This window comes from Gymnodraco acuticeps, unplaced genomic scaffold (assembly GCF_902827175.1).
Source record: "Gymnodraco acuticeps unplaced genomic scaffold, fGymAcu1.1, whole genome shotgun sequence".
Lineage (NCBI taxonomy): Eukaryota > Metazoa > Chordata > Actinopteri > Perciformes > Bathydraconidae > Gymnodraco > Gymnodraco acuticeps.
In genome coordinates this window covers 8,344,857-8,489,035 of record NW_022990590.1, presented here as the reverse complement: position 1 = coordinate 8,489,035, position 144,179 = coordinate 8,344,857, and the positions used below count along the sequence as shown (strand labels likewise).

General features: G+C 40.4%; 5 protein-coding genes, 1 non-coding gene and 1 pseudogene across 10 annotated transcripts; 2 read left to right on the top strand and 5 right to left on the bottom strand.

The window, feature by feature from the left end:
* Positions 1 to 33,331: 33,331 nt before the first annotated feature.
* On the bottom strand, positions 33,332 to 34,313 carry LOC117554240 (annotated as a pseudogene).
* Positions 34,314 to 52,299: 17,986 nt separating this feature from the next.
* adgrf3b (adhesion G protein-coupled receptor F3b) lies at positions 52,300 to 73,777 on the top strand. Of its 3 annotated transcripts, XM_034228736.1 has the most exons (18): positions 52,300 to 52,771; positions 55,699 to 55,759; positions 58,613 to 58,625; positions 59,504 to 59,641; positions 60,729 to 60,881; positions 61,049 to 61,113; positions 61,230 to 61,288; positions 62,728 to 62,858; positions 63,913 to 64,146; positions 66,467 to 66,718; positions 66,905 to 67,039; positions 67,182 to 67,378; positions 68,930 to 69,115; positions 69,451 to 70,758; positions 71,177 to 71,218; positions 71,418 to 71,447; positions 71,530 to 71,606; positions 72,924 to 73,777. In XM_034228736.1, exons 2-17 carry the CDS (start codon positions 55,706 to 55,708, stop codon positions 71,596 to 71,598), a joined length of 3,066 nt encoding a protein of 1,021 aa, XP_034084627.1. In that variant the 5' UTR covers positions 52,300 to 52,771; positions 55,699 to 55,705; the 3' UTR covers positions 71,599 to 71,606; positions 72,924 to 73,777. The 3 variants fall into 3 exon arrangements, with proteins under 3 accessions (XP_034084627.1, XP_034084628.1, XP_034084629.1); XM_034228737.1 differs by lacking the exon at positions 69,451 to 70,758; XM_034228738.1 differs by lacking the exons at positions 68,930 to 69,115; positions 69,451 to 70,758.
* Positions 73,778 to 73,804: 27 nt separating this feature from the next.
* mep1a.2 (meprin A, alpha (PABA peptide hydrolase), tandem duplicate 2) lies at positions 73,805 to 85,669 on the bottom strand. The gene is made up of 14 exons (XM_034228739.1): positions 85,607 to 85,669; positions 85,491 to 85,512; positions 85,357 to 85,410; positions 85,229 to 85,266; positions 85,076 to 85,151; positions 84,873 to 84,990; positions 84,171 to 84,346; positions 83,432 to 83,653; positions 79,326 to 79,472; positions 76,334 to 76,549; positions 75,696 to 76,142; positions 75,411 to 75,548; positions 75,075 to 75,279; positions 73,805 to 74,251 (listed from the first exon to the last, which is right to left on the bottom strand). Exons 1-14 carry the CDS (start codon positions 85,667 to 85,669, stop codon positions 74,101 to 74,103), a joined length of 2,073 nt encoding a protein of 690 aa, XP_034084630.1. The 3' UTR covers positions 73,805 to 74,100.
* A 2,012-nt stretch (positions 85,670 to 87,681) lies between these two features.
* On the bottom strand, positions 87,682 to 112,283 carry mep1a.1 (meprin A, alpha (PABA peptide hydrolase), tandem duplicate 1). The gene is made up of 17 exons (XM_034228670.1): positions 112,138 to 112,283; positions 111,756 to 111,917; positions 108,811 to 108,865; positions 108,595 to 108,689; positions 107,776 to 107,969; positions 102,443 to 102,450; positions 97,099 to 97,143; positions 96,925 to 96,965; positions 96,594 to 96,669; positions 96,381 to 96,498; positions 94,904 to 95,079; positions 92,534 to 92,755; positions 91,859 to 92,005; positions 90,876 to 91,091; positions 89,791 to 90,255; positions 87,996 to 88,169; positions 87,682 to 87,912 (listed from the first exon to the last, which is right to left on the bottom strand). Exons 1-17 carry the CDS (start codon positions 112,153 to 112,155, stop codon positions 87,848 to 87,850), a joined length of 2,277 nt encoding a protein of 758 aa, XP_034084561.1. The 5' UTR covers positions 112,156 to 112,283; the 3' UTR covers positions 87,682 to 87,847.
* On the top strand, positions 99,144 to 99,225 carry trnas-gcu. Its single transcript has one exon. It is a non-coding gene; the product is annotated as a tRNA-Ser (tRNA).
* Positions 112,284 to 113,487: 1,204 nt separating the features above from the next.
* Positions 113,488 to 124,091, bottom strand: brox (BRO1 domain and CAAX motif containing). Of its 3 annotated transcripts, none has more exons than XM_034228748.1 (13): positions 123,957 to 124,091; positions 123,364 to 123,483; positions 122,999 to 123,105; positions 122,383 to 122,479; positions 122,119 to 122,214; positions 121,929 to 122,001; positions 119,703 to 119,808; positions 119,459 to 119,548; positions 119,062 to 119,147; positions 118,826 to 118,907; positions 116,395 to 116,545; positions 115,263 to 115,422; positions 113,488 to 115,161 (listed from the first exon to the last, which is right to left on the bottom strand). In XM_034228748.1, exons 2-13 carry the CDS (start codon positions 123,462 to 123,464, stop codon positions 115,078 to 115,080), a joined length of 1,233 nt encoding a protein of 410 aa, XP_034084639.1. In that variant the 5' UTR covers positions 123,465 to 123,483; positions 123,957 to 124,091; the 3' UTR covers positions 113,488 to 115,077. The 3 variants fall into 3 exon arrangements, with proteins under 3 accessions (XP_034084639.1, XP_034084641.1, XP_034084642.1); XM_034228750.1 differs by having other exon boundaries at positions 123,364 to 123,465; positions 123,957 to 124,077; XM_034228751.1 differs by having other exon boundaries at positions 123,368 to 123,483; positions 123,957 to 124,002.
* Positions 124,092 to 124,588: 497 nt separating this feature from the next.
* LOC117554352 (alpha-1,6-mannosyl-glycoprotein 2-beta-N-acetylglucosaminyltransferase) lies at positions 124,589 to 127,921 on the bottom strand. The gene is made up of 2 exons (XM_034228753.1): positions 127,771 to 127,921; positions 124,589 to 127,670 (listed from the first exon to the last, which is right to left on the bottom strand). The coding sequence occupies exon 2, from the start codon at positions 127,432 to 127,434 to the stop codon at positions 126,175 to 126,177; it is 1,260 nt and encodes a 419-aa protein (XP_034084644.1). The 5' UTR covers positions 127,435 to 127,670; positions 127,771 to 127,921; the 3' UTR covers positions 124,589 to 126,174.
* Between the last annotated feature and the right edge of the window lie 16,258 nt (positions 127,922 to 144,179).

Here is a 144,179-nt window from a genome sequence, read left to right as displayed (position 1 = left end):
GTATATATATTCTTTATGAAAATAGTTGACTGTTGTCAAATGAATCCAAATGAAATGTTGGACTGAACTACAACTACGCCTTAAAATCTCTACGGACTGTTTTTCAGTGGGATGGCAAGTTCCTATCTTTAAACATTTATTAGTTTTTTCTCAGAACAGATTTGATTTTCTGAAGTTAATTTAACTTTGCCGACCATGTAAGGTCATTATTAAAAAGGTACAATCAATTTGTTTAGGGTTGACTAAAATAATGAAAAACATTCATTTGGATAATTTACTGACAGAATAAGAAACTCAATGATGCTCTACTCACCTGTTCCCCTTGTATAAAGTGAAACAGTTGAAACGATAGATTTTAGTAAACTTAAAAACAACCTTCTCCAAAAGCTATCAAGGATTATACCGAATACTTGTTTTAGAACTTTATTACATATTTTTATATAAATAGTTTGAATGATCCATAATTGACAGAAGCTTGTGTTTACACTGAGCTGTTACTCATATATTAATGTCTTTGTAACTTCAGTAAACCACTACCTCACTAATTTATTTAATTCATCACGGTTCAGTAAACTAAGTGATACATGAACCAGTTTAATCATTATAATAACGTAGGATTGCAACTCTTTGAAACTGTAGGTGGCTCTTAAAAGAGCTGTTGTGTTTGGGTGTGCTGGTCTCAGGTCAGTCTAAGCCCTCTCTCCGCGGATGCGGCGGGCCAGCTGGATGTCCTTGGGCATGATGGTGACCCTCTTTGCTTGGTTCATCTTACTGGGGGGCAGCTACATGGATGTCAGTGCAGTCCACAATCATTGTGCAGTTGAAGGCAGAATGAATTTATTATTGACTCCGAATGAAGCACAACTTCATGTCATACAATACATTGACTTTATTTGTAATTGTGTAAAAAAATATGAGCATTGATTAGCAAGCAGGACCTGCAGGAACAGAGAATGGTGATGGATGGAGCTGGGAAGAGAGAAGAATAAAGAAAACAGATCAACTTTATTATCGGATATTAAAAATTCAATTTCAAAACAAGTTGCCGCTCCTACAGTTTTCTAGTATGTAAAGATGATTTCACATGACCTATGCAAAATATCACACTCAATACATGTGTGTCTCTGGGGGGTGCATTGTGCCTTTGATGTATATAAATAATATACCATAACCAAATACTATTACGTACAGTGGAAATCAGGTTGCCAGAGCAGGTCAGTCCAGTGTGCGTGTTCCTCAGGGTCTCAGCAGTTACAGGTGAGGTAAAGAAAATAAAAGAGAAAAAGGTCAGTAACAACACTTAGTTTAAAGTAACAACACTTTTAATAATTATCTCTTCTAACAATGTTCTCTCAGTAAGCACACAACTACTGTCTTTCCAACAAACAGATTGACTCACCCTCACTGTCATCACAATGAAACACGTCCAGAAGAATGTCATGCAAAGCTCCCTGCCTGCCTTCGACTCTCCCTGAACTGCTTCCTTAGCACCCGGTGGAGGGCGCAGTAGGCTACTCTTCAAATGTTTCACGAAATACTTACCATCATGACTACTCTTACTGTTTAACATTTTGGTTTACTTCATGTAATAAAATAATAACTTCATGGTAAGGCTACTAAAAATGACAAGGCTAAGTAATGTAATGCTAACTAACGTGCTCGCTACTCGTCGCTACTAGCTAGGTAGCTAACTTGACTATGTTCCATGAACAACATGTATATTACCTATGATATTACCTGATATGTCTGATCCAGCGACTCCTGGTCCTTTCATCAGACGGGAAGCGATAGAACGAGCAAGTGGTATGATCACTTTTGTGATTACAACCTGGTACAAAGCACACAGGCATCTTGTAAAAGTGAACCAACCACTTGGAGCATTATCGCCGGTGACATCACTTACGCGACCCAGAATGGGATTTGGGATTTGTAGTCTTTATAAGACTATTTTTCATAGTCTTATATTTCAACAGTTTTACGACAAAATGTGACTTTTTTGACATGGAAATTATTTTTTAAGATTGACAAACATCATATGTGTAGTTCGTGGCACAATTCAAACGGGATCAAAAGATATGTTTTCTCTCTCCATTGAATTCAATGAATAATTTTTCGCTTCCGGGGTCCTATGGACCGGAAGTAGATGGGCGTGACTTCGCCTCTCTATTGACAATCTAAAAAAACTGAGCAACTCAACAGTCAACTTTATGTTTCTTATTGTCCAAAGCATTTATTATTTTCATTTTCCCCCTCTCATATCCAGTGTGGACGGATTGAGACAGCCTGGTGTCCAGAGAGCTGCAGAGACTTCAGGGAGAAACCTCCGTGTGATGGACGTCCTGTCTGTTGGTTTGGAGAGGACTGAGGGTCTTTCCTCTGCGAGGAGGACCAGGCCTGATGGAGGAGCCCATGCTGGGCAAAGCTGATACCAACTGCACAGGCCTAGTCTGTCACTTTATTTGACTAAATGTGTTTACTTATACATTTAATAGGTTTACACCTTCTGTCCATATGTGCTTTTTATTTAAAACATGTTTGTTTAACTTTTGGTTCACATTTCAATAAATTGTATTTGCACTCCTTTCGTCCATTATTCTTACTGAAAATGTTAGATTACACATTCACATCTGACTGAAGATTGGCCCCATTTATTTGTGACGTTGCAAACTCTGTGGTACAAGGCACATGTGATGCGAGGCAAATATAAATAATCAGCGGATGGAGTGTAGATGTGGAAATAGGTGCATTCGATCAGCTGACTGTTTTTACAATAAAACTAGTTTCTTAGTGTACTGGTCTTAAAATCTCATAACATCAGCTTTTAATGTTCCTCTTGGATGTTCTTCTTGACCCTCAGAGAAGGAGAACATGTCGTGTCTTTCAGGCATGTCCTTTCCTAACAAAAATGACAGGAAACATAAAACATATTTTTGCAGAACAAGTGTGTTATTTATGAAAGCGGTGTGTTTGTGTGTTTAGGGGCTGTAGATATAATTATTTTGTAATTGTAATGTGTTTTTTTTTATTTCAACAGTGAGCTACAAAGACAATCAGATTATGAGTGAACAGTATGAAGTTCATCAACATTGAAATATGTTATTATCAAAATAATATTTAACTGTTATCAAAACTTAGTGCAACTGTTGAAGCTTGCTCTGTTGTCTGGTCCGGATGCTTCTCGTTTTGCTCCGTCCCGTTCAAATGAAATCGCCGCCAATCAAATTTCCACGCTCGCGCCAGGTCCGGGGGAGGGGTTACAAGGCTCGTGTCTTTTGGTGCATTCACTTGCACTCGGACATTAGAGATTTTCTCTCATAAATGTCCGATGAGCCCAATGACCACTACCCCACTGCCTGATATCTTTAGGAAGCTAGGAATCTCCTCTTTCCAACAGTGTATACAACTCAAAATGTGTCTTCGGGTCAATGCGACTGATTTCGATAGAACAAGTCACAAATGAGGAAGTCCCCGAAAATCCTTGATAATAAAAAGTGGATTTTATTTAGCTTTTGTTCCACGGACCACCTGCAGTCTCAGACCACAGTTTGAGAACCGCTGAATTAACACTTGTTTAATAAATATTATGAATATGTATTTATTATCAGGCTATGTTCCACAATCATTCAAAGTAGCCGTGATAAAACCACTTCTTAAAAAGCACAACCTCGATTCAGAGGTTTTAGCCAACTATAGACCTATTTCTAATCTTCCGTTCCTCTCAAAAATTCTTGAAATCGCAAAACAGTTGTGTTAGGGTGACCAGGTCCCAACAAACCAAATGTGGGACAAGGAGTATGTTTGTGTGGGACAATAGGCGCGTTCACAACGCAGTACTTTTCCCACTTTAGTTCCGATATAGTTCCAAAAAATGTGTTCATGAGAACCTTTTCACCCCCTTTTCCGTCCCTGCTAGAGAGCAGGGACTTTCGTGGGAGAAAAAGGTTCCTATGTCTGATTGGCTGGACGGATTGCAAACCCCGCCCCGTAAAACTCCCAAAAAGTGTTGGGAAGCTGCCATTTTATTATCCTCGCATTAGCATTATTAGCATTAGCCCAGCGCAGAAACGCAGAGAGACTAACTTATGGCAACACAAAATAAAACATGGGAGCGGTGGAGATGAGGAGGTGTCGGCGTTCTGGCGATTTACTCAGAACGCTGGGAGTCCCAGCAGCTTCTACTGAAGCCATTCCCCAACTCCGGGGACTTCCGGCCGGGGACTTTGGGTGGCAGTATACGCCGTGAAGTGGTTTGCGGCCTGCCAGTAAACCCAAAGCAGAAGAAGAAGAAGTGACGTCAGCGGCTTCATTTGCCTAATCCTCCCCCAGGGACTTATTCCGGTTTGAACGCGATCTGTACTTAGTTCATGAGAACTCTTCTGATGAACCTTTGTGGGAAAAGTACTGCGGTGTGAATGCGCCTATTGTGGAACACCCTCTCAACAGCAACCCCCCCGGAAAAAAAATCTCTATTTCTATTCTGTTTCATTTGGTTTATTCAACAGCATCCAATAAACAAATTACAGAAAGTGAGGTCAAAATGCAGTAACAATTTAGTATCTTAATAAAGAAAAGTAAACTAAGGCTAACCAAGGCAGCAGGCATTATTCACTTCAAGTGTTTAGAAATGCATCTTCCTAATTCAACTAGTGTATTACCTGGCCAGGAGGGAACAAAAACATAATAATACATAAAATAAATTAGCTTTCAGTTTTGTCCATCACAGCAACAACAGGTGGGCCCCCCCACAGTGTGTGGGCTATTTTGTCACCTAGAACCACTGGTGTCTTTGACCCTGTCAAACAACTCTCCACAGAGAGCACATACTGTATGTTATTATGGACGCTGCTTTTGTACGACCACATGACATTTTCTTTACTATCTCAGAGTCTGGAAAAATGGTCGGCGCTAGCTTGTTACCACAGTCATTTGACCGGTATGATTGGGAGTGTTGCACTGTATGGTAAACACTGGTTATTTCTGCTGCTGTTACCTTGTCTGAGTGGCTATAATTTTTTGGTTTGAGTAGGAATGTCTCCATAGAGGGGGATGTCTCTTTTTGAGCGACACGTTTCTTGTGAGAATCGCATTTTTGGTGTCTTTTGACGTCGTATTCACCGCCATGTGCAATTGAAAAATTACTCTCGCCCTGCACTGGCTTCACCCACGGGTAAGTGTCTTCCCAGTCTTTGTTGTATGTGCATCTTCTTTTCTTCTTAGCTGCAGTTTCAGTTTCCTCCATTTTCCATAACCTGCTGCGTCGCCTGCATTATTGACTGACTTTCGTTGTTGTTGTTTGGCGGGGCGGGGTGTGTGAGTGAGTTACTCTCATTGGTTAACACTTGACCAGCACCCGCCGTGTGTTACAGTTTGATTGACAGCAAACACAGCCCCGTGATGATAGCCTTCCCTGCTTTCTCAACAGCCATTGTATAAATCTGATTTTAAGAAAAGCGTTTTAGCCAATCAAAATGAAATATGCGGGACATCGTCTCAATTTGCGGGACGCACCAAAAATCGTGAAAATGTTGTGCAGTCCCGCGGAAAGCGGGACATCTGGTCACCCTAGTTGTGTGATTACTTAAAAAACAATAATTTATATGAAGATTTTCAGTCTGGCTTTAGAACACATCATAGCACAGAGACAGCTCTGTTTAAAGTCACAAATGACCTTCTAATAGCCTCAGACAAAGGACTTGTCTCTATTCTTGTCTTGCTCGATTTGCATTTGATACTATCGACCATGACATCCTATTGCAAAGAGCTCTTAGTTGGCATAAAGGGAACTGCTTTAGGCTGGTTTAGGTCCTATCTATCTGAATGCTCTCAGTTTGTAGGTGTCAACAATGAATATTCCATGCAAACCAAAGTTAGCCATGGAGTGCCACAGGGCTCAGTGCTTGGACCTATTTTGTTCACACTATATATGCTTCCATCCATCCATCCATCTTCTCCCGCTTATCCGTGGTCGGGTCGCGGGGGTAGCAGTTCCAGCAGAGAGCCCCAAACTTTCTTTTCCCTGGCGACATCAACCAGCTCTGACTGGGGGATCCCAAGGCGCTCCCAGGCCAGTGAAGAGATATACATATATATATGCTTCCGTTATGCAATATTGTAAGGAATCATTCTGTACAATTTCATTGTTATGTGGATGATACTCAACTATATTTATCAATCAAGCCTGATGAAACTAATCATCAAAATAAAATTCAAGACTGCCTCAAGGACTTAAAAACGTGGATGACTTTAAACTTTTTGATGTTAAACACGGCCAAAACTGAAGTTATTGTACTCGGCCCAAAGAATCTACGAAACAAATTATCTAAAGATATACTAACTATGGATGGCATTAATTTGGCCTCCAGTGAGACTGTAAGGAATCTTGGTGTTATATTTGATCAGGATTTATCCTTTTTTAAACCAATATTTTTAGTGGCCCGAGCGGGCAAGTGGAGATTACGGTATGCTGGCCCGGGGTATCTAAATAGTGTTTCCGGGCCAGCGGGCCATTTATAATGTCGAGCCCTGCTCTTTCCCCGAAGCTGCGTAGTTTGGATTTTGGGGGGGGAAGGAGACGGCTGAGGTGGATACGATTGGTGGGATACAGTTGGGATGAAAACACACCAACATCTAGAGCAGCATAAAGCTCCAAAAGAATGATTAACAAGCTATATCTGCCAACCATCATTTAATATTACAGGAAGTTAGCCAATGGTGTTCCTATCCTTAATAGTACTGCTAATTGTGGCTTTAATCCCTACATGACAGGTACAGTATGTGTCTGCATGCGGCAAACAGAATTAGCACATCTTTGTCTTTGGCAGTCAGTGACACAAATTGTTTCACGGTCATGTAGATGTGGCAGAGGCTGTATGTGGAAGTGGGTCAGGACAGTAATTCCTTATGAGAGGAGGGAGCAGAATATCTGCCAAACATGTCACTCTCTGTTACACAGCAAAGAAAAGACTGAAGACTCTGAGGAGGAGAGCGGGGGGTATAGAGAAGACGGAAAGACAGAAACCAAAGAAAAGGGGAGAAGAAACTGGGAGTAAAGCAGGCCACAGAACGGGTAGGATATGATTAGAGTGAAAGGGGAAACAGACAGAGACCAGAAACAGAGGAAGAATCATAGCAAATGAATGATGGGTGATTGAGCTGTGATAACTTTGGGATTATTTGAGACATGTGCTGGGGAAAGGAGTTGGTAGATTGACAGCTGTGCTGACTGGACTGATTCTTTTGTCAGAGAAAGAGGAAGATAAAAGATTATGTTCAACCTGGGCTAAAACACACATACAAGCAAGGCAGAGTGTCATCATATCCAACTTTAAGAAAGATAGGGGCGAGAGCAGATACGAGGAGAGACAGATAGGTGTGTAGGTGTGTGTGTGTGTGTGTGTGTGTGTGTGTGTGTGTGTGTGTGTGTGTGTGTGTGTGTGTGTGTGTGTGTGTGTGTGTGTGTGTGTGTGTGTGTGTGTGTGTGTGTGTGTGTGTGTGTGTGTGTGTGTGTGTGTGTGTGTGTGTGTGTGTGTGTGTGTGTGTGTGTGTGTGTGTGTGTGTGTGTGTGTGTGTGTGTGTGTGTGTGTGTGTGTGTGTGTGTGTGTGTGTGTGTGTGTGTGTGTGTGTGTGTGTGCGTGTGTGTGTGTGCGTGTGTGTGTTTAACCGGTCAAAAGTTCCACACTTTACAGCAATAGGTGCCTAGGTAACAATAACATTATGTCTACACGTTGCGTAAACATTTTTGGCAAACTGTGTGCAGTTACAATCAGTTTGGTTCCGGATATAATGGTAACCTTTTCCAATATTCCTGTTGCCCATTAGTTAAACTAGCTTTTTATTTTAGGGTAAACAGTGAGATAATGAGAAACAAACTCCCTCTGGAGGGAACTAAGGGGTGTTGGCCTTTGCAGACTATTTACATGCACAAAAACCAAAACAACACACAACAAGGAAAGGGAATACCCTAAAAGCATAATAGGGCCTCTTTAAGATTATTATGCTCTTACATATGACATCATGCCTGCATGATGTGTGACTCCTGGTGTGGCCAGAATCAGTTAAAGAACTATTTAGCAGGACAGGGAGTTAAAACAAATTCCTCACCACTTGCTTTTCTATATCCACCCATTCATTTTGTCCTCTGTGGTGCACATTGGTTTTTGGTCCATTACTTTGAGGTTATACATGCCATAGCATTAAATCCAATTGTACTCCACAGAGGACATCATGGGTTTTTCAAACATATGACATATGTGGGGGTGTGGCTTTGAAAAAGATCATTTCATTGTATTTCAAAATGGCCTCCATCAACACAAGCACTATTTATAGAAAGAAAAAAGTTTGTAATTTTGTAATTTACCAGTGTTGTGAGTTCAATATTTTTAATTAATTATAGTAAGGGAACATCTTAGGAGTTAGTGAAGTGAGTTTTCCGAGCAGTGTAATAATTATTTGACCTAAAACTAAATGTTTTTATAAATGTCATATATATAGAGGACATGGGGATTTGCTAACTTCTTATTTCCCCCATTTTACACAACACAAATGGAGTCCACTATGGGCCAAAACTAACACGTAGCTTTCTGTAGGGTTCATGGCAGACGGATGCAGTGGGAAAACATACATCAAGTGCTTCAAGTGTCAGATGTATCTCTGCATTTCAATTACAAATGAGGGCTCAGTATTTGTTGCATTAAGTTGTTGTGCTCTAATGTTGTCTAAATGTACTTGTATGTTAATGTTGTTTGTATACTATGCTTCGCATTACTAACACCCGATGTCCTCTACAAAGGACACACAATAAAACAAAAATAAAAATATATGTTTTTAGTTAGTCATTATGTTTATACCACCCTAAAGACTTGTGTGATTAAAAAAAATAAAAAAAATAATAACTTTAATTTATATAGTGCCTTTCATCAACCCACGGTCGCTTAACAAAGAAACATATAAGGACAAAACATAAAACGGGGCAGAAATGGAAGTGTTACATTGTAGGGGGGAGAGTGAGTTAATGTTGGAAGGCTTTGTTGAACAGATGAGTTTTCAAGGTTGATTTGAAGATGTTCAGAGAAGGGGCGTTACTGATTTCAGTAGGGTTGAATCCAATACAACGCCAAGGTTGCGGACCTCAGGGGATGGTGAGAAGATGGAACCGTCGATGTTGAGGAGCAGATCTCCAACCTTCCCGAGCAGTGCTTTGGGGGCCACAACCATGAGCTCAGTTTTAATACTGTTAAGTTTGAGTAGATTGGTGGTCATCCAGGTTTTCATTTCGTGGAGGCAGTTGATTAGTGACTGAGGGGGGAGATGGGCAGAGGGTTTTGTGCTGATATACAGTTGGGTGTCGTCAGCGTAGGAGTGGAAACAGAGACCATGGCTGCGGATGATATCTGGGAGGCTGTGGCGCAGTGGATTAGTGCGTCGGTGTTCGGATCAGGGTAGCACAAGTTCAAACCCCACTGCAGTCAGCATGTCGTTGTGTCCCTGGGCAAGACACTTCACCCCAAATTGCTCCTGTGGGGATTGTCCACAGTATTGAGTGTGTAAGTTGCTTTGGATAAAAGCGTCTAACAAGTAACATGTAATGTAATGTAATATCACCAATCGGAAGGATGTATATTGTAAATAGAAGAGCACCGAGCCTTGGGGGACTCCATGATTGACAAGTTTCCTGTTGTTACAGGACATTGTAGATATGCAGGATCAACTGCAGTTATCTGTCCAAAACTCAATTAATCAGTGGTTCTGGGCACAGCCAGCGCAGAATGATGAATGTCCTGTCCAGCCATGGCCAGCAGACCCCCTGTCAGAGGAGGCTGATCAACCTCCAAACCCCTGGATACAGCTCAGTTTAACCAAATGCCCCTACTGTGTGACCATGACGACCGGGTGACTAGGACAGAAAGACTGTTAGGAGGACAGTATCTTCATTCCCTAAAGACCCTGCTTGACGTCACTCTTGAGATCCAAAGTAACAGCTTCAACCCTGCAGGCAGGAGGCAGGAAGGTTGGGTCCTGGGGAGGTCATCCAGCTCAATACAGAATAAAGAGCATATTCTTGATTTTAATGGAGCCAGCACGGTGATACAAAGTAGGTGTACAACCTCTTGGCTGTCCAGATATTCTAAGATCTTGTGGTCAGTCCATGCCAGGAACATCTCTTCGGCCCCTCCAGTCAGTGCCACCATTTCTCCAGCACCAACTTGATAGCCAGCAACTCCTACCTACTTCTACAAAATTCCTTAAAAGCCTGAGACATTTCCTGGTAAATAAAGCACACAAGTGAACCTTGTTGTCTTAAGACATTGACATTGAGAATGGGATATGTCAGTAAACACAGAACCCTGACAATATCCAGACTCAGTGAGCACAGCCTGGCTTTTGAGACAGGCCAATAAAAAAAACGCATGGCTCCCCATAGAGGAGCACTTCTGCCAGCTGTGCAAGGAACACAAAGAGGAAACAGAGCTGCTTTTCATATAAAATACACAAATCTCCAGCCATTGGATTTGAACACATAGACATCATGAAATACGAATCTTGTTGGGAAAGAATATAATAAGTTGCAGTTAACACACAACCACACCTATCATCGTATTTCAACACACAACCGCAACACAAGGACACATATTCAGTTATGTTCTTTTCATGATTTGAAATTACATTAAATTGTTAACACACTTTTGTAATGGTTTGCTGATCTACCCCCTTCTGCAATGTGCTTTGCCGAAACTGTGTTTTAATATGGCCATGCCAATAAAGTTTCTTTGAATATAAAAGAGAAGGGGGGCCCAGAGAGAAGTAGGGAAGAGTAAACATAGCTGATGGTAACTGGCTGATAAATGCCTGCATCTCTGTCCACAGCCATCTGATGCCAGATGGTCATTCATTTTGTATGGCAAGCTTCCAATCCAAGTGTTTGTTTACACTGGCCCAATGCCATCACATCAAAGCTTATAGTGATCAGATGGCGTTTTTATAGAGGATCCCAACGTTTGCAGTGTCTCCCAAAGTTTACTGTCAATAAACAGCTGCTGTAGGAGGTATGGATGCACATGCAAGTACTTAAGCCAAGCAACAACATGTCAGAAGTTGGCTGATTAGGATCCTGCAGTGTCATTCATATGTATTTTGGAGCTGCTCCAAAGTTTTTGATCGCACTGAGATGGCAGGAGTGATTATGAGGACATCCAAGGGGGATACAGAGTGGCTCATTGAAAATGCGATGTGATTTTTCCATTGAATTTTGGAATATTGCACAAGATGACAAAGTTATTATTATTATTATTATTATTGATATTTGTATAATTTGTTCATAAGGTTAATCTCCACATACTAACACACATATGATTTTTTTTGTTTTTGCAATCGCAGCACGTAAAAAGCTAACGGAATATACCAACTACATTACATGGTTGCACTACACCAGTGTTTCCCAACCGGGGGTACGCGTACCCCTAGTGGTACGTGGGTGGTCCCCAGCCGGGTACGTGAAAAGATTTTGAAAAGTAAAAAAAAAAAAAAAAAAAATGTGATTTTAGATTTTTTTTTATTCAAATGTTTACAGGAAAACTGTACCCAAATAATGAATAATGCATAATCTGTAATGTAACCAAAATTGGGGGTATTCAAATTAAGTAATAATTTGCTGGCTATATATTATTATTGGCGCAGCGTTCAGCTTCCCGCCGGACTGTCAGGTGTTACATCATCATCATCATTGTAGTGGCGCGCTGGTTTTCTTGCTAGCTAGCAAAATATCAACATCCTATCAAGTGAATGCGCTGGTGTTTATTGAGATCAACATTTCTGTTAACATAATCATTATGGATCAATGGCTGAGTCAAGCTGGTTCATCCAGAAACAACAGCACAGGTGATACTGCTGAATCAGGAGAACCCGTTCTCAAGAACATGAAAACAGAGAAGGTGAAGAATCGTCAGTTTGGTGAACATTATGTGCTCTCCGGGTTTACGGTCACAACTACAGAGCCACCGCAGCCAATGTGTTTCATCTGTGGCGACGTGCTTTCTAATAATAGCATGAAACCATCCCATTTACATCGGCACCTTAGTACTAGACATCCCGCCTGTGTGGGTAAGCCTGCAGAGTTTTTCCACCAAAAGCTGGCTGAATTTAAGGGAAGCCAAGAAAAACTAAAGAAAGCGACATCGGTCTCAACCAAGGCCTTGGTGTCGCTACTCGTTGCTAAATCGAAAAAGCCATTTACCATAGCCGAAGAGCTAATCTTGCCTGCTGCTATAATTCTCGCAGAAACTATGCTCGATAAGAAAGCAGCTGATGTCCTGAAGAAAGTGCCGTTGTCAAATAATACTGTGTGCCATCGGATCGACGACATGGGAATTGACATTATTGACCAAGTGGTGGAAAAATGTAAGGCGTCTGGTATGTTCGCTTTGCAGTTGGACGAATCAACGGATGTCAGTAGGGAAGCACAACTGATTGCGTTTGTGCGTTACAAAGACACTTTGGAGATAAACGAGCACATTCTGTTTTGCAAGAAACTCACGGGGAGAACTACCGGACAGGACGTTTTTAACGTTATTTACCATTTTTTCTCTCAACACAAGCTGGATTGGAAATCCTGCTCTCATGTGTGCACAGACGGCGCTGCGGCGATGACCGGCAGAGTAAATGGATTAATGGCCCACATAAAAAAGGTAAACCCTGACGTTACATGGACGCACTGCATGATTCACCGAGAAGCATTAGCTAGCAAGAGAATGAATCCAGAGTTGAACGATGTTTTGAATGATGCCGTAAAAGTGATCAACTTCATACAGTCCAGGCCTTTGAATCATAGACTGTTTCAGTCACTTTGTGAAGACGGTGGGTCAGAACATAAACAGCTCCTGCTTCACACTGACGTCCGCATGGTTATCCCGAGGGAAGACGTTACAGCGGCTGTTCGAGCTACGCAATGAAGTGAGGGCATTTCTGTCGGAGCACACACACCCACTTGTGGCTATGTTCGACGACGCTGACTGGGTAGCTCGGCTGGGATACCTCTCTGATATTTTCAGCAAACTCAACCAGCTGAATCTCTCTCTTCAAGGTAAAGACACAAATGTTCTTAGCTTGTATGACAAAGTGTGTGGATTCATGGAGAAGATCAAGCTCTGGCAGAGCAAATGTGAAAAAAGGGATACAAGTTGTTTCCTGCAGCTGAACGCATACATTGCTACTGGTGAATGTGACAGAGCTCCAATTGTGAAAATAGTACACACACATTTGTCCAAGCTCAAGAATGAGTTAAACTCCTACTTCCCTGATATTGACAACAAGTCATCCACACTGGACTGGGTGCGTAATCCATTTGTGACGTGCATTAACAGCAGCATTCCCGCCAGACTGCAAAAAGACCTCATAGATGTGTCCTCAGATAGAAACCTGAAGATGAGGTACTCAAGCAAGCACACCACTGACACAGTTCTGGTGTGGTGTGGAGAAGGAGCATCCTGAATTGGGGAAACATGCCCTGAATGAATTGTTGCCTTTTGGGTCCACATACCTGTGTGAGGTGACATTCTCCGCCATGACCCACATCAAGACTAAACACAGGAACAGACTCAACTTGGAGAATAACCTGGTCACAGCTGTTGCAACAATCTCCCCCAGACTCACAAAACTGATGAGGGAGAAACAGGCTCAAGTGTCACATTAATTGGTGAGTTACCTTACTTTTTTTTTTAAAGTCTTTAAACAATGGCTATCATAATGTATATGATTAGTTATGATTGAATATGATTTAAGTGTCACATTAATTGTCGCATTGGGTCACAGACAAAAATATCCTCCTCTTCTCTATCTCTCCTCGTCACTTCTCTCCTTCTTCCACTCCCAGGTTTCACCTTAGCTACACACAGGGCCGTATCCAGGCCCCGCCCCCCGGCCCGGGTCTGATATGTGCTGCCACTGCACACACACACACACACACACACACACACACACACACACACACACACACACACACACACACACACCACACACACACACACACACACACACACACACACACACACACACACACACACACACTTGATTATTACGGTATATGGTTATTATATCCCTCTCACATTTTTCTCATCTTTTTATATTCAGATCTAATTCTATATTTCTTTCTTTCTTTCTGCTATTACCCTGCCCATACCTATACCCCCGTCCCCCATGCTGCTATGACACCCACATTTACCCAAGGGGATCAATAAAGGAATATCTCATCTCATCATAACTTAATGTTACAATGGGAATGAAGTGATGATGTCAGACCTCAGAACTAAAGCTTTAATTCAATAAACTGCCAACCTGTGTGACCATGTGACTTTATCCAGGTCACACACACACACACACACACACACACACACACACACACACACACACACACACACACACACACACACACAGCCGGTCTGCCACAATATATAGACTATTAATATATCCTGGGGATCACCACGATTGATTGCGTAGTTGGGGGTACTTTAGGTTGGCTTGAAATGCTTTGGGGGTACAGTACACAAAAAAGGTTGGGAACCACTGCACTACACCACTGCTAAGCTGAAGGTGAACCTGTGTTCAGCTTGATGACATTTAGCAGTCTCCTTTAGTCACTTTTGTATGACACATTGAAGCTTCTGAATTCTACCAGTGAGCTATTTCCTGACATATTTCATGTCGTAGAACAAAGTGTGACATTTTCTTCAGCTTGTGTATGCCACATGTCACGTTTTTTTACCTGTCTGGCTGGTCCTGCAACGTACACTCCGAAGCGACATATATATTGAATTTTGTCTGACTGCGTTCCGGCCAATAGATGGCACTGTTTACAATCGTGACAAATTAAAACTACTGTACCACCGAAGAAGAAAAAAGTCATGGCAACTGGGAGGATGCAAACTTTCCAGGATGTTGTGGGATGAATCGACACAGCATGGGCTTCAGTGACGACCGACAACATCCTGTCGGGATTCAGAAAGGTCTAGTCGGAGCTGATTCTGCTGGAGAGTCTGAGCACAGCCCGGAGCAGGACATGCTGCTTCATCGACAGCTCTGTGTCGTTGTGAAACACTTCCTCCTCTGTGTCGCTGTTACGGCCCGTCCACACAGCGGCGTGCGTTGAAGCTTGCCGGCGGGCGTGTCTGAAACTCGACCAACAACCAATCACATGAATCTCCCGCCCCTGACACACAAGCAGCGGTTTGATTGGCTCGAGCTTGTACTGGCATATGATTCGATTGGCTGACGCTTCTGCTGAGGCTTCAAAAGTTGAACATTGCTCAACTTTTGCAGCGAGCCACGCCAGCAACGCTCCGCGTCGCTTCCCACAATGCAGTTTGGCCAAAAGAGACGTCACCCCATTCAAAGTGAATGGTGAAGCGCCAACGAACGCCGCTGTGTGGACGGGCCGTTACACTTGCACCAGAGTTGGCGGAAGTGTTTAACAGCGACACAGAGGATGAAGAATTCAGTGGATAAATGCGACATTTCTCTTAACGACACGTTTTTTGATAAGAGCGACTTGTGCGACTTTAGTCCGGAAAATATGGTATCTTATTTCAGTCGTCCAGAATTTCCCAAATTGGGATCAATAAAGTACTTATCTATCTATTAATCTATAAAGCGAAAAATTGTTTTGAAAAAACTTCGAGTTTGAAATTAGGAAACTAATTTCCAGGTTTTAGCACTTATTCCTTCTCCACTTTATTAGTTTCTATTCAGCTATCGCACCAAACGCTGGTGAGCTTGTGCATGAAGAGGTCAGTTTTGAGGTGATTACTGTTGTGACTTTCATTCTTAGATAGTTGGAGGCTATTTGGGGGCAGTTTCATCTTGTGTTGTGCCACCTTGTAATGGTTTGTTGCAATAATCTTTTCAGAAGAATTTTGCTTCGTAATATGTGTTTTTACAAACCTTTTATTCAAATAACTCCTCCATTGAGCTTAAACACAAGTGTATTACACAAAATACTTACATCAACAGTTGCTAGAATTAGAAACTGGATTGTTTTACACAACAGCCTTAATCAATGAAAACACTGACTAGAATAATTTTGGCATGTTCTTTTTAGATAACAGATTTTTTTTCAGGAAGTCTGAGGTTTTTTTAACAGCAGTTTCTTTTGAGTTTCTTCACTTGGTCGAATAAATACAATCAACAGTAAATCCTAAAGTATGAAAACATCAGCATTATTACATTACTCCTTATACATGGAACAGTATTACCGGTATATCTTACTACAGCTACGACTCAAAGCCTTTAAGGTTAAGGAGCCTGCTGTTTCTAGAGCTTCTGGGATGAGATGCTCTGGTCTCACAACAGGCCTTCTGGGCGGGGTTCAATCAGACAGATGTTTACTGTAATGACACTAATCCAATGCACCTATTATCCATGCACCGGCTGAAGCGGCCGAGTCAAATCAACCATTGTCTATTTAAGGAAAGTCTTCGATCGCTCCCTCCAGGCTGATGGCTCCCCTACGTTACACCCCCTGCTCTGTCTCCTCCAAGATTACAGTGAGCCTGCAGGGGCAGCACTATATTGTATTAACACACATCATGAGCATGGTAATGGAAACACTATGTTGTGGCTGGCTCTCTAGCATCCCCCACTGACAGATGATAGTTAGTACTTCTTATAGTGTTCAAAATGTATATGCATTATTCAGATGTTAAATACAGCAAAAATTACTGTTTTTTTCACCTGACATTTTTAATCTTTGATGGATATGTCACGATGAGGGTTTCATATTCTAATACATTAATCGGATTTATGTTATCATCAACACAGAGGAATGTGAGTGTGTGTGCCCACATGTTTTTGTCTGTGAACATGCATATATATTGATGCACAATGTTACCAGGCTATCTTTTTTTAAATATACAGTATTGTGAATATGAATGTCTGCATGCAGTTATTTTCCCTACACTTCTGCTTTTAGAGCCATCTACTAATACATGTATTATTTAATCCAATACTGTAGTGTAAAGAAAGGATATTTTGATTAAGAAGGCTTTTCTACTATAAGTATTGTCATGCAAATAATATTGTATATCCAATAACATGGGTTAACAAAAACAAAAATGATCTTTTCCTCTGATAAAACAAGGGACCTGACCAACCAGCATTCTGAAAATATGTGGGCCTTTTGATATAGAATCAGACATTAAAATGTTGTGGGAATTAATGTTACAGATTAACAATTTTATTATGATGAATGTGCTCTCAACTACACACCTAAAAAGTGTGATGATGCAAATCCGTGCCAGACAAGCAAAGCTCCATGCCATAAATGTGGCTAAAGAAACATTCATGTTTCCAAACAGAGCATTGATATTGGATACTGAGTTTAATTGTATTAACAGCATTTGCTAATTTTGATTATTAGGTCATTTTGCAACACATGCAAGGGTTGTTCTGCTTAGGGGGGGAGAAAACCCAACAGAGACAGTGATAGCCAGCAGGACAAGAGACATGAGCCTCATCTCAATACCCCTCCTCGACTCCTCCTTTTCCTCACTCGCGTCCCTTCCTTGCGTCTTAGCTCCGCCTCCGTAAGATGCGAGCGAGAGACACGAGGACAGAGGAGTCCTCAGGTATTAATTGGGACGTCCTCGTTCACTCAAACGTCACTTTTAAACGACGTCTGTTAATGATGACATGTGCACAGCTGTTTCCCCGCGTCTGCGCGCCTGTCGGGGAGGGTCGCCGGTCATCCCGGTGTCAAGCAGACGTGCGCGAGATTCCTCCGAAATTAGCCGTTTGTAATTTCTCAAATGGTCACGTCCTGGACTCCTCGGTCCTCCGGCAGCGACGCCGGAAATGGATGTTGGCGCGCCGCCTCGAAGGAAAACAAATGTCTCTAAAGGCTCGTCGAGGATCGATTATCGCGGAGGCTGTCTGGAAGAGCAGTAACCGAGGATACACTGATTGAGAGGAGAGAGGAGTCTCTCTGGAGGAGCTATAACCGAGGGTACACTGATGTATCCTCCGGAGTCGATTTCAGGCTACAGAGACCGGGTGTAAATTAAATTAAATTGTATTCGCAACAGGCTATAGTTGCGAGATAGTAGGATGTAAACAGGTATAAGTCTAAGTGTAATTAAAATACATTAAACTGTAAAGATAAGCATTAACAGTTAATAGACACATATCAACAGTAGAAAATATAATATTTTCACTGAAAAGAGTAAAGACTAATGAGGTGCAGTACACAATTAATAGCATCAAAATTAATCAGTGTACCAAAAACTAATATTGTCATCTCACTCCAAGCTGAACTCCAAAGTTGCCAGCCCTGGACTATATGTAGGCCTATGTGGTCTATAACAGAGAAATACAAAATTACAAGTATAATGAGAATCAGTTACTTACATCAGCAAACAATAAGCATAACTTTCTCTGCAATGGAACATATTCTCCAAGGCTAATTAACTGTTCAACAGGCAGGTTGTAATAAAACCATGACATGTTATGTACTGCACAAATAGCGCATTGACAAACAATACAACAGGTTATTATGTCATCCAAACATTAGATTGCAAACATTGTCAAACATAGCTCGACTTATCCACACGCAGCTTATGCAAATGAAGCACAGCTCTGCAAACTGTTCCCGTTGTGATTATAATGTATTTTAGATGCTCAAATACCCATCACACTTTCTGCCCTTTACCATTTGTTTACTCACTAAACGCATCTACCTTGTATGTTAGGCTATTTCTTTTTTAAATACAACTGCTTTAATTGTAACATGATGTTTACAGTGTAAACAGCTGCATGTTTTCAGTGCAGAAAACAGTACAGTGTGTATAATATATATCACTCACTTACGTGAGGCCTACATTACACACTTCAATTGTATCCTTTATTAGATATCTACAAATAAACAGTTGATATTTCTTGTGAAAGCAAATAGTGCTTCATATCATAACATATACAAGGAATGTAGCCTGATATATATGATATGCTTTAAGAGCTGTATTTATGTGTTGTGGAGTGTATATTTGTCTGTTGGTATTGCATATGCAGCCAGCAGAGGGCACTGCTGGACTAACAGTCAATATCATTGCCAGCAGTGTGTGTGTGTGTGTGTGTGTGTGTGTGTGGTGTGTGTGTGTGTGGTGTGTGTGTGTGTGTGTGTGTGTGTGTGGTGTGTGTGTGTGTGTGTGTGTGTGTGTGTGTGTGGTGTGTGTGTGTGTGTGTGTGTGTGTGTGTGTGTGTGTGGTGTTGTGTGTGTGTGTGTGTGTGTGTGTGTGTGTGTGTGTGGTGTGTGTGTGTGTGTGTGTGTGTGTGTGTGTGTGTGTGTGTGTGTGTGTGTGTGTGTGTGTGTGTGTGTTGATGTCCCAGGCAGGTGAGTAGCTTATCTGACATGTACATGGTCAAAAAGTGGTACTTTCTAGCCTGCAAGCTCCCTGTTTGAACGATTGACTATTACTTCGCAATATAGCTTCACATTGATTATGCGCTTAACCTCTTTTGAGATGGAATTTTTCTGATCATTTTCCTATGAGGAGTTAGCAAAACTGTGCTTAAAATGCACATTCTTCAATATGGCCGACTTCCTGGGGGTGGGGCTAATGAAAGCCATTTTGAAATATGTTTGCAATCATAAGAGCAATGTGTGTACAGCGTTTCGTGAATATCAGAAAAACAGTATGTGAGTAGTTTGGAGTAATTGTTGACATGTAAATCGTCAAATTGTATATTCTCTGTTAGCTTACGACCTCCCCAATTGATCCATCAAGCATTTTGTTCGCAATTTAGCATCACATTGGATAGGGGCTGAACTTATCCTGGATTGGAATTTTTCCGATAATTTCCCTAGGAGGAGTTGGCAAAAACTATGCTTAAAATGCATGAAAAACGCACATTCTTCAAAATGGCCGACTTTCTGGGGGGGGGGGCTAATGGAAGCCAATTTGAAATATGTCAGCTATTCCATACGGAATGTCTGTGCCAAAATTCGTTGTTTTTTACATTCTCGAAAGAGTTGTGGGCTGTGACGTTTGTTCCAAGTTTTGCATCCGAAGCTCATTTTAGCAAATGTGTGACATTTAAATCGTCAAAAATGGTACATTCTCCGTTAGCTTACAAGCTCCCCATTTGAGCAGTCGACTATTCCTTCACAATTTAGCATCACATTGAAAATGGGCTGAACTGATAAAAGCGTAAGCTAAATGCAATGTAATGTAACTTGTAATAGAGAACCGCAGTGACGCGTCCCCAAACCTGGGAGTAAGTTAGCATTTTTACCACTTCCGGTTCCTTCAACAAAAAGCAATGCAATTTCTCCATAGGATTTTGGAAAATAGCTAAAAATAAGGTCTGTGTTTGACACAAATTGAAGAGGCAGATCACGTTTTGTTCTACGACATTAAATACATCAGCAGTGACCCCACTGGTGATTTTTGACGTGTCTGAAAAACGATGGTTGTTGGCTGAATAGGACTACAGAAGTTGTCAAGGCCGTTTTACGTCATTACACCGAACACGTAAACACTCCCGCTAAGTTTGTTTGCCCTGTTCTTCTTGAAAGCGAGTACCTGCGCTCTTGCAAACTGTTAAAACAAAAGCTTCAACTTGTACAATTATGAATCTTAAGTCGGCGTGACGTTGAAGCAGCAACCCTGATGTAGTTCGTTTATAGCATAACGTTAGCATTTTGCTTCTGGCGACTAGATTTATGATTCGAACATTTTAAAAGTAGGGTAGACATGTGGAGATTATCCGACTGAACAAAACGTGATCCGTTTCTTAAATGTGTGTCAACCACAGACCTTATTTCGAGCTATTTTCCAAAATCCTATTGAGAAATTGCATTGCATTTTTGCTGAAGGAACCGGAAGGAGTTTACTTCCGGGTTTTAGGATGCGTCACTGCGGTTCTCTATATGTCCTGGATTGGAATTTTTTCGATCATTTCCCTAGGAGGAGTTCGCATATTTATCAAAATGGTTGACTTTATGGGGGGCGGGGCTAATGGAAGCCATTTTGAAATATGTCCGCAATGCCATGAGGAATGTCTGTGCCAAGATTCTGGTAGTTCGAATAAACTATATGTGACTACCGCACAATACCGTTCTTCGGCAAAAACGTAAGATTTTTTTGTACAGTCTGGAAAAGGTCGTGGGCTGTGACGTGTGTTCCAAGTGTTGCGTCCGTAGCTCATTTTAACAAAAAGTTATCTGTCCGTAAGTCATTTTAACCCTTCGATTTTGAGAAAAAAATGTGTAGGGCACACCCACATTCGTCATTGGTTGCGACAATTTAAATTTCAGTTTATACTCACCCTCCCAGTATATCTATTACAAAATATATATATTTCGTCCATCCGTTCTTGAGGTATACATTTTAGGGGTGTAACGGTTCACAGAAGTCACGGTTCGGTTCGTACCTCGGTTTGGGGGTCACGGTTCGGTACGGTTTCGGTACAACAAGGAAAAGAAAAGAAAAGTCCCAAATGCATAATTTTTTTTGCTGTTATTTATTTTTAACAGTCGTGCAAGTTTTGTTATGAAAATAAGGAACTCTAACATTTGGAATCATTAACTGTATTACACAGTTAAAAACAAAACACAAACAGTAACACACACACTCAGATGGCCATAGTATTTATATTGGCTGATGTCAAACAAAAAGGTTAAATAAGCTGTACAACTAAAAAGAATGTCTTGAAAATATTAAAATAAATAATAAGAAAGTGTTTCAATCACAATCAATAAAAGGCAATACAGAACTGTATAACATCTCCTGATGTCAAAATATAAAATAAATACAATAAAACAAAATAAAATCTACCTTTAGGAGCAATGTCTAATATGTGTAATTAACTTGTGAGCGTGTGAGGCCATTATGCCTAAATAAAGCTACTCGAGCTTTACTCTATTTTCAAGTTTTTCTTCAAAAAGATGAGTTTGTCTACGTTGTCAGTAGTGAGGGCAGATCTGTTGGCGGTAACTATGTCACCTGCCGTCGAGAAAACCCTCTCGCTGGGGACTGAGTCAGACTCGGATGTGATTGAGCATGTTTGACGTGTTACCACTAGCATACCGCACCGCTGTCGAACAACGCCGACACACCATCCTCGTCCGATCCACAACTCGCACCCCATCATTGTTGTAGTCCACAGGGAACCCGAAATGTTCCCACACACCTGATTTAAAAGAAGCAGGTGGATTCTAGCTCCTGTGTGTTGTGTGAACTCGCCATAGCTAACTTTTCTTCTTCATGTATTGTGTTCGTTTAGTTGTGTTTTGTTCTTGTTCTTCATTTGTTATTTACGGGCGGCTGGCTTTTAGGCGCAATACCGCCCCCTGGATTATATATAGTGTAATACTGCCCTGAGTGACAGACTTTTTTCCCACTCGTAAAAAAAGGCGTATTCGCCGTGTGACTGCATGTGCCGAACCGTGACGTCCGAACCGTGACGGTACGGGACGAATACGGATACCGTTACACCCCTAATACATTTGTTGTGTTTTTGGCACCCCCTATAGTCCAAAATGAACATGCTTTGGTGTGCTTATTCCCCAAGACAGACTGAACCTATCCACCGAAATCTGTGAAATGTGGATACATTGTTGATGAATTATGAGCGTTTATGTCTAAGCCACACCTTTTTGCCAATACGTTTTGATTGATGTCGGCCACATTTTTCGACACATCGTGCTCATTTCCTACGGTAATGTGTCCGTCCCTCCACTGATGCTGTACACTAAGTTTGGTGTTGAAAAACAAAAAATTAAAATGTAAGTTAATATTTCATTTTCAAAGTTGGCGGAGCTTAGAGGTTCAAGAGGATAATATCAGTTCCACCCGGATACGTCCATCGGACTTACGCTGCGACTATGTACATTTTTCGAGAAACTGAATCTTCATAGGTGGCGCTAGCGAGCATGTTGGAAATTTTGAACCCATCGACTCCAGAATGTAAAATGTTTCACCCGTCCTGCCGGCTGTGCAAAATGTTGCTACATGAATGGTGTCGTAAAGCCCTCAAAAACAGTTTTAATGTGCAGAACAAGAAGCAGAAGAATAATAATTCTACGACGAATAACAATAGGTCTTCGCACACTTCGTTCTCAGGCCCTAATAAAGACAGAAATCCCCCAGCTCACCAAGATCATAACCACAACAACAGGATCAGAGATTTTAGTTCTATAGGTCAGAGGCTGACACACTGCATAATATATGTCACAGTGGCAAACCGTGTATATCACAACTGGACCTTCTGTAGACACATCCCCCCCCCCCCCCCCCCCCCCCCCCGCCGTTATAATGTCCGTCTTTTCACTGAATTGTCGTCTTGAAAAGGGTACTCACAACAATTCCGCAATAACATCATCTTCACCTGTTGCACTTGACATTTCAACGTTAAAAACAATAGAACGGCATATTGCTTCGTCGCATTCGATCCTCTGTTTCGAGCCAGTGAACTACCGGGCCTTCTAGAGCAGTGTTTTTCAAAGTGGGGGCCCCCGACCCCCCGGGGGGGGGGCGCCAGGGGGGTCACGCAAAGTTTGAGGGAAACGGGAATTGTTTTCTTTTTTTAAAGTTAGATTTTTTCTTTTTTTTATAGATGTTATTAATAACTGCATATCCATCAATCTATGTGTCCTTTGATGCCAATCTTTTAATATTTCTAAATAGGACTACAGAAGTTGTCGAGGCCGTTTTACGTCATTACACCGAACACGTTAAGTTGCTTAACTCCCGCTAAGTTTGTTTGCCCTGTTCTGATTGAAAGTACCTGCGCTCTTGCAAACTGTTAAAACAAAAGCTTCAACTTGTACAATTTTGAATCTTAAGTCGGCGTGACGTTGAAGCATATTTATTAATATTTAATTTTTTTGTTTTTAAATCACACGACCACCCTTCAAGCCAATCAGAATTGAGCTGCCACTACTGAGAGTGAAACTGAGTATCTGCTCAGCTTTTAGAGCAAGTGAGAGCTAGTGAATATTTCGCTCTGCAGCTGGATGAGAGCACGGATGTAGCAAATATTGGTGTTTATATATATGAATATAAATATATGTATTGTTAATATTACTGTTGAATATTATATATACTATTATTAAGGCATAAACAGCTTTCAAAAACGCTAAAAATATATGTTAATTGTTCATATTACTGTTCAAAATTATATAATTATAAAGACAGAAATCACTTTAAAAATGCTTTAAAAATATGTTTACTGTTGATATTACTCTTTAATATTGTGTTAAGAATGTTTATAACAGAACACACAATGAATGTAATGAATGACAAACAAAAGATAAATACAAAAAATGTTTAGAAGAATGACTGATTATTAATTATTAATACAAATATATATTAAGAAAATGTATTAAGCTGTATGATTAATTTGTCATATTTTCCATCATCATTTACTCATCATTTAAAAAAATAATGCTAGAGAATAATGCTATATGGCAACACACTCCCTAAACGTCCAGGAGCGATGCTTGGTCAGGGTCCCGTGGCGTGCAGTTGGGATGCGCCGAGGCTCCTTCAGCTCAAGCGGCAAACTCTGGGGAAGAGCCGGGACGCTAATACGGAAGTGCCTCAAACTGCAGTTCATCTAGTGGCCAGTAGGAGCAGTCTGTATAAGGGAGCAATTTCCATAGACCCCCATGTTAAAATGCCCAACTTTACAGCAGAAATAAACATGTTTACATCGTGGTTCAAAAAACCATATTCTCTGTATAGTTAGATCCCCCCTTCATGAATATGGATTGGGGGGGTGAATTTTTTCTCAACTCATCTGTTTAATTAATATTAAGCCTTAAAGATATGCATATATTAGGGCGTGGTCACATTGAGTGACGGCTCTGTCAAGTGACTGCTGCTGTTAGCTTCTTGTCTCTCTGCTACCTGCTCCGTGAAGCTAGTTACAGGGACTCTGCCACCAGGGAAATGCACCCCTTGTCACGGGAACGCACATTTGTAAATGAAACGTTAAGACCTTAAAACGATGCTTAAAACGAAAACTAATTAATAATAATAATAATAATGCATTTTATTTATGGGCGCCTTTCAAAGCTCTCAAGGACACCTTACAGAGCATAATTAAAAACAATCAACAAAGAAGAGCACACAGTAATACAAGACTTAAAAAAATACTTAAATAACAGAGACTTAAAAACAACAATCAGTTTAGCAGAGATTAAGAAATAGAATACGCCAGTTTAAAAAGGTGTGTTTTCAGGCTGGATTTGAAGGGTGGGAGGGAGTCCATATTGCGGATGTCTTGTGGGAGAGAGTTCCAGAGACGGGGGGCAGAGTGGTCATTTACAGACTGTGAGTCACTTAGTGGTAGCTCATATAGCAGGGCTTCTCAAACTCCGGACCAAGGTCTGCATCCGGACCGAACTCCAAATCAATCCGGACCGAGCCCTGTGTCCCATTGTAAAAAAATAATAAAAAAATAAAAACGTTCTGATTCTGATGTAAATTAGATTGCTTTGTTGGTGGGTTAGGAGAAACAGGAGATGTCTGAGAAATGAGCGGAAGCGCCAGGGTCGGCTCCAGAACAAATCGAATGGGGGGGAAATCATTTACCAAGGGGGGGCACACACTGCCGTCAACAACCAACACACAAACACCAACGCAACTTCAATTAAAAAAAACATGCTGTAAAGTGTATTTCACACACATTGCAGGGGTGTAGTGCTATTGTATAGCGCACCTATGACTTGTGCAGACATGCACGGTTGTGGCACGACCACCAAAACAGAAACATATGGACATAGGCCACCATATAAAAGTGTGCAAATGTATTTAGTATCCTATCCATGTGAACATGTTTTAGGTGGGGGTGGACCTCCTCTAGGAGGATTTGGGGGCATGCTCCCCCGGGAAGATTATTTTTAAAATATTGAAGTTAAATGCATCAATCTGGTGCACTTTGAGAGCAAAATGAAGAGATAAATAGTGGTAATGTGAAACGCCACTATGAATCGAAGCACAGCTCTTTTGAGCGGCAGTATCCCCAGAACACAGAGGTGAGGACAGCAACACTTGCTAAGTTAAAATCTGCTTATCAAGCTACAAACAGTCTGTTTGTCAGATCTATGTCAATGCAAGAGAGAGTAAATGAAGCCTCACTCAGAGTGGCCTGGGTTTTGGGCAAGCACAAAAAGCCCTTTTCTGATTCAGAAGTAGTGAAGGAGTGCATGACTGAAGTAACTGAGGCTTTGTTGGAGGGTAAGGAGAAACAGGAGATGTCTGAGAAAATTAAGCAGATACCCTTATCAAACTCCACTACAACCAGGAGAACTGAATTGATTGCTAAAGACCTGGTGACACAGCTGACGGATGACATAAAAAATGCAGAGTGCATTTCATTGGCTGATGAATTAACTGACAGCACTGACAACGCCCAGCTAAGCGTCTTTGTTAGGTATTACAGTGAGGCAAAGGGAACATTTTGTGAGGACTTATTAGGCCTCAAAACCCTCCATGGCCACACCAGGGGAGAGGACATCTATGAAGCCATCATGCAGATGCTGAATGAAATGGGAATTGACCTCAAGACTGTGGTGTCCATTGCAACTGATGGAGCTCCAGCCATGATTGGGAGAGAGAAGGGAGCTGTTCAGCGGCTGAAAGAGCACCATCCAGACATGCTGTCATACCACTGTATCATTCTCCAGTCAGTGCTGTTTGCCAATCTTGGAAAAGAATACTCAGATGTCATGGAGACAATTATGAAGCTTGTGAACTACCTGAGAGCCTCCTCAGCCCTTCAGCACCGCCTTTTGCGTGCATTTCTGACAGAGGTAAGTGTATTACTCTTGGTTGCATTGTATGATGGCCAGTAATCTGTATTAAACAGACTAGGTTTACTTTGTTAAAATAATTACTCTTATTTTGCTGTGTGTGAGTATACTTGACATTTGGCTAAATCAAAAATGCAAAAAAAGTATTATTTTGAGTTCATAGTAAAGAAAAGTGTGTGTGTGTCTGTCACTGTGTGTCATTCTCTCTCTCTCTCATTCTCTCTCTCATCACTCTCTCTCACCAGGTCAATGCAGCTTATGATGACATTCTCCTTCATAACAATGTGAGGTGGCTGAGTAAGGGAAGGGTTCTGGAGTGATTTTGGGCCATCAGGAAAGACCTGCAGATGTTTTTGTCTGAGCAGAAAAATGCCAAAGCCAAACAGTACCTTGATTTTCTGCAGGATGATGGAAAGATGGAATGTGTGGCCTTTTTGGTCTAAATGAGCTCAACCTCAAACTCCAAGGCCAAGGCAACACAGTGTGTGACCTTATGTCTGCAGTACGTTATTTCCAAAGAAAGTTGGAGGAGTGACATAACAGAGGCACATCTCCACTTTCCAACTCTATTGGAGCAAACTAATGGTAATCACCATCACACTCATGTTGCATTCCTGGAGAGGCTGGCTGAGAAGTTTCAAAAACGTTTTGATGATTTCAGTCTTGGTAAGCAAGTCCTGCTCTGTATTGGATCTCCATTTCTGGTGAAGAATGTTCAAAAATTCTCAAGAGAGGCACAGAGCATCTTCCCTTGGGCAAATGTTTCATCTCTGCAAACTGAGCTCATATCATTCATTTGCTCACCATGTTCGGTTCAACATATTTCTGTGAGTCTGGATTTTCCACAATGAACATTGTGAAAAACTCATACCGCAGCAGTTTGACAAATGAAAACTTGGGTCAGTGCCTCTGCCTGGCTATCACACCTTTTGTTGTGCCAAGGTTCAAGGCATTGGCTACAGGCAAACAGTGCCATTTCTCCCACTAGCTCAATACAATGTATGTATTGAATGTGTGTGTGTGTGTGTGTGTGTGTGTGTGTGTGTGGTGTGTGTGTGTGTGTGTGTGTGTGTGTGTGTGTGTGTGTGTGTGTGTGTGTGTGTGTGTGTGTGTGTGTGTGTGTGTGTGTGTGTGTGTGTGTGTGTGTGTGTGTGTGGTGTGTGTGTGTGTGTGTGTGTGTGTGTGTGTGTGTGTGTGTGTGTGTGTGTGTGTGTGTGTGTGTGTGTGTGTGTGTGTGTGTGTGTGTGTGTGTGTGTGTGTGTGTGTGTGTGTTATGGATGTTGATTTATGTCACGCACATTACTGGCATTGTTCCGGACCCGTGACCTCGTTTAAAATTCACAAGTGGACCTTTAATAAAAAAGTTTGAGTACCCCTGTCATATAGTCTTGATTCTTGTGGTTAAACTTTTCGCTCCGTATTTTGATTTTGAATCCTGGATTTTTCATTCATTCGTCACTTCTTTACGTTCCCACAGAACTAAACTGCATTCTCAATTACGTTTAGCTATAAACGTATTTTCTCCCACGTTACATTTGTTATCAACGTATCTCAAATACGTTTATTTTCTACATATCTTCTAGAAACATATTTTCTCCCACGTTACGTTAGTTATGAACGTACCATAAATACGTTTATTTTCTACATATCTTTGCCATTTATTGTCTTGCATATTTGTCATATAATAAACAAAATATATGTTTACAAATGTTACATAGTCTTTCTCAGCATATTTTTGCCATGTTATGCACCCCTTGCTATCTTACAAAATAAAAGTCTCACATTCATGAAACTTGCTCCATTCATTGGTACTAGTCCTACAACCATACCCTAAAAAATGCTTGAGGGTGGGATGAATAGAAACATATTTTTGGGTGGGGTGCATTTTATGACAGGCCTGCTTATCACAATATGCACCCCCTTGCTTGTTAGCATGTTCGAGTTATTTAGACACCATCAACACTTATAGTTTCATGTCTCGTTACCTAAGAATAGATCATATTTGTTAAATGTTATTATGGGAGAATTACTTTTCTTGTGGTACTACTGCCTTATTAGGCCCATATTGAGCAGAGCATATTGAGACCAAACCTCATGTACAACAACTTCCTTACTTGCAATAAATAAGCACTAATTAGAGGGTTATTGAGGAAAAACTCTCAACTAATGGCTTATTATTTGTAGAATATGGTCATGTAGAATAAGGCATTAATAAGTGTTTTATAATGACTGATAAAGAGCCAATATACTGCTAATATGCATTTTCATTAACAACTAGTTGATGGTTAATTTGTATACCTTAATATAAAGTTTTACCAATGTGTAATATTGAATACGGCCGAACCGTGTATTACAATGCCGTTATGTGATGACTTTCAAAGAGAAAAGCAAGTGTGACCCACACAAAGTGTGTGATCACAATGTTATGTTTATATTTAATATCATTTTATATTACCTGTTTAACAATGGACAGCAGGGGGCAGTAGATGGCAGAGTAACACTGCCGTAAAGGGGTTTGTTATTATTTACGCGTCTGCCGTAAATTGGCTGACGTGATGACGGAGCTGTCGTTAGCTTGCCATTCTGGCAAGACCCGCCAAACGAGCAGTAAAAGGAATTCTCTGCTCATAATTTCTCCTGTTTTACAGGTGAGTAATGTGTACAGATTGTCACAAATGTTATAAATCGCAATGTCTTAAGTTTGAAGTGATGTTTAGATGTTGTTTATTATGTTTAATGCCATTTATTATGTTTAATGCCATTTAATGCCGCGTAGAAGACCACCTCGTGGTGGCTGTGTGTGTATGTGTAATGGTGGTCGCTATTTAGATGTAGTGGACTCACGCTCCCTGAAGAAAGTGAATTGTTTATAGCTAACAAGTGTTTTAGGTGTGTTTTGTATGGTCTATGGGTCCTATGGTCAGTTATAATTTAATTATTATAAATGCGTGTTGCTTGATGCTAATGCTAGCATATATTAGACCAATGCTAATACTTTGATTGAAAAGGTAATTAACAGTGTTTTGAAGCAGTACATTCTTATTTGGAGTCATGATGTTAATGACACTTGGTTATACACAAATGTGTTTATTTTGAATACTTCAAGCATACAAGTATATTTTGAAGACATGAACATGTGTTTATATTGAGAGCAGTAAAGGGCAAGGACAATTGGTCCATGAAAATCCTAGCTTCAAATAATCATTGTCATGCTTCCTCCGTTTTCTGACAGACGCTGTCTCCTCTCTCACTTTAGGTAACTTCACTAAAAATCTATCCATTTTTTGCCGCTCGCATACATTTAGCTGAAGTTAACTAGCTAGATTTCACTGATTCTCTTTATTTTTTTCTGGCGGCTGCGCCTCCCTTGAGGCTCTCTGGCGCCCCCCAGGGGAGGCGCCCCTCACACTTTGGGAACCCCTGCTCTAAGGTACTCGAAAGGAGGGTCAGGCCGATTGTCAAACCTCAGAATGAGGAGGAACAATGCAGATTCCGTCCTGGTCATGGAACGACGGATCAGCTCTTTACTCTCGCAAGGATCCTGGAGGGGGCCTGGGAGTACGCTTATCCGGTCTACATGTGTTTTGTAGATTTGGAGAAGGCGTATGACCGGGTTCCCAGGGAGTTACTGTAGGAGATGCTGCAGGAGTATGGGGTGAGGGGGTCTCTACTCAGGGCCATCCAATCTCTGTACTCCCAAAGCGAGAGCTGTGTCCGGGTCCTCTGCAGTAAGTTGGACTCATTTCCGGAGAGGGTTGGCCTCCGCTAGGGCTGCGCTTTGTCACCAATCCTGTTTGTAATATTCATGGATAGGATTTTGAGCTGTAGTCGTGGGGGAGGGGTCTGCAGTTCGGTGGACTAAAGATTGCACCACTGCTTTTTGCAGATGATGTGGTTCTAATGGCGTCATCGGTCTGTGACCTTTAGCACTCACTGGATCGGTTCGCAACCGAGTGTGAAGCAAGGATCAGCACCTCCAAATCTGAGGCTATGGTTCTCAGCAGGAAACCGATGGACTGTCCACTCCAAGTAGGGAATGAGTCCTTACCCCAAGTGAAGGAGTTCAAGTATCTCAGGCTCTTGTTCTCGAGTGAGGGAACAATGGAGCGTGAGATGGGCCGGAGAATCGGAGCAGCAGGAGCGGGACTGCAGTCGCTTTGCCGCACCGTTGTGACGAAAAGGGAACTGAGCCAGAATGCAAAGCTCTCTGTCTACCGGGCCATTTTCGTTCCTACCCTCTCCTATGGTCATGAAGGATGGGTCATGACCGAAAGAACGAGGTCGCGGATACAAGCGGCCGAGATGGGTTTTCTCCGCAGGGTGGTGGGTCCCTTATCCCTTAGGGATAAGGTGAGAAGTTCAGTCATCCGGGAGGGACTCAGAGTTGAACCGCTCCTCCTTCGCGTCGAAAGGAGCCAGTTGAGGTGGTTCGGGCACCTAGTAAGGTAGGTGTTCCAGGCACGTTCAGCTGGGAAGCGACCGAGGGGTAGACCTAGGACCAGGTGGAAGGATTATATCTCTTTGCTGGCCTGGGAGCGCCTTGGGATCTCCCAGTCAGAGCTGGTTGATGTGGCCAGGGAAAGGAATGTTTGGGGCTCTCTGCTGGAACTGCTACCTCCGCGACCCGACCACGGATAAGCGGGAGAAGATGGATAGATGGATAGAGTCTGTCTGTAAATCAAGCTACTTACAGTTTGCTATCCATACCTAGTTAGCTAGCTTACCGTAGCTACCATTTTAACAAGCTGTCAGGATGATATATGACAATGGCCAAAAATCTTATATGATTTTAATAACTCTGTAGTGTCTCGTGGCATACGTGCCCCCCTTGATGAGGAGCTACGAAAAAGTACCAAAATATATCAGCGGGTTAGACTCCATAGTCAAGCTAATGTTGAATTTGTTATAATTACTCACTGCCAAAAGGTTAGAGAAAGTTCCAGTGTTGACATTTATAAAACAAGTTAACGAACAAACTGTCTGTCTGTCTTTCTTTCTTTCTATCTGTATATAAAGCTATTTGCTACCCATCTAACAAGCTAGTTAGCAAATGTTAGCTATCTTGCTAGTAAACAGCAAATGTGTGGCTCTCTTAATTTAAATTGGAATTGTTATCTAACACCGTATGGTGAGATTTGCAATGTGGACCTGTGTCTACCGTTCAGGCAGGTGTAGGTCTGATTATAAAAACATTATTGACATGTTTTTTTAAGCAGAACGGTAACTCTCCTAAAGCCAGCCGCTCCCAACAGCCACAAACATTGCTGTAAATACTCAAATAAAAATGTTTAGGAGAAAGTAATCACATATTGTAAATCTAAATAGTTAGTTTTTTCCCTGAAAAACAGTTATAACTGAATAACATTTCATTCAAAAGCTTAAAACTGTTTCTTTGGCAGGTTAAGGTTGGTAAGGCTGGCAACGTTACGCAAAGAAATAGCAATACTGCTTTCACTGTAAGTGCCAATACATTATGTCGCCCTAAAGCTGGGCGAAACATATGGTGAAAAGGATAAATACAAAATACCTCATCATGAATTGTATTCTTATCCATTAACCAAAAGGTCTGTGGCTAGGCAGGCTCAACTGTAAGCCTGTATTTAACCTTTGGTCAGATAACCCCACCCAATGGTTGGGGGCAAGTTGTATTCTACCAATGTTTTGATTGCCTGAGGGTTGTAAGTAAACAGAAAGTTTACATTTTTACATCAGTAGTTATGTTTGTTTTCAGAAAAGAGTCAATCTGTTTCAAAATGTACTGCATAAATCCTTCATTAGATAGCAAGAGAATGTTAAGCCCCCATGAATGAACAGAGTTCTGATTTGGGACACTGAGCTCTAATACCAGAGGACTACGATCGGATATATCATTATACGTGCATGCACAATTTCTTAGGGCACTACATTATAAGATTGATCTCACTGAAAATGTCTTCCTTAGCCAAAGTGACAATTATGGTAACCTGATTTCTCACACTCAAGCTGGACCCTCTACTCAACATCACAAGCCTTTTCTGAAATGATGTTGAGTTTTTGATTGTTTAAGATAACTGCTTAATGTCAACTGGTATCAAATAATCAACCCTATCTTAAAATGTTAAAGCATTGTTTGAGAAACTGAAGGATTGTAATACTTGAGAAATATTTATATTTTTAGATTCTCCAAAAGTACATAATATCTGTAGTTATTCAGGATTCTCAGTATGACTAAATGATGGCATTCATATACAGATTTATTTTTTTGTCTTCCTTGTAAAGTGGATTATGGTCAAAGCTGCAGGATGTTACTGCTCTTTATGAAATATTGTCTAAATTGGCAACCAAATATGAATACAATCTTTAAAATCCTGACCTTGTGTCATGAAATATCCATAAGCAAACGACAGGATTCTGTTCTCCACATTTTTTTTAATATTAGCAAAGAAAATCTTGGAAACATTTACATTTGTTTTTGAATAAGAACATCGTATAGAATGTTGTATGTTTGAATCATGACATGTCTAAACAATACCAATTTCAGCACAACTTAACAATGAATCAGAGCAGTTTTGTGTTAGTAAAATCCCCAGAAATTATTTTCCCAGAAATGATCATTCTGAAAGCAGTTCTAAACCATCTGTAAAAGAAAGCATAAATAAGTGGGTTGAGCATTGAATTTGACAGTGCAAGCCAATTAAGTAATTCAATAAAAGGAAGTGGCATGAAGACATGACTGAAAGAAAGAACAGTGGTACAAACAAAGAAAGGAAGCCAAGACATCAGAAAAACTCCCATCACAATAGCAAGAGTTTTAGTGGCCTTTCTCTCCATCTTACTGACAGTTGCCATAGACTTTGTGGTTGTGTTGTGGTTGTGTTGTGGATGTTGCGTGCCTGTTTCTGTGCCACAACGTAAATCTTCAAGTAGATACACAGCATCACAATCACTGGGAGGTAAAATGAGAAAACAAGTCCGAAAATGTTTGCCATTATAGCATCAATCAACCGAATTTCCTGGTTAGTTCCTAAAATTACGAAACCAATACCAATAAAGACAGAAATCCCCCAGCTCACCAAGACCATAACCACAACAACAACAGGATCAGAGATTTTAGTTCTATAGGTCAGAGGCTGACACACTGCATAATAGAAACACAACACACATTTAGAATAGAAGATGTGCACAGCGTTACATCAAAGGTGCTCCGTACTTTGCAAAATAAAGCTTTATGGTACAGACAATAGGTTATAGAGAATTCCATGGTGAGAGGAAATACTATTACTCCAACAAGCAAATCAGCCAAAGCAAGAGAGAGAATGACAGAGTTAGTAGGAGTGTGGAGCTGTTTGAAGTAAATTATTGAGATTATTACAAGCAGGTTTCCACCTACAGTTACAACAGATAATGAGCCAAGAAAAATGTGAAACAATACACAGATTGCAGAAGGGTTGTTTCTCAGCACGTACGAGACATCTATTTTATAGCAGGAATGTATCTCAGTGAGAACATCAGTCCAGTTGAGGCTGCTTTCTGTTTCCATGCTTAAGCGCCCCTGTAATTCAGTTATCATACAGGATGAACATTTATATTTTTTCAGTTCTAAACATTTGACAAAATATTAAGTTCAGTATTAATGTTCAATTCAAACATTAATTTCATCCTAGCTCTTCATCCATTTTCATGACATACCTAGTCAACCCTTCAGTATGGATTTCCTTGTCCTACTGTCGCCCTCTGCAGGACTTGGGCTTCTTCTTTACTTATAACCCCATGTCATTACTATAAGTAATACAAATTTCCGATGTCCAATCAAAAGTGGGATACGGTGTCCTAGAAACAAACCAACAACAAAGATGTGTGTGCAATTTTATTACACAACATACTCCATTTTCAGCATGAATCTGACCTTGGGTCAAATAACCTCTCCTATCAATAGGAGCTTTCACACCAAGTACTTTTCCCAGGAATAGTTCCTGGAACTTTTCCCCGGAACTTTTATTCACTGGAACTATCTAGTAAATCGCGTTCACACCAAGTGGCAAACTCTGGGGAAGAGCCGGGACGCCAATACAGAAGTGTCACACACTGCAGTCCATATATTGGCCGATAGGCGATGACTGCAGAAAGGAGCAATTTCCATAGACCCCCATGTTAAAATGCCCAATTTTACAGGAGAAATAAACATGTTTCTACCCCTGGATGCAATAAATATTATTATGGATATAGTTCGATTCCACCTTCATGATTATGAATCTGTGAGTAAAATGAGGTTAAAATGTTAACATAGGTTCAGTAGCATGGCCACGCCTAAAACTCCACCTCGAACCACGGCCACCCCTATTTATATCCGGCAAAACCTCCGGCCACTGCTCGTCTCCATCCTTTCAAAGACTGACAGGCAGACCGTGATTCACGCTGCGCGTCGTCACGGTTCAAACAAGCTAAACGCTACCACAAGAACATTCAACTCACCATGGATCCCGAACTGCTGATCAACTCGCCGGAGTCAGATGAAGATCTCTTCGACATCGGCTACCCGCCATCCTCGGGTCAGCAGTCGGATCTAAGCCAAGCATCCGAACGGAGCCGCGTGCGCTCGGCAATCAGTGTCCCACACACCAGCCGCCACCGCTCCCACTCAAGCTCCCCCAACGAGATACCTCCAACTCCAGACAGGTCCCAGGCTTCGTCTACTCCGCCAGCGAGGGCTAACAGCCGGGGCCACAACAGACACGGCTAGCTCCAATCTCCCCACCACCGGCAGCCTGCCTCACTCGCAGGCCCCAGCAACTCGCAGCGAGAATAGCGAGACACACAGCTCTTCCCGCTCCAGAGCCAACCGCGGCACGCGCACCACGGGTCGTGACGTCACAGGCCTCCGTCCTCCTCCACCGACACAGCCCGACTCACCAGCACCCCCTGGTGGGGGCCAGGTAGTATCACCCTCCGTGCCGCTCTCTGTGTCTGACATGTCGCAGCTCATGTCAACCTTTCTCTCATCCCTGTGCTCACAGGCTTCACAAATATCCACTTGCATATACATCCCTTCATCCCTCCATCCCTTCTTCTTCTCTACCTTCAGTGACCCTCGCAGTGAGCAAACGCTCCGGTGTTTCTCTCGCTGACCCTCGCAGTGAGCAGACGCTCCGGTCTCTCTCTCTGACCCTCGCAGTGAGCAGACGCTCCGGTCTCTCTCTCCGACCCTCGCAGCGAGCAGACGCTCCGGTCTCTCTCTCTCTGACCCTCGCAGTGAGCAGACGCTCCGGTCTCTCTCTCTCTGACCCTCACAGTGAGCAGATGCTCCGGTCTCTCTCTCTCTGACCCTCGCAGTGAGCAGACGCTCCGGTCTCTCTCTCTGACCCTCGCAGCGAGCAGACGATTCGGTCTCTCTCTCTCTCTCTCTCTCTCTCTGACCCTCGCAGTGAGCAGACGCTCCGGTCTCTCTCTCTGACCCTCACAGCGAGCAGACGATTCGGTCTCTCTCTCTGACCCTCGCAGCGAGCAGACGCTCCGGTCTCTCTCTCTGACCCTCACAGCGAGCAGACGATTCGGTCTCTCTCTCTCTCTCTCTGACCCTCGCAGTGAGCAGACGCTCCGGTCTCTCTCTCTCCGACCCTCCCAGCGAGCAGACGCTCAGGTCTCTCCCTCTCTGACCCTCGCAGCGAGTAGACGCTCCGGTCTCTCCCTCTCTGACCCTCGCAGCGAGCAGACGCTCCCGTCTCTCTCTCTCCGACCCTCGCAGCGGGCAGACGCTCCGGTCTCTCTCTCTCTGACCCTCGCAGCGAGCAGACGCTCCGGTCCCTCTCTCTCTTACCCTCACAGCGAGTAGACAACGCCTCAGACTTTAACCGTCTATCACCCGCAGGGAGGCAGGATGGTGTGTAATAACTTCAATGAACTAGGCTGCTTTCTCTCTAACTGCCGCCTAATTCACATCTGCTCTTTCCGCTGCGTCGCTCATACCAGGAGCACCCGCCCCCACAACCCAACCTAACATTTACGGCATAAACGTATTTTCCCTTTAGAGTGTAACGGAGGCCTGGTGCTGGGCAAACCGCACGCATCATTCTAACTCCTCAAGGTAATGTTTAGTTGGATTTAGAAGTGAAGATGTAGTCATTCGTTCCGGGCATGTTATTTTCAAGCCACACGTTTCTGGTCCAGAAACACTTTCAGAACATCCCGCACATTTTGGGGGCATTCTCAGAACATTATTAGAGCCATTTCTCCCGCATCGGCGCAGCATCCACAGCAGCTAGACCGGGCATCTCTTATCCAACCATCTAGGCCCTCGGCCGCTCGTCATCCCAAGCGTACCACGCTTACATCCGCAACAATCTAATCGACGTCAGACGCGCACACGCTTAAGTCAGCTGCTTTAATCCAACTCTTTTGAGGGCCCGTAATCAGCCCACACAGATCATGCCGGAGACGGAACCCCCACTCTGAGTCTCCCACAGCACGGACCATAGCTCGTCCTCCCAGATCATCCCTTCACCCCCCTCATATCATTCACATGTTACTTCAATAAACGTACAAACATCACATTGTTGTGGCGTGGTTCCTGCTAGTGAAATGAGGTTAAAATGTTAACATAGGTTCAGGAGCATGGTCACGCCTAAAACTCCACCTCGAACCACGGCCACCCCTATTTATATCCGGCAAAACTTCCGGCCACTGCTCGTCTCCATCCTTTCAACCCACCCTCCCTCTCCCTTTCTACAGTTCCCCTTCCGACTCACACCGAGCGATACATCCATCCATCCCTTCTTCCCTCCCTCCCCTCAACATCCCATACATCCTTCCTCCCTTCATCCCTACATCCCTTCCTCCCTTCATCCCTCATCCCTACATCCCTCATCCCTACATCCCTCCATCCCTTCCTCCCTCATCCCTACATCCCTCATCCCTACATCCCTCCATCCCTCATCCCTACATCCCTTCATCCCTCATTCCTCCATCCCTCCATCCCTCCATCCCTCATCCCTCCATCCCAACATCCTCTGCCCGTCACCATTCATATTTAAACGGTGCATGTTTATATACTGTGTATACTAACACCTTAATTCCAGGTATCATCTGGGGGGCCCGTAATCAGCCCACGCAGATCATGCCGGAGACGGAACCCCCACTCTGAGTCTCCCACTGCACGGACCATAGCTCGTCCTCCCAGATCATCCCTTCACCCCCCTCATATCATTCACATGTTACTTCAATAAACGTACAAACATCACACTGTTGTGGCGTGGTTCCTGCTAGTGAATTGTTTTCTAACGCGACCCTTTTATTTATATTAGGTCTTAAAGTTTTTGCATAAATTAGGGCATGGTCACATTGAGTGACAGCTCTGTCAAGTGACTGCTGCTGTTAGCTTCTTGTCTCTCTGCTAGCTGCTCCGTGAAGCTACAGGCACTCTGCCTGCTCAGTTCATCCAGGGAACACAACTTGACCCCAGCTGTGGTTGTTTGTTCTTCATGCTTATATATCGGGCTATTGTGACTCGCTCTGCGGTTAAAACAGACGGTGCATGAATGCGGTTTTTCAACCCAGTCTCATGGCATTTCGTGTTCACCAACACGATTTTTAATCTATTGATTCGTGTTCACCAACACGATTTTCCCCTTTTTTTCGTGTTGCACAGCACGATTTTAAAAGCAATGTATTTCTACTGGTAATGTGTTTCGTACCTGCAGCACTTATTTTTCTCCGGTTGGGTCGTGGAAGACCGGAAGCTGTGTGGTTCATAAAAACATGTTCTTACTCAATATCAAGCCACAATTATTGCTTTTATTTTAAATCGTATAATTTCGGACTTTTGTTGCCGTCTGTGAGGAAAATAAATGGGGCTCAGAGCCTCAGAATACTGAAATCTGTATTTTTTAAATCTTTTTTTCCTTCTAATTTGTTATTCTTTTCAAAATAACACACTGTTATTTACTCACCAATAACACACAATTATCCTTGCTTTTATTTATTGGTTTAATTCCATAATCTCTGGCTTTTTTGGCGTCCGTCAGGAACTGAATTTCAAAATAAAAATAATCGGAAACAGACGTAGGCCTGTAAGGGACATTTCGAGCATCATTGCGATTGTCATCATTTCTGAGTTTAGGATGGCCGAAGACACTACACTACCCATAATCCCCAGCTATCGTTTAGGACTACAGTCCCTGTGATTAATCTTCAAACTCTGGGATTGGATGTTGGAGTGGCAGTGTGCCAAGGTTACAACGAGCGTCAAACAGCTGTTTGAAATGGAACGAAACCACGCCAGACTATCCAAAACTGGAATCGAACGCCCCCCCAGAACTACACGCTGGCTATTGTGTTTCGCAAAATGTTCTATGGGACATCTCTACTGAACGTTTTCGTTTTCCCCACAATTAGAAGTTGCCAGTATTAAACACATTGGTGTTATCAAATGTAAAACATATAATTAATAAATGGGTGAAAATCGCTTGTGTCCATAATGCGCAGCATTTATACTGTATACACACGCAGCTCATTGTTACTTTGTAATTCTACTCCACTACAATTCAGAGGTTAACCTGGTATTTTTACTCCACTACACTTATTTGAGTTACTTTGCAGATTCTGATTAATGATGTGAAATATAAACAACCCTTAAATCAGACTTTAGTTACAGTAAAATTCAGGTAAGGTGATTGTCAAGTGCCAACAATCAGGAGAGATATTTGATAGTTGGTGCTTGAGAAGACTAAACATTTATCTTTAATTGACATGAATGGAAACGAGTAATAAAGTATATTCATTACTCGTTATTCTCTACTAAGAGTTAATTAAAGACTGTATATTATGGCTGTTTTGCACATCCCTTTCAAGATTTTCAAAGGTTTATTGACATAATCATATACACAACTACGGTGTATGCAATGAATGAAAAATCTTAGGTCACAGGTTCCTCAACAGTGCATTACAAGACATCTATCAATATGTGTGTACCTCCACCATTAAACTGTCATATGCTGCACATTTCTTATACTATCTACATACATAAGAGTATAATTCATATGTATAATATCAGTTAAAATAAGTGCTTCAACATAGTTAACATTGCAGGAAAGCAATAAGTGCTTTGTCAGGCTTAATATTTATCTTTTGATACCCCCAAAGTTTTTTTCTTATTTAAAAGAAGACCTTAATCTAAAGTATTATTTAATGTTTAAATAAAGGTTAATTCGTTTTTCTCTTTTGCACCTCCTCCTATTAATATCTTTGTACATCCTGCACTAAACTGTTTTATTGTAGAGATTACTTATAGTATCTTCTTGATTTTTTATATTCTATATTTCTATCACAGACCTTCTACTTTCCCCCTATGAAAGTATGTACTCTTAATATTTTTTTTATCAAATATAACACATAAAAACAATAATTCAATAACCTGCTTTAACCACTAGGCAGTGCACACAAGGTACACACAGCCATAATAACTTTGTATTATTAGTGTAGGACACTTATGTATGTACAACATCTGAAGATGTGTAGTTGTATTCATGCTTTCACATCATTTTACAGCATATTGCTATACTATTTCAGACTCAGTATTTACATTATTATATTCAAAGAAAATCAGTAATATCTTTAAAAACTACAAGTCATTTTATATCAGCTGTGCACCGTTATGGTGTAAATATAACTGTATGAATTAGATCAAATATAAAAGTCAGCCGAATTAGTGTTGATACTGCAAGGAGACGTATTGTGTGAAGAGAAATTGAAGATGTTGTTTAATTGTTGATATATTTATGATCCACGTCAAGTATTCAGTTTCGGCGGCATTTCTTCCAGTTTTTCCAAAGGTCTTCTCATCAGGGCTCTATAAATAAAGAACTACGGCAGATCTGTAATATGTAATGCAGCCGAACCGTGTATTACAATGCCGTTATGTGATGACTTTCAAAGAGAAAAGCAAGAACACTCGGAATTAAGTATTATTTTATTCTTTTAAAATGTTTTCCGGATTTCATATAATATAAACACCAAATCCCAGCATGCATTGCGGCTAAAACATCCAATAAGCGAGCTTAAACCATAGCTGAGGATCTTGGGTAATCGCTCGAAATGCCTAAGTCTGTTTCCGGTTATTTTTATTTTGAAATTCAGTTCCTGACGGACGCCAAAAAAGCCCCAGATTATGGAATTAAACCAATAAATAAAAGCAAGGATAATTGTGTGTTATTGGTGAGTAAATAACAGTGTGTTATTTTGAAAAGAATAACAAATTAGAAGGAAAAAAAGATTTAAAAATACAGATTTCAGTATTCTGAGGCTCTGAGCCCCATTTATTTTCCTCACAGACGGCAACAAAAGTCCGAAATTATACGATTTAAAATAAAAGCAATAATTGTGGCTTGATATTGAGTAAGAACATGTTTTTATGAACCACACAGCTTCCGGTCTTCCACGACCCGACCGGAGAAAAATAAGTGCTGCAGGCACGAAACACACTACCAGTAGAAATACATTGCTTTTAAAATCGTGCTGTGCAACACGAAAAAAAGGGGGAAATCGTGTTGGTGAACACGAAATGCCATGAGACTGGGTTGGGTTTTTGCGGTAAGAGAAATTTGAGTACTTATTTATGTGTTAATGATTTTAATCAGCTACGTAATGAATGTTAAGGCTTGGGTTAGCGTGTAAGCGAGTGGTAGCTACATCGGTGCTAACAATGCTAATCGTAGCCTCCAAGTTAAAATCATAGACTATATACCGGTCGACCGCGGGGGCAATGCTGGTAGATCGCGAGTCATTCATAAAAAAAAAATCCAGCTCCGTTAAAATAGACAAAACAGGTTTTGATCCCTCCTCCCTTGGCCTCCCTGCCACTTAATTCAGGAGTTTACTTGATTGACAGAAAAAGCGACCTATCGCTTTCCAGTCTGTTAACCCAGAATGCAAAGCGATACAAAATCCTGTGCCGTTGGAGGTACCGCCGACTACTCTTCTGCCGGGGGTCCTGCCAACCCTATGTCCTGTGCCGTTGGAGTTCCCGCCGACTACTCTTCTGCCGGGGGTCCTGCCAACCCTATGTCCTGTGCCGTTGGAGGCCCCGCCGACTACTGTGCCGTCGGGGGTCCTGCCAACTCCATGTCCTGTTTAGTTGGGGGTTACACCGGGTTTCCTGCCAACGCCATGTCCTGTCCTGTTGGGGGTTCCACCGACACCTGCTCCGCCAGATTTCCTGCCAACACCATGTCCTGTCATGTTGAAGATCCCCTCGACACTAACTCTTGCTCCGTCCGTGGTCCCACTGACGCCGGCCCATGTTCCGTCCAGAGTTCCGTCTACGCTTGTCCCGCCAGGGGTCCCACCAGCTCCTGCTTTCGATCCCAGTGCTCCGGCGATCCAGCTGACACTGGAGGGGTCCCATTGCGGTGTACGTCGTCCTCCGTAGCTGTTCCGTCTGCGCCTTCTTGCTCGTCCTTTTGCCCGGCCCCCTGAGTTCCCCAGCCGCGGCCTTTGTCCTTGTGCCCGGCCCCCTGAGTTCCCCAGCCGCGATTTTCGCCCTCGAGCCCGGCCCCCTGAGAGCCGCGGTCTTCGCCCTGAGCCCGGCCCCCTGACTTTTCCGGCTGCGGTCTTCGCCCCCGAGCCCGGCCCCCTAAGAGCCGCGGTCTTCACCCTCGAGCCCGGCCCCCTGAGAGCCGCGGTCTTCGCCCTCGAGCCCGGCCCCCTGAGTGCCGCGGTCTTCGCCCCCTGACTTTCCCGGCCACGGTCTTCGCCCTCGAGCCCAGCCCCCTAAGAGCCGCAGTCTTCACCCTCGAGCCCGGCCCCCTGAGTACCGCGGTCTTCGCCCTCGAGCCCGGCCCCCTGACTTTCCCGGCCGCGGCCCTCGCCCTCGGGCCCGGCCCCCTGACTCTTCCAGCCGCTGCCTTCGCCCTCATGCTCGGCCCCCTGAGTTCGCCCGCTGTGGCCTTCGCCCCTTTATGAACTCTGCCTTGCCCCCGGGCCGTCTGCCTGAGAACTATTTTTAGTATACCTCAACAATGAAATTATGATCAGTAGAAATGGCCATGACATGGGACCTTTAAGGCACTTTCAGACGCGGTAAAAATGTCATAAATGTTTGTTTGCTAGTATCATTTTCATTGCAGCCTATATCATTTTTTGGATTTTGAGTTTTAATATGTTAAAACACTCTCCTTATGGCTTGTCATGTTTCACTCCTGTCTTTGTTTTTCATACCTTTTGTCATTGTTTGCCTCTGATTCTATCTACCTGTGTGTAAGCAGCCTGCTGTTTTTGCTTGCCCTCTCCAGCTATGTCTTGCAATGTGATAATAATTGCATTGAGGATGGCACATCATGAAGGGGCAAAAATGCCCTGTTTATAAAGCTCATTGGCTAAGAGACTTTTTGAATACCCCTGATGCCAGTCTATCAGCCTCCTGCTAAACAACCATAGGTCTAGGGTCACGCTCTGACAAAGCCCTGTTCCTCCCATTGAGATGTGGCCGAACCCAGTTCCTCCTTCCGAGCTGACTCAGACTCTTGTTCCCCCTGCTCGGCTGGGACAGACTCCAGTTCATCTTGGCAAACAGGAGTTTCCTATACAAGGACATGATAAGAGGGAGAGCTCAGCAAACTGTGAACATTTTTGGGGCTATGTAAATTATATTCAAAGTGCAACAAGCCTTTCAGTTCAAGGTTAAATCCCCTCTCCAACCTTCCATCCCTGACAATGAAAATGAATTGTTCTAAAAACATCATCATATGCAGATGGCCTGGAAATAATAATCAGATCACATTAATTATCTGATTTGTGAATTTGAGTTAGGATGGGGCAGCCGTCATGTTAATGTTCATCCATAACAGCTCGAGGATCACCCATTGGCTATCGTCATCCAAATTGAACCTGGTTTTGGTAGATACCTGTCAGGCAAATCCCAAATCATTTGATTTTTCAACATTTAGAGTCTGTAGACCTTCTTTGCACAAACAGGGACACATTTTGCATACAAGCCTATTCAGAGGGATTTGGAAGTGATAAAGCTCAGCTTGCATCACTGAGCGACACAAGGTAAGATTGTAGATGGAATATGTGTCTGCTGTAAAAAACTCAATAAAGGTATGTTGTCCACAATTTAAACTGGCATGCATGTAGGACTTGCGTGGGTTTGTATGTGTGTCTGTTTCCATCGGCAAGTGACAAAGGGAGAACAATATCCTGTGTGTGTAACCATGTCTAGATTTAATTGTTCATGATTCATTTGAATAAATACGTAGAAATTGACTGCACACTTTGAGGACCTTTTTATATTCCAAATTGTGACTCAGTAACTATCATTATGTAAAGCAAAATATTTTAGCTTAAAGGTCCAATATTATGCATAACGCACTTTTCATGGGTTTTAAGCATGAATAAAATATACATCCACACACAAACGTAAAATGAGTCCCCGGTGTGTCTAGACTTCCCAAAGTTTCTGAAATAACAATCGTAATTTCACAGCAACAGTTAATTCACATTACAAGCTGAAGTCACAATGGATCAACGATAGGCCTATAGGTTTTCTGTGACCCATCTTTAAAGTAAAGCTTTACATTTTGCTATGTATAATGCTGTTTTACTGTTTATTTAGCAGACCCGTTAAACAGTTCGGTTTGCCTTTTAACTCTTAGATGCATAAGTGTAATAATAAGAATAATCTGAACGCATGGCAAAAAAAGAGACCGACATCATTCTCAATCGTCAAATTCTTAAAAGTTTGAACAGTTTACCTAGCATTTTATTTGAGTTTTGCCTCTTTTGTTTGTTTCATTTTGATTAACCACACGACACACACGTCATCAAGACAACCTCACAAGATACACAGGTCATCACAACTGTGAGCCTAAATACATTAAAAGATTGTGTTAAAATAGCTCATAGAGGCAGACGGAAGGAATATCATCAGATATACTTTGCCCATTTGAATTTGGAGATCTTGTAAAAGTGAACAGAGTTGCACTTTATTGTGTGTGTGTGTGTGTGTGTGTGTGGGTGTGTGTGTGTGTGTGTGTGTGTGTGTTGCACTTTATTGTGTGTGTGTGTATGTATGTGTATATACTGTATGTGTGTTTGTGTTGGGCTTATTACTTAAAAAGATTACACAAAATGCTTTGTTTTGACATTCGAAAGTTTTCATCACATCCTTTTTCAAACAACAAAATGTCCACAAATTAGATGCAAAATAGGTCTTGGTTTACTTTGCCATTTAAATCAGTTAGACTATAGCAAGGCTGCCGTACACAGATCAGTGAACTTGTTTAATCAAGGTGTGGCATCACAATGACTAATGGACTCGGACAGGACTATGAGTCAAAAGTTATTCCAAACAGGTCTAGAGAGTGCGGGAATTACCAAGATAACATATTAAGAGCTTTTCTTTTAATATGGAGTCTCGATAAGGTAAACTTTAGCTCTGATCGGGCCTCAATCCTCTTTCGGTTACTCTGGGGTTAAGTGGCATTTTTAGGGTTGACACAGGCCATTCAACACAAAACACTGTCCAGTTTGGTTTACTTTAACTGGTTTTTGCAGTATCTGAGCATTTGCACACTGGATGTCCTAGACCTAGAGCAATATAAGACGTCAAAAAAAGTGTGTAGGAACTTGATTCTCAAAGACATACTCTTTATATAAATAAGTATCTTTCTATTCTTTTAAGCAGATTACCGAAGCTGTCCTACTCAGCCTGTGGTTATTTCTGTCTTGCTTGTCCTCTGTTGAGTGATTTGCATAACCTCATATTGTATTGCTTCCTAACCTGGTACACTGTGGAACTTTCAGCCTCACTAATATGTCCACAAAATGTTGACTGACATAAAGCTATTTTAATCGTTTTCCTACACTTACATGCTGGTTCTCCACATCGACATGTATCCTCTTAATGATATTGTGTATGTGATGCTATGTTTCTCAAAATACCATAAAAGCAAAAGAGGGATACTTTGATTAAATAACTTTAAATCAGGGGTTACTATTAGGTATGATGCTACGTTTTGTACAAACAAGTGGTGTAAGGCTTTTATACTTTCAGAAAAAAGTTCAGAACCAGGCTAGCAGCTACCTGGTAACAGTATTTGTGCTAAGCTAAATTAGCATCCTCCTTACGATCTACATTTACAGTTTTTATCTGTACAGTATTTATCAGTTACTTTAAAAAACGTTATCTAGTAGGCCTATGTTATTTTCCGTTTATTTTAGTTCAAGTAGTCAGGTTTATAGGTATATATAAAAAAAAATATCTTTCATTGTGTTGATGTGTATATTTATGGTGTTTTTTACTCCATTGCAAGCCTGAATAGCCTGCTGCTGTATTACAAAACTTTCTACGTTTTAAATAAATAAAGTATATTTATCAATTGGTCCAAGGCCGTAACCATGGAGTCAACATTGGGGAGGACCAAAAATTAAATATAAATTTGAATACTAATTTCCTGCCATTCTAAAGGAAAATATATAAAAATTCACTAACACATGGGATACTTTAAAACCTATTGCCTCATGCCTGTTGCCCCATGCCCCCGCGGGCAAAAAACGACAATATCCACGAAACTGTGTCTCAGGCATGGGCGTAGGAAGCATCCTGAATGTGGGTGGGACAATTTGACGGGGGGTGTGGGCAGGTGGTGGACCTAAGCTCCTCTAGGGGGGTCCGGGGGCATGCTACCCTGGGAAGATTTTTTTTTAAATGTTGAAGTTAAATGCATCAATCTGGTGCACTTTGAGAGCAACATTAGGGACTAAATCTATGGATACATCTCTCAACACCATATGAAACAGAACTGTAAACAGATTTACCTTTTCTTTATGCATATTTTACAAATCACTCCCCTTTACTACTATTCCTGAAAAGTTTGGTTTTAACATCAGAATTACAAGTTATTTACACAAAGAAGCTAAACCGGAGGGTTCATTAACATTACCATTACGAAATAAAATAATATAGTTTAGGGCTAACTAGAAAAAGATACCAGAACTGATGGAGGGCAAATTAAAACATGACTGACCTGCTTGGAGCATCAACGCTAACTGAAGCTGGACTCGGACGTGCGAAATACACCCCTCGGGTACAAAATAAAGGCGGACCCAATTTACATATGAAAAGAATATATCATTCTGGTGAAGAAAATAAAGATTTTTAAGTATACAAATAGCCAAAATAAAAAAAGTTATAGAATAGCAATTTTATTTTCATTTTTGTATATCAGTTAGGCTATATATTGGGGGGAGACATTTTGAGCGTATCTGAATATTGGGGGGGATATTATACCCCCGCCAATGTATATGGTGAATTTGGCCCTGAATTGATCCAACTAAATAACTATAAGTACGGCATAAGTATGCGCTTAATTTGGGCCAAACTTCACTGCAGAGACTCTGAAAGCCGTAGTTTGCGATAGCCATCTGTGTGTTTAATGTGTCACTAGGGGGCTGTATGGTCTGTTTAACATTATGTCTTGACTCTTGTTTATTAGCTTGGGTCAGAGACATTGGAACAACTGTATCTATTTGTATCCCATTTTTGTGTGGGCCCTGAGGACAGAGGGCTATAGCAGCTATGTAGCTATGTAGCTTCAGTTAACATTTTTGGGGGCTTGGCTTGGGCCGGAGGAAACCCAAGCAACAGGAGGCCAACCGGACTGGTGGGAACCTGTGAAACATCAGACCCGGTGAAGTCCAACAGAATTCGGAGCAGCTGAGCTGGGGTTAGCGGTAGCTACATTTGTGCTAACTCCTAGCTGCCTTCACATGGGGTTCATGTCGAGTTGACTTACATTTTTTTATTTAATCCAAACAATCAAACATAGTTGCAGTTGATAATGTTTGGATACATTATTTGTAGGGTTTCTTTTTATTTTATTTTTTCTTCTACATTTGTGTTTCTTATACATATTTTAAAGACTCTATATCAGGGGTGCCCAACCAGTCGATCGCGATCGACCGGTCGATCGCGGTGAGATTCCCAGTCGATCGCGATATGTGTCTAAAAATAGAACAACAATATTCTGTTTTATCGTTAATGTCCTATAACATAATCTTCCTGTGCCAGAATAATGCACTTGAACGCATCAAAGCTTTGTGATTGGCCGGCGTTGTCCGTGTCAACAGGAGTGCCAGTCCGCACACACACAAGACCGCAATTATGGCAGAAGCAAAAAAGCCCAACATATATAATTTTCACTCCGAGTGGGAGGATGATTATTTTGTATCTATTCCAATTCAAAGTCCATCTGTCTCATCTGCAATGCGAGCGTGGCTTTATCGAAGAAGGGTAATTTAGGAGCGGCATTTACGACGGAATTCCCTTCTAATTCTGCCCTACGCTCCCAAAAGGGGAGGGGCCTGAAAGGACAGCTAAATGCACAGCAGTCCATTTTCACCAGGCCCAACAACAAGAGCAAGGCTGCTACCATGGCATCTTATCGTGTCAGTCACGTTCTTGCGAAACACATGAAGTCTTTCCAGGCTGAAATGACTGAGGGGGCTGTTCAAAAATCCTAGGGGGCGACTTTTTTTTCACAACAACGAAAAAATACTGGCAATGTAATGAATTGACACACCAAGTTTTTTTCATTCTCACTGCTCTACAATCTCTTTGCTTCTTTATTTGTATTCCGGATTGACCCCTCTCATTCTGTTCTTTTCCTCTGATCTTTAATAATAGATAGTACATTATTAGATGCCTGCACTTTGTTAATCACGTTATCAGACTAACATTGATTTCCTCAATTTATAAATGGACAGGCTCTGTAATTATACCATAACCTTTTCTCCTCTATCCCTTAACTCGTCTTCCTATACAGATTTATTTACTTACTATCTACTATAGTCATGTCAGGACTAAAGACAAATTAATCTGGTTGATTTTTTATTTTCAGGATTGAATGTTCAAACCAAGACCTAAAACCTGGCATTCCATAAGAAAGTGACTAATATATAAACCAAATGTAATATTGGATCAAATACTACACCAAATGGACAGACACAGATTAAAAATCCGTCACTAGATGTCGCTCATTGTACCAATACGGTTTATATAATAACATATTATTATTATAGTAAAAGGGCTCGCTTTGGCAAAAACCTGATCCATACAGGCAGCCCTAAATAATAACAGGTAAGCATCATGTGTGGTGCTATCTGTAGTTGTCTTATTTTTTGTCGATTTCATCTTGTTTTCACAGAGCTGTGGAAATGAATTTCCCCCTGGGGACAATAAATCTAATCTAAACTAATTTAATATTCAATCCCACACTTGGCGATTGAGAACATACATTCGTAATTTACCTCGTTTAAATCACTTTTGTTCTAATACTATGGATTTAGTTGACACTACTAGCCGACTTTCTTTTGTCCAATATTTTGCGGGAAGGTACATTGAATTAGAAGCTTCTTATTATACATCCATGGGTAGAAGAAGTAGAGGTAGAAGAAGTAGAGGGAGAGGAAGAAGAAGTAGAGGAAGAAGAAGAAGTAGAGGTAGAAGAAGAAGAAGTAGAGGTAGAAGAAAAAGAAGTAGAGGTAGAAGAAGAAGAAGTAGAGGTAGAAGAAGAAGAAGTATTAGAAAAAGAAATACACTAACGCTACAAACAGGCACAACACTGTTACTCTGTTTTTACTGACATGTAACATTTTATTTCACCTTGCTCTATATTTTTTAACGCACATTCCGAAAATGGGGACTTTGCCCGGAAAACAGGGACGTTTTGGTCCCCCATCCGACTGTGTTTACAGCTAAGCACACATGCTAACATTAATTAAGACTACAAGCTCACTTGGGGTTGAGGCTTGTTTACACGTTGCTTGACTGCCTGCCCACATATCTGATCTAAATATAGTAACGTGTGTTGGGGAAAATAATTATTTAAAGTTATTTAATAATTGTGACATTTATTTAACTTTACGATGGCTGAATGATGCTCAAAGTGAGGGGGCAAATAAAACAACTTAGGGGGCAATGCCCCCTTTTGCCCCCTCGTGGCGCCAGGCCCGAGTCTTTCAAAGACGGCGAAGTTGTGAAAGAAGCATTCCTGGAGGCTGCCGACGCGCTTTTTGGGGACAGTAAAAATAACAGTAGCATTTCAACAGGTTTTTGATATAATAAAAACTCAAGTTAGATACCGTTATTAATCAGCTGTCAATTTTAGTTTGTTTGAACTTATTCATTATAATTATTGTACAAAATGGTATAAGATAAAGGTTATAGTCTATTATCAATTCAGGTTAAGTTAAGAAACTAGTGTTGCTTGCATCCTATTTTAAAAGGCATTTATTTGTATACTCTACTAAATGCAACAAAAAAAGGGTTTGATTCTATTAATTTTGTCTTTTTTATTGCACTTTGGCAGCAGATTCCTGTGTAGCTTCAGATCTGAGTTGTCTTATTAGTAAGCCTAATTTATACTTTTGTAGCAACACTACTCAGTTTTACACAAGTAGAAGTGTGTATTTACCTGGTAGTAGGCTGTCAGTAATGGCTACGCCTGGACGCTTGGACTGGTAGATCTCGGCAGACTGGCAACTTTAAAAGTAGCTCTCGGTTCAAAAAAGGTTGGGCACCCCTGCTCTATATCAAAGTATTTCCACAATTCACAATTCAATTTAACTTACATTACAAATATGCTACAAAGTTCCTTAAGGCAAAAGAAAATTACCCACATTTTAATGAAAATGTAGTTTTAATTGAGGGGCTAGACTAACCAATTTTAGCATTATTTTATTTACTTCACTTATCTCAAACCAACTGATTTGTTACTATCCCAACTTTCTAGAAAAAAAATGATAAAGCATGTAGCTATGATTTTATTATAAATTAATCACGGTCAGAGTGCAAGTAAATAGCATGTCCTGCTTGTATGCTTTTAACATTTCTGAAGGATTGTCATAAATATTTAAATGATATGCCATTACAGTTTAATTCAATCAATCAATCAATGTTTATTTATATAGCCCAATATCACAAATGTTACATTTGTCTCAGTGGTCTTCACATTTTGTACAGAATATCAGTATGACAATACGACACCCTCTGTCCTTAGACCCTCTGTCCTTAGACCCTCTGTCCTTAGACCCTCACATCGTACAAGGAAAAACTTCCAGAGAAAACCCACAGTTTAAAGGGGAACATGGGAGAAACCTCAGGGAGAGCAACAGAGGAGGGATCCCTCTCCCAGGACGGACAGACGAGCAATAGATGCCGTGTGTAAATTGAAAAGATAATACATTTGCAACATAGGTAGCCCAAATGTTTGGAAATGCATGTGTGTATAATAGGAAGATGAAAAATAATTGGCAAGTTAATAAAGGCAGACCTCAAGTCTATGGATCATTGCATCATTTTTGCTGCTATGAAAATACCAAGCCTGTGTTAGTTTGCCAACATATATTAAAGATTATTTAAAAATTGAACAAGAGAAGGTTAATGTTTAGTGTTGTCATTAAAGATAAACAGTTAAATACACTGTAGAGTCAACTCAAGTTCTGAGTTGACCAAAGTCCTCATACCAAAATGACATCAAATGTTGTGTCAGTGACCGAGAAACAACACCCAATGCCCATTATAGGTTTACAACAAGTAGTAGGCTGGTGGGTCTAAAGTTGCTTACTTCTGCATCATATGTCACTATATTCAAATACAGGGTTTTGTAATTATTTATTTAAAAAGGGACAATTCACGTAAATTAGCAGAAGTACTTTGAACCCAACATGTAAATATGCTAAGGCTCATTTTAATCTGCAGTCCCTTGCCAGTTGATGGCATTAAAGGAAACATACAAGAGCACATAAGCACAGAAAAAACACATGAGCACAAACTGAAGCACATATTTAAGCCCATATGCCCAATTAATTGCCTTTGTTTAAAAAAAAAAAAAATGAAATATACAGATTTTCCATGATGGATTTGGTTTAATGCTTTAAAAAAAATAAACTTTATTGAAATACAGGTTCAACAACAATATAAAAAAAGGCACATCCAATCCATGTTTATATATTGAAATTAAACTGAGGACATTATACAATATATATATATATTTTTAAAAAAAAGTAATTCTGGAATGTAGGTGTTTGTAAGGCTGTAGAGCTTTTTTAATTTAGAAATATTTAATAGTGCTTTAAATAATCATTTAAATGATGAGTACAGCTGACTTAAAGTACTTTTGAATCATCTTTTGAATCATCTTTATAATAATCGAGGCCCTTCAGCATGAAGTTTTATGATGCCAGTGTAATGGAAATGATCATTATCAGTGAATTGAATGCTATGATGTTATATTTAACATATAAATAATACAATTCTGTAAGCCTTACATGTCGAGAGACAGTAGGTCTCAGCGCTCAGGAAGGTGATCAGTCACTAGGTGTCATGTGACCACACAGTGGGGGACCAGTGATCTGGTCATGGGTCTCTTGTACTCTGATAGGGGCATGGGTCAGTTATCTCATGACTAAGCATGTATTCATTGTAACTGTATAAAAGCTCTCTCTTCAGTTTGAGTAGTTGCACTTGACTGTGGAGACGTTGCTCTTCATGTTGTTTGCCTCTTTTGCAAAAGATTAAAGAACTAGAAAGACATCTCTTTCACTAGTTAATATCAATCATTTCCACCACACCAGTTTACTGAATTACAGCACAAACACAACTTGTGCTAGTCAGGTGGCTGCGTGTGACCTCCTGAAGGAGAATGTTGGATTTGGTAGACAAATATCCATGGAAAGCTGAAAGGCTGTGTGTTTGTTGACGAGTCCAGCTGGCATGGAGATATGCTATCAATGCAAATGGTCCTCCAACATTGATGGCATAAACACCGCCCTGAAAACACACACACTTTCCAGCTTAAACCAGTCTTTCTGACACATGCACTCACTTTGACTTTATTTCTGATGTGAGCCTCATAGATATGGAGTACGGACGATTTTCTGTTTGCTAAGTGCGGCTATTTTTGACGTGTTAGGCATTTGCTTTCTGTATGACTGCGAGTCTAAACCAAGGTAAGAGCTTTTTATGAATGTATTATGTTATTTGTTAGAAGATGAGATCGGCACAGAGGCCAGAAAAAAAGTATAACACTGTATTTTAGACTGTAAAATTGCTAATACCAAGGTCCCATTCAAATTTTAACCGATACTACAATCGTTCCTTGAAATGTGTAAATAGAAGTTTGGTCTGATGTAACAACCAATCCTTGAACCCATCCTCAGAGTGTTCTTTAGTCTAAAAAGTCACTTTTGTTTGATTCCACGGGCTCTCCTTGTTGTTGCAATAAGCCTTTTAGAAAGTCACATTTAAACGCTTTACCATTCAGAGTAAAAATACTCATGTTGTTCTTGCAATGAATCATAAGGAACAGATAATGTTATCAGAAAGTTTACTCTTTCACAGGCCACATGTTTACCTTTATTTTTTGATATTGTAAAGTTGGACTGAATGGAGATTTCTCGACTTACATGAATAGGGGACTGCTGCGAAGAATACGAGGGGATTTGAAAAAAAGTTCAGCGCAGGAGGTGTGAAAACAGTTGTATCTGTCTGGAAACTTCATCTTCAAACATTTCATGTGTTGGATGATGAATTATTTTCAGACTTTATCAAAAATATAAAAGATTGGAATGCTACTTTTGGGATCTTTACCTCCCTTAACATATTTCACACTTACAAGAATTTACATTGTAAGATACCAACATATTAGTTTCCATTATTATGACCACATGTTTAATACTTATAATGGTAACAACATTAATGTGTTCCTGTTCCATAGCTACCCACTGCTCCTAATAAGATGGGTTAAATGCACAGTCTAAATGTCACTGTGTGTGGTGCTGTGTACAAGTGAGACAATTTAAAAAAGATACCTTAAGTAACCTCCATTTACCAAAATAGTTTTTTATAGATGCATTTATAGTTCTGGTCCCACTCATATTTGCACCCGCCATTGTGCAAGTGTACACTGAAAAAACTGAAACGTTGACTAATGAATGACATTTCATTAGGTTGGTTGAACCAATAATATTAAGTTATTTTTTTATTTAAATGTAATATTATTGTTTTTAACTAACCTAATATAATTATGTGAAATCTGTTGACATTATACAGTTAATCAACTTCAAGTCAACTTTCCAGTTTACAATTGTATATATATGGTCCGCAGTTATATAACCAGCGTGTAATAATGGCGAAAAGGCAGCCATATCCTAACCCAACATGAAAATGAGGTGGGCATCACCTGTACCGCATTAACAGGCCCCCGACCACACAGGTGACCTCCAGCCTCTGATGTTGGCAGTGCACTGTTACAGGAAGCAGGCAAAACCATCGACTCTGTTTGCATTCATAGTCCAAATTCAAAGTCATGCAAACAAGCCTGAGAAGCTGAAACGCAAGCCAAAAAGCTGATCGCTGATGATAAGAGTGACAAGCAAGTTTTAATACAACCATGTTAATGATCGGATTATACACCAATACGTCAGAAATGTTCCTTTAAACTTAAAGGAACGGCTTACATTGTGTAATTTGGAGACTGTGGAGTAGTGTGCATATCTTTGGATCAGGGGAGCACTGGTTCAATCCCCACTGCAGTCAGCATGTCATTGTGTCCCTGGGCAAGGCGCTTCACCCCAACTGCTCCTGACAGAAAAGTGAATAAGTGTCATGTAATATATTGTGTATATATTTAGATTGCTGGAGATTTATTTGATTTGTATTGCTTTTTCCAGGCCGTATTAGTCATTGTATTTATTTCACAAGATCATAACTTTAAGGATGGCAATTGTTCTTTTACTACAATGTTTCTGAAATTGTATGTTTTAAATATGCAAATTAGGCACCTTCTAACTAAATGTGCATACATATTCTGAAAAGAAATTGAAAAATTGGATATAGAAAAAGTAAAAGTGTTTTACGTAGGGAACTACTTTTAATCACTCCATAAATAAATAAAAACATACAGTCGACAGGTAATTAAATAAAAAGCAAATGCATTTTTGCCCTATTTTTATGACACAAATACATCAATCAGGCTATGAATTACATATGAACTCATTAAAAACCTTCAGAATATAGATTGGAATGAAAAATGTAAAGATTGGTGTGTTCTGTCAGTGCTACTGGAGTAGGGGTTTCTCACTATGTGGAGAATAATTAAACAGCCCATATTGTTAGATTTTATAAATTGTTGGACTTCTCAAGTTGATTACTTCCATTAAAACATTTGTTCTGAATGACAAGTTTTCTGTAATTTTCAGTTTCAATGTGTTAATAATGCATTGTCCAATGCAAACTATTTGAATGTTTGATGAATCTACAGACACAAATATATAAAATGAGTAAACTAATCACCTAAATGTGTATTTTGTTTTCGTTCCACCGTTAGCTGATTAGCATATATTAGAATTTAGCACTATAGCTAAAGAGCCACATGTTTTCCTAGAAGTTGTCGAAGATCCAAAAAGAGCTATTCTGTACGTCTTACATTCTGAGGGTAGAAACTAATGGATGTCCAAATGTAAACGTTATTTTGGCATTAAAAAATGTTTTGCCTGAAGAAGGCCTTAGAGAAAAAACTTAGTGCGTCACCAAAAATAAAAGGAATCGTCCTCAGGGGAACATGAAAAGCATTGTTTGATGTCTATGGTACAATGTTTAAAATAAGATCATACACAGGTCCTGATTAAAGACTTGTGGATGTACAATTTGTTACAACAGTTCAAACTCATTAATAATCAGTGATCATTATGATAATAAAGATAAGATAAACTTTTTCCCCATTGTTCCCCACAAGGAAAATCAGGAATAAGAAATAGAGTTTTGTGCTACATCAAATATTTTATTGACTTTAATATGTTTGTGTTGTTCCTGTATACATTTTAACTGTCTTTAATTGCTGCTTATGTCGTTATACTTGTCTTTTTTTCTATACCAGAGGGACAATGAGTTCCAGGGCTTGTCTTTTTCTGATTGGAGCTGTGTACCTCTACGCTCAGGTAAAAATGCATCGTATTTTAATATGATATACATTTTCTGGCCAGCACTCAAACTAAGATTTCAAGGGTTTAATGTCATATACACAACTAAGTGTAGTTGAGCTGGGTCACAGGTTCCTCAACAGTGCATTATAGATATATACAAGACATAATACAAACATCCGGTTGGCTTTCTTCCTGAGCCGCTGGAAGTAAAGGTCCTCCATGGATGGCAGCTCCGTCCTGGTGATTCACCACCCTCTGTAGAGTCTTACGGTTGAGGGTGGTGCAGCTGCCGTACCAGGCCGTGATGCAGCCAGTCAGGATGCTCTCTATGGAGCACCTGTAGAAGGTCAGGATCCTCTCTATGGTGCCCCTGTAGGTCAGGATCCTCTCTATGGTGCACCTGTAGAAGGTCAGGATCCTCTCTATGGTGCACCTGTAGGAGGTCAGGACCCTCTCTATGGTGCACCTGTAGAAGGTCAGGATCCTCTCTATGGTGCACCTGTAGAAGGTCAGGATCCTCTCTATGGTGCACCTGTAGAAGGTCAGGATCTTTTCTATGGTGCCCCTGTAGGTCAGGATCCTCTCTATGGTGCACCTGTAGAAGGTCAGGATCCTCTCTATGGTGCACCTGTAGGAGGTCAGGACCCTCTCTATGGTGCACCTATAGAAGGTCAGGATCCTCTCTATGGTGCACCTGTAGGTCAGGATGCTCTCTATGGTGCACCTGTAGGAGGTCAGGACCCTCTCTATGGTGCACCTGTAGAAGGTCAGGATGCTCTCTATGGTGCACCTGTAGAAGGTCAGGATCCTCTCTATGGAGCACCTGTAGAAGGTCAGGATGCTCTCTATGGTGCACCTGTAGAAGGTCAGGATCCTCTCTATGGTGCACCTGTAGGAGGTCAGGATCCTCTCTATGGTGCACATGTAGAAGGTCAGAATGCTCTCTATGGTGCACCTGTAGAAGGTCAGGATCCTCTCTATGGAGCACCTGTAGAAGGTCAGGATGCTCTCTATGGTGCACCTGTAGAAGGTCAGGATCCTCTCTATGGTGCACCTGTAGGAGGTCAGGATCCTCTCTATGGAGCACCTGTAGAAGGTCAGGATGCTCTCTATGGAGCACCTGTAGGAGGTCAGGACCCTCTCTATGGAGCACCTGTAGAAGGTCAGGATGCTCTCTATGGAGCACCTGTAGAAGGTCAGGATGCTCTCTATGGAGCACCTGTAGAAGGTCAGGATGCTCTCTATGGAGCACCTGTAGAAGGTCAGGATGCTCTCTATGGAGCACCTGTAGAAGGTCAGGATGCTCTCTATGGAGCACCTGTAGAAGGTCAGGATGCTCTCTATGGAGCACCTGTAGAAGGTCAGGATGCTCTCTATGGTGCACCTGTAGAAGGTCAGGATGCTCTCTATGGAGCACCTGTAGAAGGTCAGGATGCTCTCTATGGAGCACCTGTAGGAGGTCAGGATGCTCTCTATGGAGCACCTGTAGAAGGTCAGGATTCTCTATGGAGCACCTGTAGAAGGTCAGGATGCTCTCTATGGAGCACCTGTAGGAGGTCAGGATCCTCTCTATGGAGCACCTGTAGAAGGTCAGGATGCTCTCTATGGAGCACCTGTAGGAGGTCAGGATGCTGTCTATGGTGCACCTGTAGGAGGTCAGGATGCTCTCTATGGAGCACCTGTAGGAGGTCAGGATCCTCTCTATGGAGCACCTGTAGGAGGTCAGGATCCTCTCTATGGTGCACCTGTAGAAGGTCAGGATGCTCTCTATGGTGCACCTGTAGAAGGTCAGGATGCTCTCTATGGAGCACCTGTAGGAGGTCAGGATCCTCTCTATGGTGCACCTGTAGAAGGTCAGGATCCTCTCTATGGAGCACCTGTAGGAGGTCAGGATGCTCTCTATGGAGCACCTGTAGAAGGTCAGGATGCTCTCTATGGAGCACCTGTAGAAGGTCAGGATGCTCTCTATGGTGCACCTGTAGGAGGTCAGGATGCTCTCTATGGAGCACCTGTAGGAGGTCAGGATGCTCTCTATGGAGCACCTGTAGAAGGTCAGGATGCTCTCTATGGAGCACCTGTAGGAGGTCAGGATGCTCTCTATGGAGCACCTGTAGAAGGTCAGGATGATGTATGGAGCACCTGTAGAAGGTCAGGATGCTCTCTATGGAGCACCTGTAGAAGGTCAGGATGCTGTATGGAGCACCTGTAGAAGGTCAGGATGCTCTCTATGGTGCACCTGTAGAAGGTCAGGATGCTGTATGGAGCACCTGTAGGAGGTCAGGATCCTCTCTATGGAGCACCTGTAGAAGGTCAGGATACTCTCTATGGTGCACCTGTAGGAGGTCAGGACCCTGTCTATGGAGCACCTGTAGAAGGTCAGGATCCTCTCTATGGTGCACCTGTAGAAGGTCAGGATCCTCTCTAAGGTGCACCTGTAGAAGTTGCAGAGTATCCTGGAGTCCATGTTGAACCTCCTCAGCCTGCGGAGGAAGAAGAGCCGCTGTCGAGCTGTTTTGGTGATGGTGGTGGTGTGAAGAATCCATGTCAGGTCCTCAGTGATGAGTCCATGTCGGATCCTCAGTGATGAGTCCATGTCAGGTCCTCAGTGATGAGTCCATGTCAGGTCCTCAGTGATGTGGACACCGAGGAACCTGAAGCTGCTGACTAAGTTCATCATGATGACATTTGTAGTTATTATATTTTAACTGATTTTGATATCAATAGCGAAGAGTGCTGCATGTATAAATGACAAACACTTCCAATAACAAAAATCAACTTTGAGTATAAATCTGTGTTATTTAGCATGTTTAGAGACGTTTTATTTTGACAAAAAGACTAATTCTGTTTTCGCCCATTTTTCCATTGCAGGTCATCGTAGCAGGTGAGTTTATTATCTACATAACAACCTGCCATAAAGGAGATTCAGTAAAATACCTGGATAAACGTAAACATATTGGGCCAGGATTAAAGAACTGGGCTGAGGCCAAAGAGTATTTTTTGATTGGTAGGTTTGCTAACTAAGCCCTGAGGAAGTGGGGCGGCCATTGAAGCAAATACTTCTTCCCATTGATATACATTCGGAAAGAAACGCCTATAAAACAGCGTACACTTGTTTAAGTTATATATACTACCCAATACGAACCCTTTTATAGCTGTTATTTAAATGATTAGGGTTACAAGTTATGAAATGTGTTTTGTTGCACACAGCTGGGACCGGAGCGCTTGTTTTCATTGGGGGATTATAAAGTTGGCCAACTGTCAGGCAGTTAGTCTGTTTCATAATTGTGTGTTTTTTGTCAGTATACTGTATTTGAAATGACTATAGTTACGTTAGCTAGCTAGCTAGCTAACAGCAGATCTGCAATAATATCTGAAGGAATCATATGATAATATTATTAAAATAAGCCAATAAAACTTACATTTGAGGTACATTTCCAGTGACAGTCGGCCAACTTTCTAATCCTCAAGCACATCAACAAGTGCTTCGGTCCCAGCAGTGTGCATCACTCTGTGTTTTGAGCTTCTGGCAGCATTTTTTGTTGTTGTTGTTGTTGTAGCGTGTTATATTTGCATTTTGCGTTTCATTTATGCAGCGCTTTAAGTAAACGCTGCGCGTGTGTTGTCATGTTGGTGAAGACTTTCTTCATTTGCATGTGTTTTGGCACATTTGTGTTTTTATATTTGCACTGTTTTGAAAGTTCAGCCCGTTGTCCACCGTAATAAATCTGCAGCTTATTAAAATATTGCATGTTGCTCTAGAATATGTCTCCACTGCTGAGCTGACGGTGGCAAGTAATGTCACACTGGAGGCCAACAGCATCCTGTTGGCTTTGAATAATGCAGAAGTGCAAGTGAACGCAACAACAGTGACCCTCTCAAGATGTGAAGTGGTGACAGGTATGAAGCTCGTTCCTCTTTCTTTAATTATTATTCCAAACGGTTCTTCTTTTAGACAGTGAATGGGACATTTCAATAACATATTTTCAAGTGCTTACTCAAGGTGAATTCAGGAGAAATCTACATAAGTAAATTGATAAAGTTAGTAAAATATACACTTAAATATGTATTTTGGATGTTTTCCTTTCAAGACAGATTTGTAAATTCAAACAAAAATGTGTTTTGTGGCCAGAAACACAATTTTCAAATTATTTGTTAATGTTGCTCCATGTCTGCTATATTTGTGCTAAAATGCACATCTTCATTATGTATATATTCTTACTTTTAAGTTATTTTCTATTTTGAGATGTTTATATTTTATGTTTATGTCTGTTTATTCAGTAGTCCTTTTTCATTTTCACATTGTGCGCAATGCCTTGTTTACATGCTGCTGTGACCAAAACGTTTCCCAAATGGGATCAATAAAGTATATTTGATCATATCTTACACACATCTGAAGGCAGTGAAGGAGAGAAAAACAAATTGGTTCCAAATTGAAACATTGTCAGTGCAATTGGAAGATTTGGCAATGAGTGTGAAAAAGTGAAACAAATCAATGACTGGGAAATGGAATCTAACTATGTTAGGGTTTTGAAAAGCCAGTAACCTGCCATTATAAAACTGGTATTGATGAGCATGCCCTTTATTTTTGTAAAATTAGGTTGATGTAAAATGATGGATTACCTCTCTGTAAAAAGTGCTGGTTCAATGAGGCAAACGTTGCAAAAGTGGAGCAAAGTGCAAGAAATACCATGTAGCCATGCAGCTGAATATAAGTAACTAAATATGATAATGAATTCTTCATCTGATTGTTTTGATCTTTAATCCTGATCAAAACGGATTTGCATTTATTATTTAGAAAAAAACAATAGATATCATCAGCGAATACACTTCTATAAAATGATATATTGATGAGACCACATTTTCTTTCACCAATGTATTATCTCTCAGGATGTCTTTTACTAAGAGATAACACAGATGAGATGTTTTCTTTTATAGAAATACTTTTTAGGACTTAAATGATTTGTAATTGGGCTTTTCTTTTTAGAGTGCCTGATTATTGGAGATGTAACCTCTTGCAACTGCTCCACCGGGTACATATGGAGCAACCCAGTGTGCTACAACTACAACTGTTGTAGGGAAACGACTTGCTCTCAGAACGTGTCCGACAGCACGCCACTCTGCATCCCCAAAGTCAATGGTAAGAGAGTGCTGTTGACAAACTGACTTAATGGAATAAGGGTCACTGTAGAGTGTTCTTTCACACTAGTGTGTTTCTAGATTGTGTTAACGCTCTTTCATTTTTGTTCCATATGGACAAATATGCATGTTGATATCACAAAATGTTCCTTTTTGCAATTCTCACAGTTCACATCAATGGATCAGTGAGATGGAATACTCCCGAAATATGGGGGAGCAATAAGGAAACTCAGGTAAAAACTTGTCAGACATATCTCGCTCTTATCACAAATGTATACATTCTTCAAAATGTTTGTCACTGTAATACATCATTAAAATATAAATAATATAATGTTCTTTCTTTTTAAAGCTTAGAGCTGCATTTGATGTGCTGAATGGCTTTGTGTACCTGAATGTAACTGGTAAAAGGTATTTTACTTTGCAAATACTTTAAGTGTCTTTTACTTTTTATGAAATTAAGGAAAATTATTTTTGTATTAATGTGTGTTACCTTTTACCTTACCAAAGTTTAAATCAGCCTATTTCTTTTTGCTAAATCAACTAACCAGTACAAACATTAGAAAAGTCCTTATTTAAACTATTAGGTGCTAAAAGATGTAAAACAGCCTAAAAACTGAATCCAGATTAATTTCGCTCTCCATTCGTTTAACTGAGCCGAGACCGGTCATGACCCTGCAGGAAAATGCACACTCTATGAGCCCAGGCCCCGGTATTTGTATACGAGTCAGGCCATTTTGGCTTCATACGCACTGAGCAAAATGAATAGGAATGAACGTGTCCCGCCTTTCATGCAATATCAAATTATTTGTATACATCCAGGGTCAGCCTAGCTAACTCACTGCTACTGCTAATGGCAGTACAGTTGGTACACTAGCTGTTTTGTCCAAGCCCTCAGGAAGAGCACTGGGCCAAAAATACATTTTCACATTGACTTATATTGGGAAAGAGTCGTCTGTTCATTCAATTGAAATTCGAAAGTGTTATTGTCATATGAACAAAAGCTACAGTGTAGAACTGGCAATGAAATTCTTATGACCCGAGCTCCTCCAACAATGCAACATATATAATAAAATACTAAAATTTAAATTGTGCTAGAAGTCTGTATACAATTAAATAGAATATGATATAAACAAGAACAGAATGTGAAATTAAATATTGTACATTAAGACAAAATTAAATACGGTTTATTGCGGTGATAACTATTTAGATAAATAAAGTTAATCAGCATATGATAATTTTAACTAAATAAACTACCCAGTACGAACACTTTTGTAGCCCTTATTTGAATCATTAGCATCTAAAAGTTGTATAAAGCGCTAAAAGCCAAACCCAGGGTTATCTTCCCTCACCTTTCATTTGACTCTGAGAAGAGGGCAGGAGATCGGAGGCGGGGCTTACAGAAAACTCAAGTGAGCATGCTCCATGGGCCCACCATAGGTGCCTTTTGAAATCTACAGTACACGCGCTCCATTTTGAGCTTCATGCGCCACTGAGCATCCAACGCTATATCCAGTTCCCTTTATACATCCATGGTTTTGTCAAAAATCATTCCTGCAGTCAAGTTTGCGTGTATAAATTGAGGTCAAATCAAGTCAATCTTTTATTTAAATAGCCTCATATCAAATTTGGCTCAGTGAGCTCTACAATCTCTACAGTCTATCACACAGCATCCTCAGTTCTTGGACCCTCACAGCTCATAAGGAAAAACGCCCCCAAATAAACCTTTGAAATGTGCCTTGTATTCTTTCCGCACCTTAGCATTTCAGTTGCAAATATCACATTTATCTGATCAGAAACAGACATTTTCTTAATAACCAATGATCTTTCACTGATCTTTTCCAAATCAGGATCGAAGGTGAGTTTACAGTTGTTGACTTTGAGGCAAATGTCAGCGTAAGATGTTCGACTCCAAAACTTCAAGGTGTTGTGGATGAAGCACAAACGAATTTGAATGCGGACATTTCTGTTGACACTGTAGGTCAGTATGTATGTTTGTTTTGTCATTCATTTATATCATGTTTACTCTGAAACAATATTGCTCAACTACTTAAAGTGCGTGCTCTTGATCGATGAATATCTGTTCAACTGTTTATTGATTATTTTAACTATACCATAATGATTAGATAATTTGTTAACTTTTAGAGGTATACTTTAATTTTCTCAAATGGCTAAGTGATGCTATCTGCAAAAGCAAGTCAATATCCATATATCCCCTTGTTAAAAGGCCAACATTTGAAGAGGATATACTGTAAACATATTTACAGCATGGTACAAAAACAGGTGTTGGACACTCCACCTAAGAGGCACATATTTTAGATTAGTTTGAAGTTAGGCCAACATGGCAATGGCTTCACTTCAGAAAGCTATGGGTGACGGATCAGCAACTATTTATATACTGTATATTCAATTACATTTATGCAGAAGGACAAGAAGGCTGCTTTTCAGTAAGAAAATTAAAACCATGGTTACCTCAAGTCTCTGTAAATCAATAACCTTATCGTAGGAAAGGAGTATGATTACTGGAGAAAGAAACCATATTAAAATCGTGACCTGATCATTTATTTGATGTAACCTAGAACTGTCAATGTTAAGATGCTTGTGTTTAATATAGAAACCTTAGTCGATTAAAAAATAATTAACGCAATACAATCACATCGCTAAGTTTGACCAAATAAGTGAGTTTTGAGAGATTTTTTGAATTAATGCCAATTATTCAGAAATCATGTTATCACTGATCACTGTTGTACATGTCCCCTATTTCCCTACATGTTCCCTGGTACTGTCCTTTTGTACTGTTTTTAAAACTTAAAAGAATGTTTTATGATTTGGTAAGGTGTCCTTGGGTGCTTTGAAAGACACCTCTCAACACACAGACATGTTTTTATGTGGCTGATGGCTCCATACCAGTCTTGGATACACAGACTGTAGGGACTCACACCCCAATGTCCTGCCATTGGAAGGTTGTACCTCATACTTCCAACCTAATCATAACTACTATATTGCTATGTATTTGTATTTCCTTCTTCACACAGGAATGGTCGCGATAAACTCCCTAGGGAAAGTGTGCTATCAGTCTGTGCAAGTGATGACCTGCACATTTGTGGAGACAAATATTAAGATGGACAGTAATGGCTGGAACTTTTTTGGGAAGTTTGGCGAACGCTTCTGGCTCAACAACGGCACTGTGGCGAAAGTTAATCCTGCCTGTAACTCATCGGGGTTTTGTGCTCAACTCACACTTCAAAATGTGACAGGCATCTGGTCAGGCAAGTAAACAGCTGGGAGTTTCTCTCCCACACACTCCCCCACTGTCTGAAACGCCTGCATTGGACTCCTTTGTTTACTTCCTTGGCATAATGACATCACTATGTAACACTTGCACTTCTCTTGGCTAGCGCTCCAACACATTGTACGTGATATGCTAAGGGTCAGGACATTTCCGACACATCTCTAAGAGGTTGATCGATCACAACAGAGCCAGCCAGCTAACCAATCAGAGGGTGAAAAGAGGTGCTTCAGCACAGGCAGTATGAGAAAAATAAAGAGCTTTTTGAATATTAAAGGTCTCCTATCATGCAAAAGCAACGGCCCTATAAGAAACGTCGCTATCAGAAACAATTTGTGACGTGCTTTGGACGTAATATGGTCTTTGTTTACATTAGCAAGCATCGCTAACAGTCAGAGCTAACCTGTACTGGAGAGAGTATGTAAAAAAGCAGGATATAAAAAAGGTACTCACCCACCTTGTTGTAAACCCACAAGAGAAAAAGCATTTGAGCTCCATACTGTTACAGAAATAACCCTTGATGTGGAATTGAACATGATATGGCGTTTAATCATGGCAGCATTTAGCTGTATCTGGGTAGAATTATCCTGCTTGAGTATGCAAAAGCTCCCCGTCCTTTTAAAAAAATGTTTTCAATCTTTATATATTTGTAAAGCTACAGACCCAGAATCAGCACTTCTCTAACAGGGCTGAAATAGAGGGGTATGACGCATGGCTAGAATGGGTGATCTGTTTGGTATTTTGAGCAAAACACATCAGAGACATGTTTTTATATATCTGAGACCTATAATATATGCCTAAAAATAGTATATTAGGAGATCTCTAAAGCAAGGAGACATGTCACAGTGGAAGCACAAAATACCCCAAAAATCTGCATAATATGTCCTCTTCAAACATGAGGCTGAATCTACATGACAATAGTCCGAAGGGGCATGTATTGTTTGGTTCTGACTGGAAGTTATACTGGATCATTATAAATGAACCTCAAATCAATGTGCAGATTGTCTGGTCATTTTCCATCACGGCATCTCAAGCCTTGAATGTGAGACAGCTACCTATACCTCTTTCTCTTCTGTTATTCTACAAACACAATTTGCCAGAGGGTGGTCATCCTACTCCCAGGGTCCTATGTTCCCCATATAAAACACATCGTGAGAACTAAGGATCCAATGTTCTTCAGCTCTTTATAGTACATTAAGGGAAGCTGAAAAAGACAACCCAGTTCTGTGATTAATTAATATGACATGGGCTATTGTGACAACTTGTCAAAGGGGGTTTTCTGTCCCCAGGCACTGCTGTAGGGCTCTTAATATAATAGGCCTATACTTAAGTGAACGTATCAAATGGTTAGGCTCCTTGAAGCACAGTATTATATACATGTATATGCAAAATCTGGTTTCGGCTCTCATTCCATTTCAAATGTCAATGTAGGTTGTTTGCGGTTTAAAAAAGGGAACATTTCCTCTTGGCTGTGGCTCAGGAGGTAGCGCTGTTGTCAACCAATCAAAAGGTCAATAGTTTGATCCCCAGCCCCTGCAGTCAAACTGTCAGTGTGTCCTTGGGCAAGATAACTAACCCCAAAACGAGCTAGCCATATTTAGTGTAGTAAATGTAGCCCCACCTTGAGCCCCTACAGTAAAGTGATATACTTACAGATTACTGCATTAGTGCTCACAATCTAATGTTGTCATAATAGTATCAGTATCAGAGGACAGTTCTCTGAAGAGACACTACTTCTACTATTAATACTTTGTATTAGCCCTCCTGTCGTGTTAGTTCCCCCCCCCCTTACTTTGGTGTTCCCGATCAAATTTGACCACCACATTGTTTTAACTGCTCTTACATTAACACTAACACCTTTAATCATCACAACATTTTATTAAATACCCTTTTAAGCTGTAAACAATGTCTCAGAATACTGGTTTACCTGAATCACTGCAAGAAGAGACACTGAATATGTATTCCAAAATGTATATTTTGTTGATTTGTGGGTGTGTACTATCTGATGAATGTACGTAATCTAGGCTTACCCATTGATTTCCTATGGTGGTCATTGTTGACCAGGAACATCATAGGTGAAACAAAGTTGACTAAACCACATACAAATTCAATGAAAGTGGTAATATGCCATTTTATATGTTCAAATCTTCTGTGGAGGATATCATAAGGCCATGAGGCAATCAAATGTAAAGCACAACATTTATGATTGATGAGAGTAGTAAATCGGTCAGATTTGACCCAAACACGACAGCATGGTTAAGTTGTTTATTTTCAGCCTGCTGTTGACTTGTTCCCTGCAGGTAGATACGAGTGTGAATTCAAGAAAGGGTCAGTCCGGCACACTGCCAGCACAGAACTGAGTGTTGCACTCCTGCCTGACGTGATCACCCTGAAGATTAATCCTCTGACGGTGGACTGTACGGCAGATGCAAACACTAAGGAGGTGACGGTGACGGTCACTGCCAATGCCACCATCTCAGACACCGTCAGCACAGAGACATTTGGAGTTTCGTGCAACTACAACAGAGTAAAGAAACCACTTGTCGCCACATGTAAGGCAAACCTTCAGTATCTCTCAAAACTAGCTGTCCTATTTTCCTCTGGTTTGTTCTAGCATTACACACTAATGTAATTGATTACATCTACACAATTAACATTCACAATAGTTCTGAAAAAGGCTTTCATTTCCACAAACCACAAACTTAACCCTGAAACTAATATTACTCTTTATTTTACAGCTGTTGGACGAACCCATGTTTATAATGTAACTATCAGTTGCGAGAAATCAACAGAGCCACATACTATCAAAGTCACTTTTAAGAACTCAATGGAACAAAACAAAAATGCAACAGTGGATGTTCCAGTAATTTATGGTAACTGATCATATTGAATCTGTTATTTGAGACCTAATTTATGGTATAATATGTATGTTCATAATATATTATTTTGTTTTTTTTATTATGTATTTCCAATGTCTCTTACTTTAACTAATGATGTCCTATATTTTTCTTCTAGAGGGTGAACAGTTTTGCAAGGAAGAGACGGATAGTGTGCCTTGGCCAAACACCCCAGATGGAAACACAGTGATTAGTGATGAATGTGCCTTGGGCAGGGTGGGCTATAAGTCCCGCACTTGCAGAGGCACTCAATGGGACGATGTGTTCTCCTACTGCGTTAATGCAGAGCTGAACAAAGTTCTAAATGATGCAGACGTGAGTGTGGCTTTACAGCTGGAACCCTAAAAGTTATATCCGATGTTTTTCTGTCAAAAATTACTTATACTCGGGGGAAGTTTTCGAGTAAGTTGATATTGGCTTTTATAGATGTTTGGAACAAAACTTTGACGAGACAAAGGTAATCTTCCAAAAACATTGTTTTATAATGTTCTACCTGCTTACAAGATCATAACATGTTACATAAGTTGCATGGCTTCATCAAAATCATTTTGAATGCCATTAATACAAATGCCAACCACATTTGGCGAACGTTTTTAAACTTGAGGAATAGCGTATTTTTTAACATAAGGTACCATGCATAATTGTAACGACTGAATGAACACCAGTAGAGGACTCAATAGCACGACTCAGGGACAGAGGCTGAGGTTGCAAAAACGTCTTTATAGATTAAATGCAGAGGTTCGGTACACGGGAGATCAGTCAGTAAGGCAACCAAAACAGACGAGGCAGGGAACAGAGTCAGGACACGAAGCTGGGTCAGGTACACGTGGAATAGATTACTACTAGGAATAAACACTGCTGGATTGCTAGGAATAACTAAGACGAACTGGCCGCAGACTCAGGCGCTGTTTACACGGGAACGAAACGGGTTGTATCTGCCCGTTCGTTCACACGAGGCCGCAACGGAACTGCGTAAACGGACCCCTCAAACGATAACGGGTCCCAAGGTGGATAGATCTGCGGACGGAACGGTCTGGGGGGTAAAACATGGATGTATAATAAGAGGGGTAAAACGGCTCAGTGTGTATGCCCTATACGCCATGGGCCCGCCTCTCCCCACCTCTCCTGCTCTCCCCCGTGCCAACAACAACAACAACTGTATATTATTATATAGAGACGTTATTAATTTGTTTTAAAGCTCAATAAATAACAAAGAAGACCTCTGACCGGCACTTTTCTAATTTTGTCCGGAAGATTTAAACTTTAACGGACATGTTGACCGGCGGAAAAAAATTCTAACAGAAACTCTACCGCACGGTTCCCTCGTCCCTTGGAAGATGGTGGGTGAACAGAAGACTTTTTTTATATCGAATTCGATTCATTTTCGTTTCCGTTCCCATGTAAATGGGGCCTAAATAGACAGGGGGAGGGATGATAATGGGGCACAGGTGAGGCTAATTAGGGATGGGAAGCAGGGGGAGTTCAATCAAGGGCAGGAAATGCTGACACTGAAATGAGAGAAACAAAATAGAAACAGGAATAATAACAAAAACATCAACATGCTGGCTAGGACCTTACAATAATTGTTTTAAAAGTATGACAAGAAGTGACTGACTGCTTCAGAGATTACTGCAATGGAGGCCAATTTTTGACAGGAATCTGAGATAAATTAATGTTTCTAGCTAGCTCATTTAAAAAAAATTGTAATGATGCTAGCTCTAAATATCCTCTAACTCGAGTACATTTATATAATGTTGAAACAAATATGTTGACATATTTTTGTGCTTTGCAACAATGTCATTGTTTTTGGGATTTCATTTGTGTGTACATCGTTTCATTGAGATCCTTGTTTAATTTTGTTTCTAGAACTTTGCGAAGGGACTAGGGGCCACCCAGGAGATGGCCTTGAAGATTTTTTCAGGACTTTTTAACAGCTCTACATCCGACCCTAATTCCATTGACTCTACGGCCGACGTTAGCGCTTCCATCAATGTTCTAAATTCGATGTCGAAGGCATCAGAGTTCATTGTCTTGGAAGACAGTGTCCTTCCTGTAAGCCCCCGTTGATAATTATTACTTTGCTTACTGAAATACATGTGGATTTTTAAGCCTATATGGCTCATTTTTGCACTGAATAATGCATAATGCATAATGTGAGGTGGACAAATCATATCACAGTAAAGTAGGGATTGGATTTCGATCAGCTTTATTAATCGCTGACACTAGTCCATATAATTATGAGTAGATCAGAAGCCATAGAAAGTTTTGAACTGTTTTATTTGAGCTTATACTGATAAGTTATATATAAGTTATACTGATCAATTAGTTACAATGTGAACGCCGAACATCCCAAGATAAAATGTCCCTTTTTTAATCTTCTGTTTCAGAAATTTGTTCATGCTGCAAGCAATATGTTGAACAACAACTGGTCTGGTGTCAACAAATCTATTGTTCAGAATATGTCATCAAAATATCTTAAGTCTGTGGAAGATCTGGTGAGGAATATTAAGGTCAACCAAAGCAACGGAGTGAACCGTACAAATCTAGAGCTCAGATTCTGTTCAGATGACTGCAATATGACTGTGTTTGACATTGACGTTAATATGAACAAGACCAACGGAACAGTGAAAGCTGTTGCTGTGAAAAATCTAATGCATAGATTAAAAAACAACATCGACGATTCGAAGCCTGACAGCATCTTAGTATCGGTCACAATGGAGGGGAATAGTTCATCCCCAGAAATTAGACTGGTGTTCCCCCAGGAGAATCTGAGTCGCAAAAAACGTATGTGTGTTTTCTGGCACACCTGGGAGAACAAATGGTCAGAAGCAGGATGCAGCGCGAAAACTATTCAGGGAAATAGCACAGTTTGTGAATGCAACCACCTGACTTCATTCTCTGTCATGATGTCCAAGAGTGATACACCGGCTAGTGATACACCGGCCCTGGTTATGATTACAAATGTCGGCCTGGGTGTGTCCGTCTGCTCCCTGCTGATCTTCCTCATCGTTGAGTATCTAGTGTGGTCGGCTGTGGTCAAATCCAACCTTTCACATTTCCGTCACACAGCTATAGTGAACATTGCTGTGTTCCTCTTGCTCGGTAACTGTAGTTTCTTGGCTTCCAGCTTTCCCGAGAGTCTCAGTGACAACTGGTGCCTAATTTTGACAATATGCAAGCACCTGTTTTATTTGGCCATGTTCAACTGGATGATGTGCATGAGTGTCATGCTTGTCCACCAGCTCATCTTCGTCTTCACCCCCCTGAGGAAAAGAGTCTTCATGTTCTTCTCCGGCATCGTTGGCTATGTTTTCCCAATCTTCATAGTGGGATCAAGCTATACGTATTGCAAATACACCAAAAAGCACTACTATGAAAAGAAAAGTTGCTGGCTAGTTTATGACAGAGTCTTGGAGGGTTCCATTCATGCTTTCCTCCTTCCTGTGGGAATTGTTATTTTGACAAATCTGTTTTCCATGGTGGTCGTCATTCTTACTCTAGTGAAATCCAATGTCCCTGAGGGCAGCAAGGCAGACGACAAGGAGACAGCCAAAAGCATCCTCAAAGTGGTGGTCTTTCTAACGCCTGTCTTTGGACTAACATGGATTATTGGCTTTGCTATGCTCATGTTGGAGAAAGACAGTCCCGTGCATATGATAGCCACTTACAGTTTTACCATCCTCAATTCCTTCCAGGTAATTTGAAAGCATTCCACACACAAAACAAACTGTTGAAATTTGTGAGGCATCAATCCAACTTTTTTCCAATAGGTCCAAACTGGTAACAATACCAATTTCCAACCTGATACTAGTGTACCCTTTTTCCTAAATGTTACCTCTTTTAATCTGTACACATTTATTGGGACGTCTAAAGTTTTGAGATTTTCCACTTTGGAAGTTAAAAAATAAGTTGCATAAAGGCTATTTTCTTCTTGAGGGAGATGTGTCAAATCTGATTAAAATTAATTATTTTTCACCCACTCCTCAACTTCAAGTCACCTTAGCCTCTCATCATACGCACAAAATGTGCTATTCAATACCACAATATAATTTCAACAAGAATGTCTGCCAAAACGTCACACGATTTAAATTCACTACATTTGTTTTCTTGCAGGGCCTATTCATTTTGATTACAGGTGTTTTTGCAGAGCAGAAGGTAGGTTTGCCAACTTGTCTCTCATTCCCTTTCAGCGTCAATATATAAATAGATTTTTTTAAATCTCCCTTATGTCTTGTGGTTGTAGTAGAGCATTCTTCCTGGGCCATAGAAAGCCTGGGTTTGATTAATGGGTCCCAAAAGTTGCCAATAATTATGTTGTTCAGTATTTATTTTAAAGCTATTTGTTTTTATACAGGTTCGAGAAGAAATGATAAAGCTCATAATGGTAAGTCAACCAATGAAGTATCCAGAATGACAACCTAAAGTAATATTGACATTCATCATAGCTGGTTTTGTTCTACCTGCAGGCAAAGTCAAAAGGAAAAAGTGAGAGCATGAAGAATTTGACCTCAACCACCTACACAAGAGACAAATGAGGACCGAGGTCAGTGCTAGATCACGTGATTAGTTGTTGCATTTTAACCTGTGTCCATGCATTTGCTACATCTTCATTGACACACATTCAAAAAGCATTACATTTGAACCAAATTGTCATATTAAAAATACTTACCTTCTGCACTTATCAAAGCAGTAAATAAGTTAACAACTCAAACCAAAAGACCGCTCCTTAAAGTCATAAATCAAAGTATTAGACTTGCTACTTTGATCTGAGTAGTTGTTAAGCCCCGAGCCTGTTTTTCAGGTCTCAGGCTCGAAAATGACATTCCCAGAACAAATGACCATATCTTCCCTTCTAAAAGGGTTAAATTAATAGTCTTTTTTCTCAAAGCAAGGATACATCTGTGAGTTGGATGTAGAAGTGTCAGAATATAGATGTTTTTATTTTAAAGTAAATTCCGATTGAACACAGTAAAAAATTTAAATTATAGTGTCCGTCCAAAAAAAAAATTACTTATAGTGAAAACCACCCTTGAATGATGGGATGGTAGACTAAAAGCTTTAGGAATCCAAAGTACAACATATAATAAGTACCCTGTATCAGGATTGATGCAAAACAAGTGAAATTTGACCTTTTTAGAGAGGTTTAGCAACAAAAAAACACTTCTGGGGTCATTTGACCTATCTCTGGCCCCCCTTGGTCGATTTTGATGATTGACACCTCTTTTGAACCGTTAGAGCCAATAGAATCGAGGGGAACTCCCACATACACACACACGTTACCAAATAAGGAGTGAGAGTGACGCGTAGCCAAAATCGGAAGCTGCGATAACTCTAGTGGCATTAGCAGCTAACTTTTATTCTCCAATTGTTACATACAAATTGAATTATGGATTATAAATAATGTTTTCAAAGTGACAGACACATTGGATTAACCTATGGATTAACCCTCAGCAGCGTTTTTATCGTTGTAATGCCATTGAACACGACTTTTGATTAGAATAACAGCTAAGGTGAGACAATGTCCCGTTTGTGCTCTGTAATGCTAAGTGTTGTGATGTCTGTGTTTGCTTCCCCTGTCGCGAGTTCTGATCGCTCAGTTTCGTGAAAAAACACCCCGCGACTGAGGGGGCTCTTGGGCTTAACAGGTCTGATCACTGACGTTATTATAAATAGGTCATCCTTGGGATATATGGCTGCTGCCTTATAGAATAGAATATTAAAACCTGTGGTTGGATGTTTATCTGTTTTTAGTTTTTACTTCAATCAAATAACCAAATGTTCTCTATCGGCTTTAGTTTGGCACATTTTGAATGTGAAAATCTATGAATACTCTTAACACTTGTCCATATCTACATTTCAGATTGCAGACACGGAAACAGCAACTCTTGGATGCAGCTCCTCCGATACTGCTTTGTGTATAGATAGTTACAGAACTATAGAGTAATGTTCAAAAACTAGCTTTATTTTATTTTTATTTGATAGCACTGAACATTATTATTATTTGTAGCTCTTACACTTATGGTTAACATCCATGAAATCATATTCTGCTCCAGGAAAGAATTTAAGATAAGAATATAGCTAATGCATACATTTTGATGCCATTTTATATTTTAAGGGTAAAGTTGATACAGACTATTTCCATTCGTTTTTATGTGCCAAAGAAGTTAAATACATTACACTTTATAGCTTTAAGGGGAAGCTTGTATATCTTGATGTTCTGCATTCTGTACAAGGAGTTTGAGCTGACTGTATATAGGATATTGTTTGGTTTTCTAGGAGCCCTATGATTATTAGGGGTTTTCCCTTTCCTGTAGTGTGTTATATAGGCTTTAGCGCATGTAAATGGTCTACAAAGGCTAAAATCCCTGTGTTCCCTCCTGACATTCATCCCCTCTGCCTGAAACGCCATTGGACTCCTTCATTGGCTAGCACTCCAACACATGATGGGCTAAGGGGCGGCTCTAAGCGTTTCACCTATCACAACAGATAGAACAGACTGGGCTCTGGTTTCAGACAGAGGGTGAACAGAAGAGGCACAACTTATACATATGAACCTGGAAATGAGCATGATAGGGCCCCTTTAACAAGTTTGGCATGGTTTGATAATTTTGCTTGAATTTGTATATGTACATTACTTGATTTAAACTATAACCTGTGTGTCTAACCAGTGTATGTATCCAAAAATATGTATTGAAATAAAGACAAGAAATATAATGTATTTTATTGTTATCATTACCCAATGAAGTTTAATTCCAAGCTTTGCATTTTCCATGACAAATGTAATTTGCGGACAAGCGGACTGCATGTGATTATTTTTATCATACCAAACAAAGTTAATGGATAAGTTCGGGAGATTTCAAGGCTCATTCTAAGAAATACAAAAATTAATTTTGAAGCGTACGCAAAATATGATTCAGGAAGTTAATAATTAGCTTATCAGATTCTACGAACACTTCTCACTTCAGCCTTGTCACCAGCTTGCTGTGATTTCACTGCTGGGTGAATGCAGAGGATATATTACCCCCCTGGAAGATGTGTCACTGAGCTCTCCTGATGACGGTGAAGATGGCCAGTGTCAACACAACGGTCCCTGCTGCGCCACCAATCAGAGCGCCCAGAATGCCTCTGTCTATGTTTGTTTTCTCACACCTCTTACCAGTGTAGTAGGTGGTCTGGCTAGATGCACACCTGGAGAAAAGCGCACATTAAATGATTTTGTGATGCACAATAACTGCATTTTTCTGATGGCTGTGTCATCTAGCTTGCAAGAGTTAGGCAGCGTCAAATGAGATAACTCTAGAGGTAAAATGTACAAAAATGATCATCTTAAAGGTCTCCTATTATGCTATTTTTAGGCATATATTATAGGTCTCAGATATATACAAATACATGAAAAACATGTCTATGAAGTGTTTTGCTCAAAAACAAAAAGAAATATCCCATATCATATCCCTCTATTTTAGCCCTGTTAGAGAAGTGCTGATTCTGGGTCTAGAGCTTTCAACAAAAAAAAAAGGGAGGGGAGCTTATGCTGAGTATCTGATCAGGGGCATTCTACCCAGATACAGCTAAATGCTGCTGTCATTAAACACCATATCATGTTCCAAACCACATCAAGGACTATTTCAGTATGGAGCTCAAATGCTTTTTATCTTGCGGGTTTACAACAAGGTGAGGTGAGCTTGCTAATGTAAACAAAGAACATATTACTTCCAAAACACGTCGGGCATTGTTTCTAATAGCGACATATCTGATAGGGTGTAAAGCCAGCCCAGATTTCCGATATTACGTCATAACGGCGGCAAATCTGGGTCAGCTCTGTTGTACCCCCGTTTTTACAGATTTGGGTACGGAGGAAAAGAGAGAGGGTTTTGTTTTCTATCACCTTGTGAGTCTCCTGATACACCGGGGACACATTTTTATGTATAAAAGACATCAAAACATGCATTTTGCATGATAGGAGACCTTTAAGTAATGCAAATAGGCACATGCTGTAAATCCAAACACACACCTGCATGAGGCTTCCCCTTTACTCTCCACACACACGCCTCCGTTTATGCAGTGGTTGGGGCCACACGGGTTGGCAGCGCGTGCTTCTCTGTGTTTCGGGGTCTCCGGTCTCATTTTCAGCTCGCTGACTGGCTTCTCCTCTGGAATTCCGTTACTTGGTGCGGCCGGTTTGACAGGCACCTCAGTCTTGATCAGGTGGGTCAAATCTAATGAAACAAGTTGGATTTAATGACAATGTCAAAAGAATCCTGGAAGCTGAAGAAGAAATTATAAAAACATGTGATAACTGGCAGAATATTTGTTGGTCCAGTATGGAGCTGATATTTTAGATTCTCACCGTTGAAGTCAGCCGTAATGATGAGGTCATCGTTTTTGAGGAAGCTCCTCCTCTGCAGATGCTGGATGGAAATAAACGTGCTCCAGACAAATTCTTGACCTGAAGTAGCTGTTGGTTTGTTCCAGCGGGGATCAGTATCTAAGAGTCAAGAAAAACAGTGTTATGGATTGATTTCTAAAGCAGATATTTTAAAAAGCCAAACTTTTTGTTAATAATTCAGCTACAATAACCCTTCCATTGATAGAAACCCCTCTTTTTTTCTTAATGCCAGTGACCTATGCGTACCTGTGGTGAAGCTTCTTGTAGAAGACATCCTCAGTCTTACATCAGGGTCCTGGTCCATAGCAACGATGGTCACCTGTCTGTTTTTGGCTGGCCATTCCATCACTGCATCATTTTCCCCGCTGCACAGGAAGAAGGTCATGCCAACATAGTCTGGGTAGGCACTGTCTTTTCCACCGGGGTAAACATTGATGCCGAATGAGTAGCCCTCCGAGTTGTAGAAGCAATTGCTTTTCACCGGGGTGCCAAGAGGGGTGGTGGCAAGAATGTTGGAGAACTTATGGATCTGCCAGACAGCACTGGGGCAAATGGACTCAGTAAGAGTGATGTCATCGATCAAGATGGCCCCCGAGGAGACGGGTGATCCTCTAATGCCCTGGAAGAAATAACGGAACTTCTCTGTCACCTTCAGATTCACGTGGGCTATTTTCCAGGCAGCATCTCCATCACCTGAAAGACAAAAAGCAGGGAATTCATTTTAAATTGATTCGGATTTATTTTTACACGTATAAAAAGCATTATCACCACTCAATTTACAAGGAGTAAAGTCTTCCAACACTGCATCGATAGAAAGGCTTTTCCATTTCAAAAGATTCGAAAGAGACAACTTCTGTGCTGCTTAGTAAACATAAATAAAATACCTGTAATGCTGTGGATCCTCCTGTCCTTTTGTACGGTCCCTGTCCCGTCATCAGTCCTTATCCATATCACCAGTTTGTCCCCGGCTACTCCACTCATCTTGTAGAAGAACTGCAGGCACTGCTCGTCTCTCTTTGGGTAGAGGATACGTGACTCTAGCATGGCACTGTTTCCAATTGCGCCGGAAGATGTGTCAAACTTCATGAAGTAGCCGGAATCTAAAGGAAGAAGCGAACATTGTGTTAACTGAATTATAATAAGAAGTGGGACTAAAGCATAATGTGATCATGTCTCAGTCTAAGAACCCATTGGAAATTGTTCTAATGACGATAAGTCTCTAAGCATTTATTGGGTTCCCATGTAAATAACAGATATTCTGTCATGATCGTGGTTTGGGTTTCCTGTTTTATTTTGAAAAGTATTTTCTACTTATGCCTGTTTGTTTTACTTCCTGTGATTTGTTCCCACCTTTGTAAATGCCCTGATTCTTTCCACCTGTGTGTGATTGTCTGATTGTGCCAGGGGCTGCAGTCGAATAGTCCAAAATCAAGTTCTAACCCTATCGTCTATCCCTTGACCTCTGTGTGAAACGTCACGGGGATAAGGGATAGTGGATAGGAGAATTCAAAAGGATTTAGGAGAAGAGACCGCGGTACTTTAGAGAATCCAACTGCACTTTCACTATCCGACGTGTTTATGATGCGCCAGCGGACGTCATGAATATGCGTCTGCTGTGGGGACTACAGTTTTCTATACAGCGGACTATAACATGGATGTGTAATAAGAACGAGGGACTACTGTAAACTCATCTAGAGACTCTGCACCGTGCTCTGATGCTGTTGCTTTATGCTTTATGAACGTGGACAACAGATAAACATATTCTTCATGAACGAGGTTGTAAATGAAATAAAAAAGGAAAGTGAAACTTATGCTCGTCACCCTCTCCCTCCGGTCCACATTAATACAAATGATCCCAATACGTATGATTGTATGAAAATATCTTAAAATCAATACAAATATATTTATTATAAACGTTAGTCCTTAACACCTATCACTGTGTATATCACCATTCAAACATATTTTAAAAGTTGAACAAACCCCACAGCTCAGTAAAGACTGTGAGATGTTGACTTTATTTGATCATTTCAGTAAAAACTAACGTTCATATTTCTCTTTTTGATTATAATACTGATGAACGTTCAAAACAAAGCAATTTGGCAACTAACCACATACGTTTTAAAATGCTTAATAAGCACCGTAACTTTCATGATATCATTTCTCCGTCATAATCGGTTGTTTCCGTGAACGGCCGACTGTTGTGTGACGGCAAATGCTGCGGCTGCAAGGCATTGTGGGGCAGCATTTTCTACTCTCCTTGCGGTGAGGGAGGTCCAGTGGTTCCTAAGCTAAAGGAGGTTATAAAGGTTGAAGATGTTGCGATGTATTTGCTCTAAATAAAATAACAAACTTTTGCACATGCAACAAAGAAAAATAGGCCTTTACAATATTCAAAAGAAATAGGCAAAACTCAAATAAAACAACACAACTTAGGTATTCTTTCTTTCTTGATAATGCTTATCTTCACAATTTAAAGGGTACTTGTACGGTTTGTATGTACGGTTACGAGTACGATTGAGTACGGTTAAAAACTGTTCCTCGACGGCGTCTCTCAACAGAGATTTGCCCATCACTGTGGCATTAGCACAGGCGCTGTGGGAATTGTATTCCTTTATAGTGCGTTGACTACAGACGTCACAATTAGGTGGCCTTTCTTATCAAATCAAAATACTGGCTCTAACACCTCCTTTCCTTTCATCTAGAGCAGGGGTTCTCAAAGTGCGGCACGCGGGCCAATGGCGGCCCTCGGAAATGTTTCTGGCGGCCCGTGATAGTTAATGTGACACGCTGAAATCCATGCAATATATTTTAATCCTCCATGGTTCGTATCTAGTAAGAATTAGAATTGAATTTAAGAATGGTAAAACTGCGCCCCCTGGATTGTCATTCCTAAATTATGAATGACAGCTTGTGGAAAGTTTGCTCGACTACTGGTTGCATGGCAACTAGGCATCTCGCGAGAATCTGTTGTACATTATCAGAATCAGAAACGGGAGTTAGCTAGCGATTTTAGCTAGTCACTATCTGTAGATAATCCAACTTTGTGTCCTCTGCAAGTTCTTAATGTATACTGTATGTATAATTGGTTAGTACAATAAAGAAAGGATTTGTTTTGGAATTATTTTGTGTTCCGTTTTTTCTTGGGCGGCCCTCAATCCAATATTGGGTACCTAAATTGGCCCTCACTCATCAAAACTTTGAGAACCCCTGATCTAGAGAATTCAAACGGCTCTTATCATGGCTGCCACTGAGGGACTTCCGGTCAAGGTTCCTAAGCAAAACTGACAATTCGACTGCAGCCCTGGTGTATTTTCCTGCCTTCTCCAGCTGTGTCTTGTCTTTGTGATTAGTCTTGTAATTATATATACCTGGCTTTCTGATAATCCCTGTCAGTTTGCGTCCATGTTTCCCTGGTGTGGTTTGTGTGCTTCCTGATTTTCCTTGTGTGGCCTCCTTTTTGCTACCAGTGTACTCAAAATACAAAGTGTAGCTAGAAGGCTTCCAATACCAAAATTGTTGCCAACAGATTATGCATTCATATGCCAATATGTGTTTGTTGAGGTTATCACATGTTAAAGAAGTTATGTTTTGTTATAACAACATTTAACCATATGTCTAAAAAGCTAAAAATATGTACGTATTATGACAAAAGAAAATAAATTAAAAAGTAAGTAAAACAGTCTGCTGCTGAGCATTGAGGCTATATGCTAATGTGGGTTTTTTCCATAAATAAGGTTTGTCTGTTGAACAATGTGTTGGTTTCTGGTGGGAAAACACTTTTTGACATCATGGACTTTAAAGCATTTTCTGTACCATTACACATTCAGATTAACTTCAAATGTTTTCGTTGTATGATCTAGAAATGTAGCTCAGTACCTCTACAGCGCCCTGTCAGGGTGTGGTCTGGATCTGCTGGATTGCTCAGCGTCTGGACCCAGTCTGCGTTGTCTGCTTCGTTCTGGATCATTCCACAAATGTTGATCAGCTCAAAGGAGCACTGGTCCAAGAGAGTGTGAGTGTTGGCTGGAAGAAAACATTTATCAACGGTCAATACACAAAGCTTAACGCACTACAGAGGGCTCAGAGAATGAGGAAATATATCTGATCAACAAAGTGGGGTTTTACATCAAAATGAAGATTAAGGAGTTGTTGGCCACTATAGTGAAGCGGAAAAGGCTCAAAATAGATAGGGGGACTAAATAGTAAGGGGTTGTGCAGCTTTACAATGAAATGCATTTTAGGTCCAGTATGACATTAGGGTGCCAACATGAATCTGAAGGAAATCCTAACATGAGGGATATCTAAATGATGTGGTTTTTGGGGGGGAATTCAAATATGAGCTTATTTTTTGGATAGGATAACCCTAACCTACATCGTTTTGTATTTCTAAATTGGCAATTTTACCCTTTCAAACCTTTATGTAAGATAGTAAAAGATATAAGGGAAATCATTTATATTGCCAAAGCCAAATCATTTTTACATATTTATTAACAGGTGAACTGCATATATATAACTGGATAATATTACAAAGATACATCTTCTGACTTCTTGAACTTTGCCAGGTTGCACAAGTCCTGCTTTGACTCATTCTTGGACATCAGTCTCCTGCTGGTCTCCTGAGCTCTGATCCCTCCTCCATCCCTCTTTTCCTGTGAGAAGTACTTAGCAGAAGCCTCGGCCACCATTTTAACAACCCTCTCAATGCTTTGAGTATGGAAAGGCCAGTTGAGTACCTCCATGGGGGTTTTGATGACGTGTTTCACCTCTGAGGTGCTTAGCAAGCAGGTGAAGGGTGGCTCTGACACACCGTCTGACCAGCTGATCAAGTCCCCAATGCTGGAAGCATCACAATTGATGTCAGGTGTCCTTCTGGTCCTGACAGAGGAGTCCCCCAGCTGAGTGTCTGGGTCCCCCTCTCCCCTAATGGCCAGGATTCTCTCCACCCCCTCAATTATCTCCTTCTGATCCTCAGAGCACAGCAGTGTTTGGAGGATGGCTTCACTGTGGGCATACCAAGCAGATCTTCTCACAGTTGGCATCACAAGGTCCAGCACCTCCTTCCTCTGGGACTTGAGGCAGTCCAGTTGAAACAGGATGTGCCTACGCTCACTAGCAACACTGTAGTGTTCTTCTTTGATCTTTGCAGGAAAAGATTGGTCACTGCCCTCAGCTTCCATCATCACATTGGTCAGGTCAATCCGCCCATCAAAGAGGATGCAGGAGATCTCCCTGCACTTCTCCTCAAACTCTTCTCCCAGCTCTCTCATCAACTTGTCCTGTGCTCTCTTGACCTTGTTCTTATCAATCACTTTACTTGTGTTGTCTTCTGTGATGATTCCTGCATCAGTCAGAGCTCAGGTTCAGTTTCAGGGGAGAGCTCAACTTCAGGCACAAACTCATCCTCAGAACCACTCTCCAATTCCAGATCCTCATCACCATCTGCCAAACATCTCTTAACATCCTTCCTGGCTGCCTTGTCTATGGGCTCAGAACAGTCTCATAATACACACATGCGCACAGAAGGATTCACACTTGTATTTCATGATCCGCAAAAGGATTCACACTTGTATTTCCGGATCCACACTTGTGTTTTTCAATGCACACCCAAATGTGTTCCGTTTCACATACATGTAAATAAAATCCAAATACAGAAAAAAGTTTTACATGTGTATTTTTGATCCTCACATATTTGTTTTCCGTTTAAATCCTCTGAACCTGCAAACACAAACCACTTTCTGTGCACGGATCGCTGTGCATTCGTGTGTGAGTTTTTTGAGACTCCCCTGACGGTCAGCCGATTCGTACTTGTAATTATTTCTATCTATAGCCAATCAGATGTCTCCTCAATTCTAAGCCAATCACATGAGCGCGCCCCCACGATGGTAGATTTCTTGCGTTCATGACGTAGCGCTTCATGTACGCATTTTGCGCAGTCCGGAGCTGACAGCTCCATGGAGCCTGCCTGCAGGCGCTAATCTCAGGACACCCTCCACTCTCAATACAGCGCCACTTTCCGAGCAGGAAATGCACGTGAATACAAGCCTTTATATTATTAAGGTACAGCGCCACTTTCCAAACCATTGATGAATGCTTGTGTACACAAAAACGGCAGGCAAAACCGTTTTAAATGTGTGTTTCCTGTATGGCGAATACAGCTGCTTTATTTATGTGTGTATGAAGTTGTTGTGAGTGTGGAGGGAGCAGCTACAGGTTAGCTTAGCCTAATCGATCGGTGCACTACGAAGCCAGTGCTAGACAGTGACCTCGGGGGGAGCCCCGCCGGTCATTATCGGCCGATATTCACTCTTAATAGTTTGATCTGTGCTCTCTATAAAGGCCGATCAGGAGAGCTGGATCTGATCGATATGGACATAAACGCGAGTGAAGTATAACCGGACGCAAGAGAGAGATCAGATCAGCTGCTGAGTCTGACGGAGACACGCTGCTCCGCATGATCACCTGATGCTCCGCCCTCTGCTTAGCGAGCTGACCGGACTGCGCAAAATGCGTATATGAAGTAATCTTACCCTCGTGGGGGCGCGCTCATGTGATTGGCTTAGAATGAAGGAGACATCTGATTGGCTATAGATAGAAAAAATTACAAGTACGAATCGACTGACCGTCAGGGGAGTCTAAAAAAAACCACACACGAATGCAAAGCGATCCGTGCACAGAAAGCTGTTTGTGTTTGCAGGTTCAGGAGATTTAAACGGGAAACTAATAAGTGAGGATAAAAAATACATATGTAAAACTTTTTTCTGTATTTGGATTTTATTTACATGTATATGAAACGGAATACATGTGTGTGTGCATTGAAAAACACAAGTATGGATCCGGAAATACAAGTTTGAATCCTTCTGTGTGCATGTGTGTATTATGAGACTGTTCTGAGCCCATACTTGTCTGCTGCTGCAGCATTTTCCTCCTTGCTCCTTCTCCTTTCCTCAGCCATGTTTTCCATCCCCTGCCTTTCCAATGTCCCCACCTGTCTCTTGTGCTCCTGCAGATCAGGGGCCCCCATTTGGTGGAGTCCTTTACTTCCAACCTTACATTTCTGTCCCTTGATGTATGCAAGATCTTTTAAAGGAATCCTTTTCTCTCTGCTGCAGGAACACTTAATGTGGGCTTGGATCACACAGCCATCACAGCCTCCCCCCTCACAACTGGTAATCTGACACTTGCAAGTCAAAATATCAAATAATTTGTCTAACTTGACACTGAACCTCTCTTTGGCATCAAGTTTGCCCTTCCCAAGGGAACACTTCACTGCCTGATTCCAGACCTCCTTGAGCTTGGACATGATGGTCACCTTTTCATTAACAGGTGGCTTGAAAAGAGCATTCGCTTTGCTCCACTGACCAATCAGACCAGGGACGATGTCACCCACCAGCTGGTCCACTGGGTAGTTGCTCCTATCATCTTTACTTTGATCCCTCAAGTAGATGCCATACCTCAGGATATTCCTCACAGTTGTCAGTTCAGACACCAACAGCTCTCGCCCAGTGCCAACAAGGTTACTCAAATGAGAAGTCGATTTTTCCCTTGTTTTGACTTTGACCATTTCAACTAGTTCACACTGAAAACACAGATACACAAGTAAGTTTCAATTCCTGTAAGTTTCACTTCAGACAGGAACATAAAAGCCCTGATTTCAAAATAAAAGCACCCCAACTTAGTCACTTTTTTCCAGAAGAATAGCAAAATAATCAAAAAATAGATAATAATCAACTGCAAATTGATGTAGGTTAGGTTTATCAGAATTGAAAAATGTCTTCATATTTGTGTTCTACATGCCAAAATACGTTATTTGAACACCCCTCTCGATCGATTTACAAAAAAAAATAGTATGGCCCGCCCTATTACATCAATAATGTACTTACATACCAGGTTCTTACAGACTCTGTCCCTGCCACAAAAAAGAATGTTTGACCAGACCAGTTGCCTTTCTCAAACCTTTAGGGTGTATTTAAGGAGACTCTTACCACAGTCGTACATGCGGTTGACTCTGGTGATGTCTACTGCACTGAAGTCCAGCCGCTGGCCGATGATCTCATTAAAATATGGTATGCTGGTGGTGATTGTGGGGATACTTTCGTTCTTGTTGAATGACAGAGGTCTGTAGTGCATAATGGACTCATAATCATATGGTGTGTTCAAATCCGTGATGAAGTCATCCTCATACTTGTTGAAATTGTGCTGCATCCCTGTGAGGAGAAAGGTCATGTAGATAGTCAGGAGACAGTATATCAACTGCTTCAAACAGCACTACCACATAGCTTATGTATATGCTAAAACTCCTCCCTTTCTTGGATGCTCTGCTTCTTAGAACTTTTCACTTTCACAGTGTGTTTTCAGTTAATTAGAGTTAATTGTAACATTTTGGCTTCCTAAAAATGTGTTGTTCAGTGTTCTGTTAAGAACACCATGGAGTCAGCTGTTTTTTTTTCGGTAAGTATGTGTATTTGAAGGATCTTCTTCGAAAAAATAAGCATCCCCATTAATATCACAGTTAGTTGGTTAGTACGGATCTACTACCAAGATAGCTAGCTAGTGCTAGCTGGTAACACAGTATTTGCTATGCTAGCAGCTCCAGCCCTTTGTCTTAATTTGGTTACTTCTGCAAAAAACTACTGGTGGGTTTCTGATGGACAAATATGGCGTATTTCCTAAATCCTGGTCACAGCGCTAAACAACACAAAGCATATAATTGTTGTGACCCACCTTCTTCAATTTCGTCCCACCAGATTTTGACATAGTCATCTCTATCTGAGCGAGACTGCTCATGGTAAAAGCCGAGAGCATGGAGGAGCTCGTGCTGCACGATGGCCTTAGTGTCGCACCTCGCCCCAATGGACACATTCTGGCCTACTCTATCATCCCCAACAAACGACCAGCATCTGAATTGATAAAAAGGAAAATTCAAACGACATATTCAAACTAAGGAGCTGTTATTGGATCTCAATAGCATTTCATCACATCAACATTTTCTAGATCTTAACATAGTGGTGCAGTGATGACTTGTAGTTGACCATCAAAAGGGATATTTTTGGAATATCGCAGAAAATAAGATCAGTGGCAAACACACATTTATGAGACTTTTGTTTCTAATACTTTTGTTTCTGATACTTTTGTTTTCTGATACTTTTGTTTTGTTACTTTTTATTTTTGTTATTGATCCGAATCACAGTGACATGACTGTACATCACCAGCGCTAAGCCAAAGGCGGCTAAGTTTAGCAACTGCTAAAATAGACGCTCCGCACATTAAAAATAACATAGACTTTGAGATGAGGGAACCAGAGGTGGTCAAATGCTAACTAATAACCGGGTTTGAGGACTCATTTCTGCACAACTCTATGGTTTTGATGACTTGGCAACATGGCTCATAAAGTTGTGCAACAGTTCTTGAATCATTGCAGCTCACCCATCCAGCTTGGTGAAGGAGACATAGCTGCTCTCTCCCTCATAGGGCTTGAAGTCCACACAGGACCTCAGACGGTACTCCTCAAAAGCCTGGAGGATCACACCTTTAGCATTCAGATCTAGAAAAGGGGACATTTCCAAATCAGCACACGTATATTTACCTACTCAATGAATTTGTTGCTGGAAATATATCCATTTGTGTACCTAAAGAATCCGTAAGGATATAGGGGATGGGAAACTTCCACCTTCTTGTTTGATCGATGATTGCATTCCTGTTGGGCTGCCAGACACATTGAAGCTTTAATCATATGCTTTTTAGTCTGTTACAAACACCATCACTAAGCAGACTATACTTACATCAACTGCAATGTCTCCCTCAAACAGGTGGTTTAACCCTAAGAATTCGTAAAACACATGTTTAATGCATATTAATGTCACGCAACAGACATACAATCACATGCATCAACAGGGCTTAACAACGATACCTCTATTGATGTCAAGTATGTCGTCCCTCAGTTCACCAGCATCTGCATTGTCACCTGGAAGATGTATTTATTGTTAGAGAAAAACGTAAAATAAAAGCTTGTTTTATGTGCATATAATAAATGAAGGAACCAACCGGTAAGTGGAACAGCTTGCACCTAGCACAGAAAAAAGAAATGTGTCTTTGAGAAATTTGCTTTCCATTTCTGTTTCTCAACGTGATTCCATTTCAATTGTTTTAAAATGCCATACCTTCAAAACTGCAAATATTCCAATCAGCGCAGCAATTTTCCTCAAACCGTCTGCAGAGCCCATATTGTTTTGCAGACACAAACGTATGTCTCTGATTCCAGTGTTAAAGTGCCAATAAAGACAGCAGCTGGAGGGGGACTTTGATCAGTTATAATAAGTAACAGGAATTGCACACGTGTTCTCACAACCTGTTATACAACTGACATGCACAGGTAATGACAGCAATAATAACATGGACCCAGTACAAAGGCAACAGAATTTGCAATAAATGTATATGAACTCTGATTTTAAATCCAATAAAACAGGCAGTTATGTTGTTTACAGGTTTGACCTCTTTGTGGCTGTGGATATCTGTATTTTACAAAGACATTCTCCTGAAACAGACCCCATCGGAATAGGCCTTGGTCGCCATGACAGCTACAGTTGTGGTTGCTGGGAGTAGTTACTTAAAGTCTCATTGATCAAAGAAACATGTCAGTTTAAGAGCTATTATTGCTATGTAATATAAGATTAAATAAACCTCTATTGATCACTCTATTCAGGTGTTAAAATATTAGGACAGGTAAGAGTTAAAAAAAAGGGTAATTAAGGACACTTACATTATATAATATGCTAACAATAATTTAATTAGGTAAATCTGTAGGCTGTGATTCACAGATCTGATCATAGACAGTGGGATCCTACTTTTTCCATAATGCAGCCAGTATTTATTTTGTCGGACCATGACGACCTGTGTCGAGAATCTACGGGTTACATTATTAAATTACAAAGTAAATGTAATCTCCTACAGTACTGTTGCTCCGTTGGCCTATTTTTTTAATTAATTGTCATATCTATGTGTTTAAAGCATCCTGAGTCTGCCAACCCTGCTACAGCCAACCACAACAAGGCGCGATAGCTTGGATTAGATTAGATTAGATATACTTTCTTCATCCTCAATTGGAAAACATTTTTGCCACAGCAGCATGTTTACAGGCATTATGCATGAGTTACAAATATAATCAGAGGTGTAAAGTAACTAAGTGCATTTACTCAAGTACTGTACTTAAGTGCAATTTTGAGATACTTGTATTTTATACTTCTTGTCCACTACAATTCAGAGGTAAATGGTGTACATGTTTATTTTTTATTTAATAATTTGTTGAACTCTATTTTATAACTGTTGACATGCTGCTCTTACTAAAGAAAATATGATGTAGTTGGACAAGACAAGAAAGTATCCCACTGTAAAAAAAAAAAAAAAGTCAGAAAAGAGCTCTAACGTTACTTTACACTACAGTTACATTAAATATAACATTTTAAGCAGGGCAACTTTACTTATCTCCAATTACCTCCAGAGCTATGGTGTTCTTCCTCTTTAAAAGCTATAATCAATTAAAGGGTCAAGCATCCTTTTATAACAAATGAAAACGTAAAGGTGGGGTAGGTAAGTTTGAGAAACCGGCTCGAGATACACTTTTTATATTCCATGGAATGCTCTTAACATCCCGATAGCAATGAATATCTAAAGTGCTTTGACAAAAAATCCATAAAAAAATGTAATCTGTGGAAGCCGTAGTACTGTAAAAAGCACAACCAATCATCTTAGCCGGCCCAGCTAAAGTAACTGGACGGCCTACCTGCCTGTCAGCCTTCCATCTGTGCACAAACTTATCTCGTGCCCTCATTGGTCATGTGCGCGTTCGTGTGTTGGAGGAGGGGCTCTGGAAGGAAGGGGCAGATTTTTTCTGGTTGTGTATTTTCAAATTCTAGCACACTCGAGCTGGTTTCTCCAAAATTACCTAACCCACCTTTAATATAAAAGTGTTTTAGATTTATGCTTGAACAATACATTCCTCTAATTGTATAGTCTCTTATTCTAACTCACATAGAAACCATTTTTACATCGCTAAACAAAAGAAACACACCACAGAATTGTTTTTTGATAGCTTCATTTAATAGCTTTTATTAGGACAAGAGTTCAATGCGGAACACATATAGTGATCAAAATTATTTTCTAAAGCTTATTCTTCTGTATTTCACCTTTTATATATATATTAGATACCAAATATATCTTCACATTTCAAGCTTTCTAAAGATGATGATGATTTTGTCATGGCAGTATCTTCCATCCTTTGTCCATCGTCATGTTGTTCTTTCCATCCCTCCTGCATATGTTGCATAATACTATTTTTTTATTAAACAAAAAGTAATTTCACAAACACATGTGATGTTATTTGTGTCTGATGTCCTACTTCCAGTTCATCCTGTGTGACCCTGCTCCGCTGGTTTAATGGGAACTTCAGATTTGATCAGTAATGTTATATCTGTGGATGGAAAAGTAATGACTTCTCATGCCTGCATCCTCCCACCAAACACAACAAATATTGAACAAGAGAAGACCACTTACCCTCAAAGTCGATGAAGATGATGAGGTCATCGTTCTTGAGGTAATTGCGTCTCTTGAGGTCAAAGTGCTTGACAAAGTTCCTCCAGCCCCATGTCTGACTTTTGTAGCACTCGCAGGAGGGGTCATACGTTCCCACCTTGGAGGGATTGTCCCAAAACAGCTTCCCATCTGATGCTAGAGGACACAAAAAGACAGAGGTGCCATTTGAGTAGGCGTTTCATTCTTAACCCCAACCCTGTTTTAATGGTACTGTTGTCATGTGGGTGGTATGGTTGATTTTTTTAGGGAAGGGGATGTTGAACGGTTGCATCAGAACAACTATCGGATGGATTTATTTGAAGATACTGTATGTTAGTCAGAGGATTTAACTACACTACCTGTGGTTGACTTTTGTGGTTGTGGGTAAAATGTCCCCTTCAGGATCACTTTTAATAACTCTGAAGGCTCTTTGAAGGACATTGATTTCAATGTTTGCACTTTGGATGGTTATACATTTCATTTATTAATGAAAGGCTGTCCTTCAAAATGAATGTTGTATAATCTAATATAAACATAGCGATATCATCAATAAAAGACAAGATCTTAGTATTGGATAGCTCTTGAGATCTGTCAAGTATGGATGACTGGGAAAAAGTACTACATTTCACAGAATATATTTTTTTCAAAGAAATTCACATTTACATTTATTTTATTGATGTACTTCTGTAATGATATTGTTTGTGTGATATGTATCATTGCGAAATTAAGATGAGACCCCAGGCTCTGTTGTGATTGGTCAACCGCTTTGAAATATCCCGCCCCTTAGCTTATCACGTACGATGTTTTTGAGCGCTAGCCAATGGGAGTGCGAGTGTTACATAGTGATGTCTGTTGAGTAATAATTCATTCCAATGTGTCATGTCACAAAAGAGATGTTAAAGGTAGGGTAGGTAAGAATGGAGAAACCAGCTCGAGTGCGCTAGAATTTGAAAGTACACATCCGGAAAAAATCTGCCACTTCCTTACAGAGTTCCTTACAGAGCCCCTCCTCCAACACACACGAACGTGCACATGACCAATGAGGGCACGAGATAAGTTTGTGCAGAGATGGAAGGCTGACAGGCAGGTAGGCCATCCAGTTATTTTAGTCGGGCCGGCTCAGATGATTGGTCGTGCTTTTTACAGCGCTACAGCTTCCACAGATGACATTTTTTCATGTATTTATTGTCAAAGCTTTTAATGTATTCATTGCTATCGGGATGTTAAGAGCATTCTATGGAATATAACAAAAAGTGTTTCTGAAATAAATTACATACCCCACCTTTAAGTGTTTGTGGTTTGTCCAGTCTTTGTGTTGTATCGTGCCTTCCTGTTGTATTTTGAAAAGTAACCCTCTCGTTTCAGATCTGTGTGCTTCCAGCCCTCGTGTTTCACCCGCTTCGTTGATTGTCTACACCGCCCTGATTATTTCAACCTGTGCCCCCTTACCTGAGCCAGTTTGTCTTGTCTAGTGAGTTCGAGAACCAGCGTTAAGTCAGAACAGGTTAACCTTATTGTTTTGCCTCTAGTGCCTTGCCATTGTTTATATTTTGAAGAATTTATTTTGAAACCTTTGTTGTGCATTTGGGTTCAGAGTTCGGTCGTGACACAATGTCTCAGAAAGGGGGGAGTGTGTGGGAGAAGAACTGTGGGATTTTAGACTTTGCAAACCACTTACATGCACAGAAGCCTAAATAACACACTACAGGAAACGGAAAATCCCAAAAGCATAATAAGGCCTCTTTATTGCCTCTGGAAATGTATAAGGAGCACTTACTCTTCCTCATGTCCGTAGTGAGGCTGCGTGCAGTGGACATCCGTAGCTTAATGTCAGGGTCTTGGTCCATCACCGCCAAGGTGGCCTGTCTGTTGACCGCCGGCCACTGCATCACCACATCATTGCCCCCGCTGGCCAGGTAGAAGTACAGCCCAGTGTAGCCCCCTGTGTAATCTGTGTAGGTGGACAAAGGAAACACACGGACGCCATAACCATAACCCTCAGGGCTGTAGAAACGAGGGCTGTCAATTGACGTGTTGGTGGTGGCCATCTCCATGATCTTGGAGAAGTTCCGGATGGTCCACACGGCGTTGGGACAGCGTGTCTCCGTCAGGCTGATGTCGTCTATGTAGATGCCCCCCGCAGAGGCAGAGGGCTCACCGCGCACAGCTTGGAAAGCATAGCGGAATTTGACCCCCACCTCCATTGGGACATGGGCGATCTTCCATGTGTGGTCAGAATCAACTGGAGCAGAGGGAAAAGAGTGTTTACTGTCTGCAAATAACTAGTTTGACCATCTGGGAAAAACGCTATTAATTTTATTGCCAAAAGTTTAACAAAATCAACTCATATATGTCCGTTTCATATGAAATTAGAGCATTAGCATAAAGATTGGAAGTAGAAGGGAACATCTAGCCCTGCTCTGTCCAAAACAGAATACATATATATATATATATATATATATATATATATGTCCATAAACCTGCACCCCTGAATCTGATAGTGATGTTACCTTGGCCTACTTTGAAACAGCCAGGCTATTCTCCCCACCTGTTTCCAGTTTTTATGCAAAGCTATGCTAACCACATGGCTGTCGCTTCATGATTTGAATACAGTGCTATCAATTGTGTCATCTAACCCTTGGGCAAGAGAGATAGCTTTTTCAAACCTATCCCGCTAACTCTGGGCCTATGCGTGTGTAATGTTGTCTCAGCAGTTAGTTACTGTTTGACTAGTATGTTTTACGATGTGTTAAAATAACTGGATTTGAATATCAAAACAGACAAATTACTATTTGCCTTGATGCAAAGCTGTGTTTTTCCAGGATGCTACTGTGAAATGTGTTGATATAAACATGCAAATACCATTAAAGGTGTATATTTTCTGCATTTTACGAACAACCCCTGTGCCATCATCCCTCTTGACCCAGATCACCAGCCTGTCCTTGGAGCTCCCGGTCATCTTGTAGAAGAACTGCAGACACTGGAGCTTCCTCTTGGGGTAGAGGGTGCGGGACTCCAGCAGAGCAGACTCTGCAGGCTTCCCAGTCCTGGTGCTGAAGTGCATGAAGTACCCAGCATCTGGGGAGGGGGAGTAATGGATTACATGTTACTGGATGATCAGGATAATGGTTCATGTGTTCCTTTACAGTTTCATAAAATAAGATTTTTTTTATAAAATGAGGATTATTCGCATGATTGCAGTGATAAAATACATTTCAAAATGATGAATGAAATATTGCCAAGTCCATTCTTACATATTACAAAACTCCATGAGTCTCACAGCAGGTGAAACCAGTCTCATGTGAAACCTTAGTTTATCTTCCAGGTCATTATTATGGCCTCTAATTCAAAGAATGCTTTCACTGTTTGGACAGTCTGTCACTGAATCTGTTACTGTGGCATTACAGACAAATATGCAGACATGACATGCGCATTGCGTATTGTAGACATATTAAAAGTATAGTTACACCCATTAATTTCACGCTGTGGCAAATACTAAAGAGTTTGTTAGATGAATCTGGATACAGGCAGCTAATGGCCTGGCTCCATTATTCATTTCTTACATAATACACTTAGGTGAAAGCCATCTTATTGATATGTATTTTTTCTTGTATTTAGCAGTGCATTTGATAATCCAAAAGCAACAAAAACTAATCAGGTTAACTTACTTTTATATTGTGGTACTTAGATTTGGTTACTGATTACATTTAACAGGTAATGTGTAATTGTGACTGCATACATTTTTAAAGGGACCCTTCCATTCCTCAGTAAAACTTCACTTTTGCAAATGTATTTCATGTTTTCTTAACTGAGAATAATGATTGGTATTTTCAAGAGACACTGACCTCTGCATCTCCCCAGGAGTGTGTGATCCTCTTCACTCACACTGCTCTTGGTATGGACCCAGTCAGCATCATCGTTTGAGGCCTGGATCATTCCACAGATGCTGGCATACTCAAAGGAACACTGGTCCAGCAGGGTGAGAGTACCAGCTGGGGGGGAACGGGGGGCACATACTTTATTCAAGCCTCCAGTTAGTGAGACGAGCAATGAAGCCAATCGTTTGTACAACAACTTCCGTGTCACTCCATGCTTAAAAAAAACAGTTTTCCCATTGACTTCCCTTTTTTTTTTAGGTAAATCAACGACCAAATACGGACACTTAAATTGCTCTTATTCAACAAATCATCATGTTAGAAAAGTTGTAAAATATGCTAAAAGCGAAATCCAGAGTTATTTTCCTTCTCCAATTTTTTGAATCAGCCAAGATAGGAAGTGAGGCAACAGATTGGAGGCGGGGCTTAAGGAATACACAAGTGCCATGCTCTATTGGCCCAATTTGTTTTGCTTTCCACTGAGCAACTTTCAGAGGAATTAACAGGCCCCGCCTCTGACGCTGTATCCAGTTATCTTTATACATAAATAACTAAATCCCGCCTCCCCAAGACTAGAATCATTTCTGTCCATTGTTAACTTTTAAGCAAAACACATCAACATAGGAATCAAACTCATCTACGTACAGCAGTTGTACATCCGGTTGAGCCTGAGGGTGTCCATCTTGCTGAAGTCCAGGTATTGGCCAATGATGTTGTAGAACTCTGGGATTTTGGTGGTGATGGTGGGGATGGATTCGTTCTTATTGAAGGAGAAAGGTCTGTAGTGCATGATGGACTCGTAGTCGTACGCCGTGTTCTGATCGGTGATGAAGTCATCGTTGTATTTGTTGAAGTTGTGTCCAAGTCCTGTGGGAAATGTCATGTTGACACACGAAAGGCCACACAAAGGGTTAAAGACATGTTGCTGGTTATTAACCCTCTCTATGGCAAGCTGCAGCTCTCAGGCAAGAAACTGCAGTTTTCCACGTCATCCCGCCATTTTTTTTATATTATTGACCAAGACATGTGTATGTTCATCACAATGAGGGGTTGAAGTGGGGGTGACCTCTTTGACAGACCATCATATGGGCTGTATAAAACATGAACTCCCTAATATAATGTAAATACTTTATGTTAAGTGTCTGGGCCCCTATTCCCAAGCTTCATTTAACTTATCTGGGTGTCCCATTTCACATGTCTCCATTATGTCGTATAATTGAACTTGTATTTTTTTAAACATCTGAATAAAATAAATGATGTTGGTTAGGGTGATTAATATATATCGTCAGGGACCCCCGAGCTGCCTAAACATTTTGTGATTTCTTTTTTCCACCAACATAGAAAGTTATGCTAGAGCAGGGGTTGTGGGAAGGTGAGCCTCCCCTCAGAGAACATAAGAACAGCCGCGCCCCCCCTCCCAATTATTATTGCTATTATTATTATTATTATTGTTGTTGTTGTTGCTATAATGCAGGGGTATTATTATCCAGTGGAAAGTCCTTACCTACTGGCCTAGTTAAATCAAAGTGGTTACTTTCTTTTGGCTGGGCAGTGTAGTTTTACACAGCGTCTTATTTGACTTTCTCAGGACTTAAAACCGGGCAGACCCCCAAAAAGCGAAAAAATATATTTACACTCGTAAGGTCATCATCTTAACAGTTTGTTATAGAGAGGCGAAGTCCCTCCCTTTCCAGGGGACCTCCATGGGACCTTATTTTAAAAAAAAACTATGTATTGAAGTCAATGGGGAGAGAAAGATTATCTTTCGATTCCGTTTGAATTGTGCCATGAATTACACATATGATATTTGTCAATTTAGAAGATAATTTTGAAAGTCAAAAAAATAAAAATGTGTCGTAAAACTGTGAAGTAACACTTCTATTTTGTGTGAAACCGCTCCATGACCTACATCTCCCGTCTCGCACCACACACCACACACCAAGTCGGCCGTCACGTTGAAACATTTCACTTCTTTCCTTCAGAGTGAGGCGAAAAGTATTAAAAGAGGTGAAAATCACTCCAAGTCTGGCCTAACCCTAACCCTGTACATACACAAAAGGGGAGTTAGTCGGTTCCGTAAGAGCCAGCATGCGGGACCGGGATTCTGGGAGTTGTAGTCTTTCTAGTTGCGTATTTTTCATAGTCTTATATTTCAACAGTTTTACGACAAACTTTGACTTTTTTGACATGGAAATTATTTTTTAAGATGGACAAACATCATATGTGTAATTCATGGCACAGTTTATACGGGATCGAAAGATAATCTTTCTCTCCCCATTGACTTCAATACATAATTTTTCCGAAATAAGGTCCCATGGGTCGGAAGTAGATGGGCGGGACTTCGCCTCTCTATGCTCATCGAGTCATCCGTGAACAGAGCATCAAGTTGGCATGCCTATAACAGCTGAATGCGGCGATTACCATCTTGTTCAGCAAAACGCCTCACAAACTTATTAAGATCAACAGCTTTAGTGCGTTTTGATTCAATGCTGCGTACAGCCAAACTTGACAGTCTCTTCTCTGTCATTGTAGACCGCAAATACCTCATTCCTTCCGTGTACTTGAGTCCGAATGCGCCGTCCAGTTCAAATGAAATCGCCGGCTCGCGCCAGGGCCGGGGGAGGGGTTACAAGGCTTGCGTCTTGTGCTGCATTAATTTGCACACGGACATTAGGGATTTTCTCTCATAAATGTCCGATGAGCCACAACTTTTATTTCAAAACAAAGCTGATGTTTTCTGCCAGACGCTGTCTCCTCTTTCACTTTAGGTAACTTTACTAAAAATCGATCCATGTTGCCGCTCGCATAAAGTTAGCTGAAGTTAACTAGCTAGATTTCACTGTTTCTCGTTATTTTTTTCTCACGCTGCGCCTCCCGTGAAGCTCTCTCTCTCTCGCCTCACACTTTGAAAACCACTGTGCTAGAGGGTTAAAATAACAATTGTCATATAATGATTTTACATTAAACAAATGCAAAAAGAAATAAATGGAGGGATCATAAGGTTCGTAGACGTACCTGGAGTGACCTGATCCAGCCAGATGTCCACGTAGTCGTCCCGGTCGGTGCGGGACTGTTCGTGGTAGAATCCCAGAGCGTGCAGCAGCTCGTGTTCAATCACCGCCTTGTGATCACAGCCCGACCCCAGAGACAGAATCTGACCGTCCTGCTGGTCCCCGACGCTGGAGAAACACCTGGGACAGGAGAGACAGTCAATAAAGTGAGCTGCATTTAGACCCATCATTAAAGCTGATATCGGCACACAGGCAGAAGCCAGAAAGGCTTTGAAACCAAACACCGACATTCATTCAGTGCAAAGTTATAAAGCCTCTTTTTAAAGGTTTTTATTGATTGTATTGCGATGTGGCTTTTATCCAAAGCAACTACACTCTTCTATACAGACATGCATATGCAAGCAATTTTGGGGTTTTTGCCCAAGGACACCCTGGACACCCACTTGGGATCTAACCATAGACCCCTGAGCAATAGCCCCCCATCATAGGCTCCTATAATGTATGTATCCATACTTTATTCAGTGTCTAAATTATTGAGGTAAAGCTATCATATAAGCATAATGATGTGTTTATTCCACTGCAGGAGATACTGATGTTTCTCTGCAACTAAGTGGGAAAATAATCTGTGATTGACAATAGGCCAAATTGAGGTGGATAATATTGGCATGATATTAAAATAAACATTTCACACGAAACCTATTTAAAGGGGACCGATCATGCAAAATGCACTTTTTGATGTCTGTTATACATAAATATGTGTCCCCGGTGTGTCGGGGAACTCACGCAGCGTCAGGAAATAAAACCCTCTCTCTTTTCCTCCGTACCCAAATCTCTAAAAACGGGGAACAACGGAGCTGATCCAGATTTGCGTCCGATATGACGTAATATCAGAAATGTGGACCCACGGCCCAATCAGAAACGTTGCTATCAGAAACAATGCCCGACTGTTTTGGACGTAATATGGTCGGTGTTTACATTAGCATCGCTAACACTCAGAGCTAACCTGTACTGGAGAGCATGTGTGTGAAGAAGCAGGAAGTAAAAAGGAACTCACCTTGTGGTATAACCGGCAAGAGAGAAAGCCTTTGAGCTCCAGACTGTTTCAGAGAGAATCCTTGATAATCCATGATATGGCGTTTCATCACGGCAGTATTTAGTTTAGACAGTAGCTGCCGGGTCCCGCATGAGCTCAGCCCCCTCCTTTTTAATTTTTTTATCAATTTTTTTTTTTTTAAAGCTTTATACCCAAAATCAGCACTTTTGAAACAGGAAGTGAAATAGAGGGATATGAGGCATGGCTAGAATGGGTGATCTGTTTGGTATTTTGAGTAAAACACTTAATAGACATGTTTTGTATATATTTCTATATATCTGAGACCTATGCTATTGCCTAAAAATAGCATGATAGGTGACCTTTAAGTGTTTAACTGGTATCTATTCTGAAGCAGCGATCAACAGTTTATTTTGAAACGTAGCCATACCCTCCTCTCTTTTCAAACTTGATGTATGTCTTCTCTCCCTCATAAGGCTTGAAGTCGATACAGGACTTCAGCCTGTACATCTCAAACGCCTGGTGGACGCAGCCCTTGGCGTTCAGATCTGATAAGTGTAAGAAACAATTATAAGAGGACACAAATATGAAAGTCAAGTTAACACAGTGTTGAAAGTGCACTGAAAATGTAAACTAAACTCACCTAAATCATCACCCAGGATGTAAGGAATTGGAAATTTCCATCTGTATCGCTTTTCAATCAAGGCATTCCTCCCCTCCTGAATCATGAAAGGGTTTTTATAAATTATTATGTTGACATATTATGTCCATAAACCTTATCAAGGTGAATAAAAACACATAATAAAGCATATCTAGTTATCTGACATAAATATATCACTGTAGTAAATCAAAACAAGGATCAACAGTCAACATGTGGTAATAAAGAAAGCTGCCAATAAAACACTCAAGGAGTTATTAGCAATGAATAAGCATGTTTCACAGATAACATAAAATAAAAACAAAATGCAACTTACTGGAATTAAAATGTCCCCTTCGAACAGGTTGGCGTCTGATCCTACAGTGGGAGACAAACAACACATTTTATTTAAATAAGCCAAAACAAAAATGCAGTTTTGCTCATCATTTGACACATTAGTCGAGTACATACATGAGCAGGAGGAATGATCAATTCAAGTGTTGCAGCTCACCTTTATTCAGGATGGGGTTCTCATCCTCGCCATTCTCATACACCTCTGTAACACAAACACACCTCAAATTCTATTCATCACCTTTCAACAACTGGTATTTCTTTTAAGTACGATCATGTTTTGGCCTACCATGAACCTCAGGGGCAACAGCAGGTATCTGGATAAAAGATAAAAACCAGTGAAGTTAATAGTTGATCACATTAGGCTAACTATAATAAATACTTCCAGTGAATGAATACTTACAGTGAATGAAGTGGCCAGAGCCACCAGTCCGAACAATAACAGAACTCGCTCCATCATCACACTGTCACCAAGTAAATGCTCTGCTCTAAATGTGCATGTTAACAAGGTAAGACCTTTAGCCCTAGATGAAGTACATGTGGGTTATAAAGAGTAACTGAAGGACTTTGACTTAACAGTGTTACTGATTAGTGAGTTACTTTATGAAGTGGACATGTGCATACGTCTGCAGTGGCATGCTTGTTTTTCACACCACCTTCCAATCTATTTTAAAATGTGTTGCAGGGCTGGGCAGTATGACAACAAAATTCATATCACGGTTTTTTTCCAAATTATAATGGTATCACGGAATTTATTTATTTTGTAATGATTGGAAATGTATTTACATTTATCTGTTTTGGCCCCACGAAAAAACACCTGATCAGTGGTGGCCTTCATACATCTTATGTGTTGAAGGAATCAGAATGCATGAAACAACTGCAAAATGTAAACCATTTAATTGTGCAAACTTTGCGTACCACAAAGTAACATAACAACTAACAACAAAAGCACTGTTTGAAAATGTAAACAATTCCCCCTTCCCTGAAACTGCAGAATGCACATTTAAATACTTATTTTATCATTTATGATTGAATGGGGACTCCTTTCATTGCCGCACCGCTTGAGTGTCCTTTGCCACTTTTTCAACGGTATTGCGGTATTTGAAAAATTAATTTCATACAGTATAAAGTTCACTGTATTCTGTATGAAACATTATAAAACAGACAAGTCAAATCAAGTAACCGTTTTATAAAAGTATAAGTATACCGCTCAGCACTAATCTGATGTTGTTACATAACCCAACACAACAAGGTCCCTTAAAATCCCTTATTGATTATGTGTTATTTTGTATGATGTATGTGCTAACATCAAGCACTTGACATTTTTACAGGAGATGCTGTTCCAATGTTGGCTTCGTTTTTCTCCAGATGTTTTTCCACAACATTGCAAAAGCATGCAGTTCTATGAAGAATCGCACACGTTTGTAAGGAACTTTTGTTAAGAGTCATGTGAAGGTGAAGCAATCACTTGTGTTTTTGCAATTATCTAATTCAACCACTAGATGGCGACCAATACCCAGGCAAGTACTATTCTGTGTTTATTCAGTCTTTGGTTAATTCAAAGGTTGTAATAATTTGAGTCGACATTGTAAACGAAATCGGCTATAAGGTGAGATCGTAAAAGACCCCAAGTTTGAGGGAGCAAAGCAATTGAAAATGGTGGCTTCAGTGGTTTTGTCGCTTTGATTTTCACACTACGAATCTCTTGAAAGAACGTGCTGCGAACAATAATTTAGCTCCTTGTTCTCTCCCAATCTCACTCTACATAATATCAATTTTAATCGACCCATTAGATATTTCTATAACGATTGTGCTTTGTAAACATGTACACGGTAGCCTGCCATCCTTAGCTAATGCTACATTTTAATTTAAAGTAGAGGTTTGTTAGCAGTGTTTCAGAATATTTAAGATTATGCTCTATTCACCTCGCAATACCAACGTTCCTCGATGTAACCGGGCAGGTATGTTGTGCTTGGTTAAGGATAAAAGAGTGAGACATTTGCTCCACACTTTAGAAAATGTAGCACATTAGCACAGCTTAGTAGCATGTTAGCAAGCTACGTCTTTGCCATAGTTAGTTTAACTAAGATTATGATTAATGACTCCATGAATACGAGTGAAAATGAAAAAAGAATGATTAATATACCGATAGATGGGTTATTAGATTGGTTTTTATAGGCCACGTGACAGGAGTAGTGCATCGCGGACGAGGTGGCCGAGTGGTTAAGGCGATGGACTGCTAATCCATTGTGCTCTGCACGCGTGGGTTCGAATCCCATCCTCGTCGGATGTTTTCTTTTTGTCACCTTTTTGTCACCTTTAACACGCTAAGTGTTTGTTGATATGTCATAAACGTTTTCTAAAACGAAATAAAATTGAAGAGACCTTAAAGTGTTTACTCACACTGAGCTGGCTAGCCACTGATTAGTTTTCTTTTATTATTCAATAGACAAATAGCGGAACACTGACAAAAAATGAGTGGAGAGAGATGTATTAACGTTTTAAAAAAAAACGTACTCTAACCTCCTTCTGTTCGGCTGCTGCCCTTCCATTTCATAACGTCTCTACTTCTCTCTGTTGAATGTTGTAAGAATCTGTCATCCCTCCAATGGCCTGCTAACCCAAATCCTAACAATTCCTAACAACTCCTAACACTTTTCATAACCGTTGCTAACAGTTTCTAACTAACCAATGATTGGTTTACGTCCAATGTTATCCCGCGGTGATTGGTTTTGGTCCAATCCCTGCTCAGTAAGAACAGCAGAAACGCCCACTCCCTCTTCGACAGCGATAACAAGAAGAAAAAGGGTAATTACAAGATGATCATGAACTTTTGTGCATTTTAGTTTTTGCCGGCAGGGCGGTTAATAGTTGTCATCTTGTTTTGTCAAACGGCTCTTTCCCGGTCTGCTCTTGTTAATGTTAGCTGCTAGCTAACGCTTCAGACTAGATATTACAATGGCTTCATTCATTTCACCTGTAAGGTTTATGTTACAGTCTTACATTCTGTAAATTACAGTAACTCAAAGGTCATTGAAAATTAGGTTTATTTGAGTAACCATCAATCAATCAATGTTTATTTATATAGCCCAATATCACGTTAAGCTATTCTAGAAAACAACTACTAAGATTGTTGTGTTTCTTTTCGCTGTGTACTCATCAGGGGCGTTTCCTGGACCTGGAAACATTAGGGGCTTAGCCCACAGTGGGGGGGGGGGGGGTGCAATGGGAGCCAGGGGGATCCAAGCTCCCCTAAAGTGGGGGGGAGCTCCCCTGAAGGCCGACTTTGAGATAAAAAAAATGGTGCATATTTGTGTCACACAGATTAGAAATGTTGAGTTTCTGTAAATAAAAAATCTTGAAATAAATAATAGTCATTGTTCATTACAGTTTCTGAATATTTGTTTTATATATGTGAATATTTCTGGGTGTTGCCATCTGTACGTGGTGGCGCTGGATTCTTTACGCTATTTACGTTGATATGGTTACGGTGGTGATGCCGGCGCGGTATTTGAAATGTTCATATTGATATTTTTTTAACTCTGCCTTTGTAATAAAAAATATGGCGAAACGAAAACAGCCAAACCTCGCAGCTTTTGGATTCACAAGCAAAGAAGCGAAGGAGTCTAAAAATGACAATGTGAACGGAACAATTTTTAGTTGGCCGGCTGTAAGCGGCGTTAGGGTCGAGTTTGACAGCTCCACACCGAGGGAGAGGCCTGCCGATGCGGAGCCGGAAGAGGCCACAACCGCCGGCGCCAACTGCACTAGCGATGCCCATGACCTGCCTTTTAACTGGACACAGAAAAGATGGAGTGAGTGGAATGGCTTTCAGAAAAAATAAAACATTTTGGATGTGAGATTTGAAAAGAGGCAAAAAGTATATTGATCTCCCTGCCGCTCACAGAAAAACCCACCGGAGTGCACCTTTCACAAGAATGGATTCAGGGAAAAGTCAGCAGTGATCAACAGAATAACCTGCGGAAAAAGACTGTGGCACGCTTACACTGTAGGTGCGCCGCGTTTGGGGGTGCAGAGGGGTTGCGGGTGGAGCCTCGCAGATGGGGCTGCTGCAGACCCCTCAGCACCCCCCCTTCCCGTGTCCATGATCTCTCAACACACATATAAAACAGAACTGTAAACAGATTTACTTTTTCTTTATGGATATTTTACAAATCACTCCCCTTTTAAACTCTATTCTTGTTTTACTGTCATATAGTATTTCATTTTTGGATGACTACCAGGAGACAGAGTTTTGGTACTCACCCCCCACACTCATCAGTGTCTCCTTCACTGTCCTCTATTTACACATTAAGAAGCACCTCCCTGTCTCTTTTGCCTCCGATTTGCTTTCTCCAAAACTTGTTGCCAAACTGTGAAGTCCTTGCATTTTCTGAGGCCAAGTTGAAGGATCAAATACTAAGAAATGATCACATGACTTGAAGTCATAGAGGGAAGTTACTAAGTACACTTATTCAAGTACTGTAGGCTATACTTAAGTATAATTTTGAGATAGTTGTACTTTACTTGACTTTGATGCTACTTTGTAGGCTACTTCTACTCCACTACAGTTCAGAGGTAAATGGTGTACGTTTACTCCACTACATGTATGTAATAGCCTATACCTTTAGTTACTTTACAGATGTGGATTAATGATGTGAAATATAATCATGTCTTTAATCAGACTTTAGTTCCACCTGAAGTAAATTCACAAGCTACCCTGCAGTATACAAAGTCATTCAAACTAGCTGCACCTATACCAGCTTTGAGAACACTTTCATGATCAATCATTATAAAACATATCATATATATTATTCTGAAATGGACCAATCTGCAAAACTTTTACTTTTGGTACTTTAACTATATTTTTATATTTATATGTTATCCAGCAGCAGTATATCATGTTATTAAGTTTTGCTCCACATTTACCAGCTGTGAGGAACACATTAGTGCATCTGTGACAGTAATTTATTACATGATTCTGAAAGGGGCTATTAAGCACAATAAGTAGCCTACTTTTACTTGTGGTACTTTAAAGAGCCTGTGACACGAGTTTCCCCCATCATCCAAACCCATCAATTTGAGTAAATATTGTCCCCTTTGTTGTGGAATATTTTCCAAGGCCCATAACTTTGACCCAGTTTATCAGTTCAAACTGTCCTGACTGAGCACACGCACCTCGTAACCTTGGCTGCTGTGCTCTCAGTGTTCTGTCTCCCTGTTCCTGCCTGTTGGCGTCAGCTGATAGAGGTATTATGATTCTATGTTCCTGCCTGTTGACGTCAGCTTATAGAGGTGTTATGATTTTATCTTGTTATGCAGCAGTTTGATGATGCTCTCGGAACTAGTTAAATACATGGGTCTGAGGTAGAGTTCTTTAGAATTGACGTGGCAACTCTACCGTGAAGTCAGAACCTCTGGCTCTTGGACTTGTAATGTGAATCTCTCCGGCCGTAACTCCAAATACACCTCCAGTGTTTTGACATCAAAGTTCCTGCTCCTACCGTGTCTCCTTCCTGAGTCGGTGACTCCCACTGCATTGCTACACAGAAGTTTCCCTTACACCCTTGAAAACCGTTACTGAACTGATTTTGGATATTTGTACTTTGACAACCATTAATCTGCCCTTCAATGTTGACAATTTTCTGGATCTTCTCGGGGATTCTTCAAGTCCAGCCAAATTATGTGTGACGTCATTGCGGGCACAGCGTTCCAGCTGCACCGTTCAGGATCCCAGCATCTGCATGTAAACGCACGATGGCGCACACAGCAGCAAGCTCAGACAGCGATGACAGTTTAATGTTGAACGTGTCTGAGAGCTCATATGAGGCTGAAGGATCGGTTTATGTTGTATCTGTTAGAAGTTTAGGAATTAGGTGCGTCAATATGGGCGATCATACGGTCATGTAGCCAGTGGTGGACTGGGACTAAAAATCATCCCGGGACTCTCGACCGGCCCACTTCGGTACCGCTGGTAAATTGTCAACGGGGGGAGTGGGGGATGTGCTAGTGACTTATCCGACCGGCCCACTTCGGTACCAGCCCATCGGGATTCGTCCCTATGGCCAGTCCGCCACTGCACCCAGCCCAGCCCACGTAAACTGTCAACGGGGGGAGCCTCGCTGCGGGGAAACGGTGGACCTAGTGTCCCGATCGGAGTGGGAATAATAATAATAATAATAATCCGTGCATTTTATCCATTAATTTCCTCAACATTGTGGTAAAAAAAAACACACGTTTAATCCATGTTGGTGTACTACAACTACAAAAAGCATCGGTTTGTTTTCTCATCAGGAAATGCAGAAACAAACGATTTTTAATCATCATCCTCACGATCATTTAATGTATCATATGTTCGCCGAATTGACATGAAAGCACTAATTCATGTAGTTTCATCCACTTGAGTTTACAACTACAAAAATAATCCATTTGTTTTTATATCACATCCGACGGGAGGAAATTCAGCAGCTCTCACTACCGATTTGTAATCCTAATTTAATCATCATCTTCACCACGATCATTTATGTTTATGTTCGCCGAATTGACATGAAAGCACTGACAACTATGAATATACTGTAGTCAACTTCATTAAAACGTTATTAACGTGCCTAAACTCAGTAATTCACCATTTCTACGCATGACAACACACTTTGTCCGTGTTTGGCTCTCTCGCCGCACAGTGAAGCGTTCCCGCATTGACGTCACTTCCGGCTTCCCCCAAAACTGCAAAATGAGTCGAAGGAATTTCCCCGCGATGTTCGAAATTATTGATATTTATTCTTTCACACATAGTGACGTCACGAGCTACCCACAATGCAACACGCGCCATATATATATATATAAATACGCCATTTTCCTGGAAGTGCAAATATCCTGGAAGTTCAAATATAAACAGCTAGCTAACGTAGCCAGGCAGAGCGCACTAGGTTTTTTTTCTGAATTAACGACCAAAGAAATCGCTGCATGTCTTCGCATTACATCTCTGGACTTGAGGGGTGTGCTCTAGGTCGTTACCAGCGTAAACTAGAGCTGTGTGGGTTGTCTGATTGCCCTTACAATGTATGGAATTACGACCCTCGAAAGTGGCCTTCGTCGATTTTGGCTGCATCTACGTCTAATTTCTGGAAACACCAGGTGAATACCCCACTTGTCACAATAATATTATCATGCCATTGCATATATGTGGTATTTTACAGTTGACTAGATATTGATTAAGGCAATAGACTATGATATTCCAACCCAGTCTCATAAAAAAACGTGTAATAACTACGTTGATCCACAACGTAGGACGTAGTATTTCTACAAAAACGCCTCTGAAATTGTAAGATCCCTACGTTTTTTTTCAACATTCATTCCAATGGCTGGCGTCTATGTCACGTGATCTTCACATTTCTCCCTGCAGAAAAAAAAAACATGGCCGAACTTCGTTTTATTCTCGGTGTAAAATGCTTATTTTAAAGTTAGTTTGGCCATTAAAATGCCTTTTGATGTCATTTGATGCGAGAAATATGAGTTGTTATTTCAGATTATGTGTGCAGTGGATGTACATGATCTTTAGTTTGCTAGTTATTACGAAGATTACTTCAGGAAATTGTGTCGATACAACGTTTTCATTGTTACCAAGGTGGTTGCTAGGGACGCTGCTATCGATATTATTTCTGTTATGTTGTGTAACAGTTTAATGGTGTAATCTTTATTGCTACCCCCTTCCCCGTCAATGTATAGTGTTGGTCCACAGCGCAAACGTATTAGTTGAACAAAATCCGCATCTAAAATTGTGGCATAGATACGTTATTTTCCCCTGTGCAATTCCAGTCTCACATCTCACAGCACATCGTCATAAACAAATACCGGAAACAGACCGAAAACACTTTATTCCGAGTGTGCTTGCTTTTCTCTTTGAAAGTCATCACATAACGGCATTGTAATACACGGTTCGGCTGCATTAAATATTACATATCTGCCGTAGTTCTCTATTTATAGAGCCCTGATGAGAAGACTTCTAGACAAACATGAGGAACTGCCGCCAACACTGAAAACGTGACATGGATCATAAATATATCAGCAATTAAACAACATCTTACATTTCTTTTCACACAATACGTCTCCTTGCAGTATCAACACTAATTCGGCTGACTTTTATATTTGATCCAATTGGTAGATAGGCTGTATTTACACCATAAAGGTGCACAGCTGATATAAAGGGACACCTAGTGGTTAAAGCATGTTATTGAATTTCATTATTTTTATTATTAGATATAAATAGGATCCCTATAAAGTATATTCATTACTTGTTATTCTCTACTAATAGATAATTAAAGACTGTATATAATGACTATTTTGCACATCCCTTTCAAGATTTCAAGATTTTCTAAGGTTTATTGACATATCACGGTGTAGTTATGCAATGAATGAAAAACTTTGTGTATACCTCCAGCAATGTTAACTATGTTGAAGCACTTATTTTAACTGATATTATACATATGTATTATGCTCTTATATAAGATGTATGTAGATAGTATAATAAATGTGCAGAATACGACAGTTTAATGGTGGAGGTACACACATATTGATAGATGTCTTGTAATGCACTGTTGAGGAACCTGCGACCAAAGTTTTTCATCTCCGGCCTTGTCAGGTATTGAACAATCAATAAATAAAGAACACAGAATTATTAAATATAAAACACAAAATGTGTGTGATTATACTAAATGATTTACAAATAAACAACTTACAATCTAAAATTAAATTAAAATTAATTAAAATTTACAACTGTTACACATGCTGATGTAACGCAAATGTTTCCAACTTGGGATCAATAAAGTATATCTTATCTTAAGATGATCGATGGCTACTGCCATATTTGCAAAATGTGCCTCTGAACATTGACAAGTGCATGTTTCAGGCTCATCAATTAACAACAGGAGGGGTCACAAACATAAGACCAGCTGTTAAATAAAGCTCTTCTGACCTTAGCTGGCATGTGGGTAATGCTACCCATTATGGGTACAAGCAATTTTCACCCATTTATTAATTATATGTTTTACATTTGAGTGTTTCCTATCCCCTAAACCTCCAGGAATGTACACAGTTTAATACTGGCCACTTCTTATTATGGGAAATACGAAAACGTCTTTTAAAACTACAACTCCCAGTAGAGACGTGCCATAGATAGAGAACATGTTGCGAAACACAATAGCCAGCATGTGTAGTTCTGGGGACGGGGTGGGGGAGGGGCGGACGGGGTGGACCCGTTCAAATCCAGTTTTGGACATTCTGCCGTGGTTCCATCCCATTTCAAGTGCTGTTCGACGCTCGGCACACTCTCCAATCACAGAGCTTGAGGACTATCACAGGGTTTGTCAAGCGAAGCGGAGAGAATACTTACTTCCGGGTGTAATATTCTGTAAAGCAAATGAGCTGCTCCGACCCTCGGTCCTGACGGACTCCAACTTGTGTTTATTAATTAATCAAACAAATAAATAAACACAAGGATAATTATGTGTTATTGTTGAGTAAATGGAGAATTGCACAGGGGAACATAACGTGTAGGCGATCTATGCCACAATTTTAGATGCGGATTTTGTTAAACTAATACGTTTGCGCTGTGGACCAACACTATACAGTGACGGGGAAGGGGGTAGGGGGGTGGTTGGGGTAGCAATAAAGATAACACCATTAAACAGTTACACAACATAACAGAAATAATATCGATAGCAGCATCCCTAGCAACCACCTTGGTGACAATGAAAACGTTGTATAGACACAATTTCCTGAAGTAATCTTCGTAATAACTAGCAAACTAAAGATCATGTGCATCCACTGCACACATAATCTGAAATAACAACTCATATTTCTCGCATCAAATGACATCAAAAGGCATTTTAATGGCCAAACTAACTTTAAAATAGGCATTTTACACCGAGAATAAAACGAAGTTCGGCCATGTTTTTTTTTTCTGCAGGGAGAAATTTGAAGATCACGTGACATAGACGCCAGTCATTGGAATGAATGGTAAAAAAAAAACGTAGGTATTTTACAATTTCCGAGGCGTTTTTGTAGAAATACTACGTCCTACGTTGTGGACCAACGTAATTATTACATGTTTTTTTATGAGACTGGGTTGGATATTCAGTACAGGAAGCTTAGCAACACCTAGACGGTGTACGGCTGCCTGCTTGCAGCTCGCGTAAAACGGCGGATACCGGAAGTACGGTGTCGCCCCCGGCCCAATACCCGTATGTGTGTGTGAAAGAATCGGAACGGTATCGCACCTTCTTTTTTAAACTGACGGTTCGAGATGACTAGCAGCCCAATATTTCATTGCACAACAGTTGTTGGGATGCTGTCACAGGCTCTTTAAGTATACGTTGATGCTAATACTTATGACATTTTACTCAAGCAAGATTTTGAATGCAGGAATTTTACTTTAATGGAGTATGTTTACAATTTAGTATTGGTAATTTTACTTCAGGAAAAAATGAATCATCCACCATAGCATTGGGTTTCACTTTGGTATACCAGCTGTTGTGCCTTAAAAATAAGGTTGTCAAATTATTTGGGGTATTACAAGACAAACCCCCAAGTATAACACTTAAACACAAAAGGACAATATTTACAAAAATGTTAATCTTAATAAAATCAGCAACAAAATGTGTATTTTAGATGTTTTCTATCCACTTGTTGTAAATAGCCAGTGGTGGAACGTAACAAAGTACATTTAAAAACGTTCTCTTTGGTATACCAACTAATTATTTTTGGTTTTCACATCAAACCCCCCCCCCCCACCGCCCTCATCCCTCTGCTTTTCCCTTCTTAGTTTTATTTCAGTTGAAGCTCCTCTGCTTGATATGCTCTGTTGTAACACCCTTCCCTCGTGTCCTCTTGTTTCTGATCACATCTCTCCTGAGAACCGGCCGGGCATCGCTCCTCTCCCGCAGCTCCGTAATGACTCCCCTCCGGTCCCGTGGAGAGGCAGATCTTCTCCCCCCCTCCCTCCATCAGGTCCTCTGACGCCCCGCTGCTTTTTGTCTGTGAGTGAGATACAGGAAGAGCAGTGGGTGATAAACAGAAATAACCATCCGGCTGTCAGTGTAATATCAACACACATGTCCTGCCCTGAAAAACTACAGTGTTACTATACAAGAAGTTTATAATAGTACTGCACAATTAATCAGACTTTTATCGAAATCACAATAGTGACTTTTGCAATATCAAAACGACAATATTTGGTAAAGGCTAAATAGAAAGGAATATCAAATATTAGTGTAGTGTTTGTAAGTGAGTATGAGGAAAAACTCAATTGTATAAAATCGCCGTAAAGAGGGGAAAAAAAGTTGAACTCATAGACGTCACATCTGTTTTATGTTAATTATTTTTTGTAGTACAAGTTCTTCTGAAATGTGATTTTATAATATGCTATTTATCTATAGCTTTTTGGTGAGTTCATTGAAATGTACGGACACAAATAGGTTGTTAAAATGAACACCTAAATGTGTATTTTGGATTTTCTTTCCACTTGTTCCACATGTTATGGGTTATGGATCCAAAAATCGAGCAGTGCATTAAAAAGCTATGTTTCGGCCTTCAGTGTTTTTTCCAAAAGTGGCAAAGTACATTTGTTAGGAAAGTATGTTGTTCTTTAATCTGACTCTACCTTGTGGTCTCTGTGATGTTGGTCGATGGCGTACTGGTATTTGGCTGCTTTCAGTCCGAGGGCCCCGGCCAGTCTCTCTCCAAGGAAATCACACGCTAATTTTGGCAACAACAACAACAACAACAACAACAACTTAGTGAGACATTTTCCAAAGCAAAAATTGGACCTATTGTTTATATTGTATGCTTTGAATGTGTTTAATTATTAAATACGTACTCAGCAGGGAAATCCTCCCAACCAGAAGAGCCACATTCCTGAACGACAGCCTAGCCTGAGAGAGGAGACAGAATAGAATGAGTAACATGACTCATACCTGAAGGGGAACCTTTATAACAATTACAATAAGTTATTTCAATGGCCCAAGAACATTTGATCAACTCATATTTTTTGACGTCGTTACACCCCAGGAGATTTTTTTTTGTTGCTTTGTTTTACTTCAAGTTTCACACGTAATACAAATATGAATTTGCTAAAATAGACATCATTTTCTCCTGGAATAATGACCGTGTATTTGAACTTCAAACAGCAAATGATGGCTAGATCAACTCCTTACTTCTGACCTTTCACAATAAAAGCCCCAGAGGTTTAATATTGGCAGGCCAGTATTTGCATTTCCCTGTCCCCGATGTTTAAAGGTCCTTATACCATAGCAATAACATATAAACATTATGTTTTAAGTGTCCCTTTATCAACATCCATAAGGGACAGCTGTGGATCAATATGTTGTTTCCTTGGCTGAAGAAACATGAGCTACTCTCTCTCAAAGCCAAATCCAGAGAAGTACGTCTCAGACTTGTGATGTCATCAAGTATAAAGACTGCTAATTTCGAGGAGCCAGTTTCTTCTTATACCTATTCAGCATGTTCTATTGTATTGTTAACAGTTCTGAGAGACTAAATGTCCCCATGTACTAAAAAGGTTTCCCTTGCGGTTCTCAGTGTTATCTGTATCACTTTTTACAATTCATTACATACAGAGCAGTGCCAAACTTTATACTTGATAAGATGGCAAATTAACGTTTTAATTCCTGGGTTTAGGAGGTTCTCATGTTTACTAATGTTTTTTGTCTTCTTTTTTTTGTAACGTTTTATACGTCAAGTACCACAGAACACAAATATTGCTGTGTGTGTGTGTGTGTGTGTGTGTGTGTGTGTGTGTGTGTGTGTGTGTGTGTGTGTGTGTGTGTGTGTGTGTGTGTGTGTGTGTGTGTGTGTGTGTGTGTGTGTGTGTGTGTGTGTGTGTGTGTGTGTGTGTGTGTGTGTGTGTGTGTGTGTGTGTGTGTGTGTGTGTGCGTGCGTTTCATAGAGGGTGCTCAAACATTTAGGGTTTCCCATTAATGCACCAGCGCTACAGTTGAACTTTCTACTTCAACACGCCCCACACGCACACACAGTGCACCCGCGACTGTTACAATGAAGGCTCGATAATCAGCTCACGGCATATAGGCAGGGGTAAAGTGATATAAGTGGGGAGCGGACCTCACCTCCTCTCGGGGGGTCCGGGGGCATGCTCCCCCGGGAAGATTTTTTTTTAAATATTGAAGTTAAAAGCATCAATCTGGTGCACTTTGAGAGCAACATTAAGAGATCTATGGATACATCTCTCAACACCCATATGAAACAGAACTGTCAACAGATTTTCTATTTCTTTATAGATATTTTACAAATCACTCGCCTTTTAAAACAAACCGTTTGAGACCCACTGAGATAACTAGACTAAAGTTAACTATCTAAACACTGAGAGAGTCCTTTACTTCACCTGAGCTGAGGTTATCTGAGACTCTCAGTCTGACAGGAGAGAGTTCTCCCTCCACCTTGTTGTTGAAAAAGCTCCTTATATCCGTTAGCTTGGCTAGCTAGCACCAGATGCTAACCACAATGATCTCCGGTAGATACCCACTGGTGCGCGAGGCGAGCAGAGCTTGAATGAAACACAGAGACCCAGAAGTAAGCTACTTGTACTCACGAGGCCTATTATATGGACGTTTAAGGACTAAAAAATTATCAATTTTTCACTTTGCTGTTAGCAAATCATTTGGCGCTCTAGCTAACAGGAAGTCACTCAAGTGTCACAAAGTAATTTAGCCTATGGGTAGGTCAAACATCGAATGGGTGCTGGCCATTGGCCTAATCATATCACCTGTGTTGGCTTTATGTTTTTGGTCAAACATGTGTTTGTTTCACATATGCATTGATGTAATCATTAATATTTCTAATTTAATTTAATAAAAATAATAATTTTTGGAAGAAAAAAAACAAAACACATATTTCTTGGGGGTGCTTAGGGGGTGCTTCAGCACCCCCTAGCTCCCCCCTGGCGCCGCCCCTGGTGTGTTGGTGTATCTCAGGCCCTGAATAATGTTTGAGCGTTATGGGATGTGCCCCATTAGCAAGTTGCTAATGTGTGTTTTGTTTGCTACAACCTCACTCATCATACATTGTTTTAAATGACACTCAATCTTCACCATAAATAACACAGCTTTTCTATAGGGTCAAATTAATATATTTTCTAAACCGTCTCTGTACTGTAGGTCTCACTATGTATGCGCTCAACTTTATTACTACGCGGCGGCGGTGTATAGCCGAATCACAGCCCCACGCTTGAGCAACCACACAATTTCACTACATTACATACTTTTGTAACTCTCAATGTGTGTGACTAATAGAACTCCTCGTGTACTTGTACAGCCACAGCCAGCCAGTCATATTTTGGCATTAAGTGGGGTGCTGCTCTGAGGTTTTGAGTGATATTATATAGGTCTTCTTGAGCCATACACTGTCTTGAGATCTTATCCATTGTATCTTTGTCTTGTGATTGTTGACTGAACGGGCAAAAGGCTAGACCTACTTTGGTTGAACTATATTCCTGCTTTTGACAAAGAGGTGTTCGATTGACATGCCGGATTGACTGAAAATTCTAAATATTGGTCATGTTGGTAGGATTGGGTAGGCGTGTTGTTACTTGTTGGTACGTGGGTTGGGGGGGGGGCCATGAGCGCTCAGTGCCCAGGGGCCCCTGGAGATACTAATCCGGCCTTGTGTGTGAGTGTGTGTGGATGTTTGAATGCTGACCTGTGTTGTCATAAAGCGCTTTGAGTGGTTGCACAGCCTAGAACTGAGCCGTCGGTAAACGTGTCATTACTGCTGTAAACAGTGTCCCACCTTCTCTGCAGGCTCTCTGAAGGGAGGCCTGTCTGATGACCGCTCCTCTTCCTCCTCGCTGTCTTCCTCCTCCATGGTCTCACCGCTGGAGAAGTAGATGATCCTCCTCTGTTTGGAAAGGGCAGGACTCCCAAACTCTGTTTCCTGTATGTCCGCTGATGACTGACAAGATTGAACAGGTTTAACAGCAGCTTTTGTTTGTGTTTACACATTGTCACATTATGTGTTCAGCATGTTCTCAATTCATAGGTTCTTTTACATACAGTCTACACCCTGAGTAAAGATTAACTACAGTCACTGAGCTTTTAAAAGTTAACGCTGTCCTTGAGCACAACTTACAATAACATCTCTGTTTGTCTTGCTCCATTATTACAACACTTACTTCCTGGTTGCTGGTCATTCTTCATTAGTCTTTCTTTCACTCCAATGCAGTCAGTTATTCCTCATGTCTCAGCTGGACCGCTCACTCTGCTTTGTGGAGAATTACAACGAGACTCTTGACCCCTGAGAGGACAAGCACAGCAGGGCAAACCTTATCACAGGGGAGGAGCTTTAGAGCCGTCTGTAATGCAATCAGTTTCATTCTCAAGCTGAAGGGGTTGGGCTTGTTACCCTGTGTAAAATGTCCTGATACCTTAGTGCTTTAAAGTGTTCTTTAGGTGGCCTAAAAAGATCCAGAGTTGGGCTTAAAAGTGTATTCCGTTACAGTTACTAGTTACCTGTTTTAATCAGTAACTCTCACGACAATAAGCTGTAACCTTTCTGTTACATTTGGATAACCTCAATATCGAATGTGTGTTTCACTGTGTGCGCATGGGCTTCGTAATATATCGTTCTTTATTTTAAAATGAAGTGTTACATTGTAATCCCCAATTTTTTCTTTTTCTAAATGTACCAGTAATCTGATAACATATGTTGTTGTATTATTATTCTTAACTGTAAGGGGATACACTTTTTTATTTATTTATCCCTATTACATAATCCCGTTGTGTATTCTGTTACTCTCCAAGCCGGTTCATATCCTCATGTAATAAATCTTCTAATTGTACTACTTGACACTGTATTATACATATCATAGATTATTTAATCTACCGTTCAGTATTTCATTTGACATTCTGTTTGCATATATGTATGCTGCATTGTGGAGGAACCTGGGACATGACATTGCCCACAGTATTGGATAAAAGCGCCTAACAAGTAACATGTAATGTAATAATAATGTAATGCCAAAACTACGCTGTAGTTATTCTGCATATGACAAAAAAAGCCTTTGAATCCTTTAAATAAAGTCGTACATTTGTGTCAAATTGTTTTGGATGTTATCCTTGAACTCAGCCTGATGCATAAGGTGTTGTCAGACTTTTACTAAAATGTATTTAATTTAGGCGTCAGCAAAGCAGAAATGTGGAAGTCCTCAGAAACACATTATGCTTTGAAGTATAACTGGCAGTAACATTCAACACTCAAACGTTGTACTACGACATAGAAAGTATATGATTTACCGTACTTCAAATTGGACTGATTATATTGTATATTTACTGTTTACAGTGTATAAATACTTTAGTATGTGGTGCATAGGGTATACATTTAGTGCGTAAAGTAGCTTTGTCACACCTCCACTCTCAAGCCCAAGTTGAGATAAACCTGATGACATCACTCAGGATATTTTCTTAATCAGATCTTGACATGGCTTCTGTTTTTTTATCCTTCACAAACTCAAGATAACACAGGGTGGGTCCTTTCTCCTTTTAATAGCTAGGATGAATCGTGTACATGTACAGTATAAGCATGTGGAGTGTTATGGATGATGTAATACTGTCAGAAATACATTGTACATGAATGAGAAGAAGCGCACATTGTAATGGTATTCCCAACACCCTTTAATACACAGTTGCCTGGAAAAGAATAAAGCACTGGTCTGATTTCTGTGCTGCTCCACGTATATATAATATATAAATATGGATCAGTGAGGATACTTGTCTCCTTTTCTAGGGGCATACATGTGGGCAGTATGAAACAGTTTATTCAGCGATTAATAGTTATGCCGTAACCATGGGAGACTTTGGACAAGTTGGAGCAAACGTTAGACACTGATGTTCGTGTGTGTGTGGTCATGCTCACGCTCCCATCACTGTCTTTAAGGAAGGGGAAAATACTCAATAAATGTACAGAACATACATACATGTGTCAACGATTGACAACAGCAGTATGTTTCAGCCGGAGCGCCCACTGAAACATAGAAATCACCAAAACATATGATTTGAGATACATGTGATTGTATAAGTGTTTTCAGCTAAAATATCATTACATAACAACGGAAATAAATTAAGAACTACTATTATCAGGATGTATATCCCTAAGCATGTGAAGTAATCATCCAGCCTCATTGAGTAATTTCCTAAATGAATAGAAGTACAAAAAAACAGTTATCATGTACAAAAAGAACTACAGTACATACGTCATGTGATCTAAAAGTATTGATTGTAAACAGCAAAAAAAATGTATCAGCAATGCAGGTTTGTTCATATTGTCTGACCCCGTTTCAATTCTGTTATAAGTGAGTTTTCTGATTGTGGGAATGACATTTCCAACATCCAGCTGGCTGCATCATATTCTGTAGTGAAAACTTTACAACATATCTTTTTAGATGCCAGTACTGTATATTTAGTTTAAATCTATTTCCTTTTGTCTTTATTTCCTATAATCAGGCCAGAGCAATCAAGGGCCAAAAATGTGCATGGTACTATGCACATTTTTTTCATATTTGTATTTGCCTCTCCTGTGAGATGTTTCCATTATTTAATGTTCAATACTGCCTGTGCTGCAGCACCTTAGCCTATCACGTACAATGTGTTGGAGCACTAGCCAATAGAACAGCGAGTGTTACGTAGTGATTTCATTATGTTACGGAAGTAGACAAAGGAGTCCAATGAAGGCGTTTCAGGCAGGGGGGGGTGTGTAGGGCCCCTTTAAAAATAAAGACACTTTTATAAGAGGTTGAAATTGCCCCACAGCCAAAGGCACCATTTATAGGACTGCTATAAATTATAAGGCCTTTTTGTACTATTGTTTTACTAGAACATGTAATTGCTACTAATAACCTGAAATATTGATTTAAAATGTTACTTGAAGAATGTCTCTGGCTTAGACGCAAGGATAATGGGCTGTCAAATATAATACAGATGTTTTAGCCTATATGTAAACTACCATGGATTTCTAGAACAAAAAAATACATTTTTCCTATGGAGGTTAGAAATATGGATGCCATCATTACAATAGATGGTATTATAGCATGAGGCTGAAAATAGAAAGTGTGGAAAGTTTATGAGATGACGCATCCGGTGTCCTTCTGAGGCTTCAGGTCCGGCTCCTTCACCGGCTTCACCTCTGCCTCCTTGGGTTTCGCCTGGAGAAAGAAAAACGGTAACACAAATGTAAACAAAAACTGATCAATTGTATTTCTTTTGTTATGTTTGCGGATGCTGTGATGCAGTCTTGCCGCGGTACCTTGTCATTTTTGGCTCCCTTGGTCAGGTCGAAGGTGGCGTAGACTTCAGGAGTGCACTGCTCGCTGAGAGGCGGCAGCTCGAAGGCGATTGGCTCAGCCAGGCCGTAACTGGCCTTCAACTCCAGGTCGGGGGCCTCGGCCGGGACCTTGTGGAAGTATCTGAGGAAAAATGTCAAAAGTCAAAATTCAGAACCATCAGAAAAAGGTGCTTTTGCCAGCTTGAATGCAGCCTAAGAAAATTACTGTCACACAATCGATTCCCAGATACAGTATATACTGTTTATTAATCAATAGGTAATATTTCGTTTATTATGTATTAGTCTCAGAACTGTCAATCACATCTGTAACAATGCTAAAGGAAAATCAGTAGAGGCTTTTCAATCATAAGAGAGGGCTCATAATCAACTTAATGCACAATGATAAATTGCTATGTTAAAATGTGTGAATAGATTAACTTGTAAAATATATGATTAGAGTGGAAGTGGGAAAGTAGCCTTATTTATTTTTTCTTTATTAACATTTGTATAATTGCTATCTATATGTTTGTACAATCTAGGGGAAATGACCAAAAAAGGCCAAGACAATTGTAGTGTTTAAGAATAGATTTAAAAAGTACAGTAAGTGACTTTCTGTCTCTGGAGTTTTAGGCATTGTGGGGGATCATGGGAGTTGTCTTCAGTCATTCTGCCTGTTTATTCCCTTCATTGCGCACCTTTCAGGAGGTTTTTACCAGGAACAGAATCATCAAAAGAAATCTCCTCCTCTCCAGAACTACCACAACCTTTACAAACACTAATTAAAGCAGTTTCAAGTTAAAGAAGTGTTTTATTATGTTTAGCTGAAGTTAACATGTTTCCCCATAAAAATACAGATATTTAAAGACTAAAATCCTTCATTTGGTTAAAGTATAAAGTAAAAAATATAGAAAAAGGGTCAGCTGAATGAAACTTGATTAAAATGTAAGATTTCTTTAATCATTCAAGGTTTTTTTTTGTGGATTGTTATTCAGTTATCTAAAGTATTTTAGTTTGACTGTATCTCATTTTGTTACGCATGCATTTGTGGATGCTTTTCTCGTAGGAACAACAGTGTATGTACAGTGTGTGAGTCTTTGTGCCCTGACTGACTCACATGAAGCCATTTTCTCTCTGGCACTTCTCCAGAGTGTTTTTGATGAGGCCGCCCAGTTTGAGGAAGAACAGCTGCTCTGATGGTTTGGCCGTGGAGCCCGGCCCTTTGGTCTGACGGTACTCTTTGCACAGCGCCTCAGCACGGGAGTAACCTGAACAGTGAGGGGTCATGTTAATACAACAAAATCCAGAACTGACTGAAAACCTACTAGCCTACTTGAGTGACATTTTTATGGCTTTGAACCAATCTGACAATGCAGGGGAGGATGGCTGACACATTCAGGCTCGCAGACAAAGTCGCCGGATTCAAAGCCATGTTGGGAACCTGGGCACATCGCGTCAACCGGGGTGTTTTTGACATGTTCAGCAACTTATCCAGTTTTTCGGAAGAAGCCGAGGGACTTGGCGAGTTGATACACAGCCACCTGCTATCACTGTCTGATGCATTTGAACGCTATTTTCCATCTGCAAAGGACCCGAGGAATGGCAAAGGATGGATGCGTGATCCATTTCTAAATGACGATGGTCGAGACCAGCTCTCATCACTACAAGATGATCAGCTGATCGAGCTAATGAATGACGGAGGACTGAAAACACTCTTTAAATCAACATCGTTGACATCCTTCTGGATCAAAGCGTCGGGAGAATACAAAGAGATCGGCACGCTTGCTCTGAAGACACTGCTCCCGTTCCCAACGTCATATCTGTGCGAGGCAGGTTTTTCTGCCATGACGGCCACTAAGACCAGACTTAGAAGCAGACTGGACGTGAGGAATACCCTGCGCATTTCATTGTCAACCATCACGCCCCGGTATGACGTTATTATGGCTGGCAAACAAGCCCAGGGGTCTCACTGACATTTCAGTTATATCAGTGGTCCTAATTTGTTTTAATTGTATCCTGGTTTTAAACTTTGTTAATATGTTTTGGATGCATTGCATATTGTTCTATTATTTGTTCAGGCTGTTACATACAATTAGCCACTGTTGCCATCTAGGCCTATATTAGGCTATATCATATTATATATTAATATTTGTAAAGCAGTCCTAATTTTTTGTTTTAATTGTATCCTAGTTTTAAACGTTGTTAATATGTTTTGGATGCATATTGTTATTTGTTCAGGCTGTTAAATACAATTAGCCTCTGTTGCCACCTGCTGGTGAGTAAATATTAAAATCAGTTAAAATTGACAACCGGTCCGCGATTTTTTTTTAATGTATCTGCCGGTCCTTGGCACAATAAAGGTTGGGAACTGTGTTAGAGGCTAAAATGCCAGAACTGCCTCCATTGGACTCCTTTGTTTACTTCTGTAACATAGTGACATCACACGTGTGCTTCTATTGACTAGCGCTCCAACACATTGTACGGTAAGGGGCGGGACATCTCTAAGTGGTTGACGAATCACAACAGAGCCGGCCAGCTAACCAATCAGAGCAGACTGGGCTCTGGTTTCAGACAGAGGGTGAAAAGAGGTGCTGCAGCACAGGCAGTATGAGAAATAAAGAGCTTTGTGAACATTAAAGCATGGAGACATGTCACAGTATGGCACTACATACTGATATGAAGCTAAAATGTGCAAAATAGGGCCCCTTTAAATACGCTTATTGTAAGTCAATTTGGATAAAAGTGTCAGCTAAATGAAATGTAATGTAATATAATGGAAGCAAGAAATACAAATCTATGACTACTTATTTTGTGTCCAAAAGTAGTTCAACAAAACACAGGAATAATAGTGTAATGACCACAAAAAAAACTATGCTTAAACTACATGTTACTAAACCAAAGTGAGTGCAGTTTGGATAATGGACCTAATAAAGACAAATTAACAAAACATGCATTTGTAGCGGACTCTTAGGAATTAATTCAGCATTATCTGTGGTTAAACACCATCAATCATCTTATATGACTCATAATATGACGTAAAAGTTGACAGTGTCAGAGTGTTACTATGGTAACGTACAATGTTGGGATTCAAGTTTCTTGTGTTTTTAGCTGTGTAAATAAACGATACACACCTTGTGTTGTCAAAGATAGAAGTTGTTTGCCTCCATTTTCTCACAACTACACATTAATATCATACATACACTGTGCATAATGGAAAAACACAGTGTGTGTATAACCTTATCTAAATAATGTGCCTTTAATAAGAAGACATGAGTGTATTAGATAAACGAAACATTTTTTTGACAAAAATAAAAAGAGCTTGAAGCATAATTACTTACTAAAAGTGTATTGATGAGGTGATAAATGAATTGTGCAATTGGCCTCTGTAATACTTGTGTTGTTCCATTACTTTTTTAAATGATTGTATATAATAATGTTTAAGGGTACTATCTAATTATAATGCTTGTTACTTAGGCACTTTAATACATGTATATAGTATGTGGTTAAAAACATTTTTAAGGTGGAACGCTAGTCAAAGATATACGTACACTTTTCTGCCTCCTGGAGGGATCTTATAGCCTCACCGCACTTGTCACTCGCCAACAGCGTCTGCCCATTATAGCAATAAGCCTGCAAACACAAGTAATGAGTATAACATTTCAATAAAAAAAGTCAATTTGTTTCCTGTCTTTGTAAAGAACAGTATCATAGGAGGCACGTACACGGACTAAGTTTATTGTGCCTAAAAGTACGGTGAAGTGAATCAGGATAAGCATGAACTTACATAAGCCATGTAGAAGTGCTGCTTCAGCTCAAGGTACTTCCTCCATTTGCCACTGCATTCTGGCTCCAAGGTGTTCAACGTGTGGTCTGCGGACAGAGATAATTACCTTTAATAGCCTGTTGATATTAGCATGATTGAGTTGCCAGTTTGTCGCAACGTAAGCCTATGTGAAGCTTGGCAATGTGCATTTGTCTTCATAAAACAACCTTTACTTTGTTTCTACAGCTAATTACACTTCTAAGCAGACACATATGATAAGTTGTGTTCATCAAGGCTCCATCTTAGGGCCCCTTCTCTTTCCCTTTTACAGGTTTTCCCTAGCTTAGATTGTTTTTTAAAAAAAGTTACCATAACTGTACCTGAGAACTGTAAACCCATGTAATGCCAAAATACATACCAGCTTTTTGATAAAAGTTTGCTGTCTCAAATGCCAGCGCTGCGATGAGTGTTGCGTTGTGCTTCAGTTCAATTGCTCTGGCAATTGTCACTATGAAAAAGGAAATAAATTGAAAATGAATACATCTCGGATGTGACAAGGAGTCATTATGATGTATTGTTCATCATTGCCTGAGTATCTACTGTCAGGGCTAAAGAGTACAAGTACTATAGTTGCTAGTGCAGATTTCTAGGGGCTTCTGTACCTTCTTGTGCCTCCGCTTGGCACTGGATGATGTATGTATCCATCGCTCTGGGCTCCAGGTCTCTGCCTTTTTCAGCCGGGGTGATGAGACGAGGGATGTGGACCTCCTGTAGCAGAAATGCCGGAGAATTTGTGGATTTAAAAATCAGCAAGTCAATATCATGCATTCCTTTGTTTTTGCAAAGGGTCTGTGGCAAAATCGTTATGCTCATTTTAAACTGGGGGTTTTCAAAGTCTGACACTGTCACCCCCCGACACCCACATATATTCCCCTACTACCTTAAGTTGGCATGAAGTCGGCTGATAAGCTGTTGGCTAAAAGTTATATTTAAAAAAAGGGGATCCCATATAACCACGGAGTGCGTGTTGGCTAAAAGGTTATGTTGCATCTGTTGACATAAGTAGATTGGAACAAGGGTTGGGAAACGAAACTCGGTTCCAGATGAGAACCGATAAGAAAATGCCGATTACCGGGTACCCATACAAAATACACAATTTTGGTTCTGCTTAACGGTTCCCAACAACGGTAGACCCTGTATTCCACCGGGTCCGTCTGCGCCGCGGTGACCCGGTGGAATACAGGGTAAGGGCGGACTGGCCATCTGTGTGTTCTGGAGCAGTGGTTCCCAACCTTTTTTCCCAAGAGCCCCCCCAAATGACTCCTGTTGGAAGTTGCGCCCCCCCCACATACAAGGGGGCGCGCAAAAGCGGTAATTAAAGTTTAAAAGTTTAAAAAATGCTACAACTACTGTCACAAAATGGATGAATGTGAAGCATTTTGTTAAAGGAGGATGAAAGCGTAATTAAGGAGCACTATTGGAGTGACTTTGATGGTTATTGGACTCAGGATTAATTCATTTGGATTCCCGCTGTATGAAGAAATGAAAGGACGGCGCAAGTGGAAACAATTCACAAAGGGAACTGTTTAAAACACATGCTCAAAGTAAACCGGATTTTGCCAATGTGTTTATGTGGATTCAAAAGTCGTAAATAATCTACAAAATGGAGGAGACCGATCTGATCGGAGCAACTGTGACAAATAATCCAACTGAAACCGGCATGGACAATGACTGTTTTAAAAATGCGCTTATCCAGAAAAGCCTGGTTTGGACACTTTACGGGCAGAAGAAACATTTCTATTAAAGAAAGAATTATAAATGGCTGTCTTTTTATGCCTATAATAGCTACTAACTTGAATAAAAAAATAAAATAAAGAAATGTAAAAAAAAAACATGGGAACCACTGTTCTGGAGAATCACAGAACGGCCGGTGGTTAGCGGGTCGTTAGCGTCCGGCTCGGTTTGCTGACGGCCGGCACCGCCCTTAATTTTTTTAAACGGCATCATGTAAGTTGTGCTGACAGGCGACAGAGGTCCACAGTTGCCCCGCAGCGAGGCTCCCCCCGCCCTCCCGTAGACAGTTCACGAGCCCAGTCACTTCATAACACCAAAGATGGATTGCGGTAAACGCTCTAAAGTGAGGCTCCACTACACTACACTAAAAAAGAAAAAGAAAAAGACAAGGCACAGTGTAATGCCTGTTAATAGCTTGCCACAGGCAGCTCAGTTAAAATAAAGTACAGCTATTGTGCAATACATTTGTATTACATATATATTTTTTATTTGTAAAAATGTCAGTTAAAGCTTAAAAGAATAAAGATATTTTTGTTATCTAAACGTTTGACCTCTTTCTTTTACAATTTTGGAATCGATACGGGGAATCGATAAGAACCGGAATCGATACATTTCAAACGATAACCATCCCTAATTGGCACCATTGGAAATTGGGCAAATCAGCTTTCATCTGTTCCTGTTTACTTCTACTTAAAGTAAAAGGCAGTGATTTTTTTTCTCAGGCAAGTTCTGACATGTGATTCTCATTGTCATTACATGCTTCAACCACATAGCCCACCTTACAGTTTGAAATCCTCTCATTATACTAATGGGGTGTTGGCAAATGAACATTTTGGCGTCACTAAAGAGGATTTAAATAAAATGTACTTCACCGTCAGGAATTCTCTGGATATACGCTTTGGTCTCTGAATTAACAGAAAGTAATCAAAGCAAATTATGTTTTGTCAAAGGCTTAAGTACAAATATTAGTAAAGAAGTTAATTTAGTTGTATGTATGTATACCATAGAAATAATGGATATGAACAAATACAAAGAGTAGGACTGAATGGCTCTATAAAAAGTTAGAAAGGCCTGTCTTGTTTGCAGCTGCTTACCTTGAGAGTTTTGAATATACCAGCAGCCACTTTCAGGCTCCGGTGAACATCTTTCGCTTCAGCCTCTGTCACGCTATTGAACAGGAAAACAAGACCGCAAAACAAAAGTTAGCATAATCAGAAAGTTATAAAAAAGATAGGGTAGACAACGGATTTAACATAAATAAATACAGACAAAAAAAGTACATACTTTTCTTTCCCTGCTAGTCTCGAGGCAAACTTGGTGTACCACAGGGCTACATTGAAGGCCATGGAGACCAGTTCAAAGACTGCATCCTGCTGGGCACTGGGAGGAGAGCATGGACACGGTGGTTATTCACACAAGTCAATAATGCTATGATTCAAAATGCTGTGTAGTCTTCATATGTTTTTTAAAGCTTTTTTCTTTGAATTGCAACCATAAAAAGAATGCATCCATCCAATGAGAATGGAAGTATTCAATCAGTGTTCATACCTTGGTGTGTTTCCTTGTAAGGTGTCAGTCCACTTGAAGTTCTGAATGAATCTCATCTTGTTCTCCTGTGTTGTTCCATCCAGGGCCGTGATAAAGCCTATTGTATTATAAACCAATATTTAAAAAAACAAGAAGCTGTTGGTTATGTGCTAGGCAAAACCTAGTAACAATTGTTAGAATTACAGAATGCAATGTTAGAAAGGAAAAGGAGAGAAATATGAATAACAATATTAACTATACATTACAAGTATGCAATTGTTTTTTAGGCAATGAAACGCTTGGTATCAACCATCAAATGTGCAGTATTAACACATTTTTCTTTCTGAATCTTTTTGAAAGGAATGTTTACTGAGACTGTTGAGAATGTTTTAAAGCTTTACCATTCAATCAAATGGAAATAATTAAGATCTTATAACATAATGTTATGCATATTTCTTCAAAAATCACAATTCACAATTGCTATTTTGGCTAATTTTGGGATCTCTAGCAGGATTGAATAAACTTCTGTAGGTTTAAACAACGTTTGGCTGAATATTTAGTTTGGACTGATTGACCAAACCCCTCCGATATAAGGAGATAAACACCCTTACAAGACAAAGATTGGGTTGCATATTACCTTGGAGGAGGGAGAAGTATGCATCTGTGGCATTTTTCATGATCTCAGGGTTGCAGGTGACATCTGTGAACATCTCCAGCAGTCTCGCCCTGTTAGTCCGCAGGTCACTGTGTGTGTCAAACAAATGGCATTCAATTGATGCTCTAAAAATCATGATCATTCCTGTATTATGAGTGATTATATCCAACACCTTTTGCACCCTTTAAGGCAAAAATGTTATCAAATGACAGTAACAGGAGCACAACATAGGTCATTACATCGTCATAAGAGAGGATAGACAAAAACAATTCAGTAAGTGTTCATGGTCACAGTCAGTCCAACTTCATAACACCTTAACCAGTGTAATAGATAGAGATAAGACGTACTTGCATATCTTATTGGCAGAGGGGCTTCCTGCCACTCCATAGAAATTAAAGGACACAGGCGCTGTTGCCTTCAGAGGGTTCCTGTGAAACCAATGTGCCATCCTGTGGATGAGGACACACCTTGAAAAATACAGGGTGACAAACAGTGAATGAATGTGTTGTATTTCTGGTATTAATACACGTTTTATACAGTCAAATAAATGGCCTAACAACTAGTTTACATATTATAGACTGGTGCTTAAGTGGGCAGCATAGCTAGCTCATGTGTCATCTTAGCTAATGTCATTTTACCGTAGCTACGACTCGCTGGGCCGTGTTAGCACCCTCACGAGGCTATATCCCCCCTTCCCAAGTTTTACAAATGGATTCTAACCCTCTGTGGTTACTTGGGGCTATTATAAATCGTGTTTTCAACAATTATGTGTAGACAAAAGTCCATTACGTAAGCTACGGAGAGCAACAGCTAACGGCTGGCAGTGGCTACATCTGGAAATGTACAAAATAATAACTGAATCGATGTGACAACTGACTTATAATACGGTTAAATTAATTAACTGTATTCGGTCAAATAAAGTATCCGTTTCGCTGCTTACCTGACGTTCTGGTGCTGTAAATGTGAGATTTGATAATCCTAGTGGAAAGTCTGACACTGACAACAACTTACTTCCGGAAATAAACACGGAGTAGACGCAGACCAATCGAATCCCGCGGTTTAGTCATGTGAGGTGTGTTCGGAAAATACCACAGAAGTCAGATCAGCTTCTCTTCTGTTCAGGATTAGTAGAACAAACCTCCTTACATGACTAATGTGTCACTGTCACCTATCAGATCACAACGTTATTCTGTGAATAGTTATAACACGTCATCTGCTTTTATTTCCAGTAATTTCCTCATTACGTCCTCAAATAATTCCTGTAGATAGCTATTTTACTACTAATTAAAGGTGTTAGTTATTTAGGTTGAGTTTGTTGTGTTAAATATGCAGCCGTTCTGTTGAGTGACTGCTAAAAATGGATGACTGATAACATTTACATCCATATTCTGTTTTGTTTGTGAACCAATATCTCTTTATTTTCAATATCTTAAATCTCCAGGTTGCTACTGGAATCTAGTGAAAGTGTACAAATCTCCACAATAATTATGTGTTCCATTAAAAGGTATAGTATTTCAAAAAAGGTGGGCTTTAAAATAAAGTGTGCATATTTTTCCATGAAGAGACAATGGCAAAGCTCATTGACAATTCTGCCTTTTATTTTTTTCCCCATTTGGCAAACATTAGGTGAACCACAAAAAGCTATTTCAAGTGATAATCAGAAAGAAAAGAAAACAAGCAACAACAAAAAAGCACTCTCAACAAACTAAAGAATCATTACACATACCACATACATACTAACATACAAGTCATTTTTACATAGTACATCTTTGTGTATAAGGCTATCTTTGACATGTTCCTTAAGAATGCATTGTGCTTTTCAACATAAGATTTATCTATTTCATTATCACATTCACTTCATATTCATTTACCAGGAATCTCCATTAGGGACGCTGACATGCACCAATATCAGATGAAACCACTCTGAGTGGAGCCACTGTCACCTTTTGCGAGGAAAAGGGCAAAGCGATGCAATTATTTAACATAATTTTACAATGAAGATTTTGGTGACATTACCATTCACTTTTCCCTCAACATCTCATGAAGAAAGACAATACCAAAAATATATATATTTACGAGGTGAACTACAAGTCCCTAGCACTGACAGGCACATAATGTGAACAACAATGTTAGCAGTGCACCATTAAAAATCTCTTTTAAAACGAGTTTAGGCACAAAGTAACAATCAAAGGCACTTTTGGTCAGCTTTAAGGCTATAATAGCATCAATATATTTAGTTAATTCTCTCAGTTTTCTACTGTAAATAAAGGTTACTTTAGTGTGAATGTGTTTTTAAATGTCCCTAACAGCTGAATGAAAAGGTGCAAATATAGAAATGCTGAATCCCAGATGACTCGAGTTTGCAGGAAGACAGACCTTGAACAAGACTCCAAAAGGTTGCTTTCACCTATCAGAAAGCAAATATACAGTCACAACAGAAGAAGGAAAAAAATCAATTTCAATCAAGCTCTCTTTTTGTAGCCAGGGGTCAATGCAGTGGGGAGGGGGAGACTGAGTAAGTAAGTGGTATCAGCTGACCTCTCCTCAAAAAAAAGCCCCCTGGTTACATTCAGTAACACAGATACCATTATGTGCATGAAATAATGTTCTCATTCAACTTTAAGAAGACTGTTGTGTAAACAAGTTCTCCATCATATGTAAGATTGTCATACACATTTGATTAAGTCTGTACATTACACGTGCCTTTTGTATTGTCGCACTTAAAACCTGTACCGTAAAGGCACATGTAAAATGATTCTAAATGGTTCATGAATGCAACACAGTAGAAAATAAGTTCTGATATAGATATACCCAGCACTGTGCAATAAATCTAATGTTTTGGATTGTAAGGCACCCAGAGTAAAACAAAACTGGTGAAATGAAATTGAGCCCAGCTTGCATTTAAAACAACACAAATATCAACAAAATCTTTGGCAACTGTGCAGCTTTGGTGAGTAAAAAAAGAGTTAAAGCTAGCTGTGTACATGCAGCATTTTTGGACTTGATTTGGTCCAATTTCCTTGAAAGACCTTGCTGTAAATAGAGAACACTCCAAGTGAAAACACAACCCAGTGCAGCCTCCGAAACCCTGAAAAGTTATGTATGAATGGCACGTCTGCAGAATACCAACTAACATTTGACCCAAGAAAAGTTACAGTTCAAAGACGTTTGGCGTAGTTCTTGCATAGAATATGGTCCCGAACGTCTCCCCATCCTCCGTTCTTCATGTGTGTCTTGTGCTCTACTGCCTCTGCATCCTGAAGGATGAGAGATTGAGGAAAGAGAGCCTCTTTGGCCGTTTTAAGGCTCTCCTCCACCTTCTGTGTGGCCCATTCTGGCCTGCAGTTCTCCTTCTGGTGAAGGCCACAGTCTCCTGTGTGGAGGACCCTGGAGCCCTGCGCCACCAGTACCTTGATGGGCTTTGATATGCAGGTTCCCGAGAGGTGCTGCAGAGTCCAGTCCCAGTTGTAGTCGTCGTAGGTGCAGAATTCCTCGTGGCAGCCCATCAGTTTGTAGTACACATCTCTGGAGATGGCCATGCCTATGTTGTGTTTAGTGGACATCCACCCAGCGGTCAACACCTTATTGGACAGTCTGTTGAAATCAGTGAGACCATTGTGGTTACCCAAGGCTAGCATGTCACAATCGGGGCAGCTGCTTTTCCTGAATTCCACCATTGATTTATAGTAGTGGAAAAAGTCAGGTAGGATGTAGTTATCCTCCTCCAGGAAGATCACAAAGCCGCTGTAGCCCTGCAGGGCCGGCACTCGCTCCCACACGAAGTGCAGTTTCCACCACCAGTGGTGTTTAGTCTGAGTGATGAAGGCCTCCCTGTAGTGTCCATAGGAGTCAGGGTGTTCTGCGTTGAGGCATCCTGTTTTGCGAGCGTTTTCCTTGGATATGTCTCGAGGGCAGTCCCTTGGATCCTTCCCAGGAAACTCGCTGGGATACAGCTGAGTGCTGAAGGGGAAATAAATCTGCAGTACTTTGCAGAAAGTTATCCCTTGCACAATGGCGTTTATTTCCTCTGAAAAGTAGTCATGGCTAAAAATAAGGAGGAAGCTGTGGACCTCAGCAGCTTTCTCCAGTGACTTGATGAACAGTCTGAGGTATTCAGGCCTGTTGTGGACCTGAACTACCAGCACCAGCAGAGGCTCCCCTGGAAACGTATCCGCGTTGTGAACACACTGCTTGTAATTGGCACTGTAAACGGACTGAGTCAACTCTGTAGGCGAGCCAAAGTTAAACTTTACCGCGTCACCAGAATGCATTCCCTGGTGTCCCGGCTCGACGTTATTAGGTCCAGTTGTGTCATTATCGTTGACTAATAACACACGTGTGGAAATAAGCAGAGTCACAACGACAAAGGAAACACCCAGCAGCGCGAGCAGATTCTTTTTGAGCAGCCGAAACCTCATTTTCTTAAAGTAAAAACAGACTTTGGACTTCAACAGAAATGGCTTGGATTCACCGCGAGCTCCTTCATTGTAAACTTCCTCGCGACAGTTTTCCTCGTGCGGAGAAACTCTTATTATTACTGTCCAACGATGCGTGTCTTTAACTAAATGTCAAACGTGTTATGACGGCTGCTTTTCTTCTCGCATGACTGTATTTCCTCTTCAAAACCGAGCCATTTGCCAGTTTTTTTTACCACCTGTAGAAAAGTAGAACAAAGCGTTATGTATAGGCTATGTTGTGTTTTTAAAGTCGGCGTCAAAGTAGAAGCTAAGTAGCGTTAGCTCCATTTAACTTACCCAAATTAGGTGTAATGTGTCAACCAGGTGTCAACACGCTCACACCAGGAAGAGGATGATAGGACATGATACATCTTGGGTACAACTTCATTCACTGCTGACGTGTACTACCCAGCCGACGGGGGGAGTGAGCTGCTGCTCAACGAATCATTTATGGTTGTGTAACACGAGAGGACATGTAAATCAGCCAGATTTGAAAAGTGGACGGTGGGAAAACCTCCCATTACATTTCGTGCATTAAAATGTAACAATGTTTGCTAACTCTACAGTAGCCTATCACAGTATCAAAGGGGGCAAAAGCACCTATGAATTAAATGTGGTTTGTTTTATGTTTAAATAACAAAATGTAGGCTATGCATTCATTTATTCATTTACAGTAATATCATTTTCTTTTTTGTTTATTTATTTCATTTTTTCTATTTCTGTTTTTATTTCAACATTTATTTCTCCTTTTTTAATTTATTCCTGTATTTATTCATTTCTGTGTGTTTTCATTTAGACATTTAGTTCTGTATTTATTGTTTTATTTCTGTATTCATTTACATATTTGTTTATAATTATTTGATGTTCTGTCCTGCATATTTGTATATATTTATTTATAATTGTATTTATTTCAGTATTCATTTTAGCAATTATAGGCTATATGTTTATATATTTATTTTATTTAATATTTCCATACTTGTATTTATTTAATTCAGCATTTATCTAGGTAGGTTTACTATACTGCATATACTGTCAGGTATCTTGTGAATTTCCACAAAGGATCAATTATGTGAATCTGTAATGATATGTGATTAATTATACATGTTGTATTATTAATTTGAGTATGATTACTTAAAGTAACAAGTTCAATATTAACCACTGTGATGTGTTGAAGTAGAAAATTATAAAGAAACAGGAAATTAATATGAGTATACAATTACACCCAAATTGTACCTATACAGTACTTGAGTAAAATACTTTGTTTCTGCAGAAATAAAAAATGAGTGTATTTTTTTTATTATTATCTTTTTTAGGCCTATTATTTCCTGACATTGACATTGGTTTGGATCCACAGCTAGACTGTTGAATGAAATAAGAAAAAAGCACATGTGTTTTTGAAATGAGGTTTCGGAAACTTTATTTACGTCAACAGACCTTTTCAGGCAAGTTCAGGTTTGACTGGTTGAATTGCAATCTGTTTTCTAAAATCTCACCAAAACACACAACAAAAGGGGTGATGGGTGTCATCCCTGAAACTAGAAAACGTGAAACCTGTGAAATGACTTTCAAACAGGACATGAAACTAGAGCTGCTGCACCGGTGTCAGATACTGGGACTGTATTGAGCTTAAATAGGACACTGTTATGTGGAAGAATACATTTGCTATTTGTCAAACCATGCATAATATGCAGATATTCAGTGTAGATAACTCACAAATGTTGTTTTTAACTAGAGGCTGATAGCTATGATATCGTTAATCTTGTGGTAAATAATTGCGAAGAGCTTACTAAATTAAGCAAAAATGGTATCCAAAATTGCAATAAATCACCTGTCTAACATGGCAACAGGGATTAGATTCCAGTTTTTTTAACAATTATACCGTTTTTTAAATTGAATTTAAAGTTTTAATCTTCAGCGAGAAAACTGGTATCAATGTGAGGTATTGTTGTTTCTTGATTATTCTTCTATAACTTCCAAATGAGAAGAAGTTGACGAAAGTTTTCTTCATTATCTCTCTGTTATGTAATAGATAGATATAAGATATGAACTGTGTAAACATGCCATATTCTTTTTTTTCTACCTAATCACAGTTTTTGAGGAACTCACCGTAACAAGAGAGCTGATGGGTTTTACTGAAACTAAACGTCTCATCATTATGTCATAAAACCACGATAGTAAAAAGTCTGGGACAGCTCAATGACAATAAAACTGTTGTCCTATCTTAAAAAGCTAATTCCCATACAAGCAATTTGGTGAACATGTGTTATTATATTGTGTTACTATACATTGTTTGGATACATCTACATTATTTGACTCATGACACAAAAGTATTTCAAATGTTACAATTATGTCATCATATCTTTGTAGAATTTGTGTCACTGTGCTGTGAGAACCATATATATTTTCAAAATAAATGTGAATACCAAATTACCTCCCTACATATGCAAACTGTGTATATGTATGCACGTCATGTGTAAATATCTAGATGCCCTTTTTATTATTTACCATGTCTAGAATCTCGAACAACTTTCCTTCGGGGTGACATTTTGTTCGTATTCATGAGTTTTTCAGAAAGACAGCCCTGATTTTATCTTTGCTGATCCAAGAGGTTTCAAAAACATATTTAGCTTAAGAATGAGGAGCATTTTCTCAACATGGAAAACACTTAATTGTTGGTATACGTTCAGAAACATTGAAAATCACCAAATTTCAAGATGGTTTTTGTCTTGACAGGAAGGGGAAGAAATATTGTAATCTTCAAAGTAACTCAAGCATTCAGACAAATGAAGTGGAGTTAAAAGGACAACATTATTCTCTGCAGATTAGAAGTATAAATAGCATTACATGGAAATAACCATGTACAAACTGTAGTTATTTGTAAGGTACCTAAACACAGTACTTGAGCAAATGTACTTAATTCAATTCCAAAGCTGTATACTCTTTATACCCCATGCATTTATTTTCAGACAAAGACCCTTGTTGACAATATTCCAAAATCACTCTGGGTTACATTGTGGCATAAAATGTGATGTATAAACCTTTTTTATTTTAGTTCCTGGATCACATGACTGACACAATGACACAGGCGTAAGATGCTTGAATACAGCAGTTCTAGGCTTATGATGCTGTTAGCAAAGGCCTTTTTCTCTTGTGAACCCTTTGCAGAGTTATAATGCACAGTATTATATATATATATATAATACGCATAAATGCAGACTTTCTATTTTGCTTGTCTGAGATCTCAACATCTTTTTAAAATATGTCTATGAAATATTGTCATTCATAGTCCTCAGAGGATAAATCCTACTAACTGCTCAAATGTTTTTAGCTTGCTAATTTTAGCATTCAGCTCCAAAAGACTGCTGTGCCTGGGCCAATTCAGGCCTGCTGTTGTAGGCTGCTGGACAACTTCCTTCAGATAACAAAAACACGCTCATGTCAGTGGAAATGGGTGTGCGTGTTCCCAGATAAACCGTAACATCAAATAGTTCCCTATTCAAATCATGTGGCCTGTGTGGCAGAAACTATACTTAATGGAAATCGAGTAAGCAAAACAGTTATAATCATAATCAGGGACATTCTGAACAGTACTGCAGAATGTATGTGCATTAGAGATACACCTTTCTGAAGCTGGGAATTAAATGTGTTTGTCATTTAATCTTCAAACTTTTACTAGACTTCCAAACATACAGCATTTGAGCCGTGTATGTGCACAGAAACTATATTATCTTGAGATGTCATGTGTTATAAAAGTCTCCAACATTTCCCTAAATTGTATCCCCTAATTTGTTGTCCTGTTATTAGTGTCCCTCTTCCATTTAATCAACAAATAAAGCCTAAAGGTTGTATTTCAATTGCAAACCTCAATGTAATTATATCATGATGTTACACTAATGCCCCCTTGTGGTTGGTTTGCAGCAAAGCAGGTAACACATGTTAACCCTAGAACAAAAAACATTTTCACTGAAAGTGTACCTAGTTACAGTGAATATGTGTATATAGTGAATAATGGTGGTCAGAGAAACCGTTGCATACTTTCAATTCAAATGTTTTAAAAGCGCTAAAAGCACCCTGGGAAGTGTGGTTTAAGATTTGATAACGTGTATTGTTGTGATTCTGTACTTTGAATGGAATTTATGTTTGCCTGTACACAATTAGTATTGCAGTGCAGTTATAGATACTTTTATATACCTCCTAAATAAAGTATAAAGCATGCACTAGTTGAAAGCAGAAAGGAACAGTTACAGTGCAATGCCATTTTTTTTTTTAATAAAAGGTTATAGAAAGGAAATGACAAATAAATTCTCAGGAAGGTGACCCATACACAATTAGTATTGCAGTCCAGCTTCACCAGCAACACCATGCTGGTCTACCCGCCTTTTGTGCCAGCAGACCAGCATAACAACCAGCTTCACCAGCATAGACCAGCATGAAACAGCATAAACCAGAAAAGACCAGCATGAAATCCATGCTGCGTCTATGCTATGTTTTTTGCTGGTGAAGCTGGTAGTTATGCTGGTCTACCAGCAGTCTTGCTGGTGAAGCTGTATCACCAGCAATACCATGCTGGTAGACCAGCAAGACCAGCATGGGAAAGCTGGTACACCAGCGTGGTTTTTTTCTACTCAACTATACATATATATATTGTTGAGGAGATGCAAAACATAGGCCTACTGTACATGAGTTGGGTCCGGCATATACTTTGAGTAATGTTACTTTGCTGCTAAAAAATTAAACATCATTATCAGATGAGGACATCACCAAAGTGTGTGAGTCTGTCAGGGGATTTGATATGTTCTCTGCATGTCGTACATGTACACACACACTGCTCTGGTATTACTTATCTTGTAAAATGTAAGTCTCTTGCTGTTGTCATCGTTCAGGCTTTGCATTTGGACTCCTTTGACTGGTTGTGGACTTGAAGGGAACGACTTTCTGGCCTTCCTGACATCCAGGAAAATTGTGAGATTCTAATCCATTTTAATGCCAAAAGTAAGTTATTGTCTTTAACTTTTTTAATATGTTTGTTTGGGGCATTTCTGTTTTATAGGCAACCCGGTATCACGGCAAGACGTGAACATGTGACGATTTACCATGCTGAGAGACGTGAAGATGTCACGATTTCGTCCCTTCAAACGTGACAGTTACACGGTATTGTTAACCCATGTTAACCAGTGGAGATATACCCGGAAATGCCAAGCAAATGCTATCCCGACGGCCGGTTGTTATTGTCAATATTAATATAATAATGATTTATTTTTTAATAGTCACACTCGATTACGCCGATTAACTTGTTGCCCCAGCTGGTCGACACCTCTTTTAGCAGAAACAAAGGCTACATTAATGTATTAAATCGATGTTAATCCATGCGTGTGGATGTGGAATTAACGGACGTGATGTTGTGCGATTGCGTTGCCAGGCAACAGCTTCGGTTCATGTTAATAGGCTTGTTTGAGACGCGTTGCGGCTCGCCTCGAAAGTAGACTAGAATAGCCGATCGCAGCCGGGGGAGGTCTCAAAAAGCTCGCCTGAAGTCGGACAGCTCGGAGTCCATGCTCGGGCTGCTTCTCAGGTCGACTATTTTCATTTCCTCGCTCCTCGGTCTCACCGGAAGTTGATTTGCCTGCGCCATCTTGAGTACCGTCCCATGGCTCTTATTTCTGCCGGAGGACCGAGGATCGAGGAGCGAGGAGCGATAATGGAGGAGCGATAACCGAGGAACCACCAGACCATCCTCCGATGAAATCCTCAGATACTCGCCCCGCCCCCTTACTGTGTATCGCTCACTGATTGGACGATGCAGCGCATGCACTGATCTGATGCTTCTTGCCATGAGAGCAGTTTCCCAGCGGAGTGAAGAAAATACATGAACCTCACGGGAGTCACTCCTCAGTTTATACCGTGTTTTGTTTCAATTAATGTATCATTTAGTTACAAATATGGGATATATCTCAACAACAAAGTTGACAAAAATCATTTTATTCATTTATTGGAAACATTTTCATGATCGCTTTTTTCGTTTTACATTTTCATTTATTGTCATTTCCATTCAGTCAGTCATTAAGTGCTATTAAAATGTTAATGTGCTACATATCCAAACAAACAAACAAAGTGTGCAAACCAATGAATGTTAATCTAACTGGGTTTTGATAGATAATATATCTCTTTTTCTTCTCTCAATTATTTTATTTCTATTGTGCACTCGAATCAAACTATTGTTCGTTTATACATTTTAAGAATGGCGTTTATGTTTACTTTTTTGAGAATGAGTTCTTATTTTATTTATTGGGGTCTACAACAGATGATACAAATGTTTGTGTCAGTAAATGTGTGGCGGGGGTGTTTGTGAAAACAACGGGGACAGAGCTGCTGTCAGACGAACAGCTGTGCGGCGTCATCACAAACGGACGTCGCTTCACGTGACGCTCCGGAGGAAAGGACGTCCCATTGCTCTTAAAACTCATTTCCCTGCTTCTCGTGGTTTCCTTGCGTCCCTCCATGCTTCCCTGGTGGGAGGGACTAAACGCAGGGAAACGACGCAAGTGAGGGAAGCAAGGATTTCATTTAATCGACCTGAGAAGCAGCCTCGAGAGGCTTCTCAATACTCAAATTTCCCCTCCTCGACTCCCCTCCTCGGTTCCCCTCCTCGAGACTTAGACCCGCCCACAGGAGATGCGAGCGGAGGACCGAGGAGGGGAAGCAGCAGACGTTTAAATAAATGAGAACTCCTCTCCTCTGAGCGGTCATATTAAAGCGACGTCCGTTCATTATTACGTGGCAACAGCTGCATCAGCTGTCGAGTGTTTTGTCATAGCGCTGTATTTTATAATCTCTGTTAGATCAGCTGAACATTGTTCCCCCACATATTTACTTTGAATTAATTGAGAGTGCGGTATACCGTATAATGAGACAATAACAGGCACAGATGCGGACACACACACACAAATATATGTATATAAATATATACAATTTAAAGTATGAGAGCTCAGCACTCTCATAATAACGTAACACAATCAGAGACTGGATATATCCCCCCCCCCCCTCTCTTTGGTCGCTGAAATGGGGAATTGAAATTACGGGCCAAAAGTTGTATTTACAAGTATTAACTTGTAATAATATAATAAGCCACTTACAATTTTCCGTGAGATCAGGGAGCAGATATACGATGGAAGTTTCCCTAACATACAAAGCCATGTTAGGGAAACTTCCATCTTATATCTGCTCCCTGATCTCACGGAGAATTGTAAGTGGCTACTGCCTGAGATCGCATGCTGTGGTTTTATTAAATGTGCCAACTGCTAGGACTGTTTTAGGGAAGACAGCTTTTAGATGCGCAGCTCCTCTGTCTTGGAATAGTCTGCAAATTAAATGGAAACTGAACAATCTGGTGCCACTAAATGTTTTTAAAGCTCGGTTGGATGCTACTCAATCGGAAGCTATTGGTACCTGTTTATGTGGATAATTATGTAAATGATGCTGTATGATGTCCTTTTGTTGTTCTATTTATGTTTTTATGTTTCATGTGGAACTACTTGAGCAGGTCTCCCTTGAAAAAGAGATCAATGATGATGGGATTTATCTGTATAAATAAAGATTTGAAATTAAATTAAAAGTAAGCAGAGGACACCAAACCAACTGAGACCCGTCTGTCCGCCGCATCTACGCACTGTACAACACACACCTACATACTGTACCACACACACACATACACACTGCCTACAACACACACTTACAGCTCCTAAAGCATAATCAGGCTACAGCCGTTGTGTATTTTATTATGTGACGCACTAAATGGTCTTAGAAAAATATCGACTCTTTGTACTACAGCAAATAAAGTAATGTAGGCCTGTTATACTGAGTGATATTGTACACTCAGGGCCACCCCTGGCCAACTTGGGGCCCCAAGCGACATTGTGAGATGAGCCCCCCCCCCCCCACCGATATAAGTAAAAAAAATGTTTTTGGAAACTTTGCAAATATAATTCCTATTTATTATTATTACCACAGTTACTTTTTTATACAGTGAGGTAAATGGTAAATGTGCATGTATGTCGTTCAGTATGCGTTTACAGGTGAATACGTCAGCATTTCCTGCCAAATACTAGCCTCAAAAAGATTACAATATAATTAATGCAAATAAACTACTTCTACTACTAATAATAATCATAATCAATTCAATAATATAAATACTATATTATTGTATTGTGACATGATCAAAAACTGATATTTCTTAAATCTGTATTCAAATGTAGTTCCCTCTGTCAGCAATGTATCAACAACTACACACACATTTCTATCAGTATTTCTCTGTGTTGTGGTTGACATGATGATGACTGTTAGGAGTTAAGGGGAGAGGCTGAGCGTCACCATGAAATGTGCAAATTGACATAAAAAATGAATAAAAGGGGAAAAAATGCTCCATGTTTTTTAGGCTGTAAACTTTAACTGTTATGTAAGCCAATAGACAGACAGTGTATCACTCTTCCTCCTGTGCATTAGCAGATAAAAGGCATAACATACTTAAATGAATGTTAAATAAAAAATGCTGGAAATAACATGCATCTCCATTAGCCTATATTCTGCAGAGACTGCCTTCTTCATGGCGTGAATTGCAGCTGATGTTTTAATATGGCAATTGGCAATTTGACTTATACAACATTCACAAGTTGTACATTTGACTCATACAATAACCCACCTTCGAGTGATGCTCTAGTTTCTTCATGTTTTGTTTTTTTCCCCTCTTGCTTGCGCCGGACTGAAACTGTCTTTTCACCGACATCTCTTCACCTGCACTAGTGGCCGTATCAAAGCCGTGATTGGTCAGATGTTGATTCATTGCAAGGTGTCAGGTTACAGACGAGCTCCCCTTGTCACCTCTCACTCTTGCGTGTCAGCGGGAAGGGGGGGGGGGGGTGCGCGGAGAACTGCACGGAGAACTGCGCACAGCAGCTGAGGCCCTCTGGGCGGGGCCCCCTGCGCAAGGCGGGGCCCCATGCAGCCTGCGTGATTGGCCTGTAGGGAGGGGCGGCCCTGTGTACACTGCTCTGCTTTCTGCACGGACCTCACAGCTGTTCTCACTGTAAACATCGCAACGCGATGAAAGCAGTTTCTAAAATAATATCCAGAGGATGCATGCAGAGCTGTCATTGGCTGAGATAAGTCCGGCCGTGCGTCACGCCTCCACCGTTCCCGGAAATGCATCCGCGGAGGAGCCGTGGAGGAACCATCAGTGTATCCTCGGTTATAGCTCCTCCAGAGAGCCTCCTCGACGCTCGATCCTCGGTCGTCGGTGTGCATTTAGAGAAATGAGACGTCCTTTCGGAGTCGTCTTCTTCTTCTTCTCTCGGTTTTTTGGCGGATTGCAAACAACTTTAAGGTGCATACCGCCACCTCCGGAGTCGGCTTGACTCGGTTTGCATTTATAAAGAATGCACACATGTGTTTAATCGTTAATGTCAGATATGTACTAAGTAAATACATTTGTTCCTGCTCCAGATTAGATTCAACTTTATTGTTATTGCACATATTACAGGTACTGAGACAACGAAATGCAGTTTAGCTTCTAACCAGGTGCAACAAGCAGTAAAGTGAAAAGTAATGTACACAATCTACAGAATAAAATATAGAATGAATTGAATGATGAATAAACAGTGAGGGGTATGAATACACTAGATATACACAGCAGCCTGAGAGCAGTATAAACAGTGTGCATGAATATGCTAAGATATATAAAGTATGAAAACGGTAAGCAGTGCAAGTATAGTAGTATATGGATATTAATTTAATGATGATAAATATTGTGGAACAATGATGAAAAATGTGAATGGAAATGGCGACGTAAAACTGACACAAAACAACAACAACATTTTGCCCAGCCAATTGGAGAGTTTCATCACCAGCACGTGGAAAAAACCACCAATGAGCGCTCAGCTCGAGATACCAGCGAGTCGTTTCCCATCAAGCATTTCGCTTCCGCAGCCCGTGGAGAGGAACTGCGCCGCCTCGCCGCGCCTCGCTCTCAAGGCTGCGGGCGTCTTTGTCCCGCGAGATTTCAACGTCTCATGTAGGCGAGCCTCCAGAGCAAGTCGGACAAAAATGACTAACCATTCGTGATGGGAATTCCGATTCCCTTCGGGGACACGAATCTTTTGATTCAGTTCACTTGAAAGATTCGTTCACTGATTCGTTCACCGGTTCGCGAACGACTTCTGGTGATTTGCACGTTCGCGAACGATTCGTCTTTGTACTTAATTCGTTCAGTGAGCCTTCACTACTGCCGAAGTCCGTACAAGAAGTTTGCTGGCGTAACATTTATGATATTAAAACACATTTGACACCTCACCTTGTTGCCCCATGAATTATGCTCTGGGAATAGGCTACATATTATTTAAGAAATATAATTGGCCATTGTTAAATCACTCATAAATGTGTGCCTGACTATACGATGTATTACAGCAGGCTAGCACGTTATACTTTCAAACCCATGCACGTACTATGTGGCCTAACTTAAATCCCAAAGCATTAAACTCCATTTGGCCGAGTTCAAAGTGAATAAAAAAATATATCCTCTACATCGGTGACGATTTATTCATATTCTATAGTATGTACCCATCTGTTTACCTTTAGCTAGCGGCTAAGCTAGTGGGACGCTACGGAGCCCAGCTATCCGCCCTCTGAAGCTTTTAGGGCCGACAGGGAGAGGAGAATGTCCCGCTAACGCTGTGTGTGTGTTTCACATTAGCGGGACGCTATGGAGCTCAGGTATCCGCCATCTGAAGCTTTTAGGGCCGACAGGGGGAGGAGAATACAACGCTGTGTGTATTTATCGCTAAGCTAGCTGGACGCTACGGAGCCCAGCTATCCGCCCTCTGAAGCTTTTAGTGCCGACAGGGGGAGGAGAATGTCCCACTAACGCTGTGTGTGTGTGTGTGTGTTTCACATTAGCGGGACGCTATGGAGCTCAGGTATCCACCATCTGAAGCTTTTAGGGCCGACAGGGGGAGGAGAATACAACGATGTGTGTATTTATCGCTAAGCTAGCTGGACGCTACGGTGTGTGTGTGTGTGTGTGTGTGTGTGTGTGTGTGTGTGTGTGTGTGTGTGTGTGTGTGTGTGTGTGTGTGTGTGTGTGTGTGTGTGTGTGTGTGTGTGTGTGTGTGTCGGAGCTCAGGTGAGAGGGCTCTGATTACAGTACACTGTAGGAAACAGTTCTGAACTGTTTCCGCCAGTTCTTTAAATTCGTCGTTCGCGAACAGCTTCTCTTTAGCTTTTGGCGGAAGGCGGCGACTCAAACAAACGAATCGTTTTGTGGGAGGAATCAGTTCATCTCGTTCACTTCAAAGATTCGTTCAAAAAGAACGAATCGTTCGCGAACGACCCATCACTACTAACCATCATGCAACGCACGAGCAAGACGTTGATCGAAATTGCGCAGGTCTCGCTTGTCTCAAACAAGCCTAATAACTCTTCAACTACAACCGTAGTTACATTTAAAAACATGTTAGAAGGCCTCACGAAATACTTTAATGTAAATGAATGAAGGAATGTGTGAATAACAAAATACATCCGTCATAAACGAAACTGGAAACAGACGTAGGCAAGATCCTCAGCTCAATAATTGGATGGTTTAGCCGCAATGCACGCTGGGATTTGGTGTTTATGCGATGTGAAATCCGAAAACATTTAAAAAAAATAATACTTTATTCCGAGTGTGCTTGCTTTTCTCTTTGGAAGTCATCACATAACGGCATTGTAATACACGGTTCGGCTGCATTAAATATTACATATCTGCCGTAGTTCTCTATTTATAGAGCCCTGATTAGAAGACTTCTAGACAAACAGGAACAACTGCCGCCAAAACTGAAAACGTGACGTTGATCATAAATATATAGGCCTAAGCAATTAAACAACATCTTACATTTATTTTCACACAATATGTCTCCTTGCAGTATCAACACTAATTCGGCTGACTTTTATATTTGATCCAATTGGTAGATAGGCTGTATTTACACCATAAAGGTGCACAGCTGATATAAAGGGACACCTAGTGGTTAAAGCACGTTATTTTATTTTATTATTTTATTATTAGATATTAATAGGATCCCTATAAAGTATATTCATTACTTATTATTCTCTACTAATAGTTAATTAAAAACTGTATATAATGACTATTTCGCACACCCCTTTCAAGATTTCAAGATGTTCTAAGGTTTATTGACATATCATATTATACACAACTACGGTGTAGTTATGCAATGAATGAAAAACTTGGGTCGCAGGTTCCTCAACAGTGCATTACAAGACATCTATCAATATGTGTGTACCTCCACCATTAAACTGTCAAATTCTGCACATTTCTTATACTATCTACATACATCTTATAAGAGTATAATACATACGTATAATATCAGTTAAAAATAAGTGCTTAAACATAGTTAACATTGCAGGAAAGCAATATATTAGACATTAAGTACTTTGTCAGGCTTAATATTTATCTGTAGATACAAATGTCACTGTGTGTTCTGTGTGCTCTGCATGTGTGACCATTGAAGAGGGTTTCATCCCTCCATATTCTTCTTCTATACCCCCAAAGCTTTTTTCTTATTCAAAAGAAGACCTTAACCTAAAGTATTCTTTAATGTTTGAATTAAGCCTTATTAGTTTGTCTGTTTTGCACATCCTCCTATTAATATATTTTTTTATCTTAAAAACAAAGACCGTTATGGTGTAAATACAGCCTATCTACCAATTGGATCAAATATAAAAGTCAGCCGAATTAGTGTTGATACTGCAAGGAGACGCATTGTGTGAAAAGAAATGTAAGATGTTGTTTAATTGCTGATATATTTTTGATCCACGTCACGTTTCAGTTTCGGCGACAGTTCTTCCTGTTTGTCTAGAAGTCTTCTCATCAGGGCTCTATAAATAGAGAACTACGGCAGATGTGTAATATTTAATGCAGCCGAACCGTGTATTACAATGCCGTTATGTGATGACTTTCAAAGAGAAAAGCAAGCACACTCGGAATAAAGTATTATTTTATTTTTAAAAAATGTTTTCGGATTTCACATCGCATAAACACCATATCCCAGCGTGCATTGCGGCTAAACCATCCAATCATCAGGCTGAGGATCTTTTTTCCGGTTTCGTTTATGACGGATGTATTTTGTTATACACACATTCCTTCACATTTAAATTTAAATGTATATTAAAGTATTTCGTGAGGCTTTCTAACATGTTTTTTAATTTAACTACGGTTGTAGTTGAAGAGTTTGTGTAATTAGTTTTCACATTACTATTATTAATATTGTTTTCTTTGTTTTCCTTATTTATCGCTGCAGAAAGGATCATGCCAGCCCACATCAAACACTTGATCAAGAACTTGTGAATCTTCAGGCAGAAAAGCATCACAAACAAAAGTAAGAGATGGTGAACAAAATTACAACAGGAACTCATTTGTATGACACTGAAACATCTTTAGACGGTTAATACAGAAGGTACATTTCATGTTTGTGTTTTCACCAGTCATAGGGTAACAACAGATTTGACTGGTGGTAGGCTAAAAGGCTGTTTTGTTGATCATTTTCTTTTTCTATATTATAAAGATCTGCTAAATTGGAGGATTCCAAAGCTGAGCTGGAAGGGGAAGTCGCCACCTACAGGACAGCAAATCTAAAAATGCTAATTCATTTGGATAAACTATTAAACCAGGTATTTTCACAAAGTAAGTGCATTTGTTTTTAAATTGCAAGCAAATAATAATGTCAGTCTTTGATCGATTTTGCATTTTAACTTTCATCTGCAACTGCAATAAAAGAAACAGACAAGATGGCAGTCAATCAATCATCAATCAATGTATATTTATATAGCCCAATATCACAAATGTTACATTTGTCTCAGTGGACTTCACAGTTTATACAAAATATCAGTATGACAATACGACACCCTCTATCCTTAGACCCTCACATCGTACAAGGAAAAACTTCCGGAGAAAACCCACAGTTTAAAGGGAAAAATGGGAGAAACCTCAGGGAGAGCAACAGAGGAGGGATCCCTCTCCCAGGACGGACAGACGTGCAATAGATGCCGTGTGTAAATTGAAAAGATAATACATTTGCAACATAGGTAGTCCAAATGTTTGGAAATGCATGTGTGTATAATGTAATAGGAAGATGAATCCACGAAAAAAGGAAGGTCTTAAGCGCACTCTTAAAAACGGATAGGGTGTCTGCCGCCCGAACACAAACTGGAAGCTGATTCCACAAATGTGGAGCTTGATAAGAAAAGGCTCTGTGAAATGTGTAAACAATCAGCCCATCGAGATATACGCATATGAATTTATACTATTGTTGAAATGTTTTTGCTACCCTTTCTTTGTGTCTTATTCACATTTTGTAGAAGAACAATCTGAGACACCTGAGACAGTGTGAGCCTGCACCCTGGACACCCACACACCCCAATAATCCCCCTTCAAAGAGCGAGCCGCATGGGAAGGTATATATTATTTCCATAGTGGAGCCTTTTTATTTTTGCTCCTCAGTCACATATTGGTGTCTACCTTTTATGTATAGGCTACTGTACACATTTTATGTTTCGGGTTTTTGTCAGATTCACTTGCAAGGGGAGATTCCAGTGCGTCCAGAGGTTGTTTTTGGTCACTTGTATGCTGGTCTATGCTGGTCATAAAACACAACATAAGCTGGTATGCTGGTCAACACCATGCTGGTCTATGCTGTTTTTTTCATCAGAATTATCAAAGGGGAAATAGACTCAATGTTCAACACTGGGGCTCTGTTGGGAATACCATGTAACCTGCATCATGCCCAATTTAAATTTATTTATTTATTTTATAAATTATATATTGCACTTTTTCTATATTCTTTGTATTGTTTTCTTATACCCATAAACAAACACACACATAACCTTGGTCCCCAACCTGGATGGTATTGTGTGAGCTACTTGTATTCTCTGTTCCTGACTGTCTTCCTGTTCTCAGTTGCAAACCATTAAACATTGTTAAATACAATGGATATTCATTTTGCACTGCGACTTGTGTTTATTTTTACCCAGCATAACCCCTCCCAAATTCCAAAGAAGTGCAACAGGTTGCTCATGGCTACAGCCTGTATTTAGCTAAACATCTTTCAGATATACATAACACATTGAACTCATTTTGACATATCATTGTTGAGATTCTTGCAGAGGAACCAGGACTGTTTCTGTGTTCTGTGTGTGTCTATTTGGATTTCTGTTATTGGAGTTTTGTAGCAGTTTGTAATAGTTGTCGACATCAAATTCATATACCTATAACTAAATGATATCTCTCTGGACATAGGCAATGTAGAATGAAGAAGCTATGTAGAATTTAATTCTGAATGCTATTTTCTTTGTGACTTCTTGACAAAAGCAGTTTGCATTGTTTCCTTAACACATAATATTCATATAAAATATGCTAAGGTTTTTTTGTGTAATTTGTATAGGTTAAGAAAGAAACACATAGCACAACCTTTAAAAACAGGTTGCACACTTTGTGGAACACTCTTGAAACAATGCCTGCAGCAATCCTAAAATAATACCTTACTTTCAAAATGTCCATCAATTACTCCCCCTGTGTTACGTTGGATTCTTGAAGATTCACACATATAAGAAATATTATAAAAAACTGTTGTGTGAGAATTTGTCAACAGATGTTTTAATATAATTTAGTTTTGCTGTTGTTTAAGAGCGAAAACATTTATCTCAAATCTTCAATCATCTTTTCTCAGTTTGGGATTCTTAGTCCACCATAAAGTCATGCAGGACAAATACTTAAAAGCTAACAAGGGGTGAGTAATTGATATTCAAATGGTAATTTTTTTGTAAAGTAATCTTTTTGAACTGCTCCAAAAAGGTATTGGAGGTTTGTAAATATATCCATGGGATAGAATACAACCTTATTGGGATGAGCCTTTCTGGTCACTATTTCAGATTTTCCCAGGCTTTAGTCATACCCAAGAGGCCCGGTCCCATTGCAGCTGGGGTTTGTCATGTCCTGTCAGCCCCTCATGGAGTCCCCTGAGTCTCAGCCAGGAACACTCTGCATTCCACCACCTCACAACACTCACAAGACTTGAACATCAATGTATTTCACTCCACATTGTGTGCCACCAACTTTCCAGAATATGACTCTTCTGGCGTCCTGCACAGATTCCAGTAAAATTATGCACAGTTTAAAAATGGACATTTGGTTGGTATTGCTGCAGTACGAAGCCTTCAGTCTTCATGTGTGGCTCACATGGTGGGGGGGGGCTCCATTAACCGAGACTGTGCTACGGTTGATGGAGCCTGACAAATGCACAGGGTTTATACTTTATAGGGCCTTTTTCCACACTATGCAAGGGGTTGTAATTTAGTTTAGTGATTTATTCTCTTAGTTTCTACAAGCCCTATCCATAAAAGTCATTAAAAAACGCAAAAACGGTCATGACAAAAATATGTCTCACTTCCTCGTTGGAGAGTAAAGCACCACGGCCAAATCATAACTCATCATGTTTTGTTAGTTTTTATTATTATTTTCCGTGTGACTGTTTTTGTTTTTCTGCGTTGAAGTGATTCATGTTTCTTCCAGGGCAGTTGAACTTCGAGCCACGGAGCTGCATTGTCTTCAAAATGTTTTCAAAGACAGAGGTTGCAACTCACGGAAGCTTTTAACATGAACTAAAAACAGA

What these genes read in the sequence shown, in the direction of transcription:
- adgrf3b (XM_034228736.1), top strand. Translation starts at nt 55,706, where the DNA reads ATGAGTTCCAGGGCTTGTCTTTTTCTGATTGGAGCTGTGTACCTCTAC. An exon ending in CTGCATCCCCAAAGTCAATG is followed by an intron (nt 60,882 to 61,048) that starts GTAAGAGAGTGC and finishes CAATTCTCACAG; the next exon opens with TTCACATCAATGGATCAGTG. An exon ending in TGGAAGACAGTGTCCTTCCT is followed by an intron (nt 69,116 to 69,450) that starts GTAAGCCCCCGT and finishes CTTCTGTTTCAG; the next exon opens with AAATTTGTTCATGCTGCAAG.
- mep1a.2 (XM_034228739.1), bottom strand. Translation starts at nt 85,669, where the DNA reads ATGGGCTCTGCAGACGGTTTGAGGAAAATTGCTGCGCTGATTGGAATA. An exon ending in AGGGAGACATTGCAGTTGAT is followed by an intron (nt 85,152 to 85,228) that starts GTAAGTATAGTC and finishes TGTGTCTGGCAG; the next exon opens with CCCAACAGGAATGCAATCAT. An exon ending in AAAGGGGAAGCCTCATGCAG is followed by an intron (nt 74,252 to 75,074) that starts GTGTGTGTTTGG and finishes GCTTTTCTCCAG; the next exon opens with GTGTGCATCTAGCCAGACCA.
- mep1a.1 (XM_034228670.1), bottom strand. An exon ending in TGGGAGGATTTCCCTGCTGA is followed by an intron (nt 108,690 to 108,810) that starts GTACGTATTTAA and finishes TGCCAAAATTAG; the next exon opens with CGTGTGATTTCCTTGGAGAG. An exon ending in CAACCGGATGTACAACTGCT is followed by an intron (nt 92,006 to 92,533) that starts GTACGTAGATGA and finishes GTTCCCCCCCAG; the next exon opens with CTGGTACTCTCACCCTGCTG.
- brox (XM_034228748.1), bottom strand. Translation starts at nt 123,464, where the DNA reads ATGGCACATTGGTTTCACAGGAACCCTCTGAAGGCAACAGCGCCTGTG. An exon ending in TTACAAGGAAACACACCAAG is followed by an intron (nt 122,215 to 122,382) that starts GTATGAACACTG and finishes CTCTCCTCCCAG; the next exon opens with TGCCCAGCAGGATGCAGTCT. An exon ending in AGGGAGCCAAAAATGACAAG is followed by an intron (nt 115,162 to 115,262) that starts GTACCGCGGCAA and finishes TTCTTTCTCCAG; the next exon opens with GCGAAACCCAAGGAGGCAGA.
- LOC117554352 (XM_034228753.1), bottom strand. Translation starts at nt 127,434, where the DNA reads ATGAGGTTTCGGCTGCTCAAAAAGAATCTGCTCGCGCTGCTGGGTGTT.